Consider the following 105843-nt stretch of genomic DNA (forward strand, 5'->3'; position numbering starts at 1 on the left):
AGCAGGTGGCGGGTAGCTCTACATGGTAGTGGCTAGTTTAGTGTGGCAGCCAAGGATAGCGTGACGGAAAGATGACGGGTCATGGATTGCGGCTACTAGTCCTAGTTAGCAACGGCTTGTTCAGTGTGATGCCATGGCAAGACGGTGGGTGACGTGACGCAGCAGCTAGCCCTGCATGGCAGTGGTTACCTTGGTGCGACGGCCATTGACACCATGGTGGCAAGGCAGCCGACGACGGCCTAGCTCGCCCCTAAGGCGGCCGATTCGATGTGGGGGCAGTCCTCTAAGGCAACAAGGCAGCCTCGAAGGTAGTAGTTGACGCAGCGTGTTGGTGGTCATGTTCCTCTCTACAGCGGTTGGTCTCGCATGGCGATGACCGATTTGGTGTGGGGGTGGCTTGGCTGATGCTCTACATGCAGGGGTGCTTTGGCCGCCGACATTGTCGTTGGTAGTGTTGTGCTCTCTCCAATTGGCCGTGATAGTTTTGCTGTTGTTTTAGCTTGTGGTGATGGTTGCTATCGTGCTTGTTGTTTTGGTGTTCTATTGTTGTCCTCCCCTTCGGGGATGATGTATTGTTCAGTCTAAGTTAACTTTTTTTTAATATAATAGGAAACTCTCTTTCCTCTCCATTTTAAAACATACTATTGTATTTTTTGTTTCATGGAACGTGAAGCTAATGGAGTGCTTGGTAGTTGGTACTGCTACCTTTCAAGGAAAGGCGGCAAAGGATGAGCAATAAGCATACGGGGCATACACTACTCATCATTCAATCAGCCCAGCATTGCAAGTTTGCAACGTGAGAAAGTATTTTAAACCCAGCAAAGACGGTCTGTTTCTGAAATACAACTACCTGACATTATGTGAATCTGACAAGGCGTATCTATCTCAATACTTTGATGGACTGTACAAATACCTCTACAACACTACGCGAACAAGATCTGTAATATGTAGTAGTACACACGGAGCCAATCTCGTTTCCTACTGCCCACAATCCCAATGCACACGCTTCGTTTGTAACGCAGAAATTTTCCCCAATCCATACGAGAATTTAACGATTTTGAGTGCTCCAAACTTGCCCCATCCATGCAAGTGTAATGTGTAACCACACCCATCTAAATTTGATACATATTCAGATATCATGCTGCAGTGGCAATGAAGTTGCTCCATGCATAGGCATACAACAACAGGGTTTTAGTTACTGTTTTGCAAACGGTTACGGATCCCGGCGGTAACACGGTTACCTCACAGTAATTTGATGGAATTCGGTAGAAATTGGTCGAATTTTGTTTATTTTTTTATTTTTTTAATTTTAAATTTAAGTTTGGACTTTAACCGTTCGATTTATAAAAACAGTACAAATCGTCTAATAATTATGATAAATAAGCTGTGATATTTGTAACAGTGTACAGCATAGCTCATATGACGAACGGAAAGAGACGCCTGAATTGGTGGAGGCAAGCAGAGACAAATCCGAACGCCTCCTCGCCTGTCTGTCCCTTTTGTCTTGGCTCCGGTGGGGGAGAAAAGCCTCAAAAGCCTCCCGCCCCCATCGAACACGACAACCCCAGGGAATAAACAACCAACGCCACCACGCTCGCACAGTCCTCACTGCACGCGTCCGCAAAAGAACGCAATCCGAACATGCGCGGCCACTGTGCGCGCCTTAAGCTCGCGTAGGAACTGCAAGTGCACAGTGTCTGCGCAGCTGCAGCCTGCAAGCGAGCTACGGGCAGCGATAGTGCGAGACGAGTCATGGCGAAGCTTAACAATCGAGGAGGATGATTAGAACATAAGTAATTGGCTATGCAATCGATCGATTAACCCGTAAGTGACGAAAAATTAGCAGTAGGGTTAATGAACATTAATTTTCCTTTTTACAGCTTGTAGATGATGAGGAAGCAGGGGAGCACGGCTCGCCGGTTGAACACCACCAGCTCGCCCTTGCCGACGCGGACGGAGTCGTGCTCCTTGCCGGGCGCGGGCTCGGAGCCCGTCCCGGCCTCCGCCACGCGGCCGGCGATGACCCTGCACAGGAACATGGCCCGCCGGCCGGACGCCGGCCCGCGTCCGCTGGCGTGCGCGCCGCCGCTGCCGTCGAAGGTCCGGACGAGCAGGGCATCCCCGCCGCCAGTTGCAGCCGAGGACGAGCCGTACGGCGGTGCCTGGGAGAAGCGCATCATCTCGTTGCCGTCCGCGGCGCTGCGCGCGGCCCCGCCGGCCCGGGCGCGCACCGCGGCGCGGTAGTCCTCGAAGCGCGCCACGGCGCGCGCCGGATTGTGGACGCGGAACAGCATCTCCACCACGCCCGGGAACGCGCCGCCGGTGGCTGTGGACGCTCCCGGCGGAAGCGGAGACCACGACGACAGGAAGATGATCTCCACCACCTGCCGTGACGAGTGCCCCGCCGGGAGCTCGGTGAGCGCCGAGAGCGGGCCGAGAGGACCCGGAGGCGGCGACGGCGGCACAGAGGTTGGCTTGGTCTTCTTGGCCCTGTTGGGGTTCGGCTTCGGCTTCGGCTTTGATGACGCGACGTTCTTGTGCGCGTCGCCGGAGATCCCGCAGCCAGCAGAGCGCGGGAGGAGCGGGTGGAGCTTCTTGGGAACGGCCGCGCCTCTGGCGGCGACGTCTTCGGCCGCCGTGGACTTGCAGTGGAGGGAGCGGACCCAGCTCCCCGCCGCCATCGGGCGGCGGCGGAGCAGCGGAGGCTTCTCTGGCATAAGGCGAGCGGCCGGAGATGCAATGGTCGTTGTGGCTAACGGCTGTGCGGTGCTGTCCTGGGTGGTGTAGCAACTGGCTAAGAGGCCAGGAGCCGGGACACGTTCGTATATATGGTGCCGTGTGGTTACTATGCTATGCTAGTACTGCATATTATGCTCGGCGATTTGTTAACTTTGCTTGCTTGTCAGCTAAATATAGGGCTGTAGACTGTGGCTGCCTATGGTGACGACTGGCCAGGTAGCGCAGCTGTCAGTGCTAGAGCTGCTCGGTTGATCAGAGGAAAATTTTACTATTTTACAACCAGTACTTGTAGGGATCTTAGTGCATAGGGTAAAGCTTCTGGCAGCTGAATCCTGATTATACCTGTTCATTCCTCGGGTCGGGTCAGGCTTTAGGTTGAGTTTTAAAAAGCCCAACTTCTAATCCTCGTGCCTGAGCCCGTCCGAAGCCCAACACAAAACACACTTAAGTCTGAGTCTGCTCGACACAAAACAATCAATGCTCAGAGATACAAAATACATAAGCAAGGAACTAAAGATACAAGGCAATAGGCCTAAAACCATGAATGGTGAATCTGTCCAGCAGCACCAACTTTCCATCTCTTTAGATTATGTCCAGACTCTAATCTACAATTTAGCCTTCCCACAATATGTCAAATCGAAACAAAAGAAGTAAGTGATGTACAAGACTAAAGAGAAACAAATTACAAGTAATATAATTGGTGCTTACATTCAGATTCAAATGAATCTTCATCATTTGTAGTAGTACTTTCAACAACTTCTTGTGTGCCAGCAGATCCTACAAATATATAGATATATTCGGGTACTACGCAAAATTAGTATCAAACAGCTAAATGAAACGAAAACCTTATAATTGCATTTACCTACATGCATCTTCTCACTATGCCTATCTTGGAGACACGTTAGAGCTTCAAAAGTCTCGAATGCAGTGGCGTGCGGGCGAGGGGCCGAGGTTATCGAATGTAGTGGCAAGAGGACAACGGTCAGGGCACCTCCGAGCTTGAAGCAGGGGACCTCGGGGCCCATGTGTCACACGGCACTGGCAGAGCATAAGGGATTTACCGACTTGGAGAGGACAACGGCCAAGGCCCAGGGGACCTCAGAGCTTGAAGCAGGGGACCTTGGGGTCGCATGTCATGTGGCCTGCAATAGGGAATGAGGGTTAGGGTTAGTAGCAAGAGTTTTTATATGGCTGCACAAGTGGGCTGGACAGCTGAACCTGGACTGCGGCATGTTAAAAGACTCTGAAGTTTTTTTAAGCCATTGTCGGGTGGGCCGAGGTACTGGAAGATGCAATTTTCGAAGCCCGAGCCTGGTCCGAAATTTACTCCAGGCTATTTTTTAGTCCAAGCCCACTCGCTGAACATGTCGGGCTGGGTTATGTTGGGCTTTTTCGGGCTAGGCCATGTCGGGTTCCTTGAGCCGGGTTATACATGAACAGATATAATCTTGATAACCAGTATTGTCAATTGAAACATTTAGAAAAAAAGACTATTTTTGAACGATAAGCAGGAGCACCTCTCTTTCATTTTAGAAGGGGAGAAAATCCAAAGTTTACGCAAGAAACATTTGAAACACTAAAAGGGAGGATCCCTTCAGTAATATAATGTTGCATGCGAAGCATTGGTAGCTTGTGGCGTGATAGTCAATGACCATATGCTATCCGAAGACAAAACACGATGACGGTGGGCACATTTTAAGCTTGTAATCAACTTGTGCTGTCCTTAGGTTGCAAATGAAAATGGTACAGAGTTATGCCAAATAAACACTCGTGCAATCATGCATGTCATGGCTTTCCTTTGCATGTTTGAGCTAGCTATCCTCCAAACACTACTATAGAATTGGGTTTATATACCGGCTCATATTGCTGGTTCCTCATGGATCGACAGTAATGGGGTATCACTGTCGGTTCATTAGCCGTGCGGGAAGAATCAACTATCATAACTTATGAACCGGCAGTGATAAAAGTCATCACTGTTGGCTGATAGATTGAGCCGGTAGTGATGTATTCACCCTCATCACTGTCGGCTTAATCTACTGACCGGCAGTGATATCTTTACATCACTGTCGGCAGAATATGTAAGCCAGCAGTGATATCATCATCTTCCCCACCTTCTACATCGAGCTAATAGAGCCATTTCAGAACTCTCTCTCTCACAAAATCTCCTATGCCAACAATCACTTCATCCCTTCTCCTGCATTGATTCCCCCACCACTCAAGCTCAATTTTACTCAAGAAGAAGGTCTAGATGATCTCTCTCTAGCTATCCAAATAAAATCCCTTCTTTTCTCTCCATTTGCTTATTTGTTTTATCTTCATTTGTTTAGGACAAGTGAACTCTAAATTTTTCCCCAACAGCAAGCAAGTTTCTAGCAGGAGCCTCTTGAGGTCAAGTAAGTTGAAATCCCCAAGGTTAATCCTATATTTAGCATTTTAACTCAAAATATTACTAAAAACCAAAATTGATCTTATCCTTATAGAGACCTAGGCAAATCTTCAAAGTTGATTCTAATGAGCTATAGGAATAAATTTAGAAGTATACAATATAGAAACTTTAGGTATGAGTATATTTATTTTTGATTTTTAATGAATTAGAAAAATTATCCATGATATTTAGGTATGTAGCAAGATCTAATTGTATTTTTTATATTTTATTTAATTAGCAACCTCCAATATAGAAACTTTAGATATGAGCGTATTTATTTTTCATTTTTCCTTAATGAGTTCTAGATAAGGGTTGAATAATAAAAAAAATTCTAAGGATAGCACCAACAAATACTCATCGAAAGCGGACGCGAAAGCATACAAAAGACGGTTCCTCCAACCCGAGCCAATTACCGATAGGAGATGGTGAGGTAATTTATTTGTTGGTGATCGCAAAATCTTCTAAATATTTTGAATTTGTATTTACAATAATGATATAATTGTAGATTGACAGAAGATGGATGTATGATGCGAGCCGTGTGAGCGTAGAGTGCAAGAACGGAGTGGAGGGTTTCCTGGTAGCAGCCGCGGCGCATAAGTCAAATACACAGTCTCAATACATATGTTGTCCATGCATCGATTGTGAGAACAAGAAGTAGTTCTCCACCACCTATCAGATATATTCTCACTTGATGTTAAGGGGCTTTATGCCTGGCTATACCCGTTGGACTGAGCACGATGAAGCTGAGAACGTACAAGAAGGGAAATACATTGGAAGAAAAGACGAAGACATGTGCACTGATATGCCGGTCGATGAGTACATGGATATGCCGCCTGGCGGAGATACGTTGGCTGATGATGATCTAGAGGAGATGTTGGCCGACGTCGACGTCGATGATCTAGAGCAGATGTCACGTGATGGGGAGTGAAACCTCACCAATGAAAGAGAGTTTCAAAAGTTCTAGCGTATGGTAGAGGATTTTAAAACACCGTTGTTTCTAGGCTACGAGAAGGAGTACACAAAGTTGCGTACCATGCTTTCACTGCTGCAATTGAAGACAAGCAATGGGTGATCTGATACAAGCTTCACAGAGTTGTTACCGTTCTTGAAGAAATTGCTTCCAAAGGAAAATGTGCTGCCAGAAAACACGTATGAGGCCAATCAGGTTGTGTGCCAATTGGGATTAGAAGTATAAAAAATACATGCATGTCCAAACGATTGCATGTTGTATTGCAGAGAGCATGCAGACTTGCAAGCGTGTCTCGTCTGTGGTGCAATACGGTACAAGTATGACAGTGATGATATCGATGATGAAGGAAAGAAGAAAAGGCGTCCCGTGAAGGTGATGTGGTATTTTCCTATAGTCCCCCGTTCGGAGTGTTTATTCGCGAACAAAAGGCATGCCGAACTGATGCGATGGCATGCTGATGAGCGTAAGGATGATAGAATGCTAAGACAGCCCGCTGATTCTACGTAGTGGAGAAACATTGATAGAAAATATAAGAAGCCCTTTGCAGAAGATGTGAGGAATTTAAGATTTGGGTTGAGTATAGATGGGATGAATCCATTCAGCAATATACATAGTAGTCATAGCACTTGGCCTGTGACTCTATGTATCTACAACATTACTCCTTGGTTGTGTCTGAAGTGAAAGTACATTATGATACTGGTGTTGATACCAGGGCCAAGGCAACCTGGCAACGATATCAATGTCTACCTAAAATCATTAATGAAAGATCTTGTAATACTGTAGAATGATGGTGTGCAGGTATGGGATGCATAAAAACGAGAGAACTTCACCTACGCGTAATGTTGTTCGTAATAATCCAAGATTGGCTAGCTCTTGGCAACATATCATGCCAGACTGTCAAAGGCTATTGTGCATGCGTGCATTGTTTGGATGAAATAGAGAGCTTGTGGCTGAAAAACAGTCGAAAAATAGTGTACCTAGATCATTGTAAATTTCTTTGTAAGGATCACCAGTACCACAACAACAGGAGAGCTTTTGATGAGAAAGTTGTGACTCGATCACCTCCTAAGCATCCCACTGGGAGACAGATATATGAGATGGTAAATGGACTTAGGGTTATCCTTAGAAAGGGACGCGGGAGTACACCGGTTCTAAAATCTAATCTTAGAGCTCCTATGTTAAAAAGAAATCTGTCTTTTATGACTTAGCATATTGGGCAGATTTGGTGGTTCGACACGCAATCGATGTCATGCACATTGAGAAGAATGTATGTGATAGCTTGATTAGTACGTTACTCAACATACCTGGCAAAAAAGGATACACTCCAAGCACGGAAGGACCTAAAATATTTGAAACTCAGACATGATCTACATCCCGAAGAGATGGAAGAAAGCGACAAATATCTTGGCCCCGCTAGCTACAATCTGAGCAAGACGGAGAAAATTGTAATATACAAGTGCTTGTATGGAATCAAAGTTCCATCCGGTTACTCCACCAACATAAAGAGACTAGTAAACATGAAATACTTAAAATTAAATAACATGAAGACTCATGATTGTCATGTCATGATGACACAGATGCTTCCCAATACAATTAGAGGTATTCTGTCGCTGAAGGTCTGAAACCCAATCATAAAGCTGTGTTCATTTTTCAACGTGATATCACAGAAGACCATTGACCCGACCAAGCTAGATAAGCTGCAGGAAGACGTGGTCGAGACTCTATCCCAGCTTGAGGTGTTGTTCCCTCCATCGTTTTTTGATATCATCGTGCATCTCATTGTTCACATTATGAAAGAGATACATATTCTTGGTCCCGTGTTTCTGCATTAGATGTACCCTATCGAGAGGTTTATGGGAGTTTTTAAGAAATATGTTTGTAACCGAAATCGGTCGGAAGGCTGCATGGCTGAGGGCTGGGGAACCAAGGAGGTTATTGATTTTTGCGTCGACTACATGAATTTCAAATCGATTGGTGTGCCTGTATCTCGCCATGAGGGGAGGCTACTGGGGAAAGGGACGATAGGTGCAAACTCATTCCGCACTAACGACCCCGTTTCATTCACGCAAGCATATTTTACAGTTCTGCAACAATCAGATGTAGTGGACCCGTATGTCAAAAAACACCAGAAGATGCTATGCACCAGAAACCCTGGGAAGTTCGATGTTTGGATCGTGCAAGATCACCGAGATCATTTTAGCGCTTGGTTACATAGACATGTGATGGATAAGCAAATAGAGTGTGCTCAGTTGAATGTGTTGTGTAGCGAAAATGGCTCTATTGGGTCATGATTGTGATTTTGGTGATTAATGATAATATAGTCAATATGACTAACATGTTTATCAAGAATATATATTAGTAGGTCTCATGGATGCAATACATGAAGAAGGCACCGCATCCAGCACAAAGTTGGACTGAATTGGAGAAGTCCTAGGAAGATTTGCCTTAACGGATAGTCCGGTGCTCTGAGTGTTGAACTCACTGGATCAAATGAGAGAGATGTCTGAAGACCTCACCGGAAGATCCGGTGTTTGAGCAGAGTGCTCCCGGAGTAATTCTTTCAGAGAAGGTGCTGTGCCGAAGAATATGCCTCACCAGAGAATTATCATGTGCTTGTTACTAAGCTCAATAGCATCAAACAACTACCCCATCAAAGTGCTAATGATATGTATTCGTATTTGAATATTCTTGTTAATGTGATCTGTGTGTTAGGTTTCACACCAATTGAAGATAATCAAGTGGTGAGAAGAATACTTCAAGCTCTTTTTTCGAAGTATAAATTGATAGTCTCTATCATCTACGATAATAATGACATCAAGAAGATGACTCCAAGTCAAGTGCTTGGTAAGATCATTGCCATGAGATGACAATAAACATAAGGGTAGAAGCTTCTTCCTCATCCGACAGCAAGAACCTTGCTCTCACAAGCAAGCAATCTCAATGTCAACATATGAAAGCAAGGATAAGGAGATAAGAGCAAGAGTCAAGCTCAAGCCGAGCTAAAATTAGCTAACTTTGAAAACAGGGAAGAAGTGTGATTTCACGTATAAAGATGTCATAATCCTAGTTCTGGTTGTAATCATCATTATTTTGCTATATAAGATGATGTGACTTATAAGATCAATGTGTTAATTGTTACTATTTTTTTTTGTTAAATGTGATTCTAACGTACTCAATTACAATATTATATGTGTATGCATTCTATCTATTGACTCCTTCATGGTTATCTCACTCTTTCGACAACCTCTCTCCCTCCCTCATCGGTTTTATCTCTATCTCCCTCCTTTCTCAGCTCTTTATATGTAGACTACTCAATCACTCATTGTCATCATATGCAGAACTTTCAGAAAGGAATGCCACCACCAACCACCGATCCGGCCCAGTTGCCAGAAGGAGATGTAGTGTTGTCGTCAAACATTGAAGAAGGTATCCCCAGCCACTACCTCAATTTGAAAAAAATCAAACGCCTGTGGTGACGATGAGGTAATTCATAAGTAGATGAATGCATCTGTTCTACATATTATCATATAGGTTCCCAACAGAGGTTGAGTGCGGTGAACAAAGTGAACTCAAAGATGAATGCATCTTTTCTAAGTATATGAATGAACCTACAGAGGTTGAGTGCGGTGAACAAAGCGAACTCAAAGAAGAACCTCTATCCCCACAAAATCGGCAGTTGTGGGTACGTGAGAAAAGAACGACAGTGGCAGCAACAGGTAGATCAACTGTGTGAGAGAGGTGTCACGCCTGAGACGGAGGGCTGGAGCGATTGATCGACATGGTGACACCGCGACTCCCATGAACATTTGCACGGACGTCTGATACCGGAGGGCTACGCTGTGGTTGAAGTAGACGAGACAGTTGACTAGTACCGTCATGTTGAGGTGGACTACCCTGCATAGAAGGGGGCAAACACTATAGGAGAGAACGAACAAACATTCATCGCGTGGGAGAAGGCCTATATAGTATTTCCACTAGGAATAGCTACCAAGAATCTCTACCCTCCACTACGCCTCGGGCCGCCATCGTCTCGAAGATCTCCCTCTCCTCAATCATCTCCCAAAAGAAGTTCACCTCCTTAGCCATCGCCTCGAAGAAGTCCACCGCTCAACAAGCCAGCCATCAGCTCAAAAAACAAAATCAAGTTCTGTAACATCCAAGCAGACGATATCATCTAAGAAGTCGATGACCTCTAAGAAGTTAACGGAACTTAAGGATGTCTTTTCACTCACCACTGAGGAAACCAAAAAGATTGTGGACGTCAGTGTCACGACTTATTTCCATCCTCCACCACCTCCACTAAAGCCTATTGTGCCTAAAGATACCATGAAATTTTTTTATGAATATTTCCAAATCTAAACAGACGGGAGCGGCTTCAAGTAAGCCATCGAGTGACTATGAACGTATCAGTAAGAAGCAGGCCAAGAGAAAATCAGCTCCAATCGTTCAGAATACTCTAAGCATTGGGACTTCCTGGCTACTTCTGGACTATCAGCAGAAGAACTAGCACGGCTAACTATAGGAGCGGATATTGCAAAGTTGGATATTACATGGTCGTTTGAGTTGACCAAACCTTTGGTCAAACCCGATATAGAAAGAAACCTTACAACTCAAATGCGCCGATTACATCAGTGTTAATTGAAGCAATCCAGGTAGGGTTTATAGGCATTTCCTGTAAGATACACATATGAATATTTTCTCAACAGGGGTGGCTCCTTCTGGGTGTATTTCAAGGATTTGTGTGAAGTGTATAAGGAAGATGCCCTCGACGTGGCTATAGTCAGAGCATGAACTTTGTAAGTGACTTATGCATATAAATCATGTTATATGATCTTGTATCTTGAGATTGCATGGCTAACTTCTCTATTTTGTAGAATGAAGAACCGCGCATGCAGACAACAATTTGATCGTAAAGTAGGATTCATCGATTCTGAGCTATATATTGAAGTGTCTGCTTCACCACCAATACAAGAAATTCATACTCTTACCCTACAGCTATGAGTATGTTCTTGCGCGTCAGGGCGTTATGCGTTTATGGGCAACTCGATTCTAGTACTAATTTGCTATGGTGACATAATATTCCTGCAACTTTCACTGGATCCTCCTTATTATCCACCCAGACTTGAACAAGATCATTGTCTAGGACTTACAAAAGAGAGCTCAAACGACTTATCAAAATCTCATCAACATGCTAAGCAGGTAAACTCGATCATTTTATCGTCTCACGATTGCATCTAAGTTTAATTGGTATTCATATTCGCGTACAATACGTACACAAGATACTGTAAAAAGAGTCTTATTCACTTTCCATTTAGGAAGGAGTATAATGTAAAAACCGACTTTCCGGTACGCATGGAATTTTCATGTCTTGCATTTCCTTTTGAATAAAAAGTTTAAATTCATTCCACTGACGAATCATTTCCTCTTGAAGTATATAAGACAGCTACCCGACAAGAGTCTCTACTCGTTTTATGTTCTAACTTTAATGCACAGATTCAATCTGGACGGAGACGTTGTCAGATTCAATGATCTTGAGGTATGAAATAATATATCGATATCTTCTTTTTAATTTCTACACATGTTCAAAGACTAATTCTTTCGATTATTCAAACGCAACACTCCAAACTATACACAAAAGAGTTACAACCTGCACAAATAATTTACATTACATATGTCTCATTGTATATATGTATTGAGTGGGAGAGAGATGGAGAGATCGCTGAGAGAGAGGGAGGACAAAGAGGACAGAGAAGGAGGACAGAGCTGGAGTAGAAGGAGGGGAGTTACAACACTGCTGGCTGAAGCTTTCAGCCGATAGTGTTGTCTTAGGAATCACTGCTTATCTCCAGAGCCGATAATAATAGTTCCTGACTATCACTACCCGTCATTTATTACCGGCTTCAAAATCAATAATAAAGAGGGTTTAAAATTGACAGTGATATACTATTATGTAATAGTAAAAATGTATGTCACAGCATTGGCACCAGGCCAGCATTATTGGCGCAGAAGATCATTGCACTAACTACTACTCAAGCTACGCTCTCCTCTCGTTGAGATTCCATTCCACCCGCGAGCCCATGCCATGCACGCATGTCCTCGCCTACGCGGGCGCGCGAGCCCGGGGCAGCCGGCAGGACGGACGGACAGCTCAAAAGCGAGGCCATGTATGCGGCATGTGAAGCGGGCGTCCAATGGCGCAACTGTTGTGCATGTCATCGATCGGCCACGCAGCACGCACACGCACGACGGAGCTCGCGGCATCAGGCGGATCTGCGTACCAACGGAAAGCCGTTCGGGCCTACCTCGCCCATGACATCGCCGTGCGCGCTCCGGATCCCAGAACAGGGCAAAGCGATAGCTGGAGAGATGCGCCCCGGTGATGCAATCTCGCGCTCGGTTTGAACGCTAGCGCGTCGTCGTCAGCTGCTGGCTGCCGCGATCCATCGCTGCGTCTCGTTTTGTCATGCGTGGTGCGCGCGCGCGATGGAACCGTTCTTTTAGCGGGCGGTGACGGAGGGAGCTTTGCACCTTGCAGTCTTGAACGAAGGGCCGTGGTGTGGTTTGGTACGCAGGTTTGGAAGGTTATGCTGGAATTTGGAGCGATGGCACGTATGATTCCTGAAAGAGCGGCCCAAATACGAACGACGGGACGTGACTGGATGCTAGGTAGCATAAACGAGCCTAGCTCGTTTTTAAATGGTGGCGTGCATGACCATCGCTAATCGGAGTCGTTAATTCTGTTCTTTTGTGCGAACTGTAGTGTCGAGGTTTGTTCATTCATCATTGGCTGATAGCTAGGCATCGAAATTTCCCACCAAACCTAACATTAAACATGGGACGGGGAGTATGGAATGTATACTATTCTCTTGTTCAAAAATACATGCCGTATTTTATTTTTAAAAAAAATCAAACTTTATATGTTTAACTAACACTTAGTCAAGTTATACATATATTTGGTGTATAAAAATTATACAATTAGATTCGTATTTCAAAATGCTTTTACACTATATTAGTTTCGTAGACATAAATAATATATTTGTAAGAAAATAATAGTCAAAGTTTAATTTTAAAGGCCATGCTACAATAAAATATATCATATTCTAGAAAGAGGGAGTAGTAATTGCATCTGAAAATGCAGAGGGATTTGCGGTTAATGGGACTATTTGTCACAAAAGGAACAACCTCAGTTACTGTAGAAGTACCTATGGCATGGTTAGTGCTTAGGGGTGGGCTATCGATTAATGTAGTTATTACTGTTTGGTTTATTATTTAAAAAATTGCTTTTCAAAAACTAGAATCCAAAATAATCAAGGAAAAAAATGAAAAACAAACATAATAACTGATATATTTTGGTTCAGTTTTTATTTTATTTTATTTTCGCACTGAAATTCTGAATATCTCAATAAATCTTGACCTTTTCAGGAAATTTCTACTATACAAAAGGCAAATGTGCACATCATTGCAATGCAAATATAGCCATACATGCATACAACATGACAATTTTACAATAAACTCAACACTCTAATTCAAATAGTCTAATTTTGGAGATGATATCACTTTGGACAAGTGGGGTATAATCAAATTTGGTTTATTATGTTAGTTAGGTTTTTGACAGTAGAAAACCAAGTAATAAACTAAAATCTGAACATAGCAATTTTAAAAACCGAACCTAAACCGAAAACCAATAGACCAAAAAAAAAAGGTTATTGCAGTTCGTTTTCGATTTTTGTTTCAGTTTCCGTTTTTTCCCCCACTCCTAGGCATGCATGGTGCTAACTTATCAATTCGTATTTGGACTAAAGGTCTGCAAGTAAGGTGCCAAAAGGTATTCTTTCTCGTCATCGCAGGATGGCACTTCTGCACCTTTTAGCGCACGTTCGCACGAGCTAATTAGGGTTCAGGCGTGCGCTTTGTCGTTTCAAATTTCAATTCGATCCCACGAGCTAGGGGACAGGGGGGGATAGTACTTAAATAGTTATGGTGGTGAAACTAAAAGAAGGGAATTTTCAGCGGAGCAAAAGTGGTCACATCCGATTTAAAGAGCTTCAAATTTAATAGAGTACTAGCAATAATTTAATTTAAGAGAGCTACGAATCTAAACCGAGCAGTACTGTAGTTCTACAGTACCATGAATACGTTTAAATTTCGAAAGGAAGTCAATCAGCGGAAGTAAAGCCCAACTAGGCATCGGGATACGGAACTCACCGGCCGTAAGAAACTCGGCCCAAACCAAGTTCGAGGGGGATTTGAATGGAGCGGTGGGAGTTCCGAGGCATCGTTACGGTGGAAAGGTGCACAAGCTTAACACGGCCCAGCCTTTGCTTGCTCACGCCTGCGCGCTGTGCCGGCGTGTGCGCGACCGTGCCAAGGCCCATGGAAAGGCCGTGTCACTCAGGAGGCGGCCCGCCTCGCACACTGCCCGACGCGCGCCACTCTCGCTGGGAGCCTGCCTGGGTCCGGCAGCCGATGTCCAGTGGCCGTATGCTGCAGCGGCCTGGATGCCTGCCTCCTGGTCCTGGCAAGTCAGAAGTTTTGCCCCCGGTCTTCGACTGGATTGTTGTTCCATACAAAAATTTGGCCACTTTTCGCCGAACTACACAGCCTCCAGGATTTTGACTTTTTGAGAGAAGACGCCAACAGAAATGCGGGAAGCCCGTATAAAATGCGTAACAGTTCCCGTCTAACTTCGAACATTTTGGTTTGGGCCCAATATCCGAGTGGACCAGAAGACCAAACCACCAAAAGGGAGATGATCAGTTGGATCCGCTCCTAGGCCGATCCCGATCCCACTCGCCGCATGGCTCCTGCACCCACCTCGCCGCCGGCGCCGGCGAAACGCACCGTCCTGGGCGGCGTCGGGGGACTCGACGCGGCCGTGTCCATCCGCCTCCACGCACTCTTCCTCCCGGTGCCGCGCCTCCTCCTCAAGGCGCTCGAGATCGCCGGCGACGGCCGCATCTGGCTCCCCGTCCCCATCTCCCTCCTCCTCCTCTCCGCCAGCAAAGCTAACTCGTCCGGGGCGGTCTCCCCGCTCCTGGTCGGCCTCGTCGCGGGCCTCGTGCTCGACCTCATCCTCGTCAGCCTCGCCAAGGTCGTCGTCCGCCGCCCGCGCCCGGACTACAACCCCGCGGACATGGACGTCGCCGTCGCCGTCGACCACTGGTCCTTCCCAAGCGGCCACGCCTCCCGCGCCTTCCTCGTCGCCGCCTTCCTCGCCGGCGGCCTCCAACACTGCGAGGCGCTCTTCCTCTGGGCGGCCGCGACGTCGGCGTCCAGGGTGCTCCTTGGCCGGCACTACGTCCTCGACGTCGTCGCGGGGGCTTGCCTCGGCGTGTTCGAGGCCTGGCTCATTAACGTGTCCTTGAGATTCATATGCGCTCACAACGGCTTTCTTGTATGCTAATTCATGTTGACGTACGATTGTTCACACTGCGAATCTGTGATAGCTTTGTTGTTGCAAAGTTGCAATTTTGGTAAGCAATTCAGGTTTGCTGAACAGGCATGTCGCTTCTACTTCTTGAATTGGGCACGAGGAAGATGCACGGATTTAATTTCTCTCTGAAAGAGCAATGTCTTGTTAGAATGGTTGCTAGATTATTGAAAACCACCAGTTGTAGTAAAAGTCTTCCATGATGACTGATTCTCAAATGACATGGTCAAATACTGTCAAGATGAGGTTGCCGAATCTTCCTGCTCGGTGTTTCATGACATTGCTGGCAATGGCCCCACGGAAGAGCTGATCAGATCATCGTCGAAGCACCGATGATATTTCTGTATCCGTTTCAAGACTCTGCACTCTGCAGTTTACGGCAAAAGATCTCGTTTGGTCCTGGCCTCCTCGTTTTCAGCGGCAATCCAAAGCGGAAAAAAGAGGACAAGGTACACGTTCCCCTTTCCCTGCCAGCGTGGGCAGCGGTGCAATCCAGCCCATCCCAACTGGCGCTCCTTCGGTTCCGCGGCGGTTGCCCGAATCCAACCACTCCGCCAACCAATCTGCGCGCGAACAGGTTAAAAACGGGAAGCCCAGGTTAAGCACGACGCCACCCCGGCAACCAATCATTAGTCATTATCGTCTTCATCTCCACCAGAACCTTAGTTTATGCCGACCCAAACTCGATCCACCCTCCTCCGGAGTCCGAGCAATTCTGCTGCCCCTCCTCCGATTCGCTTCTCCTTCTCCCAATCGAGCCCTGCCCTACTCGTCATAGCCTCATAGCTTTTTTCTCTCTCTCTATCTCGCCGACACTTTGCTTCCGGGAGCAGGAAACGCCGGACGGGGCCCCCGTCTTGGATCTTTCAGGGTTCTGGAAGAAAGAGGAGCGGTAAACTTGGTTCCGGTTCTTGATCCTTGATCGCAGCCATGAGTAACACGCTGCTTCGAATCTACCCTTCCGACTTGAAGATGCCATGTAAGTGCTTCGAGAGCTAGTCCTAGTTCTTGGTGTGTCTTGATGCGTGCTTTGGGCTCATCAAACTGATTGGATCGTTGCTGTTTCGATGATGCCTTGGGCAGTCGAGCTCAGGAAGCAGAATTCAGGGTGTATTGAGCTCGTTAACAAGACCGATCAGCGCGTGGCCTTCAAGGTGATAAATTGGGCAACTTCTTTTATTTTGGTGAAAGATGCGATCTTGTGCGTATGGGTCAGGCTCAAGAGATTGGTTTCCTGCGTCCCGTCCAATCTGCAGGTGAAAACGACGAACCCAAGGAAGTACTCGGTTCGGCCTGCCTCCGGTATCGTGCTGCCTAGGGGATCCTGCGGTATCACAGGTGCGTCTGCAGTCTGCTTCCGGCATCTACTTTGCAATTTCTCAATTGCTCCATGCATCGTCCTCTCATGTGCTATTGTTGTTGCCACGGTGAAATTTGTACAGTTACCATGCAAGCGCCGAAGGAGATCCCGCCGGATTACCACTGCAAGGACAAGTTTCTCGTTCAGAGCATCGTAGTGGAGGACGGGACAACGTTGAAGGACATTGTCCCTGACATGGTAAATTCTTGCAGAACTCAACTTATGGAGGTTCAATGGCCGGGTGCAAATCTATTGTTACAGTGAAGGTTGTGTGTAACTGTAATGTAAATGTCGTGGCTTGTAGTTCAGTAAAGCGCCAGGCAAGATCGTCGAGGAGTTCAAGCTGAGGGTGGTCTACGTCCCTGCCAATCCTCCCTCACCTGTTCCTGAGGAAGCAGAGGAGGAAAACGAATCCTTTGATTCAGATGTGGACCAAGCAGTGGAAAGACCATCCACACCCAATGCTGTCAGTACTAAAATTACTGCTTAATGCTGTAGGCAAATATGCCATGTTTGTCCCTGCTGATGATTGGTGTCTTCACTTGCTTTTCAGGCATCAGGGCATTTATATACATCTGGATCACAAGCTTCACATGATGAGGTGACGCCTAGCTCCACTAAATACACTCTCTTTTTTATGTTATTTCAGATTGATAGAATATACATCCCATAAGCACTTAAACATGAGCTGATCAGTTGTTGCATAACATCATCTGAAAATGTTCGACGTAAAGTTCATTACTAACGGACAGACTGTACGCTAGAATCCTTGACGATTCTTTCTGTTTGTGATGCTACTGCTTGACTGAATAATTTCATTTTCATCAAATTCTGTCATAAGCAGACAACATGATTGTGTAATGGCGAAGTTTAGCACTATCATATGCTTTCAAGATGCAGAATATAACCAGTTGAACTAGATAGTATTTTTCTTTGCACCATTGTTAGTGTGGCAGAATGATATCTGAAAATTGAGAAACTTGATTCCTATTCATCATATATTCTCATTTCTTCCACTATGATTATCATCACTATTAGTCTAAGATGTTAGAATTTCAGAATATTTGTACTAAACGAAAATTTTGCCTGGCCATTTGCTTTATGTTCTTGACATCATTGTGTTCTGTGTCTCTTTAGGATGTCTCTATGATACGCAAGTCAGAAGAAGAGGAAAGTAGATATGGAGATGAAAACAAGAAGCTTCAGGAAGAGCTGGTAGGACTTTTTTTTTTTCTTACGATGAGGAGTTTTTCTTAAAAACACATATTTGAGGAGATTAGTCACTTTATCAGTTCATATTTACTTTACTTTTGCTCAACTAACCAACACCTTTCTTTTAATGAATTTCAGTTATGATCTTTAATTTTGGTATAATTGTTTTTGGTGCTTGGCAAATTTTTCCCATCCGAATAATTGTTTTGGTGTTATTTGAGAAAATGAATGAGACATATATTTTTAATCATCTTGATGATGCATAGAAGCTGGCTAAATTATTTTATAACAAACAAATCACTAAGTGCAGCAAGATACCTTGGAGGTTTGGGGACTGAGAGTTGAACAAAAGATAATAATACAATATGAAAAGAAGTCATGGCCTCCGCCTTTTGTGTCGCTGTTTGCCTGTATATTTTTCTAACAATAATTATGACCAGAAGTCACTGCCACTGCCTTTTCCAACTCTGTTTGCTGTTCTAGTTCGAGTATCTGATCACTAACTAGTCGAAGTTGCTTCGTTTCAGGAACTGCTCAGGAAAAGAGTGCCGTCTCGTGCGGGTTTCTCAGCTGCGTTTGTGCTGCTTGTCTTCTTGTTATCTTTGCTTGTAGGATACTTGATGTTGGAAAGCAAGGCTTAGGTCTTGTTTGGATAGGTTGTTACTTCTGATTAGTTGAGAAAGTAATTGTGGTTGTTGAATTTTGATGGTTGGTTTTTACAATAAATTTTTAGTTTCTTAGTACAACAAAAACTAGAAAATTTATTCTTAACATACTTCTCAGCTTCTAATTTATTTTAGCTACAACCTCTTCCTTAGATAGCCAAAAGCTAATAGAAATCGGGACCAAAAGTCAACCTCTTGAATAGCTTTTGCCTTCAAAAAGGCTAGAAAAAAACTTATCCAAATAGAACCTTAACGACAAACGGTAGCAAAAATACACATCATTTTGCGGTGTGGCTCTATCTTTTCGTCTCTTTGCTCCTTTAGTATAGATAGTAAGTCTACAATACAGATAGGGTGTTTTGGTTGTGAAGTGTCCATATGAGAGATCTTCAGTCTTGATTTATACAGTGATTCCTTGTAAATATTAGGTTGTACTTTCTTTTTTCTCTTTTAAATATGTAGAAGACACATTGATTAATCTTAAATGGAACCTATAGTTCATATACCATCCGTGAAGTCATGTTGCCTCGATTTTCTCTTATTAAAACTTCTCTCTACTTTTGCTTCTGCTTGAGTTTTGAGGTGCGCTGGGTGATCCAAATAGGAGAAGGCTGTTTCGGGTTTCTCAGCTATTTCTCCAATCGATAATATGAGAAATGGGGAAACAACTTAGCGTTTGGAAGCAAAAAAACTAGAATCGATCCATAATCGGAATGGATTCTTGTATCCAAACGTGCCCTGAGTCCATACCGTGACATGCTGCTTCTATTCACTGCTTCAAATCTTCAGCGTTCAAGCATGGTTGTACTTGTACCAATGCAATTAAAAGCTTACGAGTGAGTCATTATTGGTTTCTGAAAGAGTGTGAGGATTGGTTAATGTGGTCGATGTTGGATTAAGCTTCGATGGTCGAATATATAGAGTATATATGGCTTGGATATCAAACAACCCTAGAGATAAGATTGAAACTAATCATATTCTACCATAATAATCGGATCATTGTGTATCCTATACTATATACTCTAATATCCCCTCGCAGTTGCAGCGGGAGCGTCATAGACAATGAGACTGGAGAGGAAGACAAATGATATCCCACGTAGTCAGAACAATGTGATACAAATGATGTGACTAGAGAAACCGACGAGTTGCTCATGCCGATGGTAGCCCTTTGTGCCTGATGTCGAGGTAGCCGAGAGCGAGGCGAGTAGCCATGGTCGAGGATGCTGTGCATGAGATAGCCATGGTCGACGTAGTCATAGTCAGGGTTGCCATGGTTGAGGGAGCTGCATATGAAGCCACGGGCGCAAGAAGGCGCCATGGTGATGGGCACAGGGAGGCCCAAGGGAAGAAGACAATGATGTGGACGAGGCGATCATTGAGAAGAGGTCGATGCCGAAGTCGACACAGTCGAGACTGTCAAGGACGAGGTGTGCACCAAGTTTGCCAAGCCCGGGAATGCATTGAGAATGAAGGCACACACCGGTATTGCCAGTACTGGGCGCACGAAGGTAGGGAGCCCAACTATGCGCCAGTGCCTGAGGGACCAGCAGAGAAGGTCTCAACTGTGGCGGTGCGTAGAGTGGTGAGGAGGAGAGTGCCGATGCAGCCTGCAGTTCTCGGAGTAGATGAAGGAGTCGAGGAAGAGACTGCGACATTAGCGACGAGCTTGTGCTGGGCAAAGGCAGTAGAGGTGGAACAAGCGGCCTGGAGCGGCGACGCTGGTGTCCGAGAGAGTATGGCGGGGGTGCTCGAAGAGCCAGTGAAGAACACCCAAACAGCGTGATAAAGACCAAGAGTGCCGACGACTAAGGCGATGACGCGCTCAGAGAAGCAGCGTCGATCGACCGAAGCTGCATGGCGCGCGAGACGACGATGAAGGGTGATGACGGGATCCTCCGTTTGGCCAGACTGTGCCAGCGAGGGAGCAGCGGTGCTGCAGAGGCACGGAGCACGGGCGGCACTGCAGGCTGAAGGTGATGTAGCAGTAGCCTCGATGCTCAGGAAGAGGGTACGCACGTAATCAAGAAGGATAGGAGCTACCGTCGATCGGCCAGGAGGAGCTGCGTGTGATCGACTGAACAGACCAAGGGTGCGCGAGGTGGTCGTGGCAGAGGCGACGACAGACCAGCGTGGACCGATGTGCGAACAGGGCGGCCGGGCGCCGTGCCCAGTCGTGCTGCACAAGTGGAGACGTGGTCGGGCGCCATGGTCGGAGGACGTGGTCGAACGGCGATCTAGCGTGTGGACGGGGTCGGCGACCTAGTCAGGTGTGTGGTCATGCACAAGGTCGAATGTGTTAGTGTGGTCAGGGATGGCGACATGGTCGGGTGACGTGTCGATGCAGCGTAGATGGAGATGGGTGATGCGTCTATGGCATGTGGACGTAGACAGGCGACGCGGCGTAGACGTGTGGAGGATGGAGACAGCCCATGTGCGAGGAGTCATGGATGGCCCGGGTGGATCTAGGCGCATTGATGGGGTTGCCGTGTGATGCATGCACTAGTGGGAGATGTGGAGGCGACTGACCAGAGGCACATGGAAACGTTGGGATCGTGGAGTTGACCGACCAGAGGCGTGTGAAGACGTCAGTGCATGGAGACAGGTGATGATCTAAGGCGGATCCGGGGTCGTCTGGATAGAGTGGGAGGGGGCGACGCGGGAGGGCATCCCCTGGAGCGTCATGCGCCTAGCCATGCTGCATGGTCAGAGAAGAGGAGTGGTCGGTCAGTGTCGAAGCCAAGGTTGGAGTAGTGGCGCGAGGACGACGGGCGACGCAAACCAATCTTGGATCGAAAAAAGCAAAGAAAAAGGCCAATCAACGATTAGCGAGAGAGAAAAATCCAATCAACAGATCAGTAAAAGACTCTCTAGGGCGGCCGATCAACATTATCGGCGACACGAACCCTATATATGGGTGGCTCTGCCCTCGACAAAGATCATGGAGATCGATCTCTCCGGAGGCACACGATGTAGAAGCTGGTGACGGCTAGGGTTTGTGGTCTAGGATTAGAACATAAACTCGTGATACCATAAAAGAGTATGAGGATTATTTAATGTGGTCGATGCTGGATTGAGTCTCGAGGGCCGAATATATATAGTATATATGGCTTGGATATCAAGCAACCCTAAAGATAAGATGGAAACTAATCATATGCTACCATAACAACTGGAACTTTGTGTATCATATACCATATACTCTAACGGGTTCTTTTGGGTAAATTTTGCAAAACAACATATACTTTGATAAAATTATTGCAAATCTACATATTTAAATAATAGTTTCATAAAACTACAGATTTAGAGCCAATTTTATCGTAAAACTATAGATATTTGGCAAAATTATCATAAAACTACAAATTTAAGTAATAATTTTACAAAACTACAGATTTAACGCAATTTTATTATAAGACTACATATTCTAGAGGAGTTTTTCCTAGTCTTGTTACCATAACGATCAGACCCCGCTTGCAGTCTTATAGCAGCTGTCAGCTCATGAAATGGATCGTTCGGGAGCTCATGAAATTACAAATATTTTGATAAAATTATCGTAAATTATAAAATTATAGATTTAAACAACAATTTACAAAACTATAAATTTAGCGCTAATTTTATCATAAAACTATAGATTCTATCGTAGACTTATTAACTTGATGAATCGACCCCGCTTGCAGTCACATGAACCCTCGGACAATTCGTTTCATAAGCTATCAGCTCATGAAATGGATCGTTCGGGAGCTCATGAAATTACAAATACTTTGATAAAATTATCGCAAATCGTAAAATTACAGATTTAAATAACAGTTTAACAAAACTATAAATTTAACGCTGATTTTATCGTAAAACTATAGATTCTATCGCAGACTTATTAACTTGATAAATCGACCCCGCTTGCAGTCACATGAACCCTCGGACATTTCGTTTCATAAGCTAGTAGCTGCTGCGAGTCTGCAAGTGAGGTCCGGTCGTCATGGTAACGGGTTAGAAATAACTCATCTAAAACTTATAGTTTTACGATAAAATCGACGTTATATATAGTTTTGTAAAAGTGTTGTTTAAATATATAGTTTTACGATAATTTTATTAAAATATTTATAGTTTTACGATAAAATTAACATTAAATCTATAATTTTATTAAAACTATTATTTAAATCGGTAGTTTTCTGATAATTTTATTAAAATATCTATAATTTTGCAAAATTTACTTTGTGAGGCCTGAAGGTCACGCTAAAGCGGTAACCGGCTAGCGGGAACTTCTACCGATCCATGCTTGCCACCAATTTTTTGCCTCCAAATTACTCCACGACCGGAGCACAGACCGTCAGATCCAAACATCACGTGTCCCTGGATGACTACCAGCCCGCTTGTCCGGCAGTGCCTCACCCTCCTCTTCCACTCCAAGAACTCCTCGAGCCCGCTCGCTCCCGCCACCGCCGCCCAGCTCCACACGCTCCTTCTCACGTCCGGTCACCTCCACTGTAATAGCCTTCGTCTCGTCTTCCTTTCGTAATGTGCCTGCGGCCGCCCCTTCCATGCCCGCAACCTGCTCGCTCAAATGCCTCACCCGCCTCCGGTTTCCTTCTCCAACACCCTCCGCTCCTACGCCGGCCTCGGCTTCCACCGAGGGGCCCTCTTTCTCTACTCCCATATGCGCGCCTTCGACCACCTCACCTTCCCCTTCGCCGCCAAGGCTTGTGCTGGCCTCCGCCTCGGCCGCCGTGGGCGCTCCGTGCACTGCCGCGCGATCGCGGCGGGCTTCGGCAGCGACACGTACGTGCAGAACGCGCTCGTTTCCATGTAATGTACATGAGCTGCGGTGACGTGGTCGCGGGGGAGGCGGTGTTTGGCGCGATTCAGAACCGGACAGTCGTGTCGTAGTCATTGCTGGGTGCGTCAAGAACGGCCGTGCAGAGAGGGCGTTGGAGGTGTTTGAGAAGATGATGGGTGGTGGCGTCGGCGTTGACCGTGCCACGGTTGTCAGTCCTGACAGCTTGTGCGCAAACAGAGGACTTAAGCACTGGAAGATCTGTGCACAGGTTGGTTGAGGAGAGTGGCTTGGGGGCCTATGTCACGGTGAAGAATGCATTGATCGACATGTATGGTAACTGCGGGAGCTTGGAAGATGCAAGAAGAATGTTTGACGACGACAAATATGATAAGGATGTTGTTTCTTGGACGGCGATGATTGGTGCTTGCGTGCTGAATGACCATGCGGGCAAGGCCTTGGCTCTTGGTTGTGAGATGCTGATGACCAGTGAAGCATGGCCCAATGGAGTCACCATGGCGTATCTACTTCCAGCTTGTGCTAGCTTGCCGTCAGGGAAACGTGCCAAGTGCACACATGCGTTGTGCATTAGACTTGAGCTTGAATCAGACATTGTTGTTGAGACTGCACTTGTTGACAGTTATGCAAAATGTGATCATATGGAGATGATAGAGATGATGGTCGAGAAAGGATCGCGATGGACAGAAACGTGGAATGCAGCAATCTCTGGTTATACTCACAGAGAACAGCAAAAGAAAGCTATAGAGCTGTTTAAGCGGATGATTGCAGAATCAGTGCGCCCAGATCCTGCAACAATGGCAAGCGTCCTCCCATCCTATGCAGAATCTGCGGACCTGGTACAAGCGAAGAACATCCACTGCTGCTTACTGACTCTGGGATTTCTTGGGAGTACAGAAATTGTCACCGGTTTGATCGATGTGTATGCCAAGGTCGGTGATTTTGAGGTGGCATGGGCGCTCTTCCAGTGGTTACCTCAAAAGGACGTTGTTACATGGACTACGGTTAATGCTGGGTATGGCATGCACGGACATGCCCGAACTGCCATCCTGCTATATGACAGGATGGTGGAATTGGGGGTGAAGCCGAACACCGTCACCATCACCAGCCTTCGGCTGTTCAACGACATGCGTAACGTCCATGACCTGATGCCAAATGCCAAGCACTACTCGTGACTGGTTGACATGCTTGGGCGTGCTGGGTGGATCGAGGAGGTGCACCGCCTCATCGAAGACATGCCATTCGAGTCGAGTACCTCGGTGTGGGGGTGCTCTGCTGGGTGCCTGTGTTCTACACGAGAATGTTGAGTTCGGGGAGGTTGCGGCAAAGCATTTGTTTGAGCTTGAACCGGAGAATACTGGGAACTATGTGTTCCTTGGGAAGGTATATGCCACTGCTGACAGATGGGGCGATGTTCAAGATCTACGGGGAATGGTGGCAAAAAGGGGTCTTTGCAAGGAACCGGGATCAAGTTTAGTCGATGCAAGGTCTGAATCGTGCCAGACCTCAATGCAGTAGAACTGTAAGTCTTGTACTTCTGCCAAGACAGAACAAAACGATTATTTGATGTGTATATGTCATTAGTTGGGAAAGTCGTATCAAAATCTTCAGTTTTAAAAAGATCTAGTATTAATTGCTCTAGAGATTCTAATTAATACTCTTCTTCTCGTAACACAGGAGAAGCAATTATCAATTTCTCTTAATGGACTGCTAGGCGAATGCACACCAAAGAAGACAGAATAAACAGAAACACACCAAATGCACAGCTTGTAGGTTTGACGCTAAAAATTATTCTGCCGAGACAGAAGGATGTTAATTATAGCGACGGGTGGTGGCGCGCATGTTGGTTGCTCACAACGCTTCTGGTTCTCACACACGAAGGAGGGGACGTGCTTGGTCAAAATGCCCCTCCCCGGGCTTGGTGGCATCATGCAAGCCTCCATCCCCGGTACCCATCCTCCCCCCCTATATTTGGCCTCCTCCTTCCTCTCATTCAGGCCTTGAAATCTTGTTCCTCTTTTCAGTTTTCCACATCCCTTTCTCTCCTCCTCGCAGCACCGCTGTTTGTTTCTAAACCAGAGGAAGAAAGGAAGGAAGAGAAACCATCAACCATGGTGAGTACGTCCGATCTGTTTCTTTCCTTCAGTGCTGTTCAAGAAAATGGTCTCTTCTGATGGGGTGGGTTTGTTATGGGCCTTCCTTGTTGTAAGTCAAACTCGGCGTCAGGAATGGCCGTCTGTGACGAATGCAAACTCAGGTTCCTGGACCTTAAGGCGAAAAGGAGCTTCCGTTTCATTGTGTTCAAGATCAACGAGAAGGTGCAGCAGGTGGTGGTGGACAGGGTTGGCCAGCCGGATGAGAGCTATGATGACTTCACCGCCTGCTTGCCCGCTGATGAGTGCCGCTACGCGGTGTTTGATTTTGACTTTGTTACTGATGAGAACTGCCAAAAGAGCAAGATCTTCTTCATCTCTTGGTAACAACTCTCTGGCCAACATATTCTCTTTTATTTTTGGGTTGATTTTTCTCTTTGTCATATGAGTTCCATTTCCATATCATTCGTTTCAATTCTGTTAAGGTGTTTTTCTTTCCTTTTTGCTATGGTACAATGAATGACGGTTGCTGACCAAATTCTGAGTTTGGATGTGATTTTGTTCTGGTTGAATTGCCTATACATGTTCGCTTATTGCACTTGCACTTTGGTATAATGCAACATTTTTTGCAGCATGGTGTTGGACCTTCACAACTTGATCTTGAACAAACTATCACATCAAAACAACTAATGAAGTAAAAGAGCAACATTTCATATGCTGCTGATGACCCAGGCCTATGAGTTTGTTAGATCTGGGGTTGGATAGACTAACAACCTACCGTAGGGGAAAAAACAGAAATTATGACTATAATTTCTGTAGCTAGCTACTAAAATTGTCCATATGCATGAGAATACCTGGTTTCGTACAGGTAAACATTGTGTCCAATGAATATTAATTTTTGATATCTTTGATCCTTCACCAGTTAAGTGATGAGAGCGAAATAACTTTTTTTGAGGGAAATACAGTAAGGGAGACTCCGACTATGAAATTGGTGAGAATCGGTGTCGAGCGGGGCTCGAACGCAGGTGGCGCGGGTGCAACAACGCGCTCTGGCCAACTGCGCTAGGTGCAGCATCCCGAGATCGAAATAACTTGATAGCAAATTATTAATGCATGCAAAAAATGTATCTTTGAACTAGCACTTAACATGCTATATAGGGAAATTTCAGTTAAAAGTGATGGAGCGTTATTTACTATGTTCATAATGCTGTGCATTTAATAGTATATGAAGGAACTGATATAAAACTTTTAATGCAACTTCGTGTTACAGCAACTAACAGCCGACGCTGCCATGATCTTTTTCTGCTGAATTTTGTGGAGTGACCATTTGAGTATATTTATCAGCATGGGTTACCAATACTTAAAGCTTGTTTCATAAAACCAGCTTCCGCCAGATTCCCATAATCTTGATCTTAATGAATTGGCCATCAGATCACCGGACTCTTAAAGCATTTTTGCGTTACTTATTGAACTCAGATAGATGCAGAGAATTTCTGTTCTTGTCAAATGCATAATGAAACGAGATTGAACTCTGCTATTTCAGTTTAGCACTGAAGCAGTGTGATTGTGCATCAAACGCTCTGCAGGTCCCCAGATACGTCAAGGGTGAGGAGCAAGATGTTGTACGCGAGCTCCAAGGACCGGTTCAAGAGGGAGCTCGACGGCATCCAGGTAGAGCTACAAGCAACTGACCCGAGCGAAATGAGCATGGACATCATAAAGTCGCGAGCGCTCTGAAACAACCCGGTCATTCACTGCACCCTCCAGGAGCAAAAGGCGTTATTGCATCAGCTCCCGGCCTTGCAATTTCGTCTGTTGGTGACGGTCATCCGTTTTCGTGTCATTGTTTTCCTGGAAGCAAAGTGTTGCATTATGTATGAGACTGATGCCGTTTTCCCTTTTCCCGTCTCTGCTGTAGTCCTGCTACTGCTGTAAACTAGAACTTATTTGCGTTTCAAGACTTGGATATTTTATCTCGTGGCATTGTCGAGTCATTCATGTGTCTATGCAATGCTAGTTGTGAAGCCTAATGTACCGTAGTTAATCACCGAATTTTCACAAGCTTGATTTTATCTTATTATTATACGATTATGTGCATGTCTATTATAGTTACTACTTTACAAGAGGAGAGTTGGATATATTTATGCCTTGTTTATTTGGACTTATCTGATAGGCCTTCTTGCCCTATCATCAGTTCATCACCCTTGTCAAATCCTCTGAGTCGCCACCAACAAGATCGTCTCACCCCCAAGCGAAACAGACAATCATACACAATGCTTCCAGTCTCCGTCAACAGATTTTTGAAATTTGAATCCTGAAAAGTGAGGCTTTCAACTAAGAATCAAACTTCCGTTAGATTTTATTTTGACCTTTCAACCAACAATTGAAATTCTAATCGAAATTATGTTATCTTTTAACAATTGAAATTCCAAAGTATATAGAGCGTGGGCATGATGGGAACATGTGTGGAGAAAGGTAATGGGGGCAAAAGTGGATGGACTTAGCACCGATACGGATACGTATATTAGTATCGGATCGATACAGATACAGGGATATATCATTTTCTAAGAAACCTAATACACCGATATATTTTACTATTTTAAAAAATAATTATAAGCTACTCCCATATCCTACTCAAGTCTCCAACTCTAAAGTTGTATTTAGTTCGGCTTTTCTGGCTTCTCGCTTCTCGGATGAATCAAACAACCCAGTTGTTGAGCTGGTTTTTAAAAAGCTGAAAAGCTGGTTTCTAAAGAAATAAACTAAAAACTAAGAAACTGGTTGTGATGAGCTTTTATGACTTTTATGTGCTGAGAAGCTAAAAAAATTGTTAAAAAACCAACGGTCAGAAGCCAGAAAAGTAGGTTTTTAGCCAAAAACCAAAAAGTCTTAGCTCAACCAAACAAACCCTAAGTCTCCAACTTATATCCTGCTAGGCGTGGCTACTAGCTAATACCTAATAGATTGGCACGCGGCGGCATCCTAGGCTTACCATCATCCTCATGTTGTCGGGGGTTGGGCAAGCCAATAAGGAAGGTTGCTTTGACGACAGCCACAACCCCAAACATCGTCTCGCAGCCACTGCCCCCATACTGTTGCTTGTAGCCATCACCCGCACACGATCACTTGATCACCGATAGTAAAAAATTAGAAGACTGGGGATGAGAAGAAAGGAGAAAAAGGAGGAGCTGAGGAGGAGATGAACTCACTGTCGGCATATGGTGGAGGGCGTTGCCACCGACGCTGTGGGCGTGGTGGCAACATGGCGAAGGGGAGGGGTGGGAGATATGGCTAGGAGATACAATGCCATTAGGTTATACGGCTAAGAGATGCGTCTCGATCAGACTGGACTGGGTGATATTCTAAATGTATTATATAAGTATCTAAGGAGTATTCGAATTTTTAATATTTATTTTTATTTAGATATTTGATGAATACGTATCTATTGAGTATCCAACACGTATCGGTGTTTCAGAGAGGACTGCAATGAAAAGATGCATTTCTGAATTTCTCCCTACAGTGTACGTGTCATGGGTCTCTCTTGGTAAACCATTTGATTTCAAAATTTATGTAAGTACAAGTAAGATTTCAGTGGTGGATGCATTCAAGCAGTTGCGTTTTCCACTCTCTACAATCTAAAAAGCACTTTCTAAGTTAGCAAATTTTCGAACCAACCAAAACTAAAAAACGTGGTATCACTATTAAATAAAAAGTAAACTTATTCCTAACTTTATTCTGTGCTCTATGTATCCTACTCCTCTATTCAAACACGTATATTGTAACGAAAATATAAACATTAAACATAATAATATTAAAAAATAAATTTCTAATGTATATATGTGTTGTTAGTTTCTTGAGATCTCCTAAGATAATTAATTGTCTCGCACTCATTTAAAATTAGTTAAAGAGCTAGTTTACTCCATAAAAAATAAATTCCTCTCTTCTCTTCGAATTTCTTATCACATTAATCTTTTGCCTAACTGAAAACCTAATTAATATTTAAAAACCAACACTAGAAGAGTCCTTAACCGATCATTGTCCTCGGTATAGCAGCAAAAGGTGTGTGGGTGGCTTGTAGCATTGAGGCCTAGGGCACTATGGCCCCTACCGTCCTAAGCTTGCATTATTACTGGTTTTTGCATAATGTTTATTCTATCTCAATCACAACCAGAATATTCATGCGCACATACTATTATTACACAGGTGAGTGCGTCTTGATCACATCTATATAAACCTATAGCTAAATAAAAATATACTATCCAATAATCTTAAAATTTAAAATACTGTTGGAATTACATGTACAATGCAATGAAATTTCTTTTTTTTCTCATTATACAGATTATAGTTTTGTCTGATTTTTTTAAAAAAGCTAAATTACAGTATCCTCTACACCATCAAATGCTTTTAGAATTTTTCATAACCATTTTAATAGTATTTTGAATTTTAAGAGTAATAAAACACAATATTTTTTTTATCTTTAAACGTGTCGTCGCACAGGCACTCATCTTTTACAGTTTTTTGATTTTCGAAATATAAAAATAAAAAAGTCCTCAGCTCTAAGCTTACCACGTCAAGAACCATTAAACAGGTCTCGCTAAAAAGCATCCGTGACCCCGTGATCCGCGAATCCGCAGCGACGCCATTTCTTCGCCTTCCCCGCTCGGCCGCTTCCTTTCTCTCTCTTCCTCCGCCTCTCGGGCCACGCCTACGCCATGCACCGCGCCACCACCATTAATCTCGCGCGAGCATTCCCCCGAAACACCTCCAGTTTTTCCCCGGCCTCGTACCCGAATCGCAACATTTCCCCCCAATTTTTTCGTCACCTCGAGAACCCCAAATTTTTCGTCATCGAGTTTGATCCTTCCTCATTGCTCCAGCGGCTAACCGATTCTTCACATTTTTCTCGATTTTTTATGGAGTAAGCGATTGCAATGGGGGGAGGAGGACTCCCGCGTGATGTCCGACTCCTCGCCGCCCCAGCCGTGGGAGCACGGCGGCGACGAGCGGTTCGCCGCCTCGTCGCTTGGCCCGCTCGGCGACGAGGCGTACACCGTCGATGACGAGGAGATGTCGGACACGGAGATGAGCGCGGGTTCCCCGGTGGCCCCTTCGGAGCCCTCCCCGCCGCTGCGGGGGCGCCTGGCGCCGATCGTGCCGTCGGACGTGCCGTAGGAGGTGGTGCGCGCCGTAGATGCGGTGATCATGGGTGACGGGGTCGAGCGTCTCCGTGAGATGGTCTCCGAGGAGAACGGCGAGGTCTCGCATTTCATTGTGGACGTGCTAATGGTCACGATGGGCGGCGTGGACGAGGGAGCAATGAGGCTAAAGGCCCTGCAGTGACGTTTGAGTTCGACGGGGAGAGCTCCGGCTTGTTCGCCTCCGGGGATAGCCGGTGGCCATTCTCGAATGGTTTTGGGTTTGCCACATGGATATACGTGGAGTCGTTCTCGGGCTCGCTTAACACAACTACGGCCACTGCGGCCGTTGCAGCCGCTGCAGCATCAACATCTGGGAAGTCATCACCGTCGGCAGCGGCTGCTGCTGCCTGCACACTTGCTGGAGAAGGAACAAAGCACATGCCCCGGCTTTTCAGTTTCCTCACTTCGGATAACCATGGCATTGAGGCCTATTTCCACGGCCAGTTTCTAGTCGTGGAGAGTGGGCCGGGGAAGGGGAAGAAGGCTGCCCTCCATTTCACTTATGAATTCAAACCGCAGTGCTGGTACTTTGTTGGTCTTGAGCACACAGGCAAGCAGGCTTTGCTTGGGAAAGCTGAGAGTGAATTGCGGCTGTATGTGGATGTGGACCTTCATGAAAGCTGTACATTTGAGCTCTCACACATCGTGAAACCACTTGCGTTTTGCTGCATTGGGATTAACCCATCACCAACTATCGCTGGCCTTCAGCGGCGTTGGCGACAATGTCCGTTGTTTGCGGAAATGGGGCCGATCTATATCTTCATGGAGCCTATTGGGCCGGAGAGAATGAGTCGACTAGCTTCTAGGGGAGGAGATGCACTTCCCAGCTTTGGCAATGGCGCTGGTTTGCCATGGAAAGGTACAAGTGATCACATTAGGGAAATTGCAGAAGATAATTATACACTTGATCTTGATATTGGAGGAAGCTTACATCTTCATTACCATCCTAGCCTGCTCAATTGCCGGTTTTGTCTTGATGCTTCACCTACTGGTTCAACAGGTCCGTTATCAAGTTAACCTTTTTCTTTCTTTGTTCAGTCTGTTTTCATTATCACCACCCTGATAAATCAGCGGATTATGAAATCTTCGATTTTTGGGGTAGGGGAGCTTTGTTATTACTTGGTGGTTGAACCATGGTCCAGTTACAATCCTGGTGAAATGGCTACATGGTTACATAAATGTTTCTGAAGCAACCTGTAAATATTGAGCCTATCATGCTACTTCGCTTGGGCTATTGTGTATCGCATTTTACATAAATTTCTGTTCTGCAATCCTGCATTAATCATGCCTGTGCTGATTGAAAGAAAAATGTTATAATAACATGGTGTTAGTTATTACCAGTGACAAGGGTGTTTGTAATGGGTGCCAAAACTTATGTCATGCAATGATAATGAACAAGTGCTTGGGCTGGTTTAGAAGGATCACTGCTGATATTATCTTATGTTAAATCTTAGGTACTCACCGAAGGCCTGCAGAAGTTCTTGGGATGGTTCATGTTTCTTATCGCGGGCGACTGGTGGAATCTTTATGGGCTTTGGCTTATGGAGGTCCAATGGCATTACTATCATTGACTGTGAACAATGTCGAGATGGATAACCTGGAACCTACACTCGGCGATTTGTCGTTGTCCCTTGCTACCGCCTCTCTTTCTGTTCCTATTTTCAGGATCATTTCCTTGGCCATTCACTTACAAATGTTCTTTCAGCAAGTTCTTTGATTACAGTAGCTGAGGCAGTGTCAGTACATGGAGGACATGAAGATACTGTACATACAGAAACTGAGAATATTTGCAGCGGTGTAGATAAACTAACAAATTTATCGCCACCTGATCCATATTTTACAGAATCAGTAGATTCAAGAAGCTCTGACTTTTCTGGTGTACGCAACCTGGTTCGATACACAGTAGCTGCACCTGGTTACAAGCCCAGTGAACACGATGAGAGAATCATTATTGAACTTCCTTCGTTGATGGTTCGGCCATTGAAGGTCTTCCAAGTAAGTGTGTTCTAATGTGCGTACTTTTCACTTATATAGTTGTACCTGATGCATAAGCTGCTTTCAAATTTACCCAACACAAACTTCTGACTTGTGTCGTTCCTTCTCGTTCATGATAATGGCATTCAATTAAAACTGGAGTTAAAAGGAACACGAGTACATGACTACCATGCTTCTCTTTTGCATCAATAGAGTTAGAAATTTTGTCATAGTTATCTTGGCCTTGACTGCACTATAACCAATCTCAATTCACTGATGAGCTTAACTTCTGTTTTCTATCCTTTCATGCTACTTTTATGGTTCGTCTCCTAATCCAATATGGCAATGAATATCTCAAATCCTAGTGTGTAATCTTTTTCTCAGGTCACATCAAAGAGGATTAACTTTATAGTTGATGAGCATATTAGTGACAGTTGCATGGATGACATTGCATCGACTAGTGGCCAATATGATCAGCAAGATAAAGATCGAAGCTGGTTCATATCTTCACTTCATCAGATTTATAATAGAAGGTAAATGGTTCTTTTTACCATCTGGTACATTTTTGAACTAGTTACCTTATGATCCTCTAAGGCAAAGATTTAGTTAACTGAGGTGTTTTCAGTTTTTCGATCATCTGTGTCCTGCTCATATATCTTTGCATTATGGTCTGAACAGTAACCAGTTAGCACTTTATGTGTCACACTGATTTAAATGGCTGCTGCAGATATTTGCTACGTCAAAGTGCCTTGGAATTATTTATGGTAGATAGGTCAAACTTCTTATTTGATTTCGAGGTACATCCTTGATGAGACTATACTCTGCATTGTTTGAACCTCATGTTACAGCTGGAGAATCTTTTTGAAGTTGTATCTGAACTTTATCTAGGATATATGAGCACGTACACATGCTTATCGGGCCATTGTTCACACCAAACCTCCTTATTTGAGTGACATTTTTCTAGCTATCCAAGTAAGTGTTCAGCGCAGTCCTGCAAACAAGGGCATTTTAAGTTCTAACAGAGAACCTGGTCTAATATATTTTTGTTTTAGAGACCTGAGCAAATCCTTAAGCAGACACAGTTGATGGAGTGCTGGGCAAAATGGGAGGTACATGAATACAATAACTCATTTCTACAGCAGTACAGCCCTATGCGTTAAGTATCAAGATCTGAGTATATCTGGCTTGTGCAGATTAGCATTTTCGAGTACTTAATGGAACTAAACACTCTAGCTGGCCGCAGTTACAACGACATTACTCAGGCATTTTTGCTACAGGACTCGTTTCTGAATTTAATAAGTTCACTTCTGTTCTTTATGTTCTCTCTCTGTTTCTACAGTATCATGTTTTTCCATGGGTAATAGCGGATTACCAGTCCAAAACCTTGGATCTGGAAGGTCCTTCCACATACCGAGATCTTTCAAAGGTAAATTGTGTGCCTTTCTTCTCAACATTCTTGGCCCGTATTAATTGTCCTGCACTTTAATTCATTTCACTGGTGGTGAAAGTTGATAATTTCCTATGCAGCCAATCGGTGCACTAAATCTTGCACGACTGAAGAAATTCCAAGAACACTACTCCAGTTTCAAGGATCCAATCATCCCAAAATTTCACTACAGTTCACATTACTCCAGTCCTGGCATGGTACATCCTTTAGTATTTGTATGCTTTTGAGTTTTGAAATTTTGATTCAGCAATTTGCTTGTGTCTTTTATTGGGACTAAGATATATCCGTTAAGTCATTCTTTGCTCTTCAATAGCAAATCCTCCTTTAGTTGATTAGTGTGACCTGCATATGTTTTGTTTTCAAGTGTTCATTTATTGTGGTGGTATTGGACATTAATGTTATATATCTATTGCAGGTATTATATTATCTTGCCAGGATAGAACCTTTTACTACCCTCTCGGCTCAGCTGGAAGGTGCCAAGTTTAATCATGATGATTGCATGTTCTCTGATGTCACCAGAACATGGAATAGCGTCCTTGAAGGCATGAATGATGTAAAAGAGCTAGTAAGTTTTGGAGAAAAATGTGCTGTCAACACATTTTTCCAAGGGATATTGTGCATTGTTTGGCGCAGAAGTCTAATCAGAATCTATGCTGGAATCTAATTATGTGATTATTTGTCTAGGTTCCAGAGTTGTTTTAGCTTCCTGAGGTATTTACTAATGTGAACTCCAGTGGAAAACTAGGTGAGTTTCATTTCAGTCTATATACATAAGGCAAGGGAACAAAAACCCTTAATCTAAGAGCATTGTTGCAGGCTCTGTCGTATTGATTTTATATATAAACATCGGAAAGCTCTTGAGAGTGATCATGTCTCCACTCATTTGCATGAATGGATCGATCTAATATTTGGGTATGTTACTTATGTTTTTTTTTTGGCCACTTGTAACTGCATTCACTGTCTTTACTTAATCTTTGATCCTATATGTGTTTTTTTGGGGAAAACAGTAGGGGTTTCCCCTACTGTTGATCCTATATGTGTTGTTATACTACATGTATCTGCTCCCTTCTTTAAACCATTAATTCAATCATCTTGTCTAATGTTTTTAACATAACTGACCTGAATAGTTTTACAATTTTGTAAGGCTAGTAGCTTTACAATTTGCTATTAAACTAAGTCCTCTGATGTGTAGGAATGGACCCGTCAGGCAGTGCCTCGTTTGAATGAATGAAATGACTAGAGATAAAAACCCTGAGAAGACATGAATGAGAGTAGAGAGACAAAGTGAGAAGTGAAAAATGAATGGAGGATGATTTCCTTGCCCTCATGGGGCTCTTTTATAGATGAGAGTGATTAATTCGACTTCTACCCCTAGATGTTTAGAAAGCGGATAAAGCGAGAGCATTTTTTGTGCAATCCCTCAGCAATGTAGCAGTTTTGACGGCCCTAAGGGATGGGGCATACCCTCAACATTATGTTCATGCTTTTACTTGCATGTCTCTGTTTACTTTTATGGTAAAAAAGATACTTGGAATATAATTGCTATATTTAGCAGATGATAGATGTAATTGCTATATTTAGCAGATGATAGATGTAAAATTTCTTACTGTGGTATCCATAGATGACAGTCAATATATGCATTATTTCTTTTTTTGACAGAAATAACAGGGAAGAACATATTCATTGACTGTCCTAACTTGCTCTTAAGAGGCTTGTGTTGATGTTATCTTTCTTCACATCTCTATGATACACCCTTTTGTCATTGAATACTTTTACTTGTTCAGATATAAACAAAGAGGTAAAGAAGCAGTGATAGCCAACAATGTCTTTCCCCATGTTACATACGAGGGGATGGTGGATATTGATAAAATCACTGATCCAAGTCCTACGCATTCGACTTTTTCGTTTTTATTTGTAACTGACTAAATGTTCATGTTTTACTGAAAATGCTGAAGGTGCAACAGCGAGCTATGCAAAATCAGATATCTAATTTTGGACAGACACCATCCCAATTGCTGACAGTTCCACACATTAGGAGGATGCCGTTGGCAGATATCTTACAGTTGCAGGTATATCTTACAAGTACCATTTCCGTGTTTTAAAAAAATATTGTCATTAAGATACACATACTTGTGCGTATATTGCTACTATGCTAAGTAGATATGAGAAAAATTGATAGTTTAGAATAACCATTGGTAAATTGCATACTTGCTGATTAATACGATAATAGCTTATTCAAGAGACAGAATAACACATTATTCAAGAGTTTACTGTCATAGTAGGGTACAGCCATCTCCATGTTTTCCTCTAGGTACATGTATTACATGTTCTTTAATACTCTAATTAAACATGGCAAGTTGACATTACATTATTCCTTGGTCCATGCATATCTGATATGAATGGTGGGTTAACGACAAAGATGACAACTTAGTCCCTAGGCACCATTTTTTTTTGCATTTAAATACAATCAATTGTTCTATTTTGGTAGCATTATGCTATTTCCTGACGTACTAAACTTCATACCAATCTTTTTTTTTTGCTGTGTAGACAATATTCCGGAACCCAAGTGAAGTCAGATCTTATGCTCTTCCTGGTCCAGATCACTGCAATATTCCTGCTAGTGCGATGCTTGTATCTGGTGACTGTATTGTAGTCATAGATGCTAATGTCCCCAGAGTACATGTGGCATTGCACCATTGGCAGCCAAACACTCCAGACGGCCTAGGGGCACCTTTCCTCTTCCATCACGGAAGAAACGCCATAAATCCGAGTGGTGGTGCAATGTTTTGCATCTTTAAAGGATCTGCAGGTTCTGCAGAAGACTATAATTTCCCAAGGGCTATAGCTTTTGCTGCTTCTGCAATTCGAAATTCACCGGCTTTTGTTGTTACAGGCGACAAAGAAGTTATAACCGGTAATTATTTCATTGCACTTCAATTTTTTTACCTTCGATGATACTTGCTGAAAAACTGGTGTTCTCCATTTTTATTCATTACTCTCTCTCTCTCTCTCTACCGGACCCTCGTAGTTCTTGTCTATTTGAAACTTAAAAGTGACGGTGTCAAATTCTAGTTACCTTATTCGTTCCTGAATAAAATGCTATGTTATTTTGTCTTCTTTTATTGTTTTACTTGTCTTTGTCCTATGACGCTATAGAACTGTTCTGATGCTGTTTCTGATTTTTCCTTCTACTATAGGCAGGCATGCAGATAACTCTGTAAAGTTGATCTCCCCGGATGGAGCAAGGACCATAGAAACTGCGTATGGCCATCTTGCTCCTGTGACCTGCCTCGCACTGTCTGCAGATAGCAATTGTCTTGTTACAGGGTCTCGTGACACAACAGTTATACTTTGGAGGATACGTCAGATGGGCTCTTCACATCAGAAAAATGCTCCAGAACCTCCACCATCAACGCCAACAACACCAACAACACCAAATAGTCCTTTTCCCACCGGTAGTAGTCCAAGTAAAATTCTAAAAACCCGCAGGAGGTGGCGAATTGAAGGTCCTATGCATGTACTAAGAGGTCATCTCGGACAAGTAACTTGCTGTTCTGTTAGTTCTGACTTGGGACTCATTGCTTCATCTTCGAATGTGTCTCCTCCTACATTCCTTAAGGACAGGTCGGCTCTTACGGAAGCTCGATGTGCCCGAAACACACTTCATTTGCCTATCTTCCCAAGGAATTGTATTGATTTGGAATGGATCAGAGAAAAGATTATTCACCTTCACCGTTAACGGAATCCCTGTTGCTACCTCGGTTTTGTCACCTTTCTCTGGACGAGTTAGTTGCATTGAGATTTCTACAGATGGGCACTTTGCTGTGTTGGGAACTTGTTCGACTAGCTATTGCGATCATGTTGGATGTACTTCTACAGATGAAGATTATGAGCTTGACAAGGCCGATAGTAATGAGGATGCACAAGAATTAAGTGAGACCAGGCTATCTGTTCACGTGCCCTCGATCTTCTTCCTTGATCTATACAAACTTAAGGTGAATACTGAACGCGACTTTTAGCTTCTGTTATGTGTTGTTCCCCCTGATTTCATATCAGCAAAATTCTCACTAGTTAGGTATATACTGCCAGGTAATTCACGGCTCCATTGACAGGTTTGCCACGGCCACAGAGTGACCATTTCTGCTACTAATTTCCAACGTATCTTACCCGGTAAGTGTCCTTAATCCTGCAGTGAGCTCAAGGGTGGCGGATCAGATGTTACATGAAGGCAATGGGCTTATCGAGCCACGAGCATACCGTCGCTGACTTAGAGGATCCAGCGGGTTCTGCAGCAAGAGATACAGGATGGAGCTTGAAATGGGCCATATGTACATAAAGGAGGAGCTGCAACATGGCCCTGTGGTGATGGTACAGAAGAAATTTGCTCGGGTTGTATGGGTTTTGCCGTTCTCCCTTGTCGTACCTGCCACACCACAAACAAGATCCGGCACGTCTGTGTCACGGCCAATAGATTTAGGAGCAACAAGTGTTTGGTTCATGCGGTGGTAACGTAAACGAAAATGTAATCAAATTACAGGGGAATCAGTGGTGCAATGGATGATTGCAGCTTTTGTTTGGTTCCCTTCTGTATTGCAATTCGATGCTAGGAAATAAGCACAGGACAGGTGTTGTCAAGAAGAGATTGCGTCGTAGGGGAATCTCGCAAGCCGCAGAGGATTGAGCACCAGGTAATTAGATGTCGCGGATGAAGAGGTTGAGTGGCAGCCACAAGGTAGTCGCTCGTGCTAGGAAGGAGGAGGTAGTGCGTCGGTCATCGAAGAGTAGGGCAGTCAGGGACACTCGCACAGGGCAAGGCTGGAGAGTTGACCACGCGGGGCTAGGAGGCGGCAAAGAGCTGGTCGTCGGGAGGATCGCATGTGCGGGGCGAGGCAGAGGTAGTGCATCGGTCGCCGGAGTCGCTTGTGTGGGGGCAAGACGACGGAGGCATGTCGGCATCCCTCGATCCATTGGTTAATAAGGGTGGAAATGAGTCGAGCCGAGCCTAGTAGATGACCGAGCTGAAAAATAGGCTTTGGCTCATTACTGGCTCAGGTTGGCTCATGAAACAAGGTCGGAAACCCAAATCAGCAACACAGCAAGCCGGCTAGCGGGAGCACAGGGCCATGGGCATAGAGGCGGCGCTAGGCGACGGGCGGGTGACAACGTCGGTAGGCGAGGTGGTGCACCTGCGGCCTGTGGGACATGAGTAGGGCTGGACGAAAAGCTCAAAGCTCGTGAGCTAGCTCAGCTCGTGTCTGGCTCGGCTCGGCTCGGCTCGGCTCGTTTAGATAACGAGCTGAGCAGAGCCAGAGTTTTAGCTCGTTTAGATAACGAGCTGGCTCGCAAGCCAAACGAGCCAGGAGATAGCCTATATAACATTGTGTAGTCCAAACCCAGTAACTCATTTGCATAACCAAATATATACCCCCACTCCTAGGAACCATAATGCAACATCACATTTCTATTGTCCCGTAGCCGGTAACTCAGTGAGCGGTGAATTGGCAACGCCATCCTCCGTCCATAGCAGTCCTCAGTCCCCCGTCGACTGTCCACGACATCCATGCTGTCGGCCACCGAGATCCCCATCCACCTCGGCTACTCGACATCATCGCGGACCTCTGATCACATCACCGATAGTCCTCTGACAACTAAATGAACTGGCTCGCGAGCATAACGAGCCGAGCCGAGCTAACTTTTTTGCTCATTTCATTAACGAGCTGAGCCGAGCCAGCTCGTTATATAAACGAGTCATAACGAGCCGAGCTGGCTCATTATCCAGCCTTGTCACATGAGGCCCGACAGCTAGGCTGGAGAGGCCAACGGGCAGAAAGGAGATGCCCAGTGTGGCAGCATTTGGGAGTGGGCGTCTCCACGTCTGGGTGGTTTGGTAGAGTGGCGGCGTGAGTCAGGGCCCTATTTGTTGCATGCTGGAGTGGAGGAAGGAACCCTAAAGCCCTAAAGGTTGACGCGCACGCTGGCTTGATGGGATTTGCTTGGTAGGCTAGGCTAGCCCCGAGCCACTAACCTGCTCACGAGTCAGCTCGATCTCGGTTTGTTTGGCCACAAGCTGGGAGGGCTACTCGGGCTCAGCTCGTTTATCCATCGAGCCGAGCAGAGTCTATTCGAGTCCGAACTGGCTCGTGAGCCTCAAGCTTTATTTCCAGCCCTGCTGGTGGACAGTGGTATTGTTTTGTGTTTGCGTATAGTGTCGGTATCCGATTCCATGTAATCTGATTACAACTAGATGGAAACAGGTCCTTTTCACTTGAAATTGATTTTTTAATTAATAGTGGTGTGCGTCTGTTTAATTAGTATTTTAATTCAATCTATTAAAATAGTGGTGCGCACAAGAACTCATACCCTTAGTCAAAGAAAAGAAATAGCTATGAAGTCAAATATAACAATATTTTTAGTGTCTTCTACTCACCGTAGACTAGTCTATTTCTCTCTTCAGCTCACTCAGCATAAAGAAATCTATGAATAGGTTAATAGTGCAGTGTCAAATGTGAGCACTAAAATTTTGCTAGGAAATATAGGCATAGTAGTATTCACTGTAAAAAAGAGATGATCACCCGGGTTGAAAGCGGTATGCTGATGCTTCTGACTTCTGGAAGAGTAAATGTGGTGTAAACAAACCTAGCAAAACTATCTTTCAAAATAGCTTTGAAGTCAATTTATAATGAGATTGAATATTTGGTCAATATAACTTTAATGTTAGTTTAACTAATATTTTTAATTCAATATTAATTATTAATTATTTCATTTGAATTCAATATTGATAATTTAATTAGCATTGTTAATTACTTAAATATTTAGCATTGTTAAGTATAGTACTATTTAATTTGTATTGATAATTTATTTATTATTTATCGAGGGGTGTAATTAGTTGTGTATCGTACATACATCTAAGTAGTTATTTTATTAGATGTACCTTTATTTAGCATATACGGTATGAATTTCCATATTTATTATAGAGAACCTTCCGTAGTTTTGCACGGGAGGCTCGTAACAATTCAGATCCATTATCATATAGAGAGTTTGGTTGAAGTACCTAATGACCTGGATGACCTGAAATCACATCTTATGAGTCTTTTACGTGTGAACTATCAATCACAAACTGTTGTCCAGGAGGGTATACGGCCACGACTTGTTCCAAACAACTCGATCGTTATCCATACGTTGTTCGAGATGAGAAGAACAATGCATGAGCTTTGTACTCACACAAGGTATTGGAGGAGAAATTTGATATGGGGGTGTACGTAAACATAGTGCTACGACTGGTACAAGGTGATGCAGTGACTACCGTGGAAGGATCAGGCAGTAGATGATGCATGCATAGGATGGAGGACATGTCGGGGAGGGCAGTTTTGGTAGAGAGGAAGCTAGAGTAGACCTTTCTAAGGTAGATGCATGATGCATGAATGATGAAGCTGGTGGTAGCGGGGATGAAGAAGTTACTGACAACGATGACCCGGTGCCTGCGACCTAGTACTTTTGTGGTGCTAGGCTACTGGATTGTGCCGTCATTGAGTATAACAACTTATCTAACTGGGGATACTAGAATAGCGACATACAGATCGGGCAATAGTTTCATAATAGGGGGAAATCATCCACTTTATTAGCAACTATACTGTAATGACAAGAAGGGACTACAAGTGTGCCCGATCTAACCCTACGGAGTATGAGGTCTAGTGTATCAAGCACCCCAATTGTCCTTACTTTGTATGAGCACATATGCCAAAATATGAGAACTATTTTATGATCAGTAGACACACCCCACATACATGTAGTGAAGAGGTTATTAGGAATATGAGCCACGCCGTTGATGCGAGGTTCATAGCTCAACTCCTCATCACTCTTCTTGGCACAGACATTGATTTGTCGCCAAAATTCATTATGGAGGAGGTGTAGACTAAGACTAAGACGGGTATGCTGATTAATTACCACACCACATGGCGAGCGAAGTAGAAGGCGTTGAAGATGCTATTTGGAAGCTTCGATGAGTCTTACAACTATGCTTTGAGGCTATTGTAGAAGATTGCCATGAAAATCCAGGGACATAGTGGGCCATGGCAGATGAGTCGATCAAGCTAGAAGATGAGTCATACAACACCACTGATTGATACCTCATTAGGTTATTCTGGGTCATTTGGACAATGCATCGAAGCTTTCAGACATTGTAGGTCAATTGTATGTGTGGATGCCATATTTCTGAGCGAATCATGATACCCTTATGACAACGATAGCGGCAGATGCAAATAATTATATCTTTCCTCTCACTTTTGAAATGCTTGAGAGTGAGAACAATGATAGCTGGCTATGATTCCTCACTTTGGTGAGAACACATGTCATGGAACGTGTTTGCATCATCTCAGACCGTAACAAGGGTCTCCTGCATGCGTTGGATGTGCTGCATGATATCATAAATAACTTCATTGCATAGCCTGATGTGGAGAGAAGATGGTGAACGCGACACTTGTGAGCGAACTTGTACATAAGGTGCCGCAATAAGGCTCTTGTAAAGAGATTCAAAGGGTTGTATCTGTAGAACTAGCAGACGAAGTTCAACAAGATATAGAGAGAGTTAAATGAGACCACTTGCAAGATAATAACAGATTAACAAGCATAGGATGACTATCTGCAAATGCAAATGGTTAGGGGACAAACTATCATTAGCCGTTCATGTGCTACGTTTAGCCAGTGGATAACAGGAAAGCTGATGGAGCGTTTGGCCCTAATCCATGACACTCACGGTACCAGGTTAGCACATAGAATTTAAATGATCATATCGTACCCTTTCTTATGCAAATAGGCCTTCTAAAATTATTGTATCCCATGTTAGGTACAACATCATGACAACTAATATAGCGAAGGTGTTCAACAATGTCCTAAAGGGAGTACATGACGTCCTGTTGTGTGCCATCATTGATCTCACATTCTATAGAATGACAGACTACTTTCGAGATCATGGTAATACTGTTATGAATTGCAGTACGCGGTTCGCACATAAGGTGGAGGTCATGTGCTGTCGTAGGTATGCTTTAGGGTATAGCGCAAGGGACACCATACATCAATGTCAACTTGAGCCTCACAAGATGAAGTGCACATGCAATAAGCCAAAATTGCATCATATCCCGTGCTCGCGTGTCTTAGCCACTTGCAGGGATATGGGCGGTAATGACGGATCACAGTACATAGCACCGTACTTCATGATCGATGCATTGAGGAGCACATGGCTTCCAAAGATACGGTCCTTCAACATCGGAAGCAACTACAAAGCGATCAAAGGGCCTAAGTTGATACCTTATCCCCGAGCACGACGTACGGATCACGGAAAGCCTAAAGCCACGAGGCTGCAAGGTGACATGGATGAAGTAGATGCTGTTGACAGCCTACACAAGTGCAAACTTTGCAAACAACATGGCCATGATAGGAGGACATGCCCAACTTGATAGTAAACTATTATGCCACTATCAAATTGTCATGTATTAAAGTTGTTGCATTTTAGTTTGTTGTTTGAAGTTATTTACACTCATGGTTTGTATTCTAAATTGTTATTCACATATTAGTTGTACTACTTATTTTGTAATATATCATTTGATACTGGCATCACATACGATGTTTTTTTATTGAACCATGAAGCTAGTTATTCATCTATTTATTGAACCATGAAGCTTGTAATATATTTTAATTTGTTAATCACATACTAATTGAACCATAGAGCTTGTAATATATTCTAATTTGTTATTCACCCACTTATTCAACCATGTAGCTTGAAATCATTGTCATGGCTTATGATGGTCTTCCTGAGCTTCTTCAGCAGCGGTACGATGAGAACCATAGGGGACGGATGATTTTCACAAGGCAGCAGGTACCACGATTATATGTGCTTTTTAATTGCCATGATAATTTTTACTAACTCAGTAAATGTATTGGATACCTTTTGCAATTACTTCCGTTATGAGTCCTTAGTGTCCACACGATTAAGGAGTTAGATCCTCAATTCCATGAGTCACTCGTACGAGCATGACTACTACCTTTTGCTCTCATGATGGCTGGAGCTCCCATGGCGAGTGGTGGCAGGGCACCTCTCTTGCCAATTGAGAAGCCATTGCTCACAGGTCTCATCGACCGGTGACATCCTAACATGCACACGTTCCACTTTCCTTTTGGTGAGATGGCTATAATATCGAGGGACTTGGCCATGCTGACCGGGCTGCCAATCAGGGGTGTCCTGTTAGTAGTTTCGCGACTAGCAAAGGAGTAGTGGAAGGGTTACGTTGATGGCACATAATTATTTGTTATGTAATGCACTTAAAATATTGTAGTGCTATTCAAGCTTTGTTGGCCCTCTACATCTTGTAAGTTTGGTGTGCAATATGACAAGAAGGATGAGGCTACAGTTTTATGGCACTATGATATGTACTTGTATGCCCTGCTAGGAGGCATCATATTCTGCAACACAGCAGGAAAATTATGTCATCCCCTATATTGTATGGTTAGCGAGTCAGCTCGCGTCATATCCTTATGAGCCGACATCTTGCAATTGAGGATCTGCTGTGCTAGTTGCCACATACAGAGGATTGTGTGATGCAACCTAGCGATCAAGGAAGAAGAGATCAGTTACATATTACCTACACCTCTTACAGCTATGGAGCTAGGAGTACCTCCCGGTTTGTCGGCCTTAGGTGTTCAAGAGCTACTATCCAGTCCCCATCTCCGATGGCATTACAGATGACATGAGACCTACGATAGGGTATCGGTTGATGCATGTCAGGCTGAGATGGAGTCAGCAGCAAGACCATAGTAGCTACTCCTGGGTGATCAGTGATTTAGACGTCCTTAGTGCTAATCTCATTGAGTGTGATCCATGACGTATGGCACGAGTGGATGAAATTGCGACTTGAGGGCTCATCACATCATATTATTGGCGTGACTCAGACTTATGGATCATCAAATGTTTCTTGTTGCACCATGCTTCTTGTTGTACATGTACAGAGGCAGTTCGGGTACATATAGGTGGTGCCAGTACCTCCCCCACGAGACGTCGGTCAACATGAGTAAGTGTGTTATTGTAGGTAGCATTAGTACCTTTGATGATCAATGTTAATAAATTATACCTGTTTCTATCACGTACAGGAGGAGCGTACAAGAGGTAGAGGAATGCGGGACTGGGCATCCGTGAATGCCGAGCACTACAGAGGTGGACGGAGTTAGCTACGGTGGATGTCATCATTCCTGCTCGACAATACGACGATGCCATGTATTAGGAGTATCTTTTGTGGTATGATCTGCACACGCATGTCACCTTACTCAGCGAACTTGTAGAGCCAGGCCCCAGACCCTTCCTCGAGAATCGTGCCCACCTTCTTCATATTGTGGTAAGAGCTGCGATACTTATAACAATTTTTATTGGTTAAACCTCTGTATTACTGACATGACCCTCATCTTATACAGACCGAAGAGGCGTATGTTATGCATACGCAGGCGGAGCAAGCTTGTAGGGAAGCAAGCGGGTCATCAACACGGAGAGATTGGAACCCTCTCTGGGACAACATGAGGACGAGAGGGTCTCACTTTCTGTCCGCTATACGTGGTCTAGGTGGTTGTGCCCTATGTTGGAGGGGATATGACCTACCAGCCATGGACCCATCCCGTGCTTCCACAGCAGAAGCTCGTCGAGTGCCTGTGATGAACCCGTTCGTGCACAGTTGCGAGAGGCATCTTCAACTTCAGAGCATCACGATGAGTGCATGCAGGCTCCTGCGCCCAAGCAGTACACTGGGTTCACAGGCCCTGCGGTGGACACAACCTCCTTAGTCTACGCTGACACCTCCGCCTACAGCATCGACTCGTCACGAGGACATTGTTGACTTCATGCAACAGATGACTGACTGGAGCGGCACACATGATTTTGACTGATCTGCTGCAATACAGGCCGCTAGCTTCATCGAGCTCCTCAGCGCACAATACCCCCAATATTCTGATGCACATGGGGGTTCACAATGGTACCAACCGGGCGAACCTTCAGCACACAGGACTCCGTCGGAGCACGTTATAGGGGCGTACACACTGCCACATGAGGATCCTTCTTCATGGTACATGCAGGGTAGAGTTAGCAGGGTGGAATACACGTTCGGTAGGGGTTCCACAGGGCAGGACAATGATGATGGCGAGCAAGGAAATACGAGATAGGGGCCAGCGTGGGCCACTAGGATGAGGACCATACACCCACCAGACGCGTATACTCCTGGGGATTGTGTATGGTGTCATCGTCATTGAGTCACTAGTGCAGTTGTTCGATGCACTTGTACTTGTTAATGACATATGCATTATTGACTTTATTGTCGTAGTCATTTCTATTATGCATTATTCATTGTATTGTTAATTTAATTATTTTTAATTTATGTAATATTTGTCAAATAATTTTGGCACATAAATTATGTAATGTTTGTCAAATAATTATGATATTTAATACTTGTTTAATGTTTCTTAAATAATCAGAGATTTGTGGTTTGGTGCAGAGCCATAATGTTGCAGTGAAGGATCAATAAATCTACGACGGGATGTTCGAGTACAGGCTTTCTATGGACACCTACAATGATCCATATAGCACTTAATGCCTCGTTATCGGTTGTGCATGAATGGAAGGATGATCCCTTCAAGGAGAGCAACCTAATCTAAGCCGTAGCCAAATTGCATGCAAGACCCTTCTGTTCTGCATACCGCTCCACTACAACATATAACCACCGAGGATCTTTGGGCCCTCTTGTACGAGCAGTGTCAAACGTATCTCTGGGTGTGCGAACTAGCCTACCATCCTTCTATTCTAGATTTCTCTAGGAGGCAAAGAACGATAGTGGTGTTGCACGACCAGTATGCATCCCACATTTAGGTACGTAATTTCCTATGTGCTCACCCTACTTATCTTTTTTTCATTGATTCAAATGCTCCTCCTTTGTGTTAAACATTCCTGGAAGACGCACAGTTAATCAACAAAGACATCACAAACTTCTTGGTGATGTATATACTCTTAAGCGGGGGTGTATATACTCTACAACAAAGACTCCCAATTTTGCTTTGCACACAAAAGACATTCCGCACATGGTATTTACGCTTCTCTACCCATATACCAAACATCACGCCACCCATCAACAGCTAGGAGGTTGTTGTACGTGGCCACGTGAAATGAGAGCTCTAGGATGGCAGCATGCTAGCTAGGAGGTTGTGCGAGGGGACAGGGAAAAACGGCGAGAAGCTAGCCAACGGTCGATGATGCGATAGAGCAGTGGTTGTGGAGCGGCTCGGCTTTCGGCGTGGGCGTGCTCCCGTCGGGCTTCTGGGCGATGGAGGGCAGCACAGGGATGGTACCGACCTCCTGGTGCTCCTTGGCAGCTCACAGGGACAAAATGACGATGGCAAGGTCGTAGCTGCGAGGAATGTTGGTGCGGCGGTGCTATGGTGGTGGCTAGGTGGGGAAACAGCGAAATGGAGGCCGAGCTGCCCTATTTATATAGGGGGAGGAATGAGCAGAGAGGAGGTACGACACGTTGTGATGTCCACGATGAACAGAATAGCAGCGGTTATCTTTTTCGTGGCATGGCAGCTCTGTACCGGCCACGCGAGTGCGCGGGCGCGGAAGTCACACGACATCAGACGCTCAGGTGGTGTGCTGTGAGGGCAGAGAGAGGGGAGAGAGAGCAAGAACACGGGGCAAGTTGCTACCACATTGAATGCAGGAGAGTGATGGGCGTCACAATGGCAGACAGCACGGTGCATCGTGCTGGAGGAAGGAGACGGCTTGGGCGGAGGCGCTCCAGCGGAGAGGGTGCATGCCCGATTATCGACATGTGGATGGATGGGCTCGCGCGCTGGCGTAGGCGAGCGCAAGCATGCTTGCGCATACGGGGAGAGCTGGGCCAGTAGAGCGTGCTAGTGGGCCGAGCGCAGGGAGAGAACGGTGAAGGGAAGCTGGGCTAGTGGGCTAGTTTGCCGGATCACAAAAGGGGAGAGGGAGGGAAGATTAGTCCTAGGGAGAAAAGAAAAGGTATAAAAAAGAAAAGGGTTTTGAGACAAATTCAAAAGAGAGATTTGAATTTGGATTTGAGTTAGGTCTTGGCATAAATTCAAATGGGGATATTTGAATTATGAGATTGGAGTAAAGTTATGAGATTTCAAAGACGATTTGAATAAAAAAGATTTGAATTTAAATTGGATTTGAGTTGAATGGGATCTAAGAATAGATTTGAAATGGAGAGACATTCAATTTCAAATCTCCACTTAAAGAACCATAAAAACAATAAACCAAATGTACACAAATCAATTAATGCGTGAAGAAGTTTAGAAATTAAGGTAGCGCATTTTGGAATACTTAGCCAATTTAATATATATGAATATATACATACTAGTATATATATATATTTTTTTGTATACATATTTCCTTAATTTTATTTGGTTCAATTAATTATAAAAAATAATTTGGAGTAAAATTTGCTATTAATTATTATGCTAAAACTTAGGATGTTACAGGGGAGGCGATGGCGCTGATGTTAAGGCGGCTCAAGGTGTGGAGAAGGATGGCAAGTTCGACCGTTTAAATAGGCGGCTGGGAGGGGAGAAGCGGTGGTTGAGGCGTCGGCATGGCATGGCCACCAGAGTGGTGCGGCTGCGATTCCCACAACGTGCGCGTCGCGTCCAACAAGGGGGGATAGTGGGAGGCAGGGCGCTACAACAGAATTCTAGCGGCATTCTGATGCGACGGGGTGAGGGGATGGCGATGGCACGAAGGTGCTGCAGTGCGAGGAGGACAACGGTGATGCGAGTTTCGGATTGGCTACAGTGCCAGATGGTGCACAATTGGATGGCATGGAGAGAGAAAGAGAGGGTAGAGGTGACAAAAGGGATAGAGGCAAAAATATTTTTTGATTATTTATTTTTCATCATCTTCTTGCTGGATGAAAATTCTAGGCATGACACAATCCACGACAAGAAATCATTGTCGTTCTTGTCGTCGGCATCATCGTCGTTGCAAAGGTCATCACCAGTCTCCTCCTCCTCTTCCTCCTCGTCCTCCTCCTCCGACGACGACGACGAGCTCGACCAGGTCTTCTTCGCATTCGGCTCATCGATGAAGAAATCCCACACCTCGTTCTTAAAAGGGGACCCAGCCGAGTCACTGGAATCCAAGGTCGTTGATGCCTCATCCGACGATCGTGTCGGTGGGGCCTCCTCCTCCCTGGACGAGGGTGTCGGTGTCGGTGGCATGTGGAAGGATCAAATGGCCCAAGAGGGGGTGGGTGAATTTTCCCTAATTAAAACTATTTCAACCGAACTCTAGAATAAGTAAACAACTTTATCTTAGATGAATAAAAAAGCAACTACAACGACTAAATTTGACAGAATGTTAAGCAAGAAAACATGCAAACTACAACAAGAAGAGAATTGCAGAGTATTAGCTTGCAAGAAAGAAATGCCCAAAGTAAATGCGAAAAAGTAAAGAGATGGGCAAGAACACACCGAATTTTTCCCCGAGGTATCAAGGAGTTAGCACCCCCACCCCCTTAATTCTCATTGAAACATCCACTAAGGATATTGCTCCCCCCTTGAGTCACCAAGACTCAAGTGCTCCTTAATGATAGCCACTTATCTATCTCCGGATTAGCGAGCTTCAAACCAAGCACAAAGCTTCCTCTTGGAGCTCCCACAAGAACTCAACAAGACACCTCCAATCACCAAAATCGGCTAAGTGTTGCCAACCACTAAGAGTAACAAGCTAATAGCTTCACTTGACCTAAATCAAGCCTAGACTATAGCTAGATGCACATTTGCTACTCTCCTTGCACTAATGATATCCTTAATCTTCAATTAAGAACTTTACAAATCACTCTAGTGCACTCCCTTACCTCTTGATCACACACTAAGTGTTTCAACTCTTCTGAATCGCAAGGTTTCCTAGTGAGATGAAATGAGAGGGTATATATAGGCTAGAGGTACAAAACTAGCCGTTGCTGAACCACCCACATTTTTCGTAAACACCGGATGATCCGACTTGCACATGCTCCAAACATCGGACCATCCAGTGTGAGTTGTCCATCCAAAACTAGCCGTTACTAGTCGTTTAAAGCATTGAATCCTCCGGTGAAGCATCTGATACATACACGAGATCATCTTGTGTGTATGAGTCCAAGTTCTATTGAACCGAAAGAAATTCCTCTGGACTTACTCTGGCTATGCCTCCGATATATGCGTCGGACCATCCGACATGTATAAGTTTGTCTTCTAGCGAACACAAAGAAATCATCTAGACTTTACTTCGGCGATGCCTCTGATATATGTGCCGAACCATCCAACATGTATAAGTCCATCTTCCAGTGAACACAAAGAAATCCTTTGGACTTTACTCCGAAGAAGCCTCTGATGGTTTGTCGGACCATCCAACGTGTTCTACTTGAAATCCCTCTTTTGAAAAATATTCTAGCGTTGTCAACTTATCTTCGCTGGATCATTCGGTGTGTACAAGAGTACTGAGATAAAAGCTCTGGCGTGTACAACGCCTTCACCGCTAGAGTATCGGTGAGTATAGAGTTTTCAGAACTTATCCAATTCAAACTTCTTTAAGTCCTATCTTCACTTCAACTTATTCATGGGCTTCTCTGGCGTGTACAACGCCTTCACCGCTAGAGTATCGGTGAGTATAGAGTTTTCAGAACTTATCCAATTCAAACTTCTTTAAGTCCTATCTTCACTTCAACTTATTCATGGGCTTCTCTGAGCTATCTAGTGCTAGAATTTAACGAGTATGCATCCAACCAAATCTAGACTCAACTAGATAAAGCTACTACTCTTAGTCCCTCTTAATAGCATGGTCAAAGAACAAAAGAGAGTTTATACTACTCTAAGTGTCCTTCATCTCCTTGTGACACTTAGAACTAGAAGGTCCTTAATCTTGACGTTCGCATCATTTGATCGCTGAACCATTCAATTAAGGGACCACAATCTGCCAACAATATTGTGAACTAATCTTTTAATTATCCTTCAAAATAAATTTGTTAGTCACAATAATATGGTTGTCATTAATCACTGAAATACTTACCACTTACCTAAGGGCCTAGATGTTACAGTGTGGCCAGAGAAAGCGGAGCTGGAGGCGGTGGTGGAGGTAGCGGTGGTGACGGAGGCAATGGAAGGGGAGAGGGTGATAGCAAGCGAGCGAGCGAGCGAGAGTAGCAAAATTTAAAGTTACTGGGAGAAGTCGAGAAGGTGTGCATGTGAAGATGTACGAATTTTATATATCATTGCTGGTTATTAAAGGCACATCTTTTGATGAGCCAATATCACTGTTGTTTCATGTTACGAATCGGTAGTGATACCTCACTGTAGATTCTTAGCAAAAATCGGCAGTTATAATTTGAATATCACTGTCGGTTTATAACACGAACTTTAGTGTTACATCACTGTCAGTTTATGTTACTAACCGACAATGTTAATCACTAGTATTAGCGGTTCTTTAGGCGCACATAAAAAGTCGAGCTAATAGAAACCAACAGTGATAGTGATTAACATAAACCAGCAATATTAATCACTATCACTATCAGTTTTTGCTGGCTTAGCTTTTTATATGTGTGCTTGAAGATTCTGAACCGGTAATAATATGTTATCACTGTCGATTATTTTTGAATCGGTAGTGAAGAGAATGCGCGAACGACCCTTTTTATGGTAGTGAGGGCACTATCATATCGCACAGATTTCTTCAACAATAGCAATTTCGTTAATTGAATATAACATTAAATAATGAACGGTAAATTCCCACCGTCCGTTTAGCTACATCTTTTATATAGACTTTCTTGGCTACCTTTTCCTTGTCTCGGCTCTCAGTTTCAAAAAAAAAAAAAATCTTCAATAGATTCGTTTCATTTATTTAAATATAGTACCAGTAGTCTACAAGAAAATATTAGTCAAGCGGTTACCGGGAAAGAAAAATACAAAAAAAAAATGAAGGCAGGGAAAGAAAAATACTATGAAGTAACGACTGAGCACTCTTCGCACCGAAGGAAACGAAGAATATATTCCCTGTATCATGTAGAGGATGCACTTTACAAAGCTGTATGGTACATTCCAGGTGGAAAACGCCCCAGCGAAAACTTTTTTCTACGCGACAGTTCCTGAAAATCTCTTCTTCGTTGGAGCATATTCACAAAAGCCAGGGATCGATCGATCTCTTCCTACCGTGCGCATCAGTATGAGACAGCTCTGCCGATCCCCTTCCATGATCGGCACACCTCGCAGTTTTACACAGAAGCGGCTACCTGAAGTCGTTACACGTCGGTTCGTGGATGGCGAAGAGCTGCTCGAGGCCTCGTTACACGCACGCACGCACGCACAGATCGACCAACGCAGCGATCGACGTCTTGCACTACTAGCCTTCGCGCTCTTATCCCCAACCCATGCATACCGCAACATCAAAAAGGGCTATAGCAAATGATGGATGGATGGCGAGGGCTGGGAAATTGACTGACTGAAAGCGATGTGCAGCTACACAGAAGTCAGAAAATCATGCACAGTCCAGCAGCAATTTTTTTTGACGCCTCTCTACGGGTATAACTGTAGCATCTTATTCATGTGTATACACATGCCACACCTCACACCTGCACACTCACTTACACCCTATGCACACATCTAAACTTACAACTACGCGCAACTTTAAAAGATCGTGTCCCTAGCGAGTTCAAAAGAACAACTGAGGCTCCGTAGATGATAGGCACGTTACATTCCCCTTGTGGCATCACACGCGAGAGGCAACAAAATTATTTATGAGGGCAAGCTGTAGCGAGCATTGTTCTCTCAGGACATATATGTAATTTTAATGATTAATGATAATATAATCAATGAGACTAATATATTTATTAAGTATATATTTTAGTAGGTCTCATAGATACAATGCATGAAGAAGTCACTACAGCCGAGATAAAGAATGATTGAATTGGAAGAAATTCCAAGAAAAATGTTCTCACCGGATGATCTGGCGCTGCAGCATTTGTACACACCGGAGCATTTGTTCATAACGGAGACTTAAGGTGTTGAACTCACCGAATGGTCCGGTAATAGGGAGTTAGCAATGCCGAAGTGTTCTTTCATAAGAAGGTTTAAGTGTTTGAACACACTAGATGGTTCAGCTCTCAGTATTGTATGCGTCGGATGGTTGTGCCGGAATGATTTTTTCAGGAGAAGGTTTCAACTGCTAATTTGGGGTTGTTGTACATGCCGGATGGTCCAATACTCTGAAGATCTATACGTTGGACAAAGAATAGTGAAGAAGTAGCTCGGTCGGCTCGAGTATATACGCCAGATGGTCCGGTGATAGAGCTAGTAAACACGCCGGAGCATCCGGGGTTCACACGTTCTGTGAGTAGGGTTCCAATGACTAGTACGTGGAAAATATAAATGTCAGATGGTCCAGTAAGTACAATGTTGTTTACACTGAATCATATGGCATATACAAAAAAGTTGAGCCGTTAGAGCAACGACTAGTTCACGGGGTTGAGGCTATATATAACCCTCCACTCGACCATTTGAAGGTGTTGGAGTCCTGAAAAGCTCATAGATACTTGAGAAAACATCCAAACTACCATAGTGTTAAATGTGACCATCTAAGGCAATTAAGTACAATATTAGGGAGTGATTAGTGCTAACAGGCCTAGAGAGAGTTGTGTTTATGTATTGCTGCCTAGACAGTGGATTAAGAAGTGATCCTAACTTATACCGAGAGGTACGCCAGCGCTTTATAGTATTGGTGACTCACCGGCACCTTGGGCCTTGGTAGCTCAAACTTGTTGACCCTCCGACTTGGTATGGAGTGGCGGCAAGACTTTTGTACGGGGACGTGAAGACCCTTGCCTTTGTAGCTCAAGATCTGAAGTGAAGACGACAGCAAATGACTGGAAGAGAGATCTGTGGTGAGGCCTTGCCTTGATGTCTTGGTGTCTTGGTGTCTTTACCCACTTGAGGCCTTTGTGGCTCAAGGGTCGTGATCAGGTGCCGTCCGGAAGCTCTAGCCTAGGTGGCTGTTTCAACATGGACTAGGGATAGCGTTTATACCATCGATAGCACGAGATAAAAATCCCCTATGTCGAGTTTGCTCTCTCTACCATCTTTATGTTTCTGCATTTACTTATTATAATCTATCCTTACTTGTTTACCTTCATATAGTAGTTTGCCAAGATTAGCTATAGATTGCAAATATTTGAACGATAGAGTAAACACACTAGATGAAACTAGAGAACATTTAGATAGAAATTGATATAGGTTTATTTTGTTAAGTTTTTAGAGCCGATTAGTTTTAAGTGTCCTAATTCACCCTCCCCCTCTTAGTACGTCATTGATCCTTTCACAAGCCATCGTAAGACCCCTGGGTCCGATCCCAGGAATTGAACCAAGACGAGCAACATGCACAACTGCCACAATTTTACAGAAGAGGAGGTCAAGAGAGAATGAGTGAAAAAGTCACCACCCCAAGTTGATCCACGTACCTATGTAACTATAAGCTAGGTAGGGTAACCTAAGAAAAAGGCAATGATAAGGAGATCAGCAATTCTTTATGGCTAATAGTCTGAGTAGCATCAAATCTTTATCAACCACGAAGTGCTCAACCATGTTTGGAAATTAGCTTCACAATCTTAGTACAAAGATGAAATGCTATAGTTTGGCAGCAACAACCACTTTTTACTAGTCTATATGGCTATGCAGGAACGATATTGTTACTATTGCATGTACATGCCTAGAGTGGGCAGCCTGAAGCACTTTACCCGGTTTGGATGGCAGTCTAGACTACATGTAAGGAACCGTCTAAATAATATTCTAATTAATCAATACCGTTCTGGTAGTCCCGGCATATGTTTTATGCCCAAGATCAAACACATGTCTTTCCAACATATCACATCACAACAAAGCTTAACAAAGAACGAGTAATTTAATTATATTACAAGTTTTTAAGCATTCATAATTTCTTACTTTATTGTAAAAGAGATCTAGGAGGAGACTGAAACTAATCAACTCCTAGACAAAAGAGAACTATGTAGCGGAAGCTAAAACTATGAACAACAAAAGGAGGATGAAGCCATATGCCCTTAGGCTCCATCACAAAAGCACTATCTCCGAGTAGTTGCCTACTCATGCCCGCCACCACCCTTAGTGGGCGTGAAGTAGCCAAAGACCAGCTCCTCCTTGCCAGTAGCACGTGAAAGAGCATCGTGAGTACGAAGGTACCTGCAAGACTTAATCTATATTGGGTACTTATAGATAACCTGACTTCAAGGATTATGAATTGGGATATTAGCAAGAATATGGCCACATGTTTAAGTAAATTTATCTGTGAAAGCACAATTTAACAAAAATATGTGTGAGCATCTAGACTTAACTAACTTAACTTTCTAACCCATAAGCATCAACTGAACATATATGTAAAAGGAACTATAGTAATAATATCTGTAAAGAACCACCTTAACCCAACAACCACCTCAAACCAAACTCGTAACTCTACGACTGATGCAAATGGACAAAAGCATGCTCATGATCAAGAGCGCGGCATTTCGAAATGTTTTTACATCATGCAGGGGGTACAACTTTACCCACAAGACTCGAGGACCATACGGCTTGAGTGACCACACAGGTCCACCCAAGGGGTACTCGTGTCAACCTTTCCCAATAAGCTCTAACCATTTAAATCAAGCATCGCTCGGTGCGGAGCCCACTTAGGTTAACTCTCGGAGCAATATCAAGTGTCTCTTACAAGCCTCCCCGCTCACACCGTCGATGTGCAAGCTTAAATGATCATAGCTACAAAGGTATTCAGCTTATCTTACCATTATATCAACATGTGGTAAGTACGGTAAGTGCTACAGCCAACTGCAACAATGATCGATGCTTGAGCGACACAAGAGGTCTATGGTGTCCAGGTTCCTCTCTCGACCTACCCCGAGGAACTCCATATTAGGGCAGGAGAAACACATCTAACACCGCCCACATCTTGCCTTATCCTCACTACTCAAACAACCAACATCACCAATCCAATAGTGTTATCAACATGACAGTAATTAAAGCATATAGCTCACAAACCGGGTTGAACCACCGCTTGACTTTTACCGAAGAATCTATGCATGGCTAAGCATTTCGGTTAACTATTAAACTAGACTATCATCAAGTTAAACCTCAGTTACAAGAAGATGGATCACCAATAACTCAAAATGAGATGTAATATATCAACATAGGTTCTACCCATACAAGACCCGGCATCGACTCAACAACATGCATAACATACATAAAATATATTTTATCACATTAGACACATATGATCCAAATTAATGTGAGAAACATGCTTAGATGCTTGCCTTGCTGCTTAGGCAGCTGCCTGATGCTACCCACACAGAATTCACAGAACCTGTGTGGCTCGGTGTCACCTTCAACCACACCCGTGTCACGCTCCGAATCCTCGTTCACTAAAGAAGAATGCATGCAATGGTGAGCATGAATGAGGTGCAACAATGTATGCTACAGTATGCATAACAACAAGCTAAAAGTGCAAGACATGTAAAATAATAGGAAACTTTGTGATCTAAAAGACTTCAGAAATCTAACAGGAGGCTGGAGACTCCAGGTTGAACTGGGAACCTCTGGTTCTGGAACCTCTGGTTCTGGAACATCTGGGTTGTACTCTGGATAGGGGTTCCCTACTAAATCTAAATCAAATTAATCCGGACCCTCCGAGTTTAACCCGGACTATCCGAGTTGGGTGGATTATCTGGGTGAGGCTCCGAGCGAGGGTGCTCAGTTAAAATCACCGTGAATTACCCGAACCCTCTGGGTCTAACCTAGACTATCCAAGTTGGGCAAACTTGCACTTCTCGATAATCTTCCTCGCCTGATTCAACTTCCATGTTAAATCTATCTCATATAAACATATATATACACTATACAAAGGGTTCTAGACTCAACTTGCACCCTAAATCCTAATAATTTTTTAGCATAATTCATCGGGGTTTTTCACTGGGCTACCGGACTATCCGGTTCTACCCGGACTACCCGTATTATCTAAAGAGGTTGCTTTGAGGGAAAAACTCGGCCGGTTTGATTTGCAAGCCTCTCCAAACCAAATGGAAATATGTTTGAGATAGTTCATAGAGTCTAGAACTCACTTACCAACCTAGCAACATGATTCCTAGAACAAATCTCATCAGAATCCTCTCTTTTTCTTCAAAACTCAAAAACTCCGTAAACTTAGCTCCAAACTCGAAATCGACCTACCAATTCACATATTCTTACTGAGAGAAGACTAAGGGACTTACCCACAGTACTTGTTGAGGTTAGTGACCACCAGGTGATGAAGGAAACTAAGAAATTGCCTGGGAAGAGGAGTCCAACCGTGGTTCCTCGTGCTTCAAGCAAAAACACCAAGAACGGCTCGAGCCCTTCAGAAAAACGAAAATAAATTGGATGGATGAGGAGCTTAGAAGCTAGTTATCGCGTGAATACCACATGTGTACCTTGATCGGCTTCTAGAGGGAGGAATCGACGGAGAAATATAGATCTTGCGAGAGAGAGGGCTCGGCTGCACGGTGGGAGTGAGAGAGAGCTAGAAGAGTGAGAGAGAAAGAGGGAGTTGGTGGGAGCTGCTGCCCCAAGAGGAGATGGGGGTGGATGGGGGTGGTTGGCCACCTGGGCCCCATATGCTAGAGAAAAAAGTTCATTTTAATTGTGAATTTATTTCTTTCTCTTCTAAATTTCTTTCTCTCATACAATTGACTTAAAACTAAGTGCTCTAATGCTCTGAAATAAAATTATTTAAAAATAAACCTAATACTTATGAAATATGATTAAGCTTAATTATAACTTTAGAACGTGACACTACATATCCAAGCCTAAGAAAAATAATAACAGTAAAGTAGATGTGTTCCTTCTTGTTAGTCTTTTGATGTAATGATGAGAGTTAATAAAACTCTATTTTTCAAAAATAAAAAAGCTAGCTAGGATAAGCTTGAAGACGCAGAAAGCCATTGTAGGCTGCTTTCGACCAGGAGCGAAAGGCCGAATGCTAGCAAAGCATATGTAAAAAACCGTGACAAAAACAGCTAGCTAGAGACAAGGATAAGCACTCGCGAGCAAATCTTGGATTTGTTTGTTGTTGCTGTTTGGCGCCGCCACAATTCTGCGAAAGGTGCTCGTGAAAGCTACAAGTTTTGTTGGGAGATATGTACGTATATTGCTGGGAGAGCTGGCCGGAGTTGACGTCTTAGTTAATTTGGGTGCAGAATGCATGGATTCGTGTTTCATCTCCTGGAGTTCCCAAAGTTTCATATGAAGCCATAAATTTGTAAAATTTAAGTACACAAAATTATAAGTATGGTACTATTTGTAATATAAAACTATAAAAGTATTATGATTAGTAACACAAAACTATAAGTATTGTGCACCAATTTCATACAAAATCTGATTTTAATTGGATTTACCTAAAAAGTGATCATATATTTCTTTAAAAATCCAAAAACTTTTTGTATGTGTTCCATAATCCATGTGCAAGTCATTTTAATTAGATTCACCCAAAAAAATATATGTAGAATTTAAACTAAAATTCTTCAAAATAGGCTACGTTTATAACTCCTAAGAATTGTTAGGGCCTCAAATGAAATCCTAAAAATTAAGAAAATTCATTAATATTCTTATTATATGATGTACTAATTTTTAAAATTATTTTTATCCCTATGTTATATGGTGAAAAAGTGATTTCCTTTGTAATGCTCTATTTATATACTTACAAAGGAACTTACTTTTTCACCATATAACCTAGGGTTGAAAATAACTTTAAAAATTAGTCTATAATATAGGAAGAATATTAGTGAATTCTCCTAGATTTTTGGATTTTATTTAAGGCCCTAACAATTATTAGGAGTTATAAAAGTAGCATTTTAGAGAATTTTAGTTTAAATTATATACATGATTTTTAGATGAATCTCATTAAAATGGGTTTCATATGGATTATAGAATACATACAAAAATTTCTAGGATTTTTTAAGAAATATAAGACCATGTTTTGAATAAATTCAATAAAAATCGGGTTTTATGTGAAATTTATGCACAATACTACACGCATAATACTTATAGTTTTATGTTAAAAATAACATAATACTTATAATTTTATACAATTCACTCAATTCGTAATGTCTTTTTTGGAAAAGTTGGAGGAGCTCTACCAGCAAAAAAAAACTAGTATAGTTCTTATCTGTATGTACATGCATCGAAGTCTGCCCTTTTTATATAATACATTATAGGAAAAGTCTGTCTTCTATTGGTGAGATGTAAACTTCTAATCCGTGCTCCTGTTTGGTTCAGTTTTTTTTAAGGAGTTTTTCCGGTAAGCAATTTTTTTAAAGCAACTGTCTGAAGAATTTATTAGCTGAATAAGCTGGACCTTTGGGTATCCTAAATTTTTTTGAGAGATTTTCTACTCTGAATATATAATGACTAATACGCCCCTACAGCTATGATGACTTGTATGCTTACTGTTTATATAGATATCATTTATTTATTTCATTTAAAGATGACATCAGTAAGTATTAGTAATTTCAAATCAAGGAAAATTTTATTCACTCTCTCCATGTCACTAAGTCCAACAAAACACTACTCAAGTCTAAGCACAGATGATCATAATAACATAGCGATGTCAACAAAATCACACATTGTGTCCATGTCACTTTCATCTCTCACGCTACCATCATCCTCGATATCTTGTAGAGCTTGAGCACTCACATCCTCATTGACATAGTTGTCAAAATATACATCTTTTATGGCACTATCCCTAATAAAATTAAGAAGAGCAATTACAGCAATTACGATTTTTGATCGCTTATGTATTGAGTAGCTAGGCAAGTATAAGAGAATATGTCACTTCATCTTTAGAACTCCGAAGCAACTCTCGATCACATTCCGAAGGGATGAATGTGGATAGTTGAACACCTCTTTCAATCCTACTGGATGGTGACCATTTAGGAATTCAGACATATGATACATGTGACCTTTGTATGATATAAAAAACTCATTCGGCTAGAATATCCTGAATTGATGAGATAGTACTTCCTACAAAACATAAGTGTTAATGTTTCATGCCTAATTAATCGTAAGAAAATGTCAACCTATAAGTAAAATACCTTCTGGTGGAAGTGGAAATTGGTGGGGAGTGCCACTGGAGCAGTTGCAAATCGCCTCTGCTGGTGTGGGAGTGCTGCTATGTCGGGAGAGGCGCAATGACGCTAGACGAAAGGATGGGGAAGGGGTATACCAGTGGTATAATATGGGTAACTTTTTTAAACTATACGGCCACTTCCGAGTAAAGCGCACCGGGATCCGCAGATGCCGCTGTAGCCCGCTTATGCGTTCCAGTGCAATATCGGACGTGGGCTAGAAGCGAGGCTGTTTAGGGACCTGGTTCGCTTTTTTCACCGTAAGCTGAAGCTGTTCCATATGGATGGGCAGCTGCAAAATGGTTGATTTGATGAGTTCCAGAGCCTCCTCTGCGCATTTCTGTTTGGGTACAAGTGAGCAAGCTAGTAAGTCCAACAAATCCCAAAGACAAGAAACATCGAAAGATTGACGAGAGGACCACACGAAACGAGTGACCGAAGAGGAGAGATTGCAGAGGTCTCGACGTACATGTCGTCTAGCACAGGTGGGGGGAGAGAGAGAGAGATGAACACAGTTGGGCCCCTCTATCACTCTCAAGGCACAGCTTTTCGACGAACATGATGATCGAGTGCATTCTCTTTTGGAACGACGGCGCATTTCGTAGAAAGGATTTTTGTGGAAAGGTGGGGAAGCGTTTGCGCTACGCGCGCATGCAATCGCCCAAGAAAAAGCGTAGCCGATCGATATCATGACCATATTTGGTTTAACTTTCTTGACCATGTAGTAAGTGCGTAATTCACTTTGTCTTCGCCCTCCTCTTTCTCTCACTGATTGATCAAGACTTGCCGATGGTTTGTATTGCGCGTGCGTTACCATTCCCATATGCTCAACAGCATTTCCTCTAGAGTTTTTTTTTTACTTTTCTTTTTCTTGACCTTTTTAGTTGGGGAAGAGCAGTCATGCGCCCGTGCCCATGCATGTTTGCATTGCGTGTGGGGCCGATATGAGGCATCAACCTTGCTGCTCGAATCCTATATGCTATGTTCGATACAGAGGCGGCAACATATATGCAGTGGAGGCCCGGCCCCCATTAGACGGACGAGGAGAGATCAACATGCTCAACCCGTACCTTACACTGACACGCACCTACTCACGTACCCCTATACAGATGCGGCATCGTGGTGCAATACAGACTGTTAATCGACGGCCTTTAATCTTCTTTCCCCTATCATGCAAAGACTGCAAACGCAACGGCACTTGATTGGCGCAACTGGTCCGGCCCTTTCGTCCACACGCGGCCCGCTTTACTCCTCCCTCTTTTTCCCTTGGGATGATGAGACGATCGAGAGAGAGAGAGAGAGAAAGCTTGCAGCAGCTTTGGTTAATAAAGGACAAGGGAGCCCTTTCCTTTCGCTCGCGTTCCTACTGCTACAGCTTAGGTTTTAGTTGTGCTGCTGTCTGCGCTTTGCTTCCTCGTGCATGATTCTGACGTTGCCAAATGGCCTTTTCCTTGGCTCCTTCCAGCTTTCCATCTCAGGGCAACAGCTCGGCGTATCTGAGGAAGGTCTGATCGATGTCGCGTGTTCCGCTCCTTGTTTTGATGCCCTCGACTTTGCAGGAATGAATGCAGGATCTTCCATTGACAATGTGGACTAGTATCAAGTCTTGACTAATGAGCCTGTTCCATGTGTTGATACTAGGATAGTTCATAAGTGTAGAGATCGATGTCGCACGCTGTTTTTCATGATCCAGTAAGTGCAATCATATACGCTACTCCCTCGACTGTAGATATAAGCCGTCGAGGACATTGACACACAGTATGGTATATGATGTGACACTTTGACTAGTGACTTCTACCCATAGATGTTATTTTAAATGAAACAAAAGAATTATATATTATGAAACTATTTTTAATGATGAATCTAGTTATATCAATTTTTATGTTCTCAATCTATATAACTATTTATATATTGACGGTTAAAGGTTAAAAAGTTTACCAACATAACTCCTAAAATGACCAATATATGCAGTTAAAGAGAGTAGTTGCTAGTTTGCTGCTGCGGTGCTGATATATCAGAAGATCTTTTTTATGGCGATATAACTGAAGACTTTTGGCACACAGTAAGTAGCCACTGACTCACTTTAGTCTGCGAAACATGCATGTGCCCTGATGTGCTGTCAGGCACAAGTTAGTTTGCCATGTGATCAGCTTTGTTAAGCCCAACAGGCCGGGTGCAGGTTACGCTGCAATTACTTTGTAGTTTGGACCAGACAGTGCATGCTGCTTTCCAGCAGGTACCCAGCGAAACACATTTCAGGCAGACGTCGTCAGATCATCGCCATCTGAGCTAACCGCTGTGCTTCAGGGCCGGGGCTAAACCTTTGCGTTCTTTTCTCCTAACAAGCGTCCTGCTTTTGTAAGTTCTGCTGCCCCCCGTCAATCTTATCGACAAGTGTGTATCGGATCATACTTTACATCTTCTCTATTTCCATTTCTGTGTAAAGCAAAGCGGTAGTACAGTCGGGAAAATGTGCATTGTCGTGAACAAAAGCAGCCGTGTGGCCAACGGTAAAGCCAGCCACCTAAATGGTCGAGTTCAGCTTCTGCCTTTTTGGCTTAGACTTTGTCGTTTCAGTCAGTGTGATATTAAGTCACACCTTGGAGACAATAAGGTTCAAGGAGTTAGTAGTATCTTTCAGGACGTGTGAGCAGAAAGAGAAGACCAGATCATTTATCTGCAGCCAAATTGTCAAGGCAGCAGATATTTTTCTTTCGCCGAAAAAACAAGCAACCAGGCATTTTTCGAATTTGTAGTCTGTTTCATAACACAAGCATGATAGTAAGTAAATGGAAGCAACTGTCAGTACAGTTGAGAGGAAACGCAAGTCTACGTACCACAAGCCAAAGGGGCAACGAAAAATGAAACTGCACCAGGATGCAGAGAAGAACGCCGTTTTTCACTGGTTCTGTTTGCTAGAAACACAAGCACTGGCACTTTTACCAGTTCTGGGCACCCCAAATGAGCTCTCGTCGCCGTCGATGCGATTCGGAGACCTCGTCTGCTACCTGACGGCATGTCATTAAGAGCTACGCTACACCGGCGCAACTGTGCAAGTCCCTGTTGTCGAACGAAAGATACAGCAGTGTAGATGTGCAGGACAGAGGCTAATTAAGCACAGTTCAGAGGTCAACTCTGAGTAGTCGATTTTTTTTTCTTCACGCGCATTTGACTCTAGGTGCCTATTGACTTGATCTGAGGATTTGAGAGTTTTTGTTGTTGACAGATAATAAAAAAAAATGGTATCAACGTCTGAAACCATGCTTGTAGACCTAACGGAAGATGGCGATCGTGTCCACAGCAAGGTTTCCCCGATGCAACCCAGCAACAAAACAACGCGGCACCTTCGTGCTCTTGCCCTGGCCTGCAAGGAAACGATCTCATGCGCTTTTCCGGTTAGCCCACTCCTACTCCGTTGCGGAGACGCACATCGCATAGCCCCCGAGCCAGGAAACACACAATCTTATTGAGCTGGTGCGGACTTAGCCAATAGACTAGCACATCATGTGCTCCCCAAACAAGCATAGAGAATGCCACGGCTCCGCAATGGAAAATCTTGCTAAACCCAATACGCGTCGCAGCGAAATTGCTGCTCGCATCAGTCGATGCAATCCCCCACACAAGATTTGATCTTGCCGCCCGTCCTTTCGGTTTCGGGACGTCCATCCAAAGGCGACAGCAAAGGCCGGCTCTTTTGCGACGAAAAGCCAGCCCGGGGGGTCCCCTACGCCGAGAGCAACCCCACGCCTCTTTTCGCTCGGATCATCGCGTCACTCGCGAGCGCGCCCATTCTCCGCCTGCCGCCTGCCAAGGTGGCGAGCGAGTCGAAGAGATAGCAAGGCGGTCGCCGTCCGTCTCTCGCTGTTGCCGTCGCTGCCGCGCGCTAATCCAACTGTTGTGCGGCAGAGGACAAGGCCGGAATCCCGTGAGAGGGAGGGAGGGAGGGAGGGACACGGGCCGACGGAGAGATCACATCGATCGGTGCACGACACGCCCAACGCCTTGCATAGTGTGGGGGACTGGGGGTGTGGTCCTGGTACCCGGCCGGGGGCATGGGGGCGCCCACGCCTCGCGGTTTGCGGTGCGGTGCAAGGACTCTGTCCGTCTTGTGTTGCTGTGCTCACGTGTGCGTGCGCATCGGTCTCTTCCCGCTCTCCACTTCAGAAGCAAATTATATAGTATTTTATCTTATAAAAGACTCACTCTTTTATAATAATACATGTTCATTACCTATCTCTTCTCTTCAATCTAGTTATTAAATTATAAGATGATAGTATAAATAGAGCCTCACAAAATTCTTTCTCGACGAAATATTTGCTTTCATTCCACTCCACTGTACGTGGACCGCATGCCTCCATGCCTCTCTTGGATGGGGTTAGGGACACTGGAATGTGGACTGATGGTCACCCTCACTCCTCAGTCCAAGTGACGCGTCACGAGGCTGTGTCCTCGGGCGCGCCATGCAGGTTTTAGACAGTTTACCTCCGATCACCAAGTGCTGCTTAGGAAATACAAGACTGTTGCGGAGGAAGTGAAGCAGAGCCACTCATCCAGAATTTGCTTCGCGTTGTCAGCTAGGTTAGGTACACCGTTTGCATTCGTGCGGACGTTGCAGCTGATTTGGGCCTCTTACTATGAAATCAGACTTAAGACTAGACGGCCAAAGTACTAATGGACCCCTACTCCACGCCTAGTCGGCGTGATTAAGGGCTACCAGAAGCCTAGAACCCCGAAATTCTGCTGCCCTAGCTCGAGGCCTCCCTTTCTTCAATCTGCAATATACTGTTGAAACCAAAGCTGGACTGGACAGCTTGTCTCTACAGAGACGAAGGAACCAATGCATGTTGGACGAAAGCAGCGAGCCATAACAAAAGTGCATTAGCTTGAAAAGAATGGGTCGTCACTGCTCAACTCCTTGGATTTACAAAAAAGACGCACCAGAGTGGCAGCTGGCAAGGATGTGCGTATGCATGCATGCAGCGGGGATGAGAAGAGGCAGGGAGTAGGGCAAGAGGTGGGGGGTGTACATGGTGACATAAATAAATGTGTACCTTGTCGTCGCCTCTCGGTTTTAAGAAATAGAGCTGTCAGCTTCATGATCAAGAGCACGTTCTCATGTAGGACAGCAGGGGTAGTCTCCAGATCCTCTACATTGTGTAGCAAACTAAACACTGGGTGCTGTGTACATCCCATTGCTAACAAAACTATTCATACCAAAAGCAATCACTCTACAATAGTTTGCTCCAAATGTGGTTTTAAATTTTATGAAAAATAGTATAATTCTCATAAGCTTTGTATTCGAGTATTCAACATTGGAATTTAAAAAAAATCTTCCTATATGTTCATGTGAAACTAGTAAAGTGGCCTGCGCATTTACGCGGCGGAATTTATTTTTTTAACATCAAATCACATTCGTTGCAAATATTATAGCGTGGTTTGGTTCTTGAAATGAATTTTTCTTAGCAAATATTATAGCTTGGTTTGGTTCTCCAAGGGAATTTTACAGCGACACCCATTAGTTTCTCTTGCTATAACTAGTGCTCGACACATCCCATTAATTCGCCTGCTAGCTTGTACATATTATCCATGACGACCTCTATACGTTCATATGAAATTCCTGTATTCTTGCGGGTGCTGCTTACCCCGTGAAATTCCTGTGTCCATATGAAATTCCTGTGTTCTTACCCCGTGAACCTTCTCTATGCAATGCAAAGGATCCCCCCAGCGAAAAGAAGCTGACCATGCACTCCACATGTTACGCCTGTAACATGAGGTTTTCAAGCATTCAAATCCTAGATTTGCTCGCACGCTTCGAGGAAAACCAACTCCTAAACTTGTACAATTAGTAACGATAAGAAGTTTTCATACAGTAAGTGTATGGACGCCAATGCGATGCAGGGAAGGCGATCGTGAAGTCAAGAATGTGAAACAGGGGTCAGGAAGGTACACAAACCATGTGAGAGATGAGCAAAAGATTAAATAAGCCCTAGAAATAATAATGCCGGTTTTCTTGTCCGTGTCTTTCAGATTTTTTTGTATTTATAATCAACTAGTAGCAGGTAAAATTGTTCTCAAACATTTTCTAATCAGAGGTAGGACATATCACATGATGGCACTGGCGGAGTAATATATATCACGCAAGCAGTAGATGAGAATAAAACTTTTAAGAGAAGTCTATTTTGAGTGATAACTGATAAACGACTCAAGAGTCCCAAAAATACAAATTAATAACGCCAAGACATGCGATAACTTGTACTGCTAGTTGAGATTTGATTCAAGAGTAATTATTTTTAGATAATAGAAATACAGCCTCGGTATTCAAAGCCACTACCAAATGGTTAAAACACACACCAAATCTGCATGGGAAAGAGGAGACGCCAAAAAGTCAAAGCAACAAGCTGAGCTAAGGGCCTGAGCGCGCAGGTTTGTTTGAGGTTCTACTTTTAGCTTTTTTAATCAGAAGTTAGGTACATAAACAAATAAGATTATTAAATAGTGATTCTGAACCAGCAAGAAATATTTTTAAATGAACTAAAAGTTAAGAAATAGCCGAGAGTAACTTTTCTAAGAAGTTATATGCTGAGAAGTTAAAAATTTATTATAAAAATCTAAACACAGCTTTCAAGAAAAGTTAAAAACAGAAACCCAAACAAACAAAATCCTAAACAGAGCTGGAAAGCTGTCTGGTAATGCTACACGGTTTATAAAGATGACAAGCGAAATATTGCTCTTTATATCAGCTTGCCCATGAATATTACTCTGTGCTTGCCATGCTGTACTAGCATTTAGTCTATTAAATATAACAGAATGGTATGTGGAGTGTGTGAATTGCTTATGTTGTTTGCTCTCTATGTTTGGCACATTAGCAAAACAAGCACCAATTAACATTCTTGTAGATGCTTCATTTCCTTTTGTTTTTTTTATTGAAAGGACCATATGAACAACAGTCTTGTTTAGCTTTGCTGAAACCTCACATGGTCAGAACTCAATTTGACAAGTGCGGTATTACAATTCACATGAAACCCAACTAGGTCCTGCACATTAAGTTTCCTCTTAACTATAAATGAACTGAATTTCGAGACAACTTCAACATGGAATCCATAGACGATGGTCAGATAAACCCTCTAAATTCCAAATTCTGAATGGAGAAACTGCATGATTACTAAGTACAACTCAAATAAACATGTACTATGTGAATCTGCAAATGGAAATTTAAAACAGTCTCTAATACTCTTCCTGAAACTTAGCTTTAATTCTATTATTTCTAAAACATTTGGCTTTTGAATTTACTGTCCAAGAAAGTGCTATTTTGGAATACTTCAGTAATGACAGTCAGCTCCTATTTGGGTATTAAGATGATGGATGGCATCAGCAATGTGAAATGAATTACAGATAAGATAATGGATCCACTAAAGTTTGAGGCATAACAACTGAACTGCGCAATGAAAATACCATAAGAATATGAACAAATATAAAGAAACAGGAAACGGATATTAATTACTGTACCACAGAAACATTTGATAGGTTAATTATCCCCTCAACTCACAAGCAGTATTTTAAATGACATGAGAATGGTTGAGCAGAGAACAAGCGCCATAAGAACCTGGAGCAACAACATTACACTAGAGACACTGGCACCAACATAGCTAAATTCACTAGTCCTAGCTAATAGACTGCAAAGAGAAGCAAGACAAAATACAAATTACTGGAGTTGAAGATGGCAGCAAATGGTGGTGGAACATTGGCAGTCACAGGCCGAGATGGCTGATCAGCACCGCCACGCTGATACGGTGACAAGCTCGCCGTGCTGCCAATAGAGGGTAAGCCCAACCCCACCTTTCTCCACATGGAAGCCGCGGACTTGCACCCGCTTCAGGAGGCAGCTGGCCTGTGCCTCTGCCAGGTTGCTGGGTGGCACAGGCGCGAACCCTGCAGCTGCAAACGCACTCCTCCATGCCATTGGCTTGTCCACTTTGCACCGTCCAAGCATCGCATCTTCAATTCTTGGCTGAATCAGAAACTTCTCAATCTTGCAGGCAGAATCAGCATCAATGCCGGCAGCATCAAGCGAATCAAGGAGGAACATGCAAGACTGAAAGCAATTCAAGAAGTGCTGCGAAAACGGAAGGTCAGCACGATCACCTCCATGGTCTATAGCCACCACAATCTTGGGACCAAGCTGTTTCACCAACCGAAGGATCGCCCGCAGCGGTGGTGCACGAGCAGAGCAACCGACTGGGAGGCTAACTGCTACAACTTCATCGCCAGTGGAAGAAATGAGCTCCGCAGGATTGAACGCGTCAACACTGATGGCATTGAACTCAAAAAGAATTCCCAGGTCTGCAGCAAACTGCAAGATGTTATCCCTGGTAAGACGCAGCTCCAGTGGATGGTGGGAAGCAGCTGATACAAAGGCAGTGAGCTTAACGAAAGGCAGAGCTGCACCGCCAGTACCGTGGCGGTGCGCGAGCTCCTGCAAGAAGGAAGCCCACTGGCCGCCGACGCCAAGGTCAAAGTCAATGACATGGATGCAGGAAGCTGCGCTGCCTGCAATTTCGTCAAGAAGTGCCTGCGTTGCAGTGAAGTTGGTGAACTGGAGCACGGGCGATAGGTCAGAAAAAGACTTGTAAGCCGCGAGCTTGAGGGCGACGTCGAGCGGCGAGGTGAGGCGGGAGGCACCGTGGTGACCTTCGGCGAGCACGAGGAGGAGGGCCTCCTTGAGGTAGGAGGCGGAGCGGATGAAGGGCTTCCCGAGCGGGGGAAGCTGGTGATTGAGCCGCGCCAATATCTCTCGCGCGCCAGTGGAATTGCCGGCTTCGGCCGCCTTTGCCGCCGCCGCCAGCTCGTCCAGCAACTGCTGCTGGGCCGCCTCCACAGCCGTCGTCTTCATCGCCCCACGAGTTGGTGGCGGCGAAGGCTGGAGCTGCAATGGAGCAGGGCCATGTAATGGTGGGAAGGCGAGACCTTGCGCCACCGCTGCCTGCGGTAGCCGGTTTCGGGCAAGGTAGAGGTCGTCTGCCATGGATTGATGGCGTTTGGGCGGTGGCGGGAGATGTGGGGACTGCTGGTTGTGATCAGGGAAGGACGGGAGCGGCATGAAGAAGGTTGAGGCGGGAGGCGGCGGCTGGTGCTGGTACTGGTAGAGAAAGCCAGGCGGCTGCGCAGCAAGAAGAGGGGGCTTTGTGTCGATACCTTCGTGGAACAGCATCGGAGGCGGCGGCGACTGGAGGGAGGCAGACTCCGGCGAGAAGTGGCCGAAGGCTAAGGACCCCTTGCTGCCACCGCCGCTGTTGGTAGTGTGTGACACCGCACCAGGGGACGACAGGTCGGAGGCGACGCCGCCGAGGTAGTGGTCGAGCGAGAAACCCAGGGGGTCCGTGGCCGGAAACCCGAACCCCGCATTGTCAAGAAGCGGCTGCTGGTGCACTGGAAGCGGCGGCCCTGGCTGATCCAGGTCGCCGGCGGCCCCAATGATCCAGTTCAAGAACGTCTGATCCTGCCCCGCCGCGGCGGCGTTGCCGAGCACGGCGTTCCAGCTCTCTCCGCCGACGAGCCCCATGTCCAGGACGCCAGGGATAGGCGGCAGCTCACAGCCGCCAGCCCACTCCTTCCCGCTGCCGCCGTGCTCGCCAGGAGCTCCCCATTTGGTGGCTTCGGCGGTGCTGTTGTCCGAAACAGCCGCCACGCCGGTCAAATCCGCGGCGCCGCCGCCCAGGGACGACGACAGCGTCGATGTGGAGTTGTTGGGGCTCGGGCTCCGCGTGCAGTCCAGAACGGACCTCGGCTCCACCAGCGCCTTCGCGTTCCCCTCCGGCCAAAACAGCGCCTTTCCGCCGCCGACGAGGTCTGATGCCCCGTTATGCTCGGCACCGAACAGCGCCGCCCTCATCTACCTAATCCCACATAATCTCGCGGCGAGATCTGGGGGGCAACCCGCTATGGCGAGGAGTTCGCGGCGCGGCGCGGCGCGGCTGATTTGGGTGGGGGGGCTTGGCTTGGGCGTGCGAGAGTATAGAACAGGGAGGTGGGGGCAAGGAGCACCGCGTGCCCTTGCCTGGCTTGTGCCTCTGCTCTGTTCTCTCCCAAGTCCCACGCTCTCTCTCTCCTCCCGGGCTGCAAGTAGTGATGATAATGGGATAGATAGCTATTGGTAGTATTTATCTATATTTGTATCTATTATTTTTTATCTATTTAGATATATCTGTGAATGTTCTTAAGTTAAAGAGCGGCTTTTAAACCTGTCACTCGTGGATACTCATTATTCACGGGTATATACATGTAACTACTAGTGAACCATGAGTCTATGAGCATGCTGACCATTGGCAGCGGGCCAACTATGGATCTAGAGGTGGTGGGAGTGCTCGTTTCTAGAGGTGATATGAGGCAGCGGGGACGTGAAGTGTTGTAGGTGACGAGATATGGCGACGAGATATGGCGAGGGCTCGTAGTGCTGGAAGCAACGTGAGGTGGTGAGGCGCTACAAGCGATGGGAGCATGTGGTGTTAGAGGCGGAGGGACTGTAGGCGGCGAGGGCTGCAAGGGCGCTAGAGGTAGTGAGAGGCAGTGGGTGTTGGACGGGATGCGACATGATGCGACGTGGCGTGCGCTCGCTTGCGGATCAAGGCGTCCGTGACTCTATGTGTGTGGCAACTAACAGGCTGAGGACTAAGGATCGAGGAATACATGATGAGATAAGGAAAGGAGGGTAAGGTTGGAGCCTACCTCTCATACGGCTATATGGGTATATGGGTTTTGTAGGTATGAATACGTCTTATCTATATCTGTATCGTCTATTTGTAGGGTAATATTTTTTACCATAAACATACCCGTAAGTACTTAAATACTATTTATATCTAATTCTATTTAGATATTTATCCATAGATAAAGAAATAATTAGGAAATTAGTATCCTAGCTGGAAGCTCTACGGTCTCTAGACAACATACGTCATCATATTTGTTAAAAGAGATAATATATCGGTGTATTTATAAATCTAACACTCGTATTCGGTACCTCAAATTAAAAAAAAACTTGAAACAGTGGACTCGGGTTATATTCGGTACCTCATGTACTAAATGCAGTGGGGCTAGCCTTTTTTTATGATTGAGGTATCAAATTCGGATTTTCATATTTTAAGTGCTAAATACAGATGCTAAATTTACAAATACGCTGATCTATTATCTATTTTAACAAATATGTTAATATATATTATCTATTTTTACATGTTTTACCTGCTTGCTCTGTGGCTTCTCCTCTCTACTGCCATGGTTCCTGTGCGTGCAACATAAAAAAGGTTAAAAAAAAAGTGTCCCTCTCTCCCCTCTCTCTCCGTCGTTTTCAGTCAGCTCCAAACTTTTTTTCCTACCTACGTTTTTATCTGCCCCTAGTAGAGTACCAGTATTTCCATTTTTTTTACACGGCCTTGTTTATTTTACCAGTGTGTTTATTGTGGAGGATATGGAGAGCAAAATTATTGAAGTGAGGTTGGTTAGTCAATGCAAATGAACTTCACGAAATCTTTTGGATTAAGGTGTAAATTAATTAAGCTAAGGTATTCACCAATTTTTTTAGTTTAACATATAACACTAATTTTTCAAAAAATATTTGATTTAAAAAATATAGTTTATTAGTTGAATTAAAGAATGTCAATAAGTAACTTATGTTAATTAATTTGTATCCTATTTTGGACTTTGACGACTGTTTTGTTCGGTTAACAGCTAGTACGAAACTCCAATCATCTGACGTCTACACGGTGGACTAGCACGACAGGATGGATACTACAGATCTAAAAATATCTTCTTCTTTTTTATCAGGTCTAAAAACATTTTAAATACATGTTAGTATCTATTTGATAAAGCTCTTGATCTAAATTTTTTTTCGGAGTGATCCTTTGGATGGTGATTTTATAGCTGAAATTAATTTTTTAATGATTTTTAAAAATAAAATATATAGCGGAAGTGATTTTTGTGTGGGAAGTGAGTCAAAGAAAGTTATTTTTTTTCAACTCTTCAACTTCTAGTTCATTTCAGAGAATCACTCCTACAAATTTCACTCAGGGAGCTAAAAATTGCTACTATTTGGCAGAGCTTCCCCTAATTTCAACCGAGAAACTGTTCTGAGAGCTCTACCAAACAGGCCCTTAATATTCACCTGGTGTATACATGTTTATGTTTTAGGGTCTTTTTGTTTGAGTTTTTGTTTTTATTTTTTCTGTTGCTAGAAGCTTAAACAAATGAGACTTGAGAGATTTTAAAGTGGTTTCTGTAGAGGTTAGAAATATGTTTTTGATGAAATGAACTAAAATATGAGAAGCTAATTGAGAGTAATTTTTCTGAGAAGTGATATACTCAAAAATCAAAAATTTACTGTAAAAATTAACAATTAAAATCAAAAATAACCTTTTCAAAAAAGCCAATACTATAATTTTTAAAAAACAAAAAATAAAAAACCAAACAAACAACCTTTACTTTTGTCCTCGAGTGTGGCCAACAAAGTAGGTGTGGCAATGATAGTAAAATAAAGAACCGAGATTTCCGTACATGGGCTTCTTCTTCCCAATGTCTCTGAACTTTTCTGAAATTCATGCAAAGTTTTTGCAAAAATTATGCATTATGTACAAGCACTTTGTGTATGACATGTAAGATGAGTTGCTAAAAAGGTGTGGCAAACGACAAGGTGCCGGAAACATACCTAAACATGGCAAACGTAGGCACTAAAGTATAAAGAAACTTCTACAAGAGTTTATGAGAAATGATGTTATTCCTATAAGAGTATGCAATAAAAAAGAATGATATCATGTAATTAATCAATCCGTTTTGACCATACTTGTTCGGTCTGATACTTAGATGGTATAACATTTGGATCATATTTTATATTTGTATTAATGTGTACCGATTAGACAAATCAGTAACATGTCTATCTAATAGGATCAAGTTTGATCCCATTTTATTAAACATTATCATTACTTAGAACGTGTACAATCCAAAGTTGAAACAAACAGACAGCTTTTTGTTATAGTTTTTTATAATCCGCTTGTTGGATTATGGAAATCTGAGAAGTTGATTTCTCTCAGTTTTTCATAGATTTATGAAAATCCATTTTACTAAGCTATCCATAAAAGTTTTTTAAATCTATAATCTAAAAGCTTTTTACAATCCACAATCTATAAGCTGTTTTTCAGAATTCCAAGCTGAAACAAACAGGTCCTTAGTTTTTGTGTCACCTAGGTATGTGTTTAGTGTGAAATAGAGGTAGTACAAAATTAGTCAGATCCACGGATACTTAGGCCCACCTTCTAACCGGATGAGGGAGAGGATACAGAGTGTTGGGGCACGTCCGCGTGCCCCGAATAGATATGGCGAGAGCCCTACTTATAAGGGGATGTTCAAGCTTGGAGATGGAGCTTGTGAGCGAAAAAGAGAGAGTGAGAGAAATATTGTTTGTGTAATGGAAACAAAACCACTGGGTTCCTCTCTCCTATCTTTGGAGGGCATATTTATAGAGAGAAGGGGCAGAAAAAGTTACTGGCATGTTCCTAAGATATTATGTTACAATCATATACCTAGAGGGGTAGTTTTGGCATTTCATCCCTTTACATACCACGTGGTGGCAAATATACTATAGTAGCTATAGTAATACTACAGTGCACCGTCTAAATATCTCCAGGCTAGGGCATTCTCCCAACAGTACCCCTCATATGCGGCTTCGAGGTTACTAGGGCAAGCGGATGATTAGAGAACTAGCTCCAGCCCCACCTAGGTGTTAAGATACCCTGAATAGCTTTCCATTGTAAAACCTCTGATGATGGTCGCAAGCAGCGACGATGAGGTTTGATGGAGGTGACATGGTCCAGAACCCATGATGATGCTCAACAGAGGTTAGACCGACCGGAGCATCGCGATGAAGCCAAGGGTGAAGCCGAGGGGTGTGACGGAGGTAGGGTCATCTGGAGTCCTCAGCGGCGAAAGCTAGAGGCGGAATCGACAGCGAGGCAGAGGCAGCCCGCAATCCCCTCCGCGGTGGATGCCAGAGGGAGTCAACGGCGAGGATGAGGGGCGTGACAGGGGCAGAGCCGTTCGGAGCCCTCAGCGGCGGAAGCCAAGGGCTGAGTAGACGGTAAAGTTGAGGCAGCCCACTACCCCCTCAGCGGTGGAAGCTGGAGGCAGAGTCATCGGTGAAGCTGAGGCGGCTGCTACCCCTAAGCAGTGGATGTCGGAGGTGAAGTCGATGGCGAGGCTGAGGAGCATGACAGGGCAGAGCCATCCAGAGCCCTCAGCGGCGGAAGCCGGGGGCGAAGTAGACGGCAAGGTTGAGGCAGCCCGCTACCCCTTTAGCGGTGGAAGCCAGAGGCAGAGTCATCGGTGAGGCTGAGGTGACCCGCTACCCCCTCAACAGTGGATGCTAGAGGTGGAGTCGACGATGAGACTGGGGGCATGATGGGGTAGAGCTGTCCAGAGCCCTCAACGGAGGAAGCCAAGGGTGGAGTAGACAACGAGGCTAAGGTAGCCCGCTACTCCCTCAGCGGTGGAAGCCGGAGGCTGTCATCGGTGAGGCTGAGGCAGCCTGCTACCCCCTCAGCGCTGGAAGCCAGAGCAGAGTCATCTGTGAGGCTGAGATGGCCCACTACCCCCTCATCGGTGGATGCCTGAGGTGGATTTAACGGCGAGGCTAAGGGGCATGATGGGACAGAGCCGTTCGGAGCCCTCAGCGGCGAAAGCCGAGGGCGCAGTGGACGGCGAGGCTGAGGCAGCCTACTACCCCCTCAGCAGTGGATGCTGGAGGTGGAGTTGACAGTGAGGCAAAGGGGTGTGGCGGGGCAAAGCCGTCCAAAGCCCTCGACGGTGGAAGCCGGGGGCGGAGTAGACAGGGAGGCTAAGGCAATCCACTACCCCCTCAGCAGTGAAAGCCGGAGGTGGCCCGCTACCCCCTCAGCGGTGGATGCCGGAGGTGGAATCGACAGTGAGGCTTAGGGGCATGACAGGGCAGAACCGTTTGAAGCCCTCAACAGTGGAAACCGAACGCAAAGTCGACGACGAGGCTGAGGCAGCCTACTACCCTCTCAGTGGTGGATGCCAGAGGTGTTGTCGACATCGAGGTTGAGGCACCGTGGGGCCGCCCGGAGCCAATATATTATGAGTCCCACTCAAGTTTGTTGAAATCTCATCTTCTGCATTGTTCTCGTAATTGCTTGGAGAATAATTACCTCTCCGACACGAAGGATTTTGCCTTCAAGATGCCGGAGGGTTTCAAACATAATGTGTTCTGACAAGAAATAGTAAAATTTTGTAACTTGTGCAGGATCAACCAAGACTTTTGGCTCCTTGACTCCTTGACCCCCTCGCGCTTTTCGGTCGTGAGCGAGCGGAGGGCACGTTCTATTAGCACTAATGCCATGGCTTTAGCCGAGGCATAGAAGCTTCTAAGGCGATTGTACCTTGCATATCCCTATCTACGCATGTATGATGTATGAATGAAATTGTATTGTCTTGACTTTCACCTTTTAACTTTGATCATACCAATGTTTTGTTTGTCTCCCCTTTCACGACTCCCTTGCACTTTATGGCCGCTAGAGGCTAGAGGGTGCGATTTTTTAGGGACGCTTAGTTGTGTTGGTTGGGGGCAAAACTGAATTCTACCTTAGCTAGAGGTTTACCGTGACTTGTGTATTTTTTGGAGCATAAGGTGTTATACTTATCTGGCATGGAGGCTAGGCCTTCAAGATGTCGTAGGGTCCTCGTGGATCCAGTACGGAGGCTATGCCTTCAAGGTGATGAAGGGTCCAATACTGATCCGGCACAGAGGCTAGGCCTTCAAGATGTTGGAGGGTGTATGCCGCAACCGTCACGGAGGCTAGTTAGACCTTCAAGATGATGGAGGGTCCAATTCGAATCTGGCACAGAGGCTTTGCCTTCAAGATGACGGAGGGTCCAATGTTGATCTGGATGGAGGCTTTGCCTTCAAGATACCGGAGGGTGCATGCAGGAGCCATCATGGAGGCTAACTAGGCCTTCAGATGATGAAGGGTCTAATCCTAATGCGGCACGGAGGCTTTGCCTTCAAGATGCCGGAGGGTTTTGCACTTCTTCGACACGTAGGCTTTGCCTTCAAGATACCAAAGTATTTATACGATAGGTCTTTAAGACCTTTCCGCCACCAAGGCTATGCTATCGGTGAGGAGATTTTTAAGACATCTCCTCATGCGGAGGTTTTTAATACATCTCCGTCACCAAGGCTATGCTATTGTTGAGGAGGGTTTTGATGTCTATACACTGTTTGAGTAAAGGCATAACTTAAGCTAAGTTTGGTACCTTAGTGTTATCGGTGAATAGCTAGTTGTAGTATAAGTTATGACTAGGTCGGATAGCTATGTTTAGCACATGCCAAATTAAGATATAATTTAAGTTTTACTGTCTACTGTGAACAGAGATATGACTTAAGTTTTGCTGTCTACTGTTACCAGCGAATAGCTAGTTGCAACATAAGTTATGACTAGGTCAGATAGTTATTCTTAGCACATGCCAGACTAGGTATAACATTAAGTTTTGTTGTTTTACTGTTGCTAGTAAATAGCTAATTGCAGTAGAATGTCATGTAAAGGTTGAAAATAAGCAGCAATGCTAAACTTGAGGCGATAGCGGTGGGGTATACTTGGTGATCAATAGGAGTTCAGGAGCATTACATCAAGCGCATGCGGCCAGAGTCCTGCGGAGCCGGAGCCGGAGCCGGAGCCGGTGAGGCTGGAGGGGCTCACGTGCGCCTGGAGGGGTCCACCAATTTGGTCCTTGCGAAGCCAGGTCTCAATCACTCCTTGCTCCTGGGCCCACTTAAGGTCCTGCTTTCGGCTCCTGAAAAACAGAGAAAGCTATGCGCGCATGCATGCATATATCACAAAAAGCAAGAGCTACATGCAGGCATGGCATTCGCGGCCTAATGCCCTGCTCCTTTTATGTGTGAGAAAAAGAGTGCATGCTTGCTAAGCATTAAATACATATGCTGCTCTTAGATGCCCAGCACATTTTAGTCGGTCGTCGGGTTTTTCAGCCTACGATGGGCATGACCATGCACCAGTACTACCTTGTAAAGGATATACATGCAAAGAACATGCACTAGCAAGGTAACACGTACCTTGTAAAGGAATGCATGCAGACTATGCGTTGGTGGTCTAGCACGTACCTTATTATATTGATTGTGCATGTAACCAACCTACCCCATGCGGCCCAGGATGTTAATTCGCATTGCTGCTCATAGGTTGCAGGGGCAAGCTAGTTCATTCGAGCTCCTCAGGCAGCCGACACAGCCTAAGGAGGCTGGTTTTCTCAGCCAACGAGTGCGGAGGGTAGAGGCCGGAGCACAACCTCTGTCGAGGCGGGCAACCAAAGCTTGACCCAAGTGAGGAGATCGGCCCTCGGCATGGAATATGGCCAGAGCACCTCCTACGGCAAGGAGCTCGGAGCCCACGAAACGTGCATGCACGAGGAAGCTAAGTGCAATAATGAAGGCTAGCAAGAAACACATATTTGCCGGTCTAATACATGAGCGCCCAAGGCGAGGACATGAAGCTCCGGCAGGGAACCCGACTCTGGGTGAGTGGCCTCCGAGTGAGGCCTTCGGCGGGAGCACGAAAGGCCTTTGGTGAGGTGCGCAGAAAGGGTTTCCGCCATGCGAAGCTTAGCTTCCGGCAGAGAGTCAGCCAGAGGGCAGCCCGACCTCTGGTGTGGACTCCCGGAGAGCTGTTTGGCCTCCGGTGAGTACATGCGGCCTCCGGCGAGGTAGGTCGAAGCTCCAACTTTGGCACGAAGGTGACCGGAGCTGAAGGAATCCTCCAACGCGACAGGAGCTTGGAGGATGTCTCTGGTGTGGCAGCGAGCTAGAGGAGGCCGGCCATAGCTGGAGGCTTCGAAGCCAATGTAGGTGACACCAGAGCGGAGCGCTCGAGGACTTTGGAGGCCGGTGCGAGCGACGCCAGAGTGGCACAACCAGAGACATCAAAGTTGGTGTAGGCGACATTGGAGTGAAGCGGCCAGAGGTTTCAGAGTTGGTGTAGGCAACGCAGGAGTGGCACGACCGGAGGCCTCAGAGCTGGTGTAGGCGATGCCAGACTGGTGTGGCTGGGGGCTTAGGTGCAGTCGTTGTCAGAGACTCTAGAAGCCGGAGTAGGTGCAGCTTAGAGGCTCCTATGTAGTCGTGGCCGGAGACTCTAGAGGTCGGAGTAGGCACGACTTGGAGGCTCTGGTGTAGTCGTGGCCGAAAACTCCAGAGGCCAAAGTAGGTGTGGCTTGGAGGCTCCGATGTAGTCATGGCCGAAGACTCCAGAGGCCGGAGTAGGAACGACTTGGAGGCTTCAGTGGCCGAAGATGAGCTCCGCCTATAGCGAGGCGGATGGACTCCGGTCATAGAGCGCATTGGGTTTCGGAAGTTGGATGAAGCTCTTGCCGTGAGGTGTTCCTCTCGTGTGTATTCAGTTTGTGAGCTTTTGTGGCGTGAACAATGTTAGCTTTATTCTTTGTGTGCATGCGCTCGCGTGTGTGTTCGCGTTCAGTCTTAGTGTTAGCTTCTCTTCAGTGCCTGCGTGTGCTTCCTGATAGCTTATGTGCTCCCTGTGTGGTGCTTGAGCCAACAGTGAGTGTGAAGGGCTCTAGTCATGAGCGTGAAGAGCTCCGACAATGAGTGCGAAGGTGATCCGACAAGCATAAGGGCTCCAGTGAGGCTTCGAAGTACGGCAAGGCATGAAGGCACCGGAGGTCAGTGAGGCCGAAGCCCATCGAGGCTGAAGTATGGGAAGGCTCCGGAGTATGGGGGAGGCTTTGGTCTGGCTAGGATCCGGCGTGGTTGCTCAGGGAGGCTCTTGCTCGGCGGCTTCATGCGTGGAGGTGCAGAGAAGCGAAGGTCATGAAGGCATCGCAGAGCATTGAGGTATCTCGGAGCGCCCGTCCTCTGGCATGGTTTATGGAGACGGCGTGGAGCGCTCGGCCTCTAGAGCGGCCCGATGGACAGCATGCTGATGCGACTTGAGGACCTATCAAAGCTAAGCACACGCTCGAGGTCGCCCTCGGCCAGTTGCATGCATTTGTTATAATATACGTATGGTAGTACACAACCCATAGGAGCTAGTGGCCACAGTAAAGGTGCATTAAATGTTCTTGACACGCTAACACAAGATAAGCTTGCTAGCGGCAAGAAAATGCAGGTAGCACAAAAAAATAAGAGCTATCCTCCCGTACCGTCCATATGCATGCTACTATCTCTTTTGCATATGGTAAATAAAATATACTACTATTTCTTACATCATAAGAGTAAATATTTTTGGGTCATGGTGTGAACGCAAAAGCTTTTGTCAAGTGTTACAGTGCCATGCTTTGTTGTGGACAATGTGTGCGTCAAGTGGGATAGTCTATTTTTTTTATTAGCTACCTGCTCTATCTCTACCATTACATGCAAAGTGGAGCATTTATAACCTTATCTCATGGTATTTGAACGGGTTTGCTCTATTTTTCACCATTATCTTTCTAGCTTGGGCACAGATCTTTGGTGTTAATAAACGAAGGTTTCTAACGCCCCAAAGCCGACAGCAATTAGGTGCAATGGACGCTTGCCTAGAGAATAGCACGTAACGATGAAAATGCTAGTATGAGTATTAGCTAGTCCACTTGCATGTCCAACTGACCACCAGCTGACACTAATAACAAACAGGGTATATCTAACTGCTGCACAATAAATAGGTGCGTGCACTTACCTTTTGCGTGGAGGTTCGCATGGGTTTTACCTTTGCTTTTGCTTTCACATGGGTTAGCCTTCGCTTGAGGACGGAGGGATACGAGGGAGCCATACTAGTACGTGCTTTGCCTCCGAATAGTCTCGGGAGCGGCTCGTAGCACGCCACAGTCGTCGTTCATGCTCGCCTGGGCCAATACAAGCGCATACTCTTCATTCGCAAGACGCCAATGGGGTCATGCTCACGGAATGGCGCTTGCACGCGTTCTCTCCGAAGGGTGGGCGAGGACGTACTCCGACACGCAGTTGCAGGTGTAGCCAAGTACGGGCTAGCGTGCGCGTACGCACACAGTTTTAGCCACAGCTTGCTCGCACAGAGGGTGTGGTCGCTACGCGTGCATCAAACCGCACCTGCTCATGTGGCGACGACACATCCGAACCGGAGGTAGCCTGCACGCCAGCATCTTGCTTGCGACGCTTGGTGCTTTCTCTCGCTTTCTCCTTTCAACAAGGCTCCTTGTTCGCATCCCCACGGATACCGCACTATTGGGGCACGTCGAGCGTGCCCTGAACAAATTCGGTGAGATCTCCACTTATAAGAGGAGGCTCAAGCTTAGAGACGTAGGTTGTGAGTGGAAAGGAGAGAATGAGAGAAATACCGTTTGTGTAATAGGAAAAAAAACTATTGGAGTCCTCCCACTCCTGCTATTGAAAGACATATTTATGGAGAAAAGGGGAAGGGGAAATTACTGACTTACTTCTAAGATATTATGTTATAATCATATGGTTAGATGAGTACTTTTAGTATTTCACCCTTTCATATACCATATGGTGACTAAAATACTATGACAGCAATAATAATACCATAATACATCATCTAAATATCTCTGGATCGGAACGTTCTTCCACCATAGGATGAGGTGGGAAAAGAGCAGTCCCCTACATTTCGCCTCTACTTACTTTGCTATACAAAATGGTAAGACAAATTAACAAAAGATTGAGCGAAGTGGACGAAAACAAGATCCACAGATAAAGCGTAGAAGTTCAAATAGCGCAAACTATCAATGCCTTCCTTGTTCGTCAACATGAAACAGCTTATTTCTGCAATTTCTGAGGTAAAAGGAAAAGTTTGCTTAGCATATGTATACCTCTAATTCCCAATTGAGAACACGGATGTAAAAGTATCTAAAGCATATAAAATTGCAGCACTTTTCACTGCAAAAGAAAGAAAATTACACATGGCGTCGTTCTTTCTTATCGGCCCAGTTGTATTGGATCGGAACATTTTGAAACACAGCACGTCTGGCACCGTTTGAGCTGCAGGGACAGAGCAGAGAATCCTGTGCCATTTTTAACCTCGTCAGTCACCTTGCTCACTTTTTACTCTTTTGAACAGTGACCGGACTGACTGTGACCAGATGCTTGTGACCAGCCGTGGGCAGATACAAAGAAAATACCCCTCCGGTAATAAAAAAAAAATACATATGGTCTTACGTACGTAACTTTGATACTTATTTTTTATTATAATATAATTATGATTTCTAATAAAAATAAATATTATAATTTTTTTTAAAATAAATCTACATATATGATTTTTATATTTTTAAATAAAATATTTTAGAAGTTATTGATAATTAAGTTTTGAAGATTTGATCAGATCTTAATAAAAACCTCAAGTATTTATAACATGAAAGAGTAATAATAACCAGAGACGCGAATGAAAGAAAGGTGTAATAGGAAAAAGAAAGAATGTTAGACCATCTTCAACCATATTCCCTTTATTTCATTTCCTTCCTGATTCTCTTTCCCGTTTCCATTTCCTTTACTTTCTCTCATTTCTAACAATTTTTCTTCGAGGGGAATCGTGAAGGAAAAGGAGAGAGAATCCCGTCCTGAAGGGAATGACCCTGAGAATCCCGTCGTGAAGAGAACCGTGAAGAAAAACTGTTGAAACGCTAAAAGGAATAAAAATTCCTTCACGACAGGATTTTCGTCCAAAAAGAATCCGTTGGGCTCAGCCTTAAAGCCAAATCCAAACAAATACGTACTCCACCACTGTCATTGCTACTTCTTCTTACCAAAATGCCCTTGTAGGGATGAATATCGTTGCCAAAATGTGGTGTCATACGCAAGGTTGTTAAATCTCATATTTCGAACGATCACAAAGCGTAGGATTAGTAGATTCTACCGACTAGATTTGTAGAATCAGTACAATCAATTTAGATCGTAAAGCCGTGGAATGGTAAAGTCAAATAATCATTGGATGCCTTTTCTGATTATAATGAGACTTTTCAGTCTTTATTAATCCGTTACACTATTGGTATTTTATGTATTCTATTTATTTTAATACACTGCTTCCAATCTAACCGATTTTAGTATTGTACTAAGTAGTGAGATTGAATCTAATTCACATATATAGACATGCCAACAAAAATAACATAGATGGAGCTCTTGCGCCGATATGGCCATTGATGTGAACTGAGCACTCAGTTAGTTATAGTCCTTATACGGTGGAATTTTTTCACCCAAGTTTGAATCATAGACTTTGACACATGTGCTTATAAATCGAAAGTAGTATTTTCTTTATCTATATGTTCACTAATGCTACTTTCATGAGACTGATCTGCTAAAACTTAGCATCGATATCGCATGTCAGCAATGTACTCCGTATTTCTTTTGCGGGCTTAGGACAACTTGACAAACTTTAAAGGTAATATGTAGCAGTATTTAAGGCCAGTTGCAACCACGAGCAGTACCTGTAGCATTGGTGCCATCGGGAAAAAAAAAAGAAAATTTCTTATTTGTCGTTGGAAGGTAAAGGTAATTTTCTATTTATCATCTTATAAAATTTCTCATTTATTATTGTTTCTAATTTTCATTCTTTGCTCATCATTGTTGTCTATTTGATTCATAGAAAAAATACATTTACCGTTAGGGAGAGGACGATGGCCTCGGGCATAGTTGCCGATAGCTAATCGAAGTTTAGAGCTCTTTAGAGGCCGAATCTTAGAATGTGATGTATTATAGAGTTGTAGATTTTTGTTTTTTGGCTTCCATAGAGTTTTTTAATGGTGAATTTGGATGAATAGATCCGGATATATGAATTTCTGAAATCTTGTTGTTTGTCAACCATTAAGGGAGCTGCATGGTTATATTTGTGGCTATGATTAGGCATATCAAAAGCTAGAATTAATTTTTATGGTGAATATCAAAGTTGTAGAAAATTTAGTGTGCCTATTTGTTGTGTTTTCTATTGTAGAAAAACATATATGAAAATAACAAGTTGACTGGACTGCGGTGGATACTTCATCCTTAAAGGTAAATATGTCTTTTTATAAGTTAAATCAGTATTACATAACATGTCATAAGTAGCGCCCTATCAGTATCGGTTATGCAAAAAATCACAATCGGAGATGTATCAGTGTCGGTTGTTAAACTCCTGCGCGCGAACAATGATTGAGTCGCTAAGAACCTGCACTGATAAGGAATATCAGTGCCGGTTCCAGTCACAAACCGGCACAGGTAGTCCATTTTCAGTGCCAGTTCGAGCCACAACCAGCACAAATGTGTTCGGGCTCGATTATTTAGTTCAATACACTTTTGGCTCACATCCGGCTTGTCGGCTGATATTTTCTATCTGCTCTCATCCGCTCAACTCTTATCTGCTCCACTGCTATCATCCTTCTGCTCTTATCCGCTCAACTCTTGTCTGCTCCACTCATCCACCTAGAGCTCTATCGTCCGTCTGTTGGCCCTCCTCCTGGCCACACGGATCCCGGTAGGCCATAGCTCGCTGAAGGATGAGTGGGGCGAGGATCTGCTCGGCTACATCGAGCAGCTACTCATAGAGAAGCCAGTCGAGCTAAGCTCCAGATTCGTCGTGGGTTGAGCTCCATATCACCGGATTCAAGCTCAGTTGGAGGTAGTCTCATAGAGGGGTAGTGTCGAGGCGGATTTGGTGAATTTCTGGTGCGTAGGGGAGTTCTTGGGTGGATTTGGCAGTGTTGCTTGCTTGGTTGTGGGTGGATTTGAGGAGGAAAAGTTTGCTTTGGCTGCTTGTTCATGCTGTTTCGCAGTTGGTTACTTCATTTTGGGCCATCGTTGATGAGTCTTTGGCAGATTTGTTTGATAGATAATGGTGTAGATCCCACACCTACATTGCTAACTTGCAATCTTCGATTGTTTTTAGGGGATGCTCGCTTGTTCCTGCTCGATTCAGGTGGATCTCGCAGGCATGCGCAGGTGAAATGATGGTGATGTAAGTAAAATGAGCGATCTTGGAGTGGTTGTGTATGCGGAGAAAGTGTGGCCTCCTAGCGGCCTCCGAGCTGAGTCGATTGATTATGTTCTTGTGTTTGACATATGTTCTTGTGTATGAATGAGAGATGAGTATATGAGATGTCTTCTAGTATATGGATGAGAGATGAGTCGATTTGATTGTGTTGTGTTTGAGATGAGTCGATTGATGAAGGAGCGGGCGGTGCAGTCAGAGCTCGTGCGGCGGCGAAGAGCGCCGGCGGTACTGGTAGTAAAGCCGGCTCATTTCTTTTTTGCTCCCAATCCACCTATCACTACGGTGATTCAAACCAACAGTGATGGTGAGTTACTGTGTCGGTTCCAGAACCAACACTGATAGTCACTGACTATCAGTGCAGAGTAAGGAGTGCTAGTTGAAAAACTGGCAGTGAAGCCGTTTTTCAACCGACACTGATATGCCTTTTTGCAGTAGTGAATGGATAACATTGATCAGGAAGGAATAAAAATTAGAAGCAATGACAAATAAAGAAGTTCATTTTGTGAAAATGACAAATAGGCAATCACCTTATCTTCTAATGGCAAATAAGAAATTTTCTTGAAAAAAACCTCCACGCATACAGGTACGGGTATGGATAAGACATACCCATACCTGTGAAACTCATATATATATATATATATATATATATATATATATATATATATATATATATATATATATATATATATATATATATCCTAAGTTTCTAACCCTAGTGTTCCAGTCCAACCCGTCGCCCTCCACCGCCCAGCCCAGATCCCATTCAACCGCCGACTGTCACCCGTTGAGCTTAGATCCCTGCTGATTGTTGCTCGTTGAGCTCAGATCTCCATAGACCATTGCTCGTTGATCCTAGATCCCATCGCCCGTTGAGCTTAGATCCCCACTAGCCATCACTGCCTCCGCACTCAAGTGCCTCGGCTTCGAGCTCTACCCACCCCATCCTCGTCTCCACCATCTCAGGTATTACTACCTCTTCCATTGTCATGTAGCATATCACTTTAACCGCTAATCTATTAACATTTGCCATGTTCTCATACATTATGTTCATAACTCTTTAGCTATGTAATACATCAGTGTTTTGTGCTACACTGCTACTAGACAATGATTTTATATGTGATGGTTCCAATATTTCTGCAGTTAAGTGGTGGAGCATGGCTGTTACTACACAATTTTAGTGTTGAAGTGCTCGTCTATTACTCTGCTCATTTGAGTAGAGATGGATGTATATTTCTTGTGTTTCAAACAATGTGCATAAATGGAAATTGTGCTTTGTGCTTGGAAGTTACAACTTCTATACATCAGACATCAGTCATATTTACCTTGAGGTGTTCACTTGTATTTTCCTTCCCGAACTTGAGTTATGTTGTTTCCAATGGGTGTATGTCAAATTATGAATCTTATGACAATGTGCATGAATGGGCGCTAGCCAGTAGCTGCTTACACTAAGCTTGCTTCCAATATAGTTCATATGAGATCTGGCGAGTAATCAGGTATGCCCATGGATGACAAGTTTGTTCTCTGTTCTTCGTCCGTGAGCGTTTACGGGTATGTCCACAGGCAAACAAAATTTTGTGGGTACAAGTATGAGAAAGTACTATCCATACCCGTCATACCTAATTGCCATGTATAGTTTACGTTCTTCACTCTGGTGATATAGGTGTCAATTCTTCAAAGAATTTTCTTGTCAAAAGAAGTTTTCAAAGAAATGATCACTGGCTGTTCCTTCCTATATATAGATCGATGATAGACCCCTAAACCTTTTGGCAATAATGATGAAAAGCTGAGATGAGTTTGCCAAGGTTGCATCCCTTTCCTTTTGTCCAGTGGTCAACGGGGAGCGCTTCCACTTCCCTGCAGCTGTCCAACCTCCAACATCGCCTTTGCAGGGGAATTTTTTTGACTTTAATAAAACTTGACAGGATAAATAATCATTGATAAGTTTATTAAGGCTATGTTTTGTCATAATTTAAATTCTGTGAAGAAGATATTTCCTGTTAGACTGTGAATTATAAGATTTCATAGTATAATTTGACTTGTAGTTTATAAGAAGTAGCTTTTAAATTATGACTATTTATTTTTACTTTAGGGCTAGAATATATAATCAAAATAAAAAACAAATCGGACCTAAGTCACTGTGTGTAGGGTGTAGTAACAGTTGCCTTTTAGTTTTGACCTTTTTGTTTCTATTTGTCGTTTATTTGCAAAAAAGTTTCTATTTGTCGTTTGTCAGAAAATTGCTGTTTTAGTCACTTGAACCTAGACCGAGTGCAGAACACCTTGAGAAGCACAGGTAGAATTTCGGGAATTTTCTTGTTAGTAAAGGCAATTGGGAAAATGACCTTAGCGCTTGTATTAGGCTGATCAGCATATAAACACGTACAACAGGAGTTTGGATGAAAATCGAATAAATACATGCCAAAACAAGCAGCCTAACAATCTGCAAGATATCCCTAACAAGGGAAACTAATCCCATGACTTATGGAGACACTGGATATGCAGGATATGCCAGATATGCAAAATACACTGTCATGGTGTGAAAGATTACGGTCTTGTTCTATTCCGCTAACACCTCCTCTCTCCCCCCTCGCAGTTGGAATGGGAGCCGGGCTGATGTTCCAACTGGAACAAAATTCCTTTAAGAGGGCCATCGGAAGGTCCTTGGTGAAGATGTCAACGTGTAGCAAAAATGGGCTTATTAGATATGATTGTGATTTTGGTGATTAATAATAACATAATCATTGGGACTAACATATTTATCAAGAATATATATTAGTAGATCTCATGGATGCAATACATCAAGAAGCTACCGCGTCCGGGAAAAAAATTAATTGAATTGGAAAAGTTCAAGAAAGATTTGACCTCACTGGATGGTCTGGTGTTCAGGAGTTGAACTCACTGGAGTATTTTTTCCAGAAGCAGAGTGAAGGCTGATCACTTCACCAGATGGTCTGGTCCTCTATGTGTTGAACTCATCAGAGTGTTTCTTGACAAAGTGGGAGAAGACTAAGGACCTCACCGGATAGTCCGGTGATCTGCACTGGGTAATATCGGAGTATTTCCTGTAGAGAAAATTGCAAGTGCAGAATATTAAAGATCAACCCATCGGATAGCCCGGTGCTTAGTTTATGCACATCAGATTATAGCACCGGAGCATTTCTTGCAGAGGCGACTGCAAGAGTTGAAGAATGAAGAACAACCCGCTAGAAGGTCTGATGCTCTGAAGATAAATGCACCAGAGTATTTTACATAGAGAGGCTGTAAAAGCTCAGATGGCTCAAGATAACTCACCGAAAGGTCCGGTAATAGATTTGAAAGCACACTGAAGTATCCGGTGTTCACAGAGGCATTGAGTGGAGTTCCAATGTCTAGTCTCTGAGGTTGTACTCACTGGAAGATCCGACGTTATTACTACTGTTCTTACCGAATCATCCGATGTTAACAGCTTTTCCAAGTAATTGGAAAAATGTCTAGTTGTGTTTTGGCGGTGGAGAAGTACATAAGTAGTGGGTTTGAGACTATAAATACACATCTACTCAGTCATTTGAAGATGTGGCATATTACTGGAGTCTAGAGGAAGCTTATACACACTTAAGAAGACATCCAAGCCACCAAAGTTCTTAAAATGATCATCCAAGGTGATTAAGTACAAGATTAGAGAGTATTTAGTGCTTATAGGCCTAGAGTGAGTTGTAGCTAGGTGTTGCAGCTTGAAGAAGGGATCAAGGAGTGATCCTAGCTTATACCGAGAGGTACGTCGATACATTGGAGTCTTGTTGACTCACTGGCATCTTGGACCTTGGTGCTCAAGCTTGTTGACCCTTTAACTTTATGTAGAGCGGTGGCAAGACACGTGTACGGGGATGTGGAGACCCTTGCCTTGGTGGCTCAAGCTCCGAAGTGATCACAACCACAAGTGACCTAAAGAGAGGCTAGTGGTGAGACCTTACCTTGGTGGCTCGATGACTCATCTGGCTTAAGGCATTGCCTGGTGGCTCAAGAGTCATGACTGGATGTTGACCGGGAGCATATCCTTGGCGGAGCGCCAACGTGAACTAAAGGTGTCATTCATGCCATCGATACCATGAGATAAAAATTCCTTGTGCCGAATTTATCTCTCTACCTTATTTACGTTTTCGCATTTACATACTTACAATTTACCTTGCTAAATAAGGTTGTAATTCTTTTGAGCGGTAGAGTAGACATAATAAATAAACCTAGAGCACATTTAGATATAAATTGAAATAGGTTTATCTTGTAAAATTTTTAGATCCAATTTGATTTAGGTTTCTAAGTGTTCTAATTCACCTGCCTCTTAGAACATCACGGTTTCTCATAATTAGTATCAGAGCCTCATGCTCTTGATCAGCTTAACTTACTAGAGTTGTGACGTCCGAGGTTGGGATGGATACTCATAGTGTACCACTTTTTGATGATATAAATTTTTCCTGTTGGAAAATTCTAATGTCTTGTTATTTGCAAGCCTAGAGTCTAGATGTTTGGAGAGTCACTGTGGAAGGGATGAGACCTCATATCACCAACAAGAAGAGGTAATTAGATGCATTGGCAATAGTATCATTTTATCATCTTTAAATATTGATGTATTTAATCGTGTTTATTCTCTCACCAATACACATGATATTTGGAATAGTCTCATTGAAATACATGAATGCACAAAGGATGTGCGTAATGAGAAATATCATGTGCTTGTTACTAAGCTCAATAGCATCAAACAACTATCCCATGAAAGTGATAATGACATGTACTCACGTTTGAATATTCTTGTCAATAAGATCAATGGGCTATATTTGACATAAATTGAAGATGCTCAAGTGGTGAGAAGAATACTTTAAGCTTTTTTTAAAGTACAAGATAATTGTCTCCATCATCTACGATAACCATGACATGAGCAAGATGACTTATAGTCAAGTTCTAGGCAAAATCACCGCTTATGAGATGACCATGAATATGAGAGTTGAAGCTTCTACTTTATCTGACATCAAGAACCTTACTCTCAAAAGCAAGCAAGCTCAATACCAACACATGAAGGCAAGAATGAGAAGATAAGAGCAAGAATCAAGCTCAAACGAAGATGACGATGATCAAGATGAAGAAAGTTATGAAGATGATGATCAAAGCACATCAAGCGATAAAGAAATTGATCCAAAGATGGTGAAACTCATGTTACTGAAAGTGCCTAGAGGGGGGGGGGGGTGAATAAGCTTTTCTGAAAATTACAACTAAACAGCAGATTAAAAGCTGCCGGATACTCCGGTGAAAGTCAGATACTTCGGTCAGTCCGGAGTATCTGGTCTAGTCCGGAGTCTCCGGTCTATACAGGATATCAAGAATAACTATGAATTAGAGCGAGCAGCTAGAATCTAAAGGTGATACTAAGTCTACTAGATATCATAAAGCTTAAACAACAATAAATACTAGCAAGATGATCACTAAGACAATTTATATGTAAATTCTCAATTCCACACGATTAAGTAAATTGCACAAATAAGAACACAAGGGATTATCCCGGAGTTCGACCACCTCACAAAGAAGTGCCTACGTCTCCGTTGAGGAGCTCACAAAGAGTCGGGTCTTTTCCAACCCTATCCTCTTCTAGCGACCACAAAGATCAAGCTATAATTTTCTTACTCAATTTGAAGTCGATTACAAACTTCCTGTGGCACTCCACAAAGGTTGGGTGCTCTACGGGCGACGCCTTGCTGTCTAGAAGCACAAAGCTTTAAGAGAAAAGATCACAGCGAATGCTCGATGAAGAACTCATTGCTCAAGTGCCTTAATCTCACTCCAAACCCAAACTCACTAAATTTTTGCAAAACTTAGTACTAGAGGTGGTTGGAGGGATTTTGAATGCTCTTTTAATACTCAATGAGTCTAGAGTTTAGCAGCAACAGTAAGCCTTTAATGCCATAGGGTGTGGAAGTATATATAGCCCTCTCTCAAAAACTAGCTGTTACTGTTCTGACAGATCTAACCCGGAGTATCCGGTGAACACCGGAGTATCCGGTCTCGATTCCAAAAACGGCGTCAGAACGGTCACATAACGTGTCAGAACTAGCCGTTACAATTCTGTTAAGTTACCGGAGTCTCCGATGAATACCGGAGTCTCCGGTCCTGATAGGGCCATCACTCAAACTAAGTCCGGAGACTTGCCGGACTCTCCAGCTTCTCCAGGTACCGGAGTATCTGGTGAACACTGGAGACTCCGGTCTTTTTATCAAAAGAATAAATATTAACCGAGCCACCCCTGCCGGAGTCTCCCTCGAAGACTCCGGTAAAAACATTTTCTCCTACCGGAATATCCGTTGAACACCGGGGACTCCGGTCTTTTTCAACAAAAATAAATGCCTAACTGATCGACCTCTGGCAGAGTCTCCCTCGGAGACTTCAGCCTTAAAACTCACCAACTACTCCGGATACTCCGGAAAATTAAAATAAAACGGAATCGAGCACCCTCTGCCGGAGTCTATCTCGGAGACTCCGGACTAAATACTGAGTACCGGAGTATCCGGTGAACACCGGAGACTCCGGACTCAGTGAACTTTTGCTAAACAACCCGGTGTCCGTGGGTGAGTGTGTCTCTCAACTTATTGGTTCTAAAGGATATCTTGAGCATTGAGACACTAAACAAGCAATTAAATGAAACCCTCTTAATAGAACGACTATCCTAGACTCAATTTCAAAAATAGAGAAATTTAAATCCTATTGAGTACTTCTAGTTGCTTCTCCTTTCTTTTCGAAGGGCGTCAAACGTCATATATCTTCTCACTTTAGACTTAGACCTGTTCATGACTTAGATAAACATATTAGCTCCTTAATCGTTTTGTCATCAATAAGACAAAACCCACTTAGGGGGTCTAGATGTACTTTCAGTCTCCCCCTTTTTGGTGATTGATGACAACACGATTAAAGCTTACAAAAGATATTTGAAACAGGATTTTGAATTCTAAAAGATATGGTGAGCTTCCCCTAAATGTGTGCATTGATTTAAGATTGAGTTACACTCACATGCACATATTCAAGAGAAAAATTTGCAAGAGCTCCCCCTATATCCTAGGATCCGTGGGATGCAATATCAAGTAAACAAAATACATATGTCAAGATATGAATCACACTTAATTTAAGAAATACAACAAGCATCACACTAACATGAAGAGTCTTACAAATTTAAATAGAGCACATAGTTCATCACACACACAAGAAAGTCCCAATGTCCAACAACGATTAAATAGAGTCTAAATCTAGAAAAGAAAGAAACTAAGGAAACTAAGAATTTGATCTCTCCCCCCCCCCTTGGCATCAAGCACCAAAAAGAGAGAGAAACTATTCGTTGTTGTCTTCATCGTCGTCGTCATCATCATCCTCACTTCCATCATTGTTGTCGCCAGGAGATGAGCTCACTGCAGGAACAGCGTCGGAGGAGTCATCATGAGGTTGAGCTTGAGAGCTCTCGGCAGCTGCTTGGGCTTCATCATACCAAGCCCATAGATTTTCAAATTCAACGGGTGCACTTTCTGCTTCATCCGAAGCGATTGGTGAGCAAGGTGGCTGAAGGTTCTTGGAGGCATACATAGCTTTCTGACGTTTCTCCATTTTCTTCAGACGAACACTCTGCTCCTTGATCTGTGTTGCATTATGAGTGCACACATTGAAAATAGCTTTGAGAGCGCTTTTTATAAACGATGACCCTCGAGGAGGAGCACGTCTCAAGGCAATCTTCCTTGAGCTCGGTGGAACATGAGGAGGGGATGGCGAGGGAGATAGAGCTCGGATGTTAAGAGGTCTCATCCGATAGGGTTCATGTTTTATCTCCTTCACAAAGGTCTTCTTGGATACTCGCTCGATGATAGACATGATATATGGAGTGTATCCACAACTCTTGATGGGCGATTTTGATGTGAACACAATTTCTTTCCAAAGAAAATAAGCCACACTGAAAGGAGCATGATCGTTGGACATGGCAGCGAGGAGATTCCTTGAGATGCTCTGCACTGTGGTCGCATCCCCGCTCTTTGGTGCCAAAGTGAGTCGAAACAAGGAGTTCAAGCATCTGTAGAATGGTCTCATTCCAGTGAGTTTTCCAAATTTGACTCGTCCATGATTAAGATACATGAACTCGAGCTCTTCCAAGGTAGTTGATTCTCGTTATGAATTTGATCCTTATGTGTATCTTGAGTATCAAAACGGAAATGATGAGCAAAGCCTCTTAAGCTTATTTTGTACTGAACTCCCTCGGTCATCCAATGCATGAAGGGATTCTCTGATCCCTCGAACCAAACTATGGCATAGAATTGTGCGATGACTTCCTCGTACCAATCATATTTGAATGCCATTATATTCTTGACCTTCTTGCTCTCACATGCAGCGATGACTTCATTAAACACAGGGTCATTTTTCTGTGCCATGTAATTCCAATCAATCCACTGCATGTGTGTGATCGGCTTCTTCTTTGATAGGATCACCGTCTCATAGAAGTCTGCTTGGAAATCATTCCAAAAGCGGTAATCCGTGACATTCTTTTCATAGTCAAAAGGGTTGTTCATTCTCTCATTGACTACCTTGGACACGTGCCTCATGTAATTCATTGTTTGCTTCGGAGTGTCAAAGATAGAAGCTGTCCTTAGGGGTCTGTGAAGTTTCAGAGGTCCAATCACATCATCTGCCTCCTCTTCTTCCTCATCCTCTTGTTCAGTTGCATCGGACTCAGAACTATTTTCCATGGCGATACCTTTGCCTCTCTCTTCTCGAGAAGGCATCCCACTTCTTCCCCTTCCTGCTGTTACTGGGGCTAAACCCTTTCCACGGCCACTGTCGTGGCCCCTCATCGCTTGACTCTTTGTCCTACAAAGAGTGACAGCATCTCTTTGAGATTCTCTAGCAAAAGTCTCTTCTTCGATGTGAATCCCCCTCCCGGTGGCCACTTTGCAAACTCTCTCACTGCTCGCATGCCCACTCCCGCTATCCTCTGAATGGGCCAGTGCTCTAGCCTCTTGAGCCCGTAGATCGCTTTCCTGTTTCTTCTTCCGCTTAAACGTGTGACCCTTCACAAAACGATCTCCGGCCATGACGAATTACCTGAGAGAGATAGAAGGAATAAGGAGGATGCGAAGATATATTGATGAAAAGATTGCTGCTGAAAAACAGGCAGACACCGGAGTATCCGGTGAGGTTCACCGGATACTCCGGTCAGCCCGAGAAAATCCTCAAAACCTAGGGTTTTGGAAGATTTGGCCGACAAGAGTTGAATCTGGTATAGGAACAAGTTCTAAGAAGTATATGGAGCTATTCTACCAAGGGAAATCGATCCTAGAGGAGGGCATTGATAAATCGGGAAGTTTTGGGAAAAAAGTACCTTTTGGAGCAAAAACACTCTGGAGATTTTGATGAATAGAGATGTCTGGAGATTCCGGCCTTGAATCCAAATGAGAAAAGATGAAAAACTTGAAGCTCCTTGGTTGTTCCTCAAAAATCGCCGGAGAGACTAAGTTTGGGAGAGAGGAGTTGAGAATAGATGGGTTTGAGCAACTGTTCGGGCAGAGGGGTATATAAAAATCTGGAGACCCCGGAGACTCTGGTGAAGACCGGAGACTCCGGTCCTGATACTTTACCGAAGACTCCGGTGAAGACCGGACTATCCGGTAACTGGAACCTGTGCAGGAATCAGCTGAAAAATGAACAGTGTCAGGTCCGAATACTCCGGTGAACACCGGACATTCCGGCACCTGGAACTGTTACAGAATAGAGTGAAGGCTGAAATTTGAGGAGGAATTTTTCGGGAGAAGGCCGTTGGACAGAAAAGACTAATTTGCTAATTGTGATCAGCCAACAAGCATCATTACATAAACTATGATCACAAGTTGCAAATTATGATCAAAACATCAAAGAACCAAATAATTTTGAAAAATTCACTCAAAAAAACAGTTTTTGCAAACTCCTAGCTAAGAAAGCTACAACTCTATAACAAACAAATGTATGCAACAATTCAAGCCACGTTTCGAGAATCTAGGATATTTAATTCACTTCTCAACTTGTAAAACCTTTACTCGTCTAGTGGCTTAGTGAGGATATCGACTAGTTATCTTTCGATTCTCACATGGCGAATATCGATATCCCCTTTTGTTGCATGGTCTCTCAAGAAGTGATGTCTAATGTCTATGTGCTTGGTTCTTGAGTGTTGTACGGGATTGTTGGCTATTTTGATGGCACTCTCATTATCACACAAAAGTGGAATTTTGGATGTGTTGTGGCCATAATCTCTTAGTGTTTGCCTCATCCATAGGAGTTGAGCACAACAAGCTCCCGTGGCAACATATTCGGCTTCGGCGGTGATAGGGCTACGGAGTTTTGTTTCTTGGACGACCAAGACACTAAGGACCTACTTAAGAATTGGCAAGTCCCCAAAGTGCTTTTTCTATCTACTTTGCAACCGGCATAGTTGGGATCCGAATAGCTGATGAGGTCGAAGGATGAACCTTTAGGATACCATAAGCCAAGGTAAGGTGTATGAACTAAATATCGAAGAATCCTCTTAACAACCATTAAATGACACTCTTTTGGAGCGGTTTAAAATCTTGCACACATGCACACACTCAGCATGATATCAGGCCTAGATGCACAAAGATAAAGCAAAGAACCTATCATGGAGCGATATACCTTTTGATCCACGCTTTTTCCTTCTCCATTGAGATCAAGATGACCATTAGTTTGCATGGGTGTCTTGATAGGTTTGGCATTCTCCATGTCAAACTTCTTGAGCATGTCTTTGATATACTTTGTTTGACAAATAAAGGTTCCTTCCTTGAGTTGTTTGATTTGAAATCTGAGAAAGAACTTTAATTCCCCCATCATAGACATCTGAAATCTTCTTGTCATGATCCTACTAAAATCTTCACAAAATTGTTGATTAGTAGAACTAAATATAATGTCATCGACATATATTTGGCAAACAAATAAGTCATTATCAACATTCTTGGTAAAGAGAGTAGAGTCGGCTTTGCCTATTTTAAAACCCTTTTTGACAAAAAAATTCCTAAGGCATTCATACCATGCTCTAGGAGCTTGCTTTAGCTCATAGAGCGCCTTATGGAGTTTGTAAACATGTGAGGGGTGCTTGGGATCTTCAAAGCCGGGCGATTGCTCCACATACACCAATTCGGAGATTGGTCCATTGAGAAATGCACTCTTCACTTCCATTTGACACAGCTTGAAATCATGGTGAGTAGCATAGGCTAATAATATACAAATTGACTCAAGTCTAGCTACGGGAGCATAAGTCTCACAAAAATCCAAACCTTCAATTTGAGTGAACCCTTGAGCAACCAATCGTGCCTTGTTCCTTTTTACTATCCTATTTTCATCTTGTTTATTGCAGACGACCCATTTTGTGCTAATCATATTTTGTTTTGGTCTTTCCACCAAGGACCAAACTTCATTCCTTTTGAAGTTGTTCAATTCTTCTTGCATGGCCATCACCCAATCCGGATCATCAAGAGCTTCTTCTTGGTTGATTAGTTGTAAATTTCTTTCATGACACTAGTTTCACAATTAGCATCTTTTATATATCATGATCCAATCTATAGTATAAATTCCCATTATTATTAATAACAAGTGTATATGTCTCGCAAGTATTCAATATTTGTATGCACATATTTAGGGAGAGTATATCCTATAGGTTATGATTTTGAGACTAATATGTGTTGCTAGATGTATCTTTTGTAGTCTCATGAAGAAATCGATACGTTTCTGAAGGTATGCAATACTTAAATGCTTCAATTGGTATTATTGTTAATTCATTTATACATTTAAGCTACCTCCATATATGATATGATTTAAACTTCCTACATCTACTTATTATCTAGATGTGCATATATTGCTATATTCCTACAAGTGGTATTCACAAGTGGGTCTCATTATATGTATGCTTACATAAAGGTGGGAGTTTAGATTATATCATGTGAGTTTCATTAATTATGATCCTTATTTATCTTTTTCAATTGATATCAATGTCTCTTATCCTTACAATTGGTATATCTTTTCAATTTATATCATTTCATTGGATCGTGATTTATGAAACTCTTTTCCATGTGCTCTAACGCTTTTCCTCGAGTTCAACATATGTTTATAGCCCTTTTTTTTTGAGATTGTTAACAAATAGGGAGCAGTTTGATGACTAAAGTAAGAAGTAAGATAAAAGATATCTAGGAATGCTGAAGTTAACAAAGGGAGAGAAGGAGACACAAGAAGTAACATGAGGCTCCTAGGTTGATAAAGGGGGAGAAGTTCTTGCGTGTGTTGATCAAGGGAGATAGTGGCAATAGAGAAAGGGAGAGCCACAACAAAGGGGACTAAATGGTAAAAACATGTATCCAAGCAATGTGGTAAGGTTTGTGTTCTTTACGATTGGTATTATTTATTATTGGTCACTTGATTTGGTTGTGTTGTCATCACTCACCAAAAGAGGGAGATTGTAGCGAAAATAGCCTTATTAGGTATTATTGTGATTTTGGTGATTAATGACAACATAGTCATTGGGACTAACATGTTTGTCAAGAATATATGTTAGTAGGTCTCATGGATGCAATACATAAAGAAGCCACCACAACCGGGACAAAATTTTATTGAATTGGAAAAGTCTCAGAAAGATTTGACCTTACCAGATGGTCTGGTGTTCAGAGGTTGAACTCACCGGAGTATTTTATTTAGAGAAAAAGTGAAGATTGATAATTTCACCGGATGGTCCGGTGCTCTGTGTGTTGAACTCACTGAAGTGTTTCTGTCAAAGGGGGAGAAGGCTGAGGCCCTCACCAGATAGTCCGATGATCAGCACTGGGTCGGAGTATTTCCTGCAGAGAAGAATGTAAGTGCAGAAAACTGAAGATCAACCAACCGGATGGTTCGGTGCTTAGTTTGTGCACACCAGATTATAGCACCAGACCATTTCTTGCAGAGATGACTAAAAGTGTTGAAGAATGAAGAACAAACCATCAGAAGGTTCGGTGCTCCGAAGATAAATGCATTAGAGCATTTTACATAGAGAGGCTGCAAAGGCTCGGATGACTCAAGATATCTCATTGAAAGATCCGGTGATGGATTTGATGGCACATCGGAGTGTCCGGTATTCACAGAGGCATTGAGTGGAGTTCCAACGGCCATTCTTTGAGGTTGTACTCATCAGAAGATCCAGTGTTAGTACTATTGTTCTCACCGGATCATCCGGTGTTAAGAGTTTTTCTGAGATGTTGGGAAAACGGCTAGTTGACGGGTTTGAGGCTATAAATACCCTTTCACTCAATCATTTGAAGATGTGGTATGCTGCTGGAGTCTAGAGGAAACTCATACACACTAGAAAAGATATCCAAGCCACCAAAGTGCTTAAAGTGATCATCCAAGGTGATTAAGCACAAGATTAGAGAGTGTTTAGTGCTTATAGGTCTAGAGTGAGTTGTAACTCGGTGTTGTAGCTTGAAGAAGGGATCAAGGAGTGATCCTAGCTTGTACTGAGAGGTATGCCGGTATCTTGGAGTCTTGGTGAATCATCGACATCTTAGGCATTGTTGCTCAAGCTTATTGACCTTCCGACTTGGTATGGAGCGACGGAAAGAGACGTTATGGGGACCCAGAGACCTTTGCCTTGGTAGCTCAAGCTCCAAATTGATCATGACGGCAAGTGACCGAAAAAGAGGCTAGTGGTGAGACCTTACCTTGGTGGCTTGATGGCTCATCCGGCTTAAGACCTTGCTTTGGTGGCTCAAGAGTCATGACCGGGTGTCGACTGGGAGCATATTCTTGATGGAGCTCCAATGTAGACTAGGGTGGTATTCATGCTATTGATATCACGGGATAAAAATCTTTTTATGCCAATCTTATCTCTCTACCTTATTTATGTTTCTATATTTACATACTTGCAATTTACCTTGCTAGAGTATATTGCAATTCTCTTAAGTGGTATAGTAGATACACTAGATAAACCTAGAGCACATTTATATAGAAATTGAGATAGGTTTATCTTGTGAAGTTTTTGGAGCTAATTTGGTTTAGATTTCTAAGTATCCTAATTCACCCACTACTTAGGACATCACCGTTCCTCACACGGTGTACTGGAAGCTCGTCGGCACGTGAAAACACGAACTTCACTATGTGCAACACGTTCCCGAACGAAGTGAAGATCGATCTCGACATGTTTCGTTCGCTGATGTTGGACTGGGTTTGTCAAGAGATAAACAACACTAATGTTGTCACAGAAGATGACGGTGGCATGTTGAAGAGGGCGGTGAAGTTCGACCAAGAGTTGACGAAACTAGTAGGACTTAGCAACGGCATTGACAACAACACGGTACTCCGCCTCAGCACTGGAGTGAGAGACCGTCTGCTGATGCTTGGAGGACCATGAGATGAGGTTGTTGCCAAGAAAAACCACATAGCCCGAGGTGGACTTCCGAGTGTCGGGACAGCTGGGCCAATCAGTGCCAATGTAAGCCGTAAGTGAGGTTGGTGAAGTTTGATGCAGCTGCAGACCGTGGTCAATGGTGCCCTCGAGGTAGCAAAGAATACGCTTGAGCAAATTGGCGTGTGGCTCCCGTGGGTCATGCATATGAAGACAAGCTTGTTGCACGATGTAGGCGATGTACGAACTCGTGAATGTCAAGTACTGAAGAGCGCCAGCGATGCTTCTGTAGTCAGTGGGATTAGCCATAGGGTCACCGACAGAGGGGGAGCTTGGCGCTGGTGTTGAAGGGCGTGCTGCATGGCTTGCAATGAGTCATTCCAACATGCGCAAGAACATCCTCAGTGTACAGGTGCTAGCTAAGGAAGAAGTCAGAAGCGGTGCATCGAACGGAAACATCGAGGAAGAAGTGCAAGTCACCGAGGTCCTTTAGCGAGAACTCGTGGCAAAGGGAGTCGATGACACACTGCAGTAGTGTCGATGAGGAGGCGATGAAGACGATGTCGTCGACGTACAGGAGGAGGTAGATGATGTCATGGCTGTGGTGGTAGACAAATAAAGAAGGGTCCGCCTTGGATGCTGAGAAGGCGAGGGAGGCAAGGTACGTCGCGAAGCGACTGAACTAAGCTCAGAGAGCCTGCTTGAGGCCGTAGAGTGAACGGTTGAGGGGCACACATGTGTGCTGCGCGCTGGGTTGATGAAGCCGGAGGGCTGTTGACAGTAGACCGTCTCAGCAAGCGTGTCGTTGAGGAAGGTGTTGTTGACGTCGAGCTAGTGCACTGGCTAGTCATTGGCAAGCGTAATGCTGAGGATGGTACGCATGGTGGCCGGCTTGACGATGAGGTTGAACGTCTCCTCAAAGTCGATGCCAGGATGTTGTGAAAAACCATGGTAGACCCAACACGCCTTGTATCGATCCAAGGAGCCATCAGACTTTAACTGTGATGAAAAATTCATTTACCTAAAACAATGTTAGCACCACGAGGATGAGGAACAAGGTCCCATGTGTTATTGGAATGCAAAGCAACAAACTCCTGTTCCATAGCATGGCACTAGTTATCATCACTAAGAGCTGCATGATAAGTACGCAGAATCGGCAACGGAATGGCCACATGTAAGTTTAGCCGATCCACATGTTGCCAAAACCCGCGTTTCCCACACGTCGTCATCTGATGTTCATTGAGAAAGAGAGGTATGTGCACTGTTGTGGAGGGTAGTGATGGCAGTGGTGTGGCGTCATGGTGTGCAGGAGCATGTAGTGGAAGCTGTGGTGCTAGCGGTTGCACGGTGGGTGGCATAGGTGGGAGCGGCTATGGTGGTAGCCAGCTGGGCATATGTGCGCTAGGTGACAAGGGCTCGAGCGGTTGTGCTATTGATTGAGGAGCTCGGCCAATAGGAGTTGGAGCTGAAGCAGGCACATGAGCAGCCGCAGTAAGAAAATTGAAATCAGATGGCACTAGTTGGTTGGGCTGATTGGAGAAAGGAAACAAACTCTCATCAAAGATGACATACCGACTAATGATGATGCACTTCATTGTGAGATCCAAACAGCGGTACCCTTTGTGATGAGTGGGATAACCGAGAAAGACACAAGACTTGGAACATGACACAAGTTTGTGCGGAGCACTAGAAGAGAGGTTGGGATAGCATCTACAACCGAAAACATGAAGGTGGGAGTAGTTGAGAGATGATCCGAAGAGAGCTTGGTGGGGAATTCTGAAGTTTAGGGATTTAGTGGGATGAAGATTGAGGAGATATGTGGCGGTATGAAAGGCCTCAACCTAATAGGATGGCAGCATGCTAGCTTGAAATAAGAACATGCGAAGAATGTCATTGGTCGACCGAATAATACATTTGGCTTTACCATTTTGTTGGTAAGTATGTGGACATGACATGCGGAGTGCAATGCCATGGGAGAGAAAGTGGAGACACATGACATGATTGTCAAACTCACGGCCATTCTTGCACAATATCCCATGGATAGTAGAAGAAAACTGAGTGCCAACATAGGCAAATAAGTTACAAAGAGTGTAAAAAATATCAGACTTCAGGTGAAGCGGGAACATCCACATACAGCGAGTAAAATCATCAAGGACAACGAGATAATATTTGTAACAAAAAATGCTAGGGAGAGGCGAGATCCATAGATCACAATGTATTAACTCGAAATCTTGACTAGTGCGAATAGTAGAAGGATAAAAGGGTAGATGGACATGATTACCCAACTGACAAGCATGTCATAGGGGGTCTACAACAAGTTTATTACATGAAATATAGGAAGCAGTAGCAAGATGCGACAAAGCTTGGTTGCCAAGATGTCCAAGACGACGATGCCATAGTCTAGATGATGGAGTGGTGGCAGATAGGGCATGAGGAGCTGGTGGTGACCAATGGAGAGGGTAGAGGTCACCATGGCTATTGCACCTGATGATCACATTCTTGGTGTGAAGATCCTTCACAGAAAGACCAAAATGGTCAAATTTAACAGAACAATGATTATCAGTGGTGAAACGACGAACTGAAATAAGGTTCTTGATTAATGAAGATGTGACAAGAACGTTGTTCAGTTGAAAAGAATGGTTGGGAAAACTGAAGAAAGTGGAACCAATGTGCGTAATAGGAATATGTGAACCGTTCCCAACAATGGCATATGGAGATGCAACGGAAGAGACTGCATAGGAGGAGAGGAGTATACCATTTTTGGAGGTCAAGTGCGTGGATGCCCCGGAGTCCATGAATCAGTCCGAGGATGGAGGCGTCAAGGACATGGTGTTAAAGGCATGCATGAACTGTTGCTAATCCCAGGAGGCAGTTGGAGGTGCAAGCAGTCGAGTTGAATCGTACATGTGCGCAAGGGTATACGGTGTCGCAGGGGAGTGAGACCACGACATGCCTTCACCAGGTGCGGGCGACGGAAGCTGAGCGATGAAGGCCCCTGGTGGACGCAGCCCAAGCAGTCCATATGTTGTCTGTGGGTGCTGATCGGGCCACATGTGGATGACGTCGGCCCATGACTGCTGGAAGCAAGGCCAGGGAGTTGAGCCAATGCTACCACCAGGGCCTTGAGCACCAGACGAGGAGGAGTGGTGAGTGCCACCATGGCCAACATGGACACCGCCGTTACCGCCATTGCCGTGATTGTTCGAGTTACGACGGCGAGTGGAGTTGCTGCTGCCATTGTTGCCCTTGGTGGTGGAAGAACTAGAGCGCTGCTGTCCGCTACCAGTGCCCTAGGAGGATGAGCCACCGGTGGACGACTTGGAGCTTCCGGAGTTGGCAAGAAAGGGAGTCGGCGGTGAGGATTCAAAGCCAAACGTTAGCTCTTCGAGGAGGAGAGCAAAATGTGGCAGTGGCGGTGGAGTCCATCACCATGGCAAGGAGGTCGGAGGAGATGGTCGTATAGAGCCAAGAGCGGATGAGGGCATTGAGGCGGAGCTATTGGGCGTTGGGGTTGAAGGGAGATGCCTCATGAATATGGTCATCGAGGGCGTACTTCTCTAGGGCCACCATGAACAGGCCATGCCACTAGGCGTAGTTACCGGCCTGAAGGTCGAGGGTGATAGTGACGATGAGCTTAATGCTGGAGACAGCCATAGCTTGCGCCCAGAGGGTGGACTTGGCTGCGAGCTCCTCCTTGGCCGTAGCGAGTCGGGTGGCGGTGACCGTCATGGCTGTAGCATCAATGTCAGGAAAAGGCATCGAGAGAGCAAGAGAGGTGGAGACCAGGATCGATGTTAGTCTCATGATACTATGAAGGCAATTGGGAAAATGACCTTAGCGATTGTATTAGGCCGATCAACATATAAACACGTACAACAGGAATTCCGATGGAAACCAAATAAGTACATGCCAAAACAAGTAGCCTAACAATCTGCAAGATATCCCTAACAAGGGAAACTAATGCCGTGACTTATGGAGACACTAGATATGCAGGATCTTGTTCTATTCCGCTAATAGTTGGAAGTACTTCATATTAGCATGATTACATGTCGACCATATGGAGTAGTTATTCTTACGGGCTAGCTTCATAGGTTGTTTGGAGGTGAACAATGTTGGCATTGTCTGTCGCTTGGGTGACGTGACCCGATGTTGCTCGTTCTGTCAGGAGCCAGCACGCGCGCTGGACGGTCGCACATGCTGAAGATCCTGTGCGCTCGCACTGTGCGTTGTACAGGGTACTTAATGACGATGATCGTTCACTATGCTATTTTGTATAGCATTGATCACTCTTTTTTTATGTACAGTATTGACTTCCGAGAGAGGGAAGAGAAGCCAAAATGATTTAAAAACCGGAGTTGATTCACACATCACCTCTTTCTACCCTCCACTTATTTAATAAAATTTCATAAAATGTAAATAATTTACCTACTTTTACTATTTATCCTTGTCTTTCAACATCCTTATCTTATTACCATCTATGGATAAGACTCATTTTTCTAATATAAATAAATAAAAGTATGAGTGAAATTAGCAGATAATTTTCTCCTATTTTTTGAATCATATTGGAAATCAAACTATGGCGTCACTTCTGATATATTCTTCCAACGATACTCTCGTAATGCATTCATATCATACATATAGTTTATAATTAAAACTATCACATTTAATATTTATATTTTTTGTTGTAAGTACGGATACTTAGCTAGTTGTAAATGTAAGTGGCCCACGTCGGGATAGGATTTCAAAAGCCAGCAGGCCAGAAATCGGGGCTAGAGAGTCCTGCATGATTCGGGCCAGAAGATGCTTCCCTCCTACCACTTTGGGTTTCCGGCCCAACTATCCAATTCAGCTTGGGAGACGTACTCCTCATGCTTAACGAACCACGTCGCGCGCCTAGCCCCGCATCGGAACTCGTTGGCGCGCGCGACGTCTCGTTCGATGTGCGGCTCGGGCATCAGGGTTGCATGGTTCGATTGCCACTTCGGTACGAGCGCAAGGCACGTACTCCCCTGATCGATCCCCGCTGCCGCGCGCATACTTTTGCCACGCGTACGCGCCGCGCAGTGGATGATTTGGGCCCGGGAGTGGCGGAGGGGGCGCGCGCAGAGTACGCGACGACCGACAGGACCGTGGTACGTGCACCGGAGACGACAACGGGGAGCGGCCCGGCGGAAGGGGGTGGGGATGCGCAGCCATGCCTTGTTGCAGGGTGGCCGCGCGACCGACACGGCGGGACAAGCGCGCTCTCCGTGAAAAGAAATATGAATGACGGGAGATAAATTTTATAGGTGATATATGTTGTACTTATCATACTAAACGTATTACCGCTGAGTTGTTTATAGGTAACGGATTACAATTTAATCTATCACCAATGAATATTATAGATGACGTGTCGTGTCTTTAATAATGATCTATCATCTATAATTGAACATAAGTGACAAGTCATAATATTGATCATCACTTATTATTGATGAACGTGTTTCATATTTTTAGATAAAAAAAAGTTTAAAAAAATATATTTTTTCACTCGAGAGCCACCTAATACATAGCCCATCGCATATGCAGAATTCATATCATTTTTAAACATATTTTGTTCTTTAAATTTTGTGAAACTCAAACCTGCGTCCAGGGTCTCACGCGTGACTCCCTTACCACCTCAGCTATCATGTGCTTATGATAAAAACCGAATATGTTATCCTTTTAACTTTCCCAAAGATTATATATGACGGGTTATAACTATAACTCATCACTTATATATATCATAGGTAACGGGTCATAGTTGTGACCCATCACCAATAATGTCTTTTTTTTCCAAAATATTGACACCTAGTGCTTTTAGTAAAAAGAGCATAATTTTTGCACACGGACTTCGATTTTGACTTTTTTTTACTCTATGCATATCTACAGAAAAAGTTACATTCGTTTCTCTCCCACTTAGTCGAGTTCGGAGAATTTTTCGAGGCAAAAAATGGCTTGAAAGATTGAGTTCTCGCCTCCAAAAATTTCTACCTTATTTTTGGATAGTTGTCATCCCTTACATCAAACTTGAACAAAATTATACAATAGCTCCTATTCTAGTACTGTTAAGATGAGAAACAATAAGAGAAAAATAATTTTTTTTACATCATATACATACATATACCAAGGTTGTATATTATATATATACACACATCCCTGACGAATAGAAAAAAATAATATAGAATACATATATATATGAGTATATATTTGTACTAGTATACATATATACATATATATATATATATATATTTATATATGTGGTATAAACCTAAGTATATGAATACCTAGGGGTATATATATACATAATACATTAAATGATAACTCTATGTATTGATCAACTCATTGGTGATGGATTATAACTTGATCTATAACTAATGACTAAGTTAGGATGACCTGTCACTGATAAATTAGTTATTGGACCCGTCACTGATAACTAGCTAGATGATCCGTCACTTATGTGTCATAATATGTGATAAATTATAACTATGATCCGTTAATTAGAACTGATCTAGAATGATCTGTCATTTATTATAAGTGACGGATCACAACTATAAGCTATCATTTTTATCATATCAGTAACAAGTTATGTTATAATTTATTATTTATTTTATATTTTTATTTATTTTTTACGTAGTGCTTGTTTATTTTTTTTCAGAGAAGAAGAGGAATGAGGAATATGAGGTGGAGAGAAGCAAGAGTGGAGGACGAAGAAGAAGCGCATGCTTCCCCTGCGCCCGCCACTGCGCACAGCGCTGCACGGTGCGCGCTTTCTAGCGTCTAGCCGCATTTGTTTGCTTCAGGACGGAAGAAAATGCCGTACCGTACAATACGGGGCTCCGGCTAGCCATACCGTACAACTTCCCACACGCATACATTAGCCGTTTCCAGACATGCCAATATCGAC

General features: G+C 44.0%; 6 protein-coding genes and 2 pseudogenes across 8 annotated transcripts; 5 read left to right on the plus strand and 3 right to left on the minus strand.

The window, feature by feature from the left end:
* Positions 1-1571: 1571 nt before the first annotated feature.
* Positions 1572-3075, minus strand: LOC133917635 (uncharacterized). The gene has a single exon (XM_062361514.1). The coding sequence runs from the start codon at positions 2715-2717 to the stop codon at positions 1875-1877; it is 843 nt and encodes a 280-aa protein (XP_062217498.1). The 5' UTR covers positions 2718-3075; the 3' UTR covers positions 1572-1874.
* An 11647-nt stretch (positions 3076-14722) lies between these two features.
* On the plus strand, positions 14723-15865 carry LOC133919460 (probable lipid phosphate phosphatase beta). Its single transcript, XM_062363859.1, has one exon. It carries the CDS (start codon positions 14932-14934, stop codon positions 15535-15537), a length of 606 nt encoding a protein of 201 aa, XP_062219843.1. The 5' UTR covers positions 14723-14931; the 3' UTR covers positions 15538-15865.
* A 289-nt stretch (positions 15866-16154) lies between these two features.
* Positions 16155-19247, plus strand: LOC133919459 (vesicle-associated protein 1-3-like). Of its 2 annotated transcripts, XM_062363857.1 has the most exons (8): positions 16160-16543; positions 16648-16718; positions 16821-16902; positions 17007-17122; positions 17229-17390; positions 17478-17525; positions 18062-18139; positions 18664-19247. In XM_062363857.1, the coding sequence occupies exons 1-8, from the start codon at positions 16495-16497 to the stop codon at positions 18775-18777; spliced, it is 720 nt and encodes a 239-aa protein (XP_062219841.1). In that variant the 5' UTR covers positions 16160-16494; the 3' UTR covers positions 18778-19247. The 2 variants fall into 2 exon arrangements, with proteins under 2 accessions (XP_062219842.1, XP_062219841.1); XM_062363858.1 differs by lacking the exon at positions 17478-17525 and having other exon boundaries at positions 16155-16543.
* A 3878-nt stretch (positions 19248-23125) lies between these two features.
* LOC133919462 (actin-depolymerizing factor 1-like) lies at positions 23126-27742 on the plus strand. The gene is made up of 5 exons (XM_062363861.1): positions 23126-25103; positions 25259-25529; positions 25606-25695; positions 25792-26057; positions 27261-27742. Exons 2-5 carry the CDS (start codon positions 25422-25424, stop codon positions 27409-27411), a joined length of 615 nt encoding a protein of 204 aa, XP_062219845.1. The 5' UTR covers positions 23126-25103; positions 25259-25421; the 3' UTR covers positions 27412-27742.
* On the plus strand, positions 23147-25171 carry LOC133919461 (pentatricopeptide repeat-containing protein At5g39350-like; annotated as a pseudogene).
* Positions 27743-30561: 2819 nt separating the features above from the next.
* Positions 30562-38891, plus strand: LOC133918026 (BEACH domain-containing protein C2-like; annotated as a pseudogene).
* A 29099-nt stretch (positions 38892-67990) lies between these two features.
* Positions 67991-70656, minus strand: LOC133919463 (scarecrow-like protein 6). 2 transcript variants are annotated; one of them, XM_062363863.1, is made up of 2 exons: positions 68661-70656; positions 68390-68526 (listed from the first exon to the last, which is right to left on the minus strand). In XM_062363863.1, the coding sequence occupies exons 1-2, from the start codon at positions 70405-70407 to the stop codon at positions 68516-68518; spliced, it is 1758 nt and encodes a 585-aa protein (XP_062219847.1). In that variant the 5' UTR covers positions 70408-70656; the 3' UTR covers positions 68390-68515. The 2 variants fall into 2 exon arrangements, with proteins under 2 accessions (XP_062219846.1, XP_062219847.1); XM_062363862.1 differs by having other exon boundaries at positions 67991-70656.
* A 28178-nt stretch (positions 70657-98834) lies between these two features.
* Positions 98835-99230, minus strand: LOC133918027 (uncharacterized mitochondrial protein AtMg00810-like). The gene has a single exon (XM_062361804.1). The coding sequence runs from the start codon at positions 99228-99230 to the stop codon at positions 98835-98837; it is 396 nt and encodes a 131-aa protein (XP_062217788.1).
* Positions 99231-105843: the final 6613 nt, after the last annotated feature.

The sequence above is a fragment of the Phragmites australis genome, chromosome 5, assembly GCF_958298935.1.
Source record: "Phragmites australis chromosome 5, lpPhrAust1.1, whole genome shotgun sequence".
Taxonomy (NCBI): Eukaryota; Viridiplantae; Streptophyta; class Magnoliopsida; order Poales; family Poaceae; genus Phragmites; species Phragmites australis.

Bases quoted from the DNA above. Each gene is read 5' to 3' on its own strand.
- LOC133917635 (XM_062361514.1), bottom strand. From the start codon at position 2,717: ATGCCAGAGAAGCCTCCGCTGCTCCGCCGCCGCCCGATGGCGGCGGGG.
- LOC133919460 (XM_062363859.1), top strand. From the start codon at position 14,932: ATGGCTCCTGCACCCACCTCGCCGCCGGCGCCGGCGAAACGCACCGTC.
- LOC133919459 (XM_062363857.1), top strand. From the start codon at position 16,495: ATGAGTAACACGCTGCTTCGAATCTACCCTTCCGACTTGAAGATGCCA. The intron at 16,544-16,647 runs GTAAGTGCTTCG...TGCCTTGGGCAG, and splicing joins TTCCGACTTGAAGATGCCAT to TCGAGCTCAGGAAGCAGAAT. The intron at 18,140-18,663 runs GTAGGACTTTTT...GCTTCGTTTCAG, and splicing joins AGAAGCTTCAGGAAGAGCTG to GAACTGCTCAGGAAAAGAGT.
- LOC133919462 (XM_062363861.1), top strand. From the start codon at position 25,422: ATGTTGGTTGCTCACAACGCTTCTGGTTCTCACACACGAAGGAGGGGA. The intron at 25,530-25,605 runs GTACCCATCCTC...TCCTCTTTTCAG, and splicing joins CATGCAAGCCTCCATCCCCG to TTTTCCACATCCCTTTCTCT. The intron at 26,058-27,260 runs GTAACAACTCTC...AACGCTCTGCAG, and splicing joins AAGATCTTCTTCATCTCTTG to GTCCCCAGATACGTCAAGGG.
- LOC133919463 (XM_062363862.1), bottom strand. From the start codon at position 70,407: ATGAGGGCGGCGCTGTTCGGTGCCGAGCATAACGGGGCATCAGACCTC.
- LOC133918027 (XM_062361804.1), bottom strand. From the start codon at position 99,230: ATGGCTAATCCCACTGACTACAGAAGCATCGCTGGCGCTCTTCAGTAC.